Genomic DNA, 144179 nt, shown 5'->3' with positions numbered 1-144179 from the left:
TGGAAGGTCATATCCAACCTCATCTTTTTATTCATAGATGATGCCAGGAAATGTTTTGAGCAGCAGAATCTGCAGATTCCCAGATCTGGGCCTTTGGGGATAAGAAGTGGTTCATTGGGAGATGGCAATGGATTCAGTAGAAATGGAACAAATAGATAACTTTGTAAGTAAATAACAACTGACAGGACCTTTTGTTTCCAGACTGGTTTTAAAAGAATATGGGTAAATTATAAGCATGGCTCTGCATGAGTATGCATGAAGCAATGTCCTTTCCAGCTGAAGAATAGGCTGGCCAGGCTTTTTGAGTAATTTAAGTTCTCATTAAAACCAAAACCAACTCCTCACATCACCTTTCCAGATGTCTTTAAATCAAGACTTAGGGTTATTACGGTGGTGGTGGGGAGTATTTTCAATCAATTATTTTCAGAAAAAAAGGAAGAATTTTCCTTGAGAAAGTTTTAAAGGAAACACTTTTCTATGAGAAAAAGAGAGAAAACTAGTTAAGCAGGCTCAGACCGGGTTCTCAGATCAGGATAAGATGGATAACCTATGATCTCACACAAGTGTCTAGAGGGAGGCTCGCCTGCCTAGGCTGAGACACAGGAGCAGGGTGCAACACAACAGCTCAGGACAACAGGATGCCAACTGTACCTATTCTACAAGTAAATAGAAGATGCTATGCTCTTGCACTGTTGATCTGGCAATTTCCCTTAGCACAAAGCTCCTGGTGGGAAAAAGAGGGAGCAGGAGTAAAAGCATTTATTTGTTGAAACGGAAGCATGTTTTTGTTGACTCAACCTTCATTAAATGGCTCTCATTATTGCCGCAGTGTGAGCTGCTGGCACAAACTTCTGCTCTGTCACTAAACCCTAATGCCATCTGGAAAAGGAAGGGGAGGGAAGCAGGGCTGAAAGGCTCGAGAGTCAGCCCCCTTCCAACACCCCATCCCAGAGCTTACCCAGCTCTGAAAGGGAGACGCTGTGTTGGGAGGTGCCAGGAGCCCCATGGCTAAGCTATAAATCTCACTCAGTCAGAAGGAAGATTTATACTCACAGCTTGGAAATGATGCCTGTAGCATACACACACACACACACATTCCCACTCCGCAAAAAAAACCAGAAGCTTTGCCAGACCTGAGACTCAAGAAAGGTGCAGTCCCAGGAAGAGCTAAATTACTTTCATGACTTCAGTAGTGTTTGGAAGACAAATTTGGGGCTTGTGTTTTAAATGTATCCCCAATTTTCATTTTGATTGGCTAACAGGCCATGCAAATACCATAGTAAAGCACTGATCTGTCAAAAGCATCTGACAGTTTCCAACAATTGCTGAAATGGCTTTAAAACAGACCTGGGAGAGCTGAGGAGAAAAAAAAAATCAAAAAAACTCTGCCTGATGAGTGAGTTCTTTCATCTGCTAAAAGCTCTCCAAGCCCACAAGCCCGAGGCTGACTTTAAATAGAGTCAATGGAGAAATATCTTCTAGACAGGGGAATGATGAAACCCTCCAATAGTCTCTCTGTTTCTTTCATTTTCACACCGTCTCTCTCACATATATTCACCTTTTCTCTCTCCCTCCATCCTGCAGAAGGCCTATCCAGGTTGGTGCTGGGTAACCTCACTTCTCATGAAAGTCAAAGAAGTGTCCACCAGGCAGCATTTCATAGGGCTGAGCTTCAAAATGGTCTTATAGCCATGGAGACATGGTGTCTTCTCCAGCTGTGGATGATGTTAAGGTTTTGTGGTATTTTTTTTTACCATGAGGTAAAAGGATTCTTCAATTAACAGGATTCTTCAATTAGTCAGAAGGGATTTTACTATTGGGCTGCCAATCAGAGACAACCTGTTCTGGATTAAACCAGAAGACAAAATATTTCCTAAGCACATGTCATACAGTCACATTAAACTGCTCTGAAATACTACTTGGAATTGTGAAATGAGGCTGGTTGCATGTTCCCACAGCAGTCCATGCATACGCACCTTAGCTAGAGCAAAACAGGCTTTGAGAGGCAGAGGCAAAGAGCCCATAGGCACCTTTCTACAGTTTCTTATATTTTAGGGAGAAATAAGACAACAGAAACTCTAACATTTTCTAGGCTAGAACAGCTGTGCTGAGTTATCTGTCTGCAAACATTTTTCTCAGTTTGAAAAATGTTCATATCCTGAAGCAAGTTGCAAAGCTAACACTTTGAGTTCTTTGCAAAGTCAAAATGAGTAAAATAAATATATAAATCCAATCACTTTGGGTCAAATGAAACTTTGTTTCATTTAGGTATAAACCTTTCTCTTTTATTTTCTCATCTATTGACAAAACAAAATAAAAAGAGCCCTTCAATCCCATAATTTGCTATGCTATGCTATAAAATAAAATAAAATAAAATATAATAAAATAAAATATTGCAAACTAGGAAATTGTCATTTTGCATCTTGCACAAGAGGTAATGTTTGCAGAGTTTCTAAACTTCTTCCTACACAACCCTCAAATTTTTGAGCAGAAAAGTTATTGAAACTGGTCATATGTCCATTTAAAAGACATTTTCAATTAATTTTCAGTTTTGGTTGAGAAATTCCCAAGAGAATTCTATCAAATGGACCCTGAGAAGCATTTAGAAAAACAATGGATACTGAAAACCATAGTTTCAAGCTGCCAAGACTCCCAACTGATTCAGACTCCAGTGATTTCAAGATCTCATCAATTCCTTTTCTGTGCAAAAGTCAGCTGATCCTCAGATGTCTTTTTATGGATCAGCTCTCTGACCTCTGCAGAACCCTCAGGCCATCTCCATGCACAGTGACATAATAATGATGGATGAGAATCATTTACCATTTTAGGGGAGAGGCAGAGCAGGAAAAAAAAAAAAAAAAAAAAAAAAAAAAAAAAAAACTTTCCCAGGCTTGCCCCACATTATGGAGACCAGTTCTGCACCAACCTGCCCTCTTTCCCAGAGCAGCGTGCAACTTCTCAACCCAACAGCACATTCCTCTCCCTGCCCTACAGCTTAGCTCTAGTGCCCCAGCCCCTCGTATACTTTTGACCTCATGAGCTTTGCACAATCCGCCCATGAGCCTGATTCTTCCTGTGCTACAACCCACTGAAGCAGCATTGGCCTAATGGAGCTCAACTGTGCAGAAATGACCATGCCCTGAAGCCACAAACCTTTTGACATATACTTGCAAACTGTGCCAGCTCCAACAGGCACTTGCTCAACTTGTCCTGCGCTTCCTGTTCTTGGTTGTGATATATTCCTTCTACCTGGTTCCTTGCACATATCCTGGTTTGCTGCAATGTATCAAAAAGTAATATGTAAATTCATCATAATACAATGGAATGAAAAAAGAAGATTGGCACAGGACTAATACAGGCTAGGAGAGACTGGAGTACCTTTGGATTAGCCTATTTCAGAAAAAAATCACACCTGGGTGTGAATGACAAGTCTGTGAGGCCAACACATTGTTTGTAACATGGTGCGATTCTCATGTGCTCAGGACTTGGGACCTAGGTCACCCATGGGGACAATGAAAGTCTCCTCCGTGCTAGTTCTGGTTGAGCTGATTCCACCAGGATGAGGAGACACATGAGCAGTGTTAGGGTGGAAGTGCAAACGAGGAGCAGCTGTAGCCATTGGCTCTAGCCCTGAGCTAATATCCCTAAGTGGTCAACTTTGACCTGGCTCTGCACAATGATGTATTGCCTTCCCAGCTTGCATTTGTAGAGACATGAATCTCTGCACTTCTTGTCTTCACATGCTCTAGATAAGGGCTCAGCAAATTACCTCAACCACTGGCTTCTCCTACACACAGCTCTAGCCTCACTGCATCTCTCTAGTCACCTCTAGTTTCCATTTTCTGTTCAACATATAATCCTCAGTCTTACTCATTGGCTTCCTCCTCTTGTACCCTCTGCCTATTTAAACCAAACACATTATTTGCCTGGTCACCTGCTCATTCAACCTTTAACAGCAAGTATTTAGTTATTCATTTCCCACCTCCACCAAGTGGATGGTGCATGTGGGAAGCTGGTCTTGGGGGCTTGCAAAAGTTTTCCATTTGGATACAATTTCTTTTTAATGTGTTGCATCTAGCTGGTGCAAACTGGACATCTTAGTGTGTCAAACACAAAGATGATGAGAAGGCTGGAAGGAAAGGACAATGTCATTCCCATGCACAAGTCAGCAATTTGAACTGGATTGCGCTTTTCTTGTCCTTCCCCATTCTCCACTCCTACTTGTTAATGGTCATTGCTAGCAATTTGTATCCTGCCATCCTAGGCTGTGAGAGTCTGCAAATCCATTCATTATGGCCCCCAGGAACAAATCCCATCAAATCACCAGTTTATAAACTGCATTTCAGATACGTTACATGAGCACTGATTGCAAATCTGAAGACATTTCCATTTAGCCTGAGGCCAAGATTTTTAATTTTTTTTAATCCCTGACAGAGTCTGTGCAAAGGCTTTTTAGATATTCCAACCAGCAGAGTTTATTTAAAAATTCAATAAGGCAATTTTCATGGCAGCAGGGAAAAAGGAGCAGTGCTAGAGTCTGCACACTCAATAAGGAGGAAGAAGCAACCAAGATCACAAGTTCCAGCTCCACAGCCAGCCAGACAATGCTGCTTCCTCATTCATCTCCTCCAAGCTCCTGACCCCAAAACTGAGGTACGCTTTCTGCTTGACAGTTTAAGCTTCTCCAGCAGTGGAAAGAGGATTTGGGAACAGGGAGTGGAAAGGGCCTTCTCAGAATTATCTGCTGTCCGTGGAGAAACAATAGCTAACCCAGAGCAAGTTTAAATGGTCAAATCCACTTCTGGACCTCGCTAGAGAGACAGTATCTGGAGGGAGACAGTAATTAGCTTTGCATCAGGGTGGTCATGGAAAATGGACAAAAGGTAAGTGAGATCTGTACTCAGAGTGGTTATCCTCTGCTTTTTATGAACCATAAGGGGCTCCTTAAGAAACAGAAAGTTAATTTGCTTTAATTTAGACCAGCAATCAAAAATTATCCCTGGCTGCTCCAGATCATGAAGCAAAGGTATTTTCTGCTACAATATGGCCACTGCTGTCTTGCTATCCGTTCCTCAGCTAGTTATAGAGAAGGAACAGTTGAGAGCCAAAGCCTTTCACTAGTGGTTCTCACCAAGTTGATTATTCAGGAATACAGCATAACTGCCAAGACATCTCCTACTCCTTGCATAGCTTTAGGATATACCAAGCCCAGCCTTTAGAGATTTGGGAGATTCTTGCTCCAGGGAGGCAGAGAGTACACAGAAATCAGTGAGCTTTACAGAGAAGAGAACAGGAGAAGAAAGAAATCTGTCATCCATGCCTTCCCTCAAGACCTTAACCAGATTCCTGCCCAGGCTGATGGATAAGGAGCAGAGGTACACAAATGACTTTACCCACGATAATACTCAAGTCTCAGCCTATCAGCAGAAGGGTTGAAAAACTTTCCAATCCTACTAACAAGACTGTTAAGACAAACACAGTGGTTACGTGAACCTTTCTAGTCAGAAGGATGGGGTGGAGTTTTAATTAATGTAATTATACCCAGCTGGAAAGGCTATTTGCAAAGGCATTTAAAGTCTGTAGGAAGGTGTTGTGCTGACAAGCTGGGTTTAGAGATAGTACTGTTGATAGAGCCTGGAGCAAGTGAAGCCTGCTGTCCATGCAGTTCACTAGACTTGAGCTTCCATTGCTGTCCTTTCTTTTTCCCGGGGAGATATCTGCAGCTTTCTCCTCATCTTTAGGCAAAGAACCAGTATCTTTGCATTTAGATACCCATGACAGCTATGGATATTGACTGCTGTGAAGTAAGGCTGGTACAGAAAGCTGGTGGTCAAGGTATTTTGAACTGTCTATGAGAAGCAGTGGCTCCCGCTTCCTGGTACTGCACACTGAACAACTGCTGCCTTCAGCAGAACTCTAGTGCCTAAGGTTTGCATGAAGTGTCTCCCACCAAATCTTACCAGCATCATTAGCACCTTATTTGAGAAACCTGATGCTACCCAAGAGTTATAAATGATGCTTTGCAGGTAGAGGTGCCCAGGCTGGGCATACATTGAAGTATGTCTTGTACCAGAGAGAATGCTGTTCTCCCAGCTTGGGGGAGTTTTTGGAGTGTCAGCACTCTTTCTGAAAGAGGACAAGGACTTTTAACTTCAGAAATGTTTCCAGGTCAGTAATTTGTGGGGAGTGGCCAGTATCTGTGTCAGGTCAGCTGACATTTTGAGTTGTAATTGAGTTTTTTTCTTCAATTCTTTTCCTTTTAGTGCAATGATCTACAATTTCTATATGAAAAGCCATTCTAGCTTGAAATTGGGAACTTAGCACTATGATAGTGTCATATTTCTGATAATTCAGACCTCTTTCTAAGATCTCTCCACTTTTTTCTGCTTCTTTCTGACTAAAAGCTATTTATAACCTCTTCACCCTTTGTTAGAGTCCTGTCCCTTACTTTCTTTGAAACAAAACTCAGCAGAGTTGGGGTTGCACAGTAAGGACAGTTCACTGTTTCCTTGTTCTCTGCAAGAAAAACAGAGCAGACTGATGTGTCTTACACTTCACCCTTTCCTATTTGACACTTCCTCTCATTTTGTTCTGCTTTTAATATAATCTTTATTGCAAGCCTGTTCTAATGATGCCTGTTTATTTATGGCTATTATTGAGATGATGCTTTAATTGTCAGATCAGTGCCTCTAGTCCATCAGCAAAGGAGCAGGCAGCTCTTCGTAAATACCGTTTTTACTTAGCTATGCCACGTGCACTCACAGCACACACTCAATTAGGAACAACAATGGTGTTATTCCCAAATAACTCTTTTGAGGTTCTTTGCGATTTTACTCCCTCTTGAAAAGGACAACTTTGAGCCTGTTTACTTTTCTTTCTGCACTAAGCATTTTGCCTTGCATATCTGGAAAAGGAATTTTAATTAAAGTAATATTCAGGAGAGGTTTTATATATATATATATATATATATATGTTTTCTACCAATTAGTATTTCATTAAGGCAGTTAAATTGCATTTGCCAAAGACAGACACAACCCTTCACAGAGTATTACTTTAAGATTTTGTTTCTTTTTCTCATCTTGCAAGCTGAAAATGAAAACAGGCAGTGATTGATTAATTATTAATTCATTACTGGTGACTAGGTCCAGTAGGAGCTGGGCAGGAGTGTCAGAAGGGGAAAGTCCTAAGACACAAACTTGTTTTATTCCTTTGCACAACTTTATAGGAGCCACCTTATGCAGGCAGACTCAGCCTGAAGCTAAGTATAGTCCCTGGACTGCTTAGCCACCTGACACTGCTTGCTTCAGAGTATTTCCTCACCTGGACTTCCCTGCAGGATAGCAATCGTAGGTGGGAAGCAGTATTATTTCCTCAGTGTTGTTCCTGAAGTGTTCTGGGCAAGAAGCATCCTACCACTTGGTAGAGCCCACTTTCTTCTTGATGCAGGCCATTAGTAGAACTATTACACTGCTGCTCTTCCTAGAGAGCTGATGAAATGGGATGTGTGCCTGTGTATGGCACAGTCCCACAGGCGGACAACAGCCATCCAAAGTGCACCTCTGCCCTTTTCTAGTGGGCAGTTAGCCTGCTAACACTTCCATTTCTGCTAGCTCCCAAAGCTCCTTTCCATCCCCTCGTGTGTTTGTGGAGTGGCTTTGTCTCTCTCTTCATTGCTTTCAAGGTCACCATTGATCAGATTGCAAGTGCTTTACAGCTGCAGCATTGGACGAGCAGAAAGAGAAATTGATTGCAGTCAATTCAGCAGCAGATTGAACTGTATTGACTTGTCCCTTATTCATGCAGGTGAGGAGCTTTGCTACCTTTTAATTACCATGGCTATCCTTTCTCTGCATCAATGGGACACTTGGGTCCATACAAAGAAGTGTGCGTGTGTTAGGACTATATGGCCTTGCCACAAAGGCTTTGGGGTATGTAGGATTTTTTTTTTTTTTTCTGAATTAGGGCCACATGAGATAGAGTACAGGTCCTGGCTTGCTGGCAAAGGAATCCCAGTAATATAACATCTGTTCCTGAATATGTGCAGTGACTGAGCTTCCTCCTAGAGCAGTCCTTGTAAAGTGTGATTGATTATTATTTTTTCATAGTGGAAGCCATTTGCAAGAAAGTGGTACTCTGCTGAAGAAATGGCAGCTGCAGGTGATATAAGGATGCTATTCTTTTGAACTGGGTGTATTTGGCAGGAAAGGCAGAGAGGATCATCTGGCAAAAGTCACACTGAGAAACTTTGTTCCCTCTCTCCCTGTCTTTAAGCACGCCAAAGAAGGACATGCTGCTGCAAGCTTTCTCAAAAAGCTCAATGAACCAGTCTCCTATTTAGCAAAGTCTTTGGGCCAAATCCTCAACTCTCCTCTTAGAGAGGGGTGACTGTTTCTGTGATTTGTGCTTGCATCCAGGGATCAGGAGAGACTGCCCACGTTCCTCTGACTTCTATGGAAAACAAGATGCATATGATTGATTTCCATAGAGCCAATCAGGCCACCCTGGATTCTGCTTCTGTCTCTGTCCACAGACTTGCAGGCTTTGCCGGCATGAGCACAGTAATTCATCGCTATCATAGAAAGTGCAGTTGGCATTTTTGAAAGGTGCAGGATTGGCGGCTTTAGAGGACTGAAATCCTCTGTTCATCTGCTGAATTGATGCCAGTGGTACCAGCACCAGGAGTGAGAGAAAAGCAATGATTCCAGCAGGGTTGGAGAATAACAGCATTTTTAGCAAATTGAAAAGTAAAAAACCAAACCAGAACAACAAAATGACTTTCCTTTAAGGCCAGAAAAAGTGTTGCATTTTGAGTTTGACCATTAAGACTATTCTGAGTAAGACAACATTGAAGAGAATTTCAAAAAAAAAAAAAAAATGATTTCAAACCAGAGCTACAATCAACATTTCAAAGACAAGTGAGAAAACATTTAGCTTTTCCCCCTGCCTGTTAGCCATTCCTTCTCCTTGCTTTCCCATTTGCTCCTCCTGCAACAGAACATCAACAGTTCTGCAAAGTGTTTTGATGTGACCAAATACACTGCTTTTGCTTACCCCTCCTCCCCCAAAAAAACTTATATCCAAAGTATCTCACTTCTCTAGTTTGTAAGCCTGCTTAAACCTTGATCTGATGCTTTCTGTAAGGACACTAACCCCAGGCTGGGTTTGTACATTGTACGTCCAGTAACTGGCAAGTGGACCAGGGCAAACAATTTATCTTACACAAGCTATTAAAATGCCATCAGCTGCTAACAAATGCAAGCCACAGCTTCCCCTCGAATCCTGACTGAAGATCTGCAAAACTTTCCTAGGCCCCGATATTTAAAATGGAATATTTTTTCCGATTGACTAGACACAGTGGCGTAGAGACTCTATGATAATAGCTCCCATATGAAATATGCAATGGGGATGCATCTTTTCAATTTCTGTCAAGGTTAACAATCTTCTTTTAATTTTGCATCAGGTAAAGGTACTGAAACTGAATGTTTCATACATACATTCTTAGGCTCTGCTTTACCAGATGTTTCATATAGAAGTTTATCCTTTGTCTTAAAATATCAAAACCCACTTGACTAAGTAAAATAGCCCTGTTACTCCAGCTTCCATGGTAGAGAGGTAGAATTGTTATCCTTAGCAGACTAGGGGTATCTATCAACTACTGCAGTCTCTATTCAAAGTGAATGCAGACCACAAGTTTACAGCATAAAGCCCTTCTTTTTGCCCTTGTAGAGAGACTTTTTTTTTTTTTTTTTTTTTTTTTTTCCTGCAGCATCCCAAAGGGGAGAAGTGAATTCCAGCAGTTTACAACTCCCAGGGAGAGAATGTACTGTGATAATCTCCCTGAGTTTCTAGCTGTTAAAATAAATTCTTCCCATGTTAGTAAGGCTCCCTGAGGCCTCAGGAGAACAGGTGCTCACTTGACCCAAGTGTCACCTCCTCCTAATATATCACATCAGCCTTGGGGGGAAAAATGCAGCCAAAGCTTCCTTCCCCACACCCACCCAGAGGAGGCCTGGCTCAGCACAACCACAGATGGAGACCTGCATGCTCAATGGAAACTGTGCACAACACACCTCTCTAGAGAGAGGCAGGATTTGCTTATCGTGACACCTAACCAGCCTGTCTGCTGTCTTGCCTTCCATGATAAATGATTCGTGGGAAGGCTAGAAAGAATCATGCAATATAGAGAGTTATCTTGTTATTCTGGAGACGAAGAATATATACAAATGTGTCCTTCTACCAGGTGGCCATCTATTGATGTCTTGAAAAAAGTCTTTGGGTTCTTCTGGTTTTACTCTGCATTGCTACGTAGTAAGTGCTGCTGGTCTTGGTACTAGGTATGAAAAATTTCCTCTGATTTGGAGAATGAACATTTTCTCTAGGTAGTTCTGTGAGAAGTAGAGGCAAACAAGTTCAAGAAAATTTTTCTTCAAAAAGTACTCTCTTTCCTGCTGTGGAAAGTCTTGGGTCATCCAGTATCAACAACTCTTTTCCTCTGTTTTCTACTAGGACAACATTAAGGTGAAAAGTACTGTCTGAGATGGTTTGAATGATGGTGCATCCAGAAAAGGACAGCTCATCTAGGGGATTCCTGGCCTGCACACTGCAATATTTCCCTCCCTAGAATGAAAATGAAAGCCCTTTGGTTTTGACTTTGTGTGGAATACCATGAATTCTTTATAAAATTATGTGCAATAAGGCTTTAAATACTATGTGCCTTATACCTACATGCAGAAAAAGGATGAGGGTGTATTTCCCATTTCTTAGCATGTCTTGGGTTATTTCCTGGAAGGAGTAAGGAGTACCCATTATCCAGCATACTCTCACTATAGAGATCAGAGCAAGAGCTAACAGCCTAAGCCCTTGTGACACTTCCAACAACCTTGCCGCTCCCAATAGTAACAGTAGGAGTTCCACAGCTATGTTGGTGCTACGGTATTATTGAAAGGAGGCCAGAGGTCCATGTTTGTCCTGATGAGGCATGTCCTCTCTATAGACGGTCTTTGTCACCCACCACTGATTCTGGAAGTGGAGTCAAATGATGGTAAATCCTACTTCCTGTGAAGAAGCTCTTGGGGACAGAGGTGGTATAAAAGAAAGTTAGAGGAGATACTCCTGTCATTAATCAATAGGAGGTGGTAGCAGTGATGGATGTTATTCTCTCTGAATAATGTCAAGATTATTGTTACATCATTACAACAGCTACCCCAACACCTCAGCAGCCAGATTGTGCACTGATGGGGCCTAAAACAGTCTAGTGTTCGATCTTATTCAGAAAAACCCAAACTCAGGGGGCACACATACTTAGCCTCTCATTCTAATTATGTGTGCTAATTATTTAGCAGGTTATTAATTATTTAGCTAATTATTTAACTCAAATTGGAATCTAAACATAACTGGTCCTTCTTCGTGATATACAAATGAGTTAATTTCACACTTCATGTTTATAGGAAAGTCAAAAAGGTTTGTATGATCTGATGATTAGAGAGCACTGTAGAGAGGTGATTGTGAAAGAGTTGTGTAACACCATGTTCTTGGGAACCTCAGCTGGAATTTCTGAGGCAATTAGCTCTTCTTGTATTCACTTCTAAGTTGCATGAAGCTGAACAGTCATAGTGCCCTGGCCGGGATGTTGTGTGAGAACTTGCAGAAACTGTGTATGCCTTTAGCTGCATGTGTTTGAGAGCCATCATTAATAGGGAGATAGGATCAATAGGACCCTGTGATTTAATTGACCAATCACTGCCTAGTAACAATCAGCTTTTGAACATTTCTGAGCATCTGTTCAAAGGGAAGGAGGAGTCTGGGTTGTGAATACTAATGGTTTTGCATAGCAGAGATGCTTCAGAAAGTTAAAACTTGTTCATAGAATATTCTGCCAGCAGAAAAAAAGTTCATATCGCTTGTAAATTCTTCACCAGGCTCTAAGCATAACAAACTGCTTGCATGAAAAAATGAGGATGCACACATGGAGACATGAGTAAATAGGAGTCCCTGCATTTACTTGGGGGAAAATAGTGAGTAAATGGAAACAGATTGGAAATACACTGATGCTCTCAAAAGACTTCAAGTCAATTTTTCTGGGTGGTTGTTAGTAATTTGTTCTCTGCCTCATTTCCCATGTCTCTAAATCTTAGCTAATGTTGATACTCATTCAAGGATGGATGTAGACCCATGGTGATGGGATGGGCAGAAAGGAAGAACAGAGCAGCAAAATAGCACACTGGGGAACAGGGGAGAAGAGAGGACACCCAGCTCCACAGAGAAGTTATACAGAGATTTTTTTTTCTTATGATTCTCATTTTTCTCCCTTTACCGAGGGACCAGAATACAGTCCTCTGTGATGGAACTATAAGTATTTTCTCTTGTAGTGGACTCACAAACCTTTCTTGGGACCTGCTTATAAAGAAAAGCCTCTTTACTGTGGCAAGCTGGGTGATGCTAAAGATAGGCTGAGTATCAGTGTTATTTATTTCCCTGACTGCTGTAACCAATTAAACAAAAGCTCATTCCACCCGTAAGCAGGCTGTGGAGTGTGGGAGGGAGAGACCCTGAGAAGAAGCATTTTATCTTTGACGCATGCTCCTGGGCGGAGGTTTGAAGGTCAATACATACACATCATAATTGGCTCATTACAATGTTGACAACCATTCACTAAGTTTTACAAAATTATCAATTGATCTGTGATTGCAGAATCTAATCAATGCTTAAAAAATACAGAAGGTTGAAAAGCCAGTAGGGCTAGATTACTCTTTTGCATCTAGTTCTATGGGAGAGATCTTTCTGGGAAGAGATTAACGCTGCTTTTCCCCTTATAGCTTGGTGGGAGGACAACCTTTACAATCAGCCTTCCTGCTTCTTATCTGTTAGGTCATCCTGTCTTTTTGTGATGTTTTAATTCTAAGGCAAGAACCACAACTCTGCTCACTGTTAAAATGACATACAATTGCGAGAATGTTAATGTGAAGATATTCGCTTGGATTTGGCACCAGCTGAAAGGCTTGCACATCAAAAAAAAAGGAGTCTTTGACAATATTTTGAAGATATCTAAGGTCTCTTGATGCTGGCAAATCGATGTCCCCAAGAACACAATGTGATGTGTGTTTATCTCATGACATTAATTCCTAAAGGAACTTCAACAAACTTTGCAAAAAAAAAAAAAAAAAAAAAAAAAAAAAGTCACTACTTCTGAAATGAAACAACCTCAGGAACAGATATTTGCCCTAGGATGGTGTTGAAAAGGATGAAAGAACTTCCCCAAGGGAAAGTCTGAGAATTTTTATTACTAGCAAAATGTTGCAAAGTGCAGTTTTATCAAGCATCCTGACAAAATATGGAAAAGACCAGGAATTTGTAAGGTGCCTAGCGAAGTTAGATACCTTACGGGGTGGGGGTGGGGGGAGAAGGCTTCCTCATCTGTACAGTATTTCATGTGGAATGTGCAATGGTATCATTTTAATTGGCTTACTACAAACCTCATAATACCAATTACTCTCTGAAAGTCTGAGATCCAGGAATCATGTTGTTATTTGGATAGCTCATATGTTAATTACTTTGTTTAATATCAAGCTTACAGCTTTCATTCTAGAAAAAAAGCAAGAAAATATCTTTTGGGACAACCCTGAAGGATCAGAAAATAGAAATCAAACCAAATGCCCTCTTTCATTTCTGTTACTTTTGTATTTTACAGAAAGTACTTTACATATTTTAGTGTGTTTTGTTTGTTTGTTTTTATGCTTGGACTCATTTGTATTGAGCAATATGGAACTGGTATCAATCTATGGATTTTTTTTTCCCCCAGAGTTCTCCCACCCAAGGGGCTGAATAGCCACGATATATAACCATTCTGTTTCTAGCAGGAGATCATATCGATACTATTTTTCTATAATATTTTCTATTATAAGTGCACAGGATTACTCTTTCAACTTGCTATTTCATTGGAAGCCCTGTGGTCAGAGAAATTATGAAGGAGTTGGGATCCAGCATTAACCAACCATTAGTTACAACAGTAACAGCAAAAATTTTCTACTACCCTTCTGCAAATATTCCTGCATACCTCAGCCTTCCAATGCTGGCAGGACTTGATAAATATCAGTACCCCAGGTGGAGCGATACTGATGCTTTTGCCTGCTCTGACTAACCTCCAGAAGGCAGGAGGGAAAGTCATTAAGAAGCCTTAGCAACATTTTCCTTGTTTCAGACCATGTTGTGCACCTCTCACATCCCAATGCCTCTTAGAGAAGGCTCTTAAATAGTGATGAAATAGTGATGAAATTACTCTATTGAGAAACCAAGATAAATTACTATGAATTGCAATAAGAGAATGATTCAGAGCTCCTGTGAAGATCAGGGCTCTGTTGTACTAAGGGATGCTCAAACACAGTAGAGACATCCTGGTCTGAAGAGCTTTATGTCTGAATAGACAAAAGAATTCTTGTAATCCAGAATTTTCTAAAATGGAGTCTGTTGCCCAAGATAACAATGTTGACTTAAGGATACAAGGTTTTTAAAGTCAACAATAACAAAAGATTTTGGAAAAGAATGTGCCTTCTCTTTGCTGATTAAGATCAATATTTTATTTTTTTTTCTGCGTGTGTAAGGAGGAATGAATGGACTACTTACTTGCCAAATGAAAAACGAGTTCTTCATGTTATCAAAACAAAGCAAATAGACAAAATGCTGATGTTCTGGAGCGGAGCTTCAGAAAAAACACCAACTATAATGACAACCCACAGTGAAATGAAAGCAGATGATAATATCCTTCTTTGAAATAGAGGGGAGGAGATGGGAGAAAGGAGGATTTTTTTTTTTTAGCACCTTGCTTTACAAATGGGAGTGTAACTGTAGGAGTTGTGCTGGGCACAGCTCTAGGAGCAGAACTGCGAAAACAGAAATTGCCACCACTCTTCAAATGTTTGCCAGGATTATTCTCTACCTTCACAGCCTGGTTTCTAGGCCTCTCTAAGCTTTCATGTCCTACAATCAGTTGGCAGAAAGTAATTGTATCTATTGAGTCCCACTGCTTTATTTCCAAGACTACGGCTGAAGGCAGCAGAGAAATTGGACAGGTTATCGCATGCCCTCTTCTGATCTGATGAGGTGGCTCTAGCAAGCAAATGTCTTTTCACTCTCATTTTAGTCTTTTACAGTTTAATAAAATGGCAAATCAAATTGCAAGGGAACAAAATTATTTTCATAAACATTGTTGTGGGCAAAGGGGTCCTTGGGATAATAACACTTTTATCTCTGTTTTTGAATCTTCAGGCTGTCCTAAATGCATGTAATAACAGTAAGTCATTCACAACATGTGCATTCTCACAGAATTACTGTATTAAACAACTGTGTTAAAATGCTGGGGAGCCAAAGTATATCTTCTTTTATTATCTCTGCAGACAGAACAGGCCTGATCTGTAGTTCATAGAAGATAGACTTCCTGCTGTGGATAGAGACGATCTAAGCCTCTGGAGGTCAGCTTGGACAGTCAACATTTACAAATCAGAGACGACGTTCTGTGATCATGCAGAACTTCGTGTAGAAGGATAGGAATGAGCGGGAATTTGGGGAGCCACAGTGCAGGAGGGGGCTTTCTTTTATGGCAGAGACTTGTACTCACAAGACTGCAAGTCAAACAGGTAAAGCCACAGAGATGAAGTTTCTCTCTTACTCAATGCGAGATGTTAAAAAACTTCAATCAACAGTCTTTCAGTGTGTTATGAAATAAATTCAGATGACTGAGGTTTTCTGTCTCCCTCTATGCGCACAAACATAACTATACCTCCCTTCTCCCTTCCCACAGAGATGTTCCTTCATTTTTTCAGCAGTTACACAACCTCTAAGAGGCAAAAGTGTGGGCTTGTCCCTGAACCTTCTTTTATCTTTGCTGTATAAAATAATATTCTAAAGATGACACACAACTTTGCCACCCAATATCAATTTCATGGTTCTCTCTGTGGCTGAGGAGACAGGTCTTGGTTGGAGGTTACTGTGAATACACTGATCAAAAGATGAAATTGGCTGTCCAGTAAGAGCTGAGTCAAGTAGTACCTAGTATATCAGTGTAGGTCAAAACCCCTTAACCATATTTCCTAGTTATAGTAATGTATAATATATAAATATTTTAAGCAAATGATGTATTATTGATTATCATTTCTATTATTAGAGTCTGAAGAACAATAGCCTATACATAGCTTTTTTTTTTTTTTTTTTTCTCCTTTGAGTTTACTACAAGCTGATGTTCCTTTCTGTGTGGAGAACACAAAGTCTAGAGATTATAGAACCAAGCTGTGAGATCTAAAAATCTATTCCACTGATCTATAGGGCAGTTCTGACTAATGCTTTGACGTGTCTTGCTCGAGTTTCCCTACCTGCAGAAAGAAGGTAGAAAGTATCTCATTAGCATGGAGTGAAGCTAAGTTCATGTTTGTGAAGTATCTCCAGAAAGAAGGCATTTCAGGCTGTACAAAGTAGTTAAGTCTGCGTGCATGCGCATTCTGACATATGTTACTCTATCTCAGGAAAGGAGACTGTAATACAATATTTTACCCTGTCAGAGGAATTGAATCTATCTCACCTTCACCTTCAGGGTCAAACAACTCTGTGCCTTAGCAAGCATCTCCCTCTCTTATCCAAGGGAACCTCAGGGTACTGGAGGTATGTGTGTGTATGTACACACACACACACAGAGGATTTTACTGTGCTTGGGATTATCCTGTTCATGTTATTCTCCCCCTACCTCTTGCCATTTCATTGGGGAGTGCACCACTTGGGAGTTTTGCCTGTGGGTTTGTATTGCAAACCCCCTTGAAATCGACAGGAGTTTTTCTTTTTAGCAAGCAGGATTTCAATGTGATAGTTTATAAGACTGCTTAGGCCTCATTGAGATGAAAGGTACTGTACTGAAATGTAATACAAAAAGGTTCCTTTTTCCACACATTGCTATTCACATGAATATAGGTACATCCACCTACTTCAGTACACTGAAACGAGTATCCACTATAAGAATAAAGCTTATCGAAGCCTAAACACACTACAGCCAGCCTTTTATATAGATGCAAAACCTTACTGAGCAGCAGCAAGAAAGAATTAAACCCAATAGAGGAAGACAGAGACTCATTAAAAAGAGTTATAACAAATCAGTTATCAGACGTTTAAAGAATAAATTTGTTAGAATAAACCTGTTAAATAAATCCTCAGCAAAGCTAATTAGGTCAGTGTTATACTGGCACAATGGCTCTCTTCTTCCTTAGAAGACTTAATGATAGCATAAGCCTGTTAAAGGAATACACCACGTATACAATAAGCCAGCTATTTAAAGGATACCTCAGTCTGTTCATCCTCTTAATCTGACCTACCTACAGATTGTCACTGGTGAGAAATATCTTCTAGACTCTAAATGCCTGTTGAAAAAACAGGCTTGTGTGTCATGTCATTTGTGAAAGAGGCATCCATGGATGCACCTCTTTTCCCAAATAAAGGGACTGGTGATGGCTATAAGGAACTACATGATTGAAGGATTTTTGTTTTCTTTTCTTTCTACATTGTAGTCAAGGTGAAGATTAAGCAGCTGAACCTATTCTCAGAGCTTTAATGGCAATATTGATCAACTATTGGTGAAGCAGCAAGGAAAGAAAGAAAATAAAAATAATTACTTTGCCCTTATATAGTGGCTTTTGTCAGCACATATGTAAGGATGGATGATTTGGTGATTAAAGACATTTAACTGAGAGTATGCAGGTTTGCCCTCCGTTTTGCCTCTGTTTTTGTGTAAAACACGTATTCCCTGTACTTCCCTGTCATCAACAACAGGATGACTAGAACCTCCTTTGGTTTTGCTTGTTGCAATTGTGAGCTCTTTGAAGCAAGTACTATATCTCTCCTCAGGAAGTTCTAAAAAGCCAAATAACGATATGAGAGTATGAGTTAGCATTCCTGTGACAGTTTAGTCTTGCTAGCATGGGTAACAGCAGCAGTAGAGATACAACTGCAGGCCAGGATGCTCTCAGCACTACCATTCTCAACGCTAGATAGGTAAAGATAGTGTAAATAGATTAATACGTACTACCAACATGCCTTTGTTCTGTTACATAGACAAAAAGCATTGTGGATACCTGTAATTAGCTCTAGTCTAGCTTCTAGGTGACAATGGTAACCCTGACAAGAAAAGAGTATTAGACTGATGTGTCGTTACTTGTATTGCATAGATGGAAGCAGAAGCAACACAAAGTGAAGTGATCCTCCTGAGGTTATGTGGCCATGCAGATGCAGAGCCAAAAATAGAACCCAGGTATCAAGTCCAGCCAGCACTTTTTATGCAATAGAACACTCCCTCCACAGGTGAACTGGGCAATTTTCCTCAAGAAATGTGGTAAAAGTTAAATGCTGAGTATCTGAGGGGAAGTGATCTAAAATTATCAGAGAAAGAAATGTTTATTTCTGGAGAAGGTGACACGAGGAAAAGAAAAGCTTGAAAACAAGAATTGAACACTACATAAAGAAACACTTGACAGCCACAACTCTTTAAGTTGCCTTGAATGTCTATGTGCAGAATTCATTGCTGGCAACTGAAAAGCAGTGTCATTTCTAAAGATTGAACCCAAAATGTGAATCTACTATAATAGCATGTGGATATTGGGGATGACGGTGCTTTAGCAGAGAGATCTGGGCTAGCTCAGAAGCTTACCTTGGACGAATGGATTCTAAGAGGGGAGAAGATAGGAAACAAGGACATGCAAAATCTTCTAGACAGAATTTCTGCCTAATGTGGCCGCCATTACTAAAGAAACACAGTGAATGAAGTGTTTGCTATGGAAGGTGGTACCATACTGGTACCTACGCATGTTTGGGTAGCAGGACGGGAAGAAGTATGTAGGCAAAGTTCATTCTTAGTAATACTATCATTACCACAGAGAGGTAGCAGTGGAGTAAGGGATTGCTCGGGGAAAGGTACGTACACAGATAAGTAATGATCTTTGCTTTAGGAAGCTTCCAAATAAAATAAACAAGGTAGAGTTTTTTTACATGCTTTTAAGCATGCTGACTAGGAAACCCTGACATAAGACCCATGTCTTAACTGTCTGGCAGCTGTGCTTCACCCTACCCACCAAGGTCTCGGTCCTAGGCACCCAGACAGAGTACATCAGTGCTCATTCCTGGCTTACTTGACTGTGTTTCCTTTTCTTGGAAATTGAGCATGTGAGAACAAGAGTATGTACTCTTCTTGATTCAGGTAGGGCTGAGAAACTTATCCTGAGCTGTGGACTAGGAAGAGTTTCTGTTTCTTTCAGCCTAGAGAGAGATTCACACACAGCTTGGTACAAGATCCCCAAGGTCAGTAGAGCCTGAAGCCAACAACTGGTGCAGGTTCAGTATGAATGAAAAGAGTGAAGACATTCATATGACTTCTCAGGCTGCTTGACCTATCTCTTCTCCTTATTCTCTAAAAATTGCTTTGGGGATTCAGGGAACACTTACTTCCAGTTCTGGAGCAAGCATGAGGAAAAATCCTAATGAATTCACATGTTCAGATGATGTGCAGGTTGGAGGACAGAGAGGTTTTTGAACTTCACTATGGTCTTTATGTGGACTGATGGGAGGCAGGAAGCCATTCCAACGTTGAGATGGTACTCGAGGACTTAATGGCAGAAGTTTCGCGATGTGATTACATACAACAGTAATGATCTAAAATGACCCTGTGGAGGTCATACAGTAAGTCAGTATCAAAACCTGAAACAGTGTCTTAAATAATTTGGTTCATCCTCTCTTGCTCTGACCATTAATTAGAATAACCCAGGAGATTGTGTTTATGCAGAGGTTTTTGTAAAGCACTTTGGCATATACCTTTCAATACAGTTCCTGAAAATCAGTCGTGTCATTTTTTTTCTTAACAACATGGAAAGTCCCTACTGTATGTGAGGAATAGCACTGCCCAGGTCATGTAGTTATGATATGGTAAGAATAACCCCACTTCTCACGGTACTGGTATGCACCAGCTATCAACCTCATGACTCACTGCATACCTGAGGCAAAGTGCAGTTATCTCAGAGTGGCAATGTGCTCTGAAACATGTCACTCCTTAGTGATTCAAATTCAAATTTTCTCCTAAATAAATAATAAATGACACCTGGGGTAGGGGGTAGAAAAAGAGATTTTCCATTCCTCTTCCTATATTCAATACTTGCCAGGTACATTGGTTTGTCAGAACATAATGATGATAGCTCATTCGGACGCAGATTGCTGCCTATGAAAAAGTACAACTTGGTTGCATGAATCTGTTGGGAGGTGCTGGACTACGAGCCCAGGTGATTTAGATCTTGAGGCTCTGGAAAACGCAATTTACCCCTTTTGTTGCGTGGGAGACAGGCAGGAGGCTTGATTGTTGTTTATAAACGAGAGGTGAGAAAACAAAGATGAAACAGTTTTGTGCTACTCATTCCAAAATCAGAAAAGAAAAAATCTCCCTATAGAAACAGCGTACCAACATCAGTGTAACAATCATGCAATCAGATGTGGGTGTGAGTTATAGCTGATCTTATGTTGTGGATGGTACCACCTATACTACAATGGAATTTGCTTGCCTATCATCTGACTGTACACTAGCTTGCTAGACATGCAACAGCTTCTCTTGGGCAAATCAGAAAAGAACACTGATCCTCTAATTCTAACTGATCTGGTACAGAACCAGCTTAGAAAGGCTTGTCCACTTGCTCCAGCAACCCCTGCTAATTAAGCTAAGAGAACTCTTTCTCAGGCCTGTTTCATAAATACCAGGAGATATCAGTGCCTCTTGCTTTGCCATGTCCTTTGTGATGGACATTTTTGGGCTCTGGGAGATATGAAACAGATGCAAGAATATAGATATGTTAGAGTGAAGAATAAGGGAAAAGCTTAATTGAACATTCTAGTCCCTACATTTGACTGCACACAGGTTTCATCTACCAATACTTTTTTGAGTGGTCTGAAGTGCTGAGTGGTTGCAGATAGAGGCAGTGAGGCTTGAAGCCTTCTGCACAATGCACACTTTATGATGGGTTGGGAGTTACAAGTAGTTCCCTTTTAACTTAGTCCGAGTTCAGAAAGAAACTAAGATGTAGGTGATGAATACTGATGACTTGTACTTGATATCAAACAATAGTAACAACAGTGAATATGAAAGACTAATAAAGAGGATGGATTTGTGACTAAGATGGGAAAATCAGCAGCTATGGGTTCATTTACTTGCTCTTCTGTATACCTCAGCAAGCTCTAGAGGATAGAATTAATCTCTGCTAGCTTCATCCCTCTAAAATTTGGGAGTTCAGCCTAAACTGCTCATCCAGGTTCCATTTGGAGTCAATGGAAAGAGAAACCCTTCCTATCCTTCGGTAAATGTCTAAAACAATGAGACAATTCAGTCTCTAGGGTTGCCATTGTCTTTGTCCAGTGGATCAAACCATTATTTTTACATTGGTGAACCTTCCTATCAGTGTGGATTTTGAGCTGGAAAACCATCAGTTCTCGCTGTTCTTTCTGTCCACCACACTTTCCTAGATCTGACCTTGTAGTAGTCTGTGACTTTTTTTAAACTTCAATGACAGATAAACCACTGCTATTTCTTTTTCACACACTTCCTACACTCTAGCCAAGACCAGTAGCAAAAATACTAAAAAGCTCATCAGAAAGCTGGATCTCAGGAGATTTAAAACCTCATTCCGCAAACCCCAGAGACTCACAGTGCTCAGAACAAGGTGAATTCAGAACAAGAATTCTGAAAGGTGAATGCCTAGGACAGCTGAAGTTTGATTTTGAAGTCGTGGCATTTCTTTTGTTGCTAGTTTGATGCTGGAAAGGAATCCATCCCAAAAAGCGGATGTGTTAATGTAGGAACAGTGCAAAGATAGGACGGTATCTATTTGGATAGTTCAGTGAGTTCAGAGTCTTTCAGGCTTTGAGGGCTGCACTGAGGATGAATTCAGTCTAATGCAGAAGAATCAACTATTAGAAACTCCTACCAGAAAACCCAGTAGTATCTTCCCAGTCTCCTGGGAATTATCAACATTTCTGCTTATCTTGGTAGGGGATTCCAACCTTCCCCTCCTGCTCACACCTTGACTGGAACCTCTAATTCTTTGTTGAGGATGTTGGGAACAGTCTCTACCAGCTCCTTGCCTCTTAACTCATTCTCATGTGAGCCCATTCTCAGACTTCTTCCTACCACCCATCAAAAATACCTTGTACTTATTTGGCTACACAGCCATCTTGCATATCACCCATCCTGCTTTGTAAACAATGAGACTCCTACCCACATTTTAAGGTATACCAACAACAAATTAATATGACTGGCCTTTAGGAGGTAGCTATCTATGCCACCAGCACAAAACATGGTCTAAACAAGATCATTACTTATTGTGGTATCGTTTGCAGAGGAGAAAGAGGAAATACATTTCATAAGAGACTGGGACAGCACCAGAATATCAATACAATGCTCACAAATCAAGTTTAATCCATTTTTAGCCTATAATAGACAATGAAGTCTGTAAAACCTTGACAAGAATACATTCTGCATCCTCAAGAAGGGCAACAGAAGAGGATATGTGGAAAGGAAAGGTTTCATGATACCAGAAGAAGAACTCAGAGTAGTGTCTGATTATATTCAAGAGCCCATGGGACTCTAAAGTGAGTTTTTGCTGCAGAATCACAAATAGAAATGGAGTATTCATAAAGTCTTGTGGGCACAGACAGCTCTTTTGGCACTGTGAAATGGCACTTGGAGAATACGCTGGAAACCCATCTGATCATTTTTTGTGGCAGCTTGTTCAGTGAACAACATGGGTTCTTTTCCCTGCTTTCTGGATCTCTCAACAGAGAGAAAGACACTCTAGTATCTCCATAAGATTATAACAGGGAGTCCAGATTATTATTTTTACATCCTTCCTGTGATGACCACTGCTGCTTTTTTCTGTCCTCTCCTCCCCCCTCCCCCCAGTGCTTGGAAGTGAGACAGTCTTTATATGTCATGTGTATAGTGAATTCTAATCCTCCTTCCCATCTTCCCTTGACTGACTACTTTCTATTTTCTTCATGAAAAGAATACTATAGTTAAAAAATAAAACAGCTAGGCATTGTTCTTAAGACAACTGATGGAAAAGAAAAAAAGAGAGGATTGGAAATGTTAGCAACTTGGGGGCCTGACTGGAAGAAGAAATAAAAAAATTCTTGTTCAATGGAGCTTTGCTGATTTGAGGTGAGGATTCAGACCTTGTTCACTGCAGAGAGAAGGTAAGTTGAAATATCCAAGACTAAAAAGAAGAGACCACTGAAAAGAGAAAGCTATTGGAGTGAAATAATTTTGTTTTCAAAAATGGCATCCAGAAACCTTATCTTTGACACATAAGAACAGACACATAGCTAAATATGCTGTAACCTGCTTAGGTTTCCAAAGCAGCAAATTAAACCAGTGGACTATGCAGTGAGTGTCCATTCAGATGAGCAAAGCTCATTGAACACAACAATGCTGTAAGAGAACATGTTGAATACTCAATGCACCAAATAATCCCCTTTTGATATAGACACAGTAAAAGCTTTTCAGAAAAAGGTAGCAGTAGTGTGTGTATGAGCTGGAGGTGGAAGAGGCAATATTTTGGGACAGGAAAAATGATGGGAAAAACTTCTCTCTTCACTTTGTTCTACATTTGCCTCTAATAATCTTTATAGTATTGAGAGCGATTCTCATTCCAGACAGGATATTGGTGCCAAGAGTTTGTTGACTCTGACTTTCTGGAAGAAGGTGGTATTTTGTAAAGAATAATTGAATTGTTCTCTAGGCCCTGTGAGACTTCTGGGTGCCTGAAAAGTGTCTGCTCACCTAAGTTTTCTTCTACTCTTCCTTCACAGGAATATGAAATATCAGGTTGGCTTGTCCTAGATCCTGATAGACCAATCACCTGGTAGCTTTTCCAGATGCAGAGCAGAAAGACATTTAGTATTATTGCATTAGTTGAATCAATAAATCCCAAATGACTACAGCTGAAGTCTGTGGGACCTTTGCTTTGATTTAAAACAACTTCATGTAAGACAGAAGGATTCCCCCCTCCATTTCTGTAAATGCCAAGAGCAACAATGAAAGAACACTATAGTGATAACTGTAGATACGCTTTATTTGTTTAAACAAGTGCTTTGCATATATACAGTCAATGTAAGACCTGATCCCAGAGGCTTTTTTTGCCCTGGAGTAAGTCATTCTGCTGTGGCCTTGTAGCAGGGAGATCTGTGAAAATCATTTCAGCCTTTTATATGAGCCAACATGACAGAATCAGGGATGTTTTACCAGCAAATGTGTTTTGCAGCTGAATAGTCACTTGGAAAAAAAGCAAAACTTGGGATCTTTTAGGTATTCTGTAACTGAGATAAGCTAAGCTTCAGCCCTATCAGAACAGCCTGGAGTTTAACCAAACATTTTCTAATTCTGCTTAGGAAAGATTTGCTGAAGATTTAGCTTAAGACAATATTCTGTAGCCACAGGGAGTGGAGTGAAAGAAGGAGAGAACAGATTGTCCTTGTAGGCCAGAGGAGGTGGTTAAAAGGAGGGCCTCCATCCTTGCCCTTCTTGCCCCATATACTTTGTGTAAGGTGGTTGTTTATTTTGCTTTTTGGCAACAGAGAACAGCTAGTGACCTTTCTAAGGGGCCACTGGCTAGAGAATTCATACAAAGGTCAGAATTTTTAAATGTTTTTCCTGCTCTGGTTTGTCTTTGCTGAGGTACTAAAATTTGTCTGGATGGGCAATGTCCTTGAGAAACCCCTATCTCTAACTTGTTCCTCTGTGATCTTCCTTACATTTTCTGAAGCACTTAGGCAATTGCAAGGCCGCATTCTGCTACTCTGAGCCAGAGACAAGCTGGGGAGGAGGAGGCCCCCTTCCTCCACACCACTTCTTCCCCTACTCTGGCATCCTGGAAGCAGATGAGCCAGCAGGCCCCAGGACCGCAGCTCACGCCTCCAAACGCTGCTCGGCTCTCTCGCTTTCCGTGCTTATTTCAAGCACGACCCAGCTCCCTTCCCAACAGGCTGCTGTTGCCAAACGCTGCCCAAAGAGGCAGGGCTGAGCTGGCGGAGAGAGCAGCAGCCGGGGGAGGAGGCAGCTCCGAGGAAAGCGGCAGCCTCGGGGCGGCCGGCGGAGCTGGGCGCGGCGAGGCCGCCCCGGCGCGGCGGCCCCGGCGCTGTCCGCGGTGCTGAACCGCGCCCGCGCGGCGGGACGGGGCGGGGGTCCCGGCCCCTTCCCCCTCACCCCCAGGGGGTCGGAGGGGTGGGCAGCCCCCCCCACCAGTGCCGAGTCAGGCTGACAGAGAGCTGCCTGGATTCGCAACCAGTCTCGCTGCCGCCTCCTCCCCAAATTTGAGGGGCAGATAAGTTTAATTCCCCCCCCTTCCCTCCCCACCCCGTCTAGGTAGACCTTCCCTTTCTCATCTTCTTTCCCACGACCAAAGCGCCGTCTGGCCAGAGCTTAAGTTCCTTCTTTTTTCTCCCTTCCCGCCCCTCCCCCTTTCCTAATTATGTACAAAACACTTCTTAGAATAAAATGGCCAAGATTGGTCTCCTCCCTGCTTTCCTCTTCCCCATTCATCCTCTCCAGACCACTCCAAGCCCCTCCTCCTGTGGCAAGCCCAGCCTCTCTCTTCCCTCCTGGAGCCCTTTTCATTTTTATTTCTAACCCCCTCTCCATTCTCCCTGCTGCCTCTGCTCCTTCCCCCGATGGCTATGAACTGAGCAGCAGAGGAGAGGGGGGGCACAGGAGTAAGGGAAGGGGGGAGATAATTAAAAAAGAAAAAGCAAAAGAAAGCAAGAGGGAAAAAGAAAAGGATTTTTTTTTTTTTTTTGCCTCTGCCCTTAATGCCCGCTATCTGGATCAAGGAGGGGGATTTTCTGTCTGAGCATGAAAAGGACTGCTAGAGCCCCAGGATTTTCACGCCTGCATTATCAGCCCAGCACCCAGTATGCAAGCTGGACAGAGAAGCTCTCCCACAAGTTCCTACCGAGCCGAATAAAACCCACGGGCGAGCAGATCTCCGCCAGAGAGGGACATTAGCAGCAGGTAAGGCGAGCTCTGCGCTGCGGCTGCAGCACTGCCCCTGCCCCAGCACTGCGGGGGGCTGCGGGCTCAGCCCGGGTACATTGGCCCCCAGCCCTGCCTCGGCCACCCCCGCCACACACACCATCGCCTTCGCCTCACTCCCTGGCACCCCTGTTCTGAGCAGCGCAGAGTTACAGGGGAAGGGGGGGGCTGTGTGGCAGAAGTCCTGTAACCCAGTTAGTGTCTCTGTGTGTGTTTGTGCTGAGCTCGGGTCCGAGGCTCGCCGGCACTGGGAGGCCTGGGGGGACTGATTCCCCAGGGGGAAGCACGCATCCCTCAGAGGCTGCCCAGCAGTAGGGTTTCAGCACCCCGGCTCCGCTGGGCTGGCAACGAGACAGGAGTGGAGATGGTGATGAGAGATAGCCAGGCTCCATCTGTATTCCAGAGTATTGATACATCCCATGGAGGGGGGGGGAAGGGGGAGACAACCATCCCCAAGGAGATGGTGTCATCTCTGCTTAATCCACCGCTCTGTTTTTGCAAGTGACAAGAAAATCACAGAGGAAAAGGAAAGTCTGTCGCCTTAAATCCCACACTAGGTTGATTGCCTCTACTTCTAAAGGGGGGTGGGAGACCCTGGCACAGAGCCATGGGAGGGCTGCAATGAGGGGCCTGGATCCTACAGCTGAGCAGATTCATTCCCCCAGCTCAGCCCACAATGCTGCTTGCAAGGCTGAGTGCTGAGCATAACTTTACCTTTCCCAGCCCATGGGGATTAGGGGGACAGAGGGGAGAGGGCATTTCCACACCATTACATCATTCCTGAGGTCCAGCACTGCCTGGGTCTAAAGACCCATGGATGATCCAAGGAGAGGAAATCCATAGGTGTGAGCAAGTGTTTTGGCTTTGGAGGGTCCCCCTGTGCATTTACTTGGGAGTAGGTAAGGGGAGGAGGTGTCAATTCTTAGATGCAGTCTCCTTTGAGGGAAGGAAGCAAGCTGCAGACAAATTGTTGGCAGTATTAATGTAAGGACTGAGCCTTGTGATTGACATCTGCACTAGGTAGGACAGAAGGATCCTTCCTGCTTTACTCTGGCTGCTCATCTGGGTGCATAATAATAATTTGTTAATGGCAGTTAAGCTGCTTCCCTGAGAGTTGTAGAGAAGTATTTTGGGGTTAGTGAAAGGAGGAGATAGTAAGAGGAGATCAGGCTTGAGTGCAAGAAATGTGACAGGACTTCTATTTTTATTCCTTAATAAGGAAAAAGATTGATCAGATCTACTAGTGAGTGATAGACAGACAAACCCAGGCACTCTCCCTCCCACTCAGCACACAGACAAGCAGTCCCGGTCTCCTTCACACGCATGTACATGCCAAGCACACAAAACACATACGTTGTCGAACTTGTACAGTCCTGCCTATGCTTAAACACATCGTGTTCCAGTTCTCTCACATGGATGTGAGCTCCTTTTCAACCTATACAAACCCACTGTTCCCCGCACACACACAGACACTGTCCAGGTCTACACACTAACGCACACTGTAAGTGCAGGACCGCATTGGTATTCTCATTACGTGAATCAAACATCCAGACGTTCACATGAATATAAACACACTGTGTTCTTCACAGATCTCTTGATAGGGAGTTGTTCTTTCAGCACAGTCTTCTCCGTTGTATTTAGTTCCAAGCATTGATCTGGGGTTTGTCTGACTCCAAAACCCTTTGCCACTCAGTAGAAAATGTTCCACTTTGATAGTAGAAGATTTTGCATATCTACATTTGTTTTACTGCTCTTTGCATGTTCCCAGGACTCAGTAATGACTTCACTACTGAAAAGGCAGACAAATAGCAGCCAGGAGGACGGGGCCATTGCTGTTAGAGAGAGGTAACAGTCCCGCGCCCACCATTCCATCTCTGATCAAGAGCTGGAGACTGTGAGAATGAGAGGTGCTCTGCTAGAGTTATGTTGTTTTTCCTGTGTATGAATATATGTGGGTGTGTATGCGCGTGCATGTGTAAAAATATGTATGCAGCTATGGATAAAACGTACACGTTGCAAGGCTGCACTTCAGTCTTACCCAGGTTCAGAGCAAAACTCTCCCATCCCTAGAGCATGGATTCTCCTGTGCCTTTGCAAGCCCCTCCGATCAGAAATGGACTCCCTGGCATAGTATGTATTGGGAAGATGATGTCACTGGTGTAAGATGCATTTAATCAACATCCTCCTCTGACCTTCCTTCCCTTCCCTCTTTCCATAGGCCTAGTGAAGAGCTTGTGTAGTCCCCCAAGAGCAGGAACACAACGAGGCCGACCAAGGTCCCTGTTAAAACTTTGGAGTTGAAGAACATACAGCAAATTGTCTTGCTATATGTAAAAAGGCATCCCCAATGAAATACTGGAGGGTATAATCATGTTCCCTCCTCACCCTGCTGATTACCACCCTGGAAGTATGTGTGAGGCCAGTGCTAAACACTGTATGGAGAGTAGGTTTGCCAGCAAATGGTAATCACTGTTATCTCCGTAACATAAATATTTCAAAGCCAAATCCTTCTGTCTTTGCTCAGGCAAAGATCTCATTGCCTTCTCTGCGTATGTCGCTTGAGAAAGCGCTGCAGAAACTGACTCCAGTTGAGGGCCAGCGCATTGGCACTGGTCTCCCTGCCCACCTCTGGAAATTGATGTGAATTTCTCAAGTCTGTCCAGGGGTCTGTGTGGCTGCGGTATGTTTACAGCCAATGCAGAGAGGTCAAGAAGGCAGGAAAAAAAAACCCAAATCACAAAAGATCGGGAAGGATGGTAAAGAGCCTGGAAAGCCCCCCGAGGTATCCAACTCCGGGGCGGAAAAGCAGGGAGGCCGAGCCCCGCCGGGGGGTGGTGGGCGCGCTCCGCATGTGCCCGGGGTGGAGGGTGGGGGGGAAGAGCCCCCCGCCGCCGCGCAGGTCGGCGCCGCGCTGCGCGCGTGCGGAGCCGCTCCGCGGCCGCGGGGCCGGCGCCGCCGCCGTCGCCCAGGAGGGGGCGCTGTGGCTCCACGCAGCGCCGCGCCGCGCTGCGCCGCGCTGCGCGGGCGGGGGGCGCCGGGCGGAGCGGCGCGCGGAGCGGCGCGCATCGCCCTCCTCTCCCCGGCCTGGTGGAGCTGGAGCCAAGCGCTAATAATAATATGTTGGGGTGGGGGGAGGAGGGGAAACGATAAATAACAACAGGGCTCTCTTCTCCAAGGAGCCCAGGTGCAGTTGAATGGGTTTGGGCCAGATCCTTTCCCGGTGCAAGTCAGCAGAGCCCCGCTGGTGGGTACGGGAGTTACGGCGAGGATCTGGCCCAATACATGCAGGAATCTTTTACTCGGTGATGAAATGTAGCTACTTCTGGGACAGAGCCCAGCAGCTTTTCCGTGCCAGAAAATACTACAGGGGAAGTGAAAAATCACTTCATGCATTGAAAGTGCAGAGATGAACTTAGTGAGGCAGAATATAAATTACCCAGAGTTAGGTAGCTTGTGCCTTGTGGTTTGATTTACACCATTCCTCTTGCAAAAGTATCACGAGATTTTAACAACTGTAAAGATCTTGGCCCATTTCCTTCCAGACCGTGCAGAAAGGCTTCCCAGAAAGGGACAACATCCATGCATGGAAAGATCAGGCAGGCTTCTAAACAGACCCACGGATCACGATCTGATCCTCTTGCCTGGAAGATGGCTGCTGCCTGGAGCAGAATACTGAATTACTGAATGTGTATGAGCTGAGTCTGGAGCAGAGCAGCTCCTCTTGGCTCTGTTAGACTCCCCAGAGTGTTCCTGGGTGCCAGGGAGGTCTTCTTCATGCTCCCAGTGCAGACTGTACCCTGCCACATCCCATTGACCTGGTGCAACCTGAGCTTAGTCGCACAGGGCTGCAGCCTGTCATTGGTGTAGGCAGGGAAAAATCTATCAGCACAGAGGCCTGGGGAAGAATATTGGGTGTATCTACTGGGTTCATCTATCAAGAGAGAGAGAAAAACATGGGCAGAACTGGACAGACGAATCTGATGGCATTCACCAGGGTTTGGAGAGCAGACATAAGACAGTGGGCTAAGCAAAGAGGAGGCAGGACTAGTGGGAAGGAGAGAGGGAGAGGAGAAAGAAAAAAATTCAGAGGAGCAGCTGATTTAATGATAAGTGAAGACAATTGAAATATCCAAGTTTACTCCAGGGATGCTGGATCAAATCCTAAATGAAGGTGGCATAAACTGGGCATAAACATGTTGTTTTGAAAAGTAGCTAGCAGTCAGACTCAGGATTCCCTTGATACTTGGGTTGGGGTTGGGTTTAATACAATATGCCTACACCTTTGCACCCCTCCCTGCTCAGTGAGCTGTTTGCATGCAGCCTTAAGGCAGGATGGCTTGAAAGCAGTATCACAGGAGAGGAAAAAAAAAAAGCTTATTTATTTTTGCTATTTGTTCTCCTGAAGTCATGTGCTCTACATCCATTTTATTGTTGCCTACAAGGCACAGCTGACAGAGCTAAGCTACGCACAATGCTATCACTGTGTCTGCTGACAGGCCTGCTCTGAGAGCAGCACTGGGTAAGAGTGGCACCGCTGGTGGCACCAAGGCATTCGTGGTTCTGGTGACGGTGCATCCCTATATGTTGACACAGAGGGACCCAAAGCTTGGACTTTCATACTTGTGATTCTCCCCTCCCAGTTCAGAGAAACAACTATTTGCGCTGCGGATGAATTGCCCCTTCCCCACAAATGAGAACAGTAAGTTGGAGCAGCAGCAGCTGATCAGAACAAACCATCTAACCCAGCTTTGAACAGTGGCCTTCAAAGTGAATAGCCTTTGCCAGATACGTACCATTGGTGTGCACTGCTTATACTGAGGTAGAAACTCAGACACCATGAGCACCAGCACAGCTCCGGACATATCTAGTGGTTCTCCTGATAGAAAGTGAGTTCTTTCACGTGATACTTATAGGAGATATAGCCTGGAGGCTTACGACAAGTCTTATTATAGTTTGGGCTTTTAGATTGGTGCATATTATAGCCAAAATGGGTCATAAAGAGAGTACATGTGAAGAGCCTAGAACCACTAGCTGTAAATCATCACAGCCTGTTGAAGACAGGGAGTTAACTGGCTTCATGGTGAGTGAGGATCTCTTTCTTAGGGTTTGATTTAGAGTGTGATTTAGAATCTGGCCTGCACTCTGGATTCTGCTGCGTCTGTTATGATTTTGGACGCAATTTTGGCCAGAAGTCCTGAGTCGGCACAACTCATCTCATTTAGCTATCTCTTTACCCTGCTGGAGCTGTGTATGAGATTGTCAGAGACATTGCAAACATTGGGGACCTTTGTGATAATTTATCCTTGCAATCATGGACGCTACCTTGCTATACTGGCTGAAAGATGAGGAGCATGAGTTTTAAGCCATTGACTTGTGCAGGCAGTACATTCTAGGTGTGATTGCCAGGACCAGAAGAATAAATAAAGGAAGTTTGTTTAGCAGTTCAGAGCTATAGTCAGGAAGGTACAAGGAAACTGAAAATAACTAAGAAAGGATGGAAGGAATTGAACTAAATTGTGATGTGAAGGAGGATGCTGACATTTCAAGACAGGTAGGAGAAATGGGAAAAGAAGGTGTAAACTCTAGCTGGACTTCTGGCATCAGTGGAATTAACAACAGAGAGGCAAACTACGAGTACTGGAGCAGCCCGGCTGCTTTTGGCATATGACTGCTCTTCAGGCAGGTACAGATGGTGAGCGGGTAAGTGAAGCCCTCGGACCTATGCTGGGGTATATATGTGGTTATGGGTCCCTCCTGGCTCAGACCACCTCCTTGCTTACAATATAAGGATGCTAGAGTTATTCCAGACGTTCCTGGTTTAGCTCTGTGCTGGGAGAGATTTGCAGACTAAATCAAGGGTGTGATTTGAGGGAGCAAGGAGAGTTTAGGTGATATAAGGTGAGGCCTAAGAATGCTTGAGAAATACTGAGGAAATCTAAGGAGATAAGTAACAAAGATAGCATAATGTTTGTGCTAAAATTGAGAAGGGAGATAGAATAGCAGCAATGAGGACACATATAAAATAGCCTTAAGACCAGCAGCTATCGCTAGAATTGCTTATGTCATGTCGTCCAAATTCTGAGTTGCTTCTGCAAAGCAACTCTGGGCTTCACTGTTTTATGCATGAGAGTGCTGATAATGTGTTTATCTGTCATTCTCATTCTCCCAAAAGAGAACTGGAAATATTAGAAAATGAGAGGAGTTGTATGCATATTGTAGGCCAACTAATAGTTAAGTCTAACCAGCATCTTTCACTAAAAGGAAAAACTTACAGTTAGAATTCTCCCACAATATTTATAAGGTGCTGGCTTAAAGGGACTTAAGAGCTGTAATTTGAGTTCTTGTAAGTATTTTGGTAAAATCTTTTTTGTGCATTTGGAGATGCACATATATCAATCATCTTACACAGCTACTTCTCAAGAGAGAAGAGTTAATGGTGGAGAAAGCCAGTGATCGGGAGTAGATCAGTGTTTCTCAAAGTATTTGCTAGTGAAATGGAGGAAGGAGTAATACATGATGGTGACGGAGCTGGCCCTTGTTAAGACTGGGAACAACTGAAAAATGGTCTAATCAAAACAGTAGGAACAAGAACAGGCGGTTGAAATTGGAGGAATATTCTTGGAACCTGCCAAGAACAAAACAAGCATCCCAGTCCAATGGAAGTCCCTTGAATCAAGACACTGAGACAGGGTGAGGGGATAAGTGTTACATACCTCATCACTGGATGAAGTAAAAGGTCCATTTAGCACTGACTCCATGTCCCACCATGGTCAGTAATGGACACTTAAGGAACCAGAAAGGCATGTATGAGTAATATCACTCCTGGGATAATCTTGCAGCTGGTTAGGGACATCTAAAGTCAGTAGTTGTCTCAGAACCGTCATATGCTGTGTCAGTGGGAGCCCTAGATCTTGTGAGTGTGACTAATTCCTTCTTGAATCCCTTTATGCTTTCGGTTTTCACAATATCCTGTAGTAATGAAATTAGTTATGGGCTGTGTGCAGAACTATTTTGGGTTCTTTTTTTCAGATTGCTACCACCTGATTTCCTCGAGTCCCTCCAGATTTTATAGGACAAGAAAGAGTGAATAATCGTTCCTTGTTCTCCATGTCTGCTCTGTTTGTGACTGGGCAGACATCAAATTATATGCCTTGTCTCCACAGCATGCAGGTCCCACTTTTACAGAGTACTTAATCTAAATATTGCTCAAGGAATATCAAGTATAAGTTTGTTTTTAAACATATGCTCAGGTGTTGCTGACACAGTGAAATAATTTTCAGGACTGCAAAGGGCCTGATCCTGAAGTCTGAGTCATGTAGACAGACCCCTAAGCACTGTCCCATGGACATAATGATACCTATTTCCAGGATCAAAGCCGAAGCAATTTCAAATCCATATACATGCTGAGTGCAGAGTGAATCATGTTTATGATCTGCTGGAGTTCAGTTTCTTTGTTCCAAAATGCTGGTCAGGAAGGTGGAAGAAATATTGCCCACGATATTGTAAAGACTAACATATCATCAGAGGGAGAATCAATGGAGATTGATAGCAAATTAGATGGATATTAGATACATTAAAAGGAATGATAGAAAATAGAAGAGAGATTATAATTGCAGTATATTAATATATTTTAAACTGCTTTACAAATATTAACAAATTAAATAAGGAAAGACTGGAAAGAATGGTTTATTTAATCTGGGAAAGTTAGGAGTAAGAGGGACATTTGGGTCCCAGTGTGAAAGTATATGAAGGTTAGAATGAAAAGTGATCAGAAACATTTTAACACTTTGATGATACAAGAACAAGAGGACACATTAAAATTAAAGCGCACAACTTTTAAAACAAATTAAAATGAAACAGTCCCTTTTTCAGCATAGAGCGAAGCTAAACAATTCCCTGCTGCTGGATGTCATTGAGATGAAAGTCTGGATGGATTTGAACTGTAAAGGGCCACATAACTTTGTAGCAATTAATAGCATTTGCAGCTATGCAATCTAGGACAATGGTAGTCAGAGCTCACGCTTCAAAGCAAAAGTTGACCATCTCCTGGGGTCAGGAAGGACATTATCTCTCTGCATAAAAAGAACATAATATGATTGGCCAAGAAATATGACTGTATATGGTTGATCCTGCAATAAGCAAAGTCAGCAAGAGATTAGCAAATTGCTTCTGAGGGTGCTGGATTAAGGTATTATAAAAAGGTTTTCATCAATGCCAGACAGAATATCAATCCAACAATCTGTTCTTACATGTCAACTCCCACAAAAGTGATTTCACTGATTTCAAGAGATACTGAAGCAGGACATAAAATGGGCAGTTTGCAAGCAGCTGCAATGACCGTGAGCTGCACATTTCAGTTTCCTTTGTCACCACTTTCATCTGCAGAGTGATGCAGAGCTCAGATGAGACTGGAGCCTCACGGTGCTAGGTGCTGTACAAAGGCATGCTCTACTCCCTGCCCTGCCGGGCCTGCGGTCTAGACGGATGAGGAGATGAGAAAGGCAGTGCCATCCCTTCTGCTCCACACAAAGGGAAGTGCAGCAGAAGGCTAGGGGATCAATTTAAATCCTATTAGAGTCAGTGGAAGCATTTCAGTTGGCATGAATAGGAGCTTGGGCTTGGCCTTGACAGATTTTGCAAGTAGTCAGTGGGAAGGTAACATTTTTAAGAACGCAAGGCCTTAAGTATCACAGTGGGACATGCTGGACATTTGAAAATCAGCCTCCAAGGTATTTATAAAATGTTACCTTAAAGAATTTGCCCAAGGTTACACAGAAAGTCTATGACAAAAAAGAAATGACTTAGTACATCCTGAGATTTAATCAAATTATTTTGGCTGGAGTGACAGAGTGGAGAGAGGAGATCAGTTAAGGAACTCATTTGCATCTTATTGCATCTCCCTCCATCTCAGAGCTGGCTCTGCATTTTCTCTCCACTGCCACAGCCCCATGCGCTGAATGGTCCTGAGATATCGCTCCTTAGGTGAAGGACCATGTTGTCTGTCTTGTGCCCAGCACAATCTTGCATCCTGCTGAGGATGCCTCACATCGCCTGCGTCGTGTTGGTGGGAGAAAGAAGGATCCTACCTTTCTCCAAGCTCTTCCTCTCAAATCAGCCTTTTTTTTCCCCACAATTGCCCAAGATATGTTTGGGCAAAGGAATATAGAGGCTGTCGTGTTGATCTGCCTTGCCTCTGGTAACAAATAGATACACTCAGAGATGTTTGGCTTTGACAGGTGAAACTTTTGGAAGGCCGCATGTCCAATGACCGTATACACCACCGTGCACATGAAAGAGACCACCCTTCTGTAGTCAGCTGAGACAAGTAACAAAACTGAGTTTCCTTCAGCCGGGGGTGGGGGGGGTTGAAAAGCTGCTGGCTATGAAGACAGCATGTGCTCTAGATAGAATAAATGTCTAGGAGAGATGTGTGACTGGGGTCTTGGAGGGAGGAAAGAACTGGCAGGTAGGAACATGAAGTTCAGTGGCAATGCAAGTGTGAATGCTGAGACAAGTTGTCACATCAGAACAAATGATTCCTTTGCTTTCTGGATAGCAAACAAGAGAGAGAGATTTGATGAGCAGATGCAGATTTCTTGATGAGGTATTGTGTAGGTGTGATGGCTGCCGTGCTTATAGGCTTGGCTGGAAAGGGGAAGGGTGGACAAGGGAGCTTTTGTCCTGCAAGAGGCATGAGAAAGATGCTTGCAAAAAAGTAGCTATTCAGTAGGATTGGAGTTTACCTGTATTATTGAAAGATTGATTTCTGATGAAGGGAGCAGAGAAAGGAGGGGAATAAAAATTTATAGACAGCAAGAATGGAGATCAGAGCTTTAAAATGGCAGTTGTGAGTTAGTATTCTTGAAGGATTGGTTCAAATGTGACTGCAGATACCATGACCAGCATCTGATTTCGAACTATCTGCATTAAAAAAAGAGGGGGGGGGGAGAGAGAGAGGGAGGAAGAATGAGAGGAACCAGTAGACTGGCCTCAGTGAAGTTCTACAGGATTTACCCCAGGGAATCACAACTGTCCCTGCATTACAAGTACTTGGAAGACTTAAAACACTGACAAGACTGCAAGATGAGAGGAGGGTCAAAATGCAGAATGGCTGGCAGGAATAAGCAGATTGTAGACTGGGCTGGGTAATTCAGGGATCTGTAATAAAACTGCATGGTGATGGATAGTGAATAAAAGACTATAGGTATATTATGGTTTACGGAGCACAGGACAGGTCTCTAAGGAAGCTGCGATAATAAGAGGAAGGTTGCAGAAGACCAGGAGCAGCGGCTGTTTTGGAATGCAACAGCACTTTGTGAATAAAGCAGCACCGTAGCAAGATAGTCCCATCTCGACTCTGTCACCAACATGTTATATGTAACCTTGGGCAGGTCACTCAGGCTGATATCTTTCAAAGAGCTTTCTAAATGTATGCATTTCCATGCATAGCAGCCAAATTTCTCACAGTCAAAGCTGTGGTTCTGAGCCATGCAGCTCACACAGTGGATGCAAACCACCCAGGGAACTTGGCTCCAAGTTTAGTATGAAGGAAAAATGGATTTTTTGAAAAATTCATCAACCAGCAAAGAAATGTACAAGCATGCATGTGCACACACACACACACATACACACCTATGCACATAAACAAAGTGCTTTATGAAGCCTGAGTGCTGTTTAAGTGCAGCATGTTAGTCTTGTCACCAAGTTCAAAAATGGCAGTAAATAGTAATTAGTAATAAAGCTGCTTACATTAAAAAGAAGAGCAAAATAGGCTAAGTCCTTCCATGCTTTCTCTTGCAGTTCTTCTCATTACTTTGTTTAAGTTTCAAAGATAGTCATTATGTTTTTCCATAGTATTTTGTTTTCTCACTGTTATTCCGTCAGGAACATGGGGGACTGCCACATTAGGAAGGACACAGATCTAGATTTATCTCTCTCCCACAATGGCTTGTGTCAGGGTAACGCACAGAAACATTTTCTCCTCTGTTAATGCAATAAGCCCAGAAAGAAGGGAGGGAGCTCTTCCATAGAGCCCAAGACCAGTGAAAAGCAGTCCCCAAGCCCAAATACCAAATACCAACGTCCTTCTTTTGATGCTGGGGACATAACCCTACCTGAAGTCAGAAAATGGAGGTGAATGGATGAGCCAGAGACAAATACACCCTATGCACCCTGTTGTGCTTGCCTGGAGATCCTGAAAAGAAGCAGAGAAATACTCTGGATTTTATTTTTGTATGTTATTTTAAAATTCTTGAAATGATGCAAGGCTGATTTCCTGCTCAATAGTGCAGTTTTTTTGTAGTATGGTATTGAGGATACATACTACATGTCCCCCGTATGCACACATGGTGTGTTTGGGAGTAGAGTGTCTGCTGGAACAGCACTGGAAGACTCTGGAAGGTTGGCTCGTATTGCCCACAATTGCTGTTATTGGAGCAAATTTTACCCAGAACTGGGTTTCATTTTAGTGGATGCTTGTTTGCTCCTGAAAAGATCCCCAAAGCAATCTAATACAAATGTAGCGTGCAAACTTAGGAAATACAGGAACAAACTTAGGAGCCAAGTTCTGGAAACACCCCAAAATATTGAGATGCCTAGCTCCTGTTTAAGTGCCTAATTTTCTACCAGTTCAGGAGATGCAGGAAGATAAGTGGGTGATATTTCTCTAGATACCTCTGGGACTGAGATTTCCAGCAGAGGCTGTGAGCAAGGTCCCATGCTTGATAGATCATAGAAAAGGATGCCAGATTATGCCAGAAAAGCAGGATCCCTGGTACATGCTGTTCCCGTCCCTGCGTGTCTGTGTCTCATTCAGAACGCTCTTTGGTGGTTTGAATAAGCCAGGGCTGATTGCAGGCAGCTATGCTTTTTTGCTTAATGTCAGACGCACTTGGACATCACACGTTCCAATTCTATATACGAACTTCATGCCTATTGGTTATGTGTTAGAGGGAGCCGTGGTTAAAAAAAAAGAGGAGAGCGAAGAGAAGAGAAAAGAAAAAAATCAGAGAAAATAGAGGGTAAAAGGAGATGCTGTGACTGTCTTAAAATAAAACAGTAGTAGATGGAAATTTCTAATAGAAAAAGTAAATTCAGCCTCTCTGAGATTATTTCTCAGGAACTTTTCTCTCATTTTTGATACAAGGATTAGCCCACATAATTTTCTGTAAGTCTAATTATTTTACCTTAAGTTTGCCTTTGAGTACGGGTTTAGACTGGAAGAGGGCAAAGGCTATGAAAGTCAATAGCGCAAGAAACTCACAGAAACTCAGCCTTACTGACATTCCTCATGCTGTTATGAAGACCTGAAAGACAGCTATTTTAATTCCTAGTAGAAATGGATGAATAATGAATTTTCTTCAGTTTTGTTCTGAACCAAAAAATGGAAGGAAAAATATTGATCACAGCTATGTCAACACAATGAGGGTGGGGGAAAACAGAAATACTTCCTTTTAAGAGGGGGGATGTGAGGAAAGGAGAATGGAATGTCACTTCCAAACTTCAATTCTGCAGAAATAAAATGCTTTGTTTCATAATTGCATTATTTTGATTTTTTTAATATTTGCATTTAGATCCATTTTGTAAATATTTCAGTATAAAGCATGTGATTTAGGATAAGATGTGGTCATGTACTTTGGCTCTTTTAAATTTTTCCAATTCCATTTTTTGACATTAGCTATTTAATGGATTCAACCTGAATTAATGAACATTTTCAGTTGATCCTCAAACACTTTTTGTGTGGCTAATTTTAGAACGTGTTAAAAATAATGTCACACAACCTCAGTGCTATGATTGCAGGGTTTTTTATATTACACACAGTCAAAAACAATTCATACCCCACATAACTCACACAAAGAGGGCAGAGCAGCAGGAGATAAAAACAGAAAACAAAGAGATTTGGCTGAAGTCACAGAGTAAATCAGTAATAGAAATATCTATAGAAGCCTACACTCTTGATTTCCATTCTCCTGCTCCTTCCCGAGACTTCGGGTGAGTTATAAATCCCTTTCTCACCCATTAGATTTTTCTCATATTTTTCCTCCTCTGCACCTTCTCATTCTCACCTTCAATTCTTTATTTCTCTTCCTTTACTTATTCTCCATTTTGCATGCTCTCCTCTTCTCTCCTCATCTGCTCCTCCTGTAGAAGATTACTAATGAAGTGACAAATGTTAATAGTGTGTCTTGGCTGTGCCTGCTGTGATGGATAAGGAAGGAGCAAGGTGGGTGAAGCAGAAGAGTAGCAAAGACGGAAAGAATGGGATGATCTGAGCTGATTTCTGACTCCAGCTGTAGGAAGGTGGAAGACCCAGCTGCATGCTTTGAAGCTCTTACTGCTATGGGAGCACAGAGCCAAACCAAATGTCTAAGGAGGGAAGTGTAAGCATGGCCTGAAATCCGGGAACTTGTATCCCTGGTTCAGTGGCCAAAAGGAGAGGAAAGACTTACAGGACTGGGAGATGCATAGGCAGAAAAGAACCGGTAGATTTATCCTCTTTGTTGTGACAGGACCTCAAATCTAGGTATCTCATACTTGATTCATCTGGATGAGTTTGTGCATGGAGACTTCTTCCAGTGTTCGAGTAATATCAGATGCAAATAGGCATATTCAATCAGACAGGGGTTACGGGTGCTCTGCACACTGGGCACTGCGTGCTGGCAGGGATTAGACTGCCATCTGCTTGGTACAACACACATCAGAGGATTGATACCTGCATCCAAGATGCTGCTGGAACTCCTGCCGACTTACTGAAGTTCTTCAGAATAACATTTTTGTCTTTGAAGCCTCTCTTGTGTGGTTAATGGACAGATCTGGAAAGAGTGCATGAATTTAGAGAGGAGAATCATTTAAGGGCCAGATAGAAGAGACTGAAGAATCCATACTCTGGGATTCCTGTATCTCCCTGGAAGAATACATATGATGGCAGAGCAAACACATGTCAGATGGTGGGGGGGAAATTGTGTTCATGCAGTGGGAACAAAGACATAACCTCGCCAGGAATCCAGGCAGGAGGAGGGAGAAAAATGGGATGTAAATCAGGAGCATGCCTTCTTGAGCTACTTTGGTCCAAGAATATTATACTAAGAATAATATGAGCAAGACTAGTTGGATCTCTTTGTAAAAAATCATGTTAGACATGCTAGATAACTTCAGGCTATCTTCATCAGCATAATAGACTCTAAATATCCATCTTCCTTTAGAAAGTCCTTCCAAACACATTTGATTTCAAAGGGATAATCCAGGTAGCCATATTCCTGTTCTGCATTCAATTCCTCACTCACAGAAAATTATTTTCATCTAATTCCACGGCTGCAGTTGAGGGAAGTCTGTTCATTCCTTTTCCACAGCAATGTCTCTTTCTCCAGCAGCTCTGACTAGCTGATATATACCCTGGGGAAGGTTGAAGCAGAATTAATTAATCATGACCACTGATGCAGGTGTTTTTCAGATTTGGATTTGGTCAGTTGATTGCACAGGGACTTTCTAAGAGTCAGGCAACTGAAGAAACAATGTGATGTCTACTCTGGATTACTTTTAGACATGGTCACTTCAGGAGGATATGGAGGCATGTGGGACCTGACAAGCAGTGGGCAAAATGTAGCAGAAGGCTGCTGTGTGAATCCTAGTGGAGGAGATCACTCTCCCCCTTTGGCAGGGCACTGTACTAATGAAACTTTAGACTGAAGTTTAACATATACCCTCTTATTCCCAGCCCGTGAAAGTGTGAATATTTCTGCATCTACAATAGAGCCTTCCGGAGGGCCATCATTTTGCATGCCCCCTGCAGTGCAGGAGGAGTTGTGATGGCACCTGGCGTGTGCCATACTAGAAGTCACTCCTTCAGCATGCCCACGAGTGATGGCAGCTCTGGCCAACTGCACAGGTTTTGCTGAAGCAGTAACATTTGTGTTACAAATAGCTCTTAAGTCTTCCAGACCCTCTCCCCTCCCCTTGTAGAGCTGTGCAGAGCATGTGCTATTCTTCCTGGTCAATGATTTCCTCCTGGCAGTAGAGAAAGGTCAAGTGTCCATGCCAATTCTTTTCGATCTGTCAGCAGTCTTCAAATCCTCTGGCAATGAAAGGCCAGTGATTTGCAGTATCTGGCATGGATGGGCAATCACTCCCTGCAGGAGCAGTCTTCTTTTCCAAGGAGAGTCCACAGTGTGGCTTGAGGTAAGGAAGCATTTCCCTCAAGGACTTTTGCAGGGGGTATGTCAGTGATCAGTTCTGCTGTTGCTGTCAGAGGGACACGGGCTGCAATATTATCAACATGTTGATGATGGGCAATAAGGCCAACCTTCAAGTAAATAATACCCAACTTTCAAACTTTATCATCCTTAGGCATCATTTTCTCCCTCCAACTTATTTCATTGTTGTCTAACTCAGAAATAAAAATTGAAGGACTTTGTTCCTTTCCTGCCCCAGAGATGAGGCCAAGCATACAGAAATGTTATCGAGACATTAGGATAGATTTATACAGAGGGTGGGGAGATAGAAACATCAGCTTTAATGGAAGCCTCAGACTACAGCAGCGCTCACTATTAGCAAAAAGTTGTAATTAGTAGTGACAGACTAGCTGGAGCAACAGTAGATCAACCAGGCAGATCTGCATGCAAAGGTGCACTTTGAGCAGCTGTGCAGGGGGAATATAGATTCCAGGTTGCGGTTACTGGCTGTAGAGTTGGGTCCCTTTAAGAGGATAATCAGTGAGGAAAGTCCCTGCTCTTTTAAATACATTTCAAAACATTGGGATGTTTCCCCTTTTTCCCCACTTTGCACTAAACACTAGCTACTGTGTCCCCCCCCTGCAAAGCCCACCTGGTCAGGGAGGGAGTAACCCCTTTTGCCAAGGGATGATGGCAGCCTTGTGATGGGGGGAAGCAGACCTCACTACCTCTTTAAACTTTCTCCTATTTGGGGGAAAAGGAAGAGAATAGAGATGAGGGTGGCCATAGCAACCACCTCTGCTCTGCACAGCTGTGGCCCTCCATCCTTCGCCTTTTCCACCCCAGAGGTTTCCAAGCCTGAGCTGGCCTAGCTTTGGCTGGCCCTGGCAGGGAGGATGCATCTTTGCCTCCTACTCCATCCTCACCGCCAGGCACAACCCAGCCCTCGCCTCATATTACCGCTCTGCCTTTGTATATATTGTGCTCCGTGCCTACGTTTCAAATGGACTCCCTGTCCCCTCGCCATTCAGTACTGCAAGCGGGTGCTGGCAGCACTACAGAGCACAGATCTCGGTACTGAGACCCGGTGCCCTCAATCTCTGATCGAACTGCAGTGACTGCGCAGGAGCCATTGGGGACATTTTCATCCATGAAATGAAGAATCAATAGAGTTGCCTCATTACAGGCTCTGCTCTGAGCTGCAGTTCTCTCCTTCCCCTTTGCTGCTCAGCTTGCCCTTTTTTTCAACCCACTTTCACCACCACCTACGCAAACTTGATGGTGCAAATTCACTGGTAGCAATTCTGCTTGGCTACGCACAGAGAAACAAAAATGTGTGTTAAAAAAAAAAAGAAGAAGAAGAAGAAGAAGAAAGAGACCAGGTAGATTTCCAAGGAAGAGGTTGAATGTGTTTTTCAAAAGTGCATTAAGTGGCTTAGAAAGCAAAGGCCCCATGAGGTCAATGGTGTTCAGAATTTTAGATCTCTAATGCTCATGAAAATGTTACACATAAATTCCACCCTGCAAAAATCTGCATTTTTCCTCTTTTTCTTTCTTTCTTTCTTTCTTTTTCTTTTTTTTCTTTTTTTTTTTTTTTTTTTTTTTTTTAAGAAGCATAGAACTTGCTTTTCTGATGTGCAGAGGGGACTGAAGCTGTACCATGCAGTCATCGAGCTGACAGTCAGAATTGCTTGGAAAATGGACTTGCTATTTCCTCAGGAAATTCTCACTGTTTGATTTGCTCTATTTGTGTGATCTTTTTAGCTCTATTCTGAATCAGAATCCTGCTTCTACAAAGCTCTTACAGCCTAAAAATTCAAAATTAGTAATAATCCGGGACCAGCAATGTCTTCTGTTTCTGTGGTGCTAAAACACAAAAATGCTATTGAAAATATTTAACATAATACACAACAAATAAAACACTGTGAAATATTATTATATGCAAAATGTACTTTAAAAATATTAAACATATATCAGTACAATACAGAATATGTAAAAATGTCAAAACAAATTAATTGAAACAATATAAAAATAATGTGTTTATCTCCTTAAAATGAAACATTTCAGTATAACTGAAACGAAGAAAGAATATCAAAATGATTTGTTTTGACACTTTAAACATAAAAAAGTTTGTCAAAATTGACATGTTCCCATGCAACGTTTCGATTCAAGAGAACTGCGTTTTCCTGTGAAAAACTGTTCTGTCAAGATTTTTGACCAGCTCTGCTTACAGTCTATCTAAACAGACAAGTATCACAGCCAAGACTCTCAAACACTCCAGGTGGTCAGAAGATGGATTTAGTGCAGAGCAGAACAGTCTCAAAAAAGGAAATAAATAAAACTCACAGCTAGAGGTGGCCTTAAACTTGGGTATCAAACTGCCTTAATGTCTGAGATGTTCAGAGCTGAGTGGGTTTGGCCTCTAATGCTGGTGAGGACTGAGTTCCTTCCATTTCTACTGAGTCTGTATTGTGAGATCGGTTCACTGATGAAAGAGAGACTATTTGTGATGGTCAGATGCCAGTGCAGATTCTCAATATCCTCTAGGATTTTTCAGTTCTTGGCATTTGTTGGGGCCTAGCTAGTAACAGCCCTTCTGTGTTTGACAGATTAATGCTGGTAAGTATAAGATGGCTTTATTCACCACACATCCTTCCTTCTCAGTGGAAATCCCAGAGTTAGGGCTTAGCGCATAGGCTGAAATGCAGCACTGCAGATGGATTGGCTCTAGGATTCAAAGCTGATGAAAACAGAAATTCTCCTACCTTCATGATACACAGATTTTAAATCTACTCATTATATAAATGCAGTTTCAGGTTAATTTGAGCTTCTAATTTAATATACTGTTCTGAATTAAGAGTTAATATGATATTTCATTATCCTTTTGCAATGAGATCCAATCCAAGCCTCATTGCCTTCAATAGACCTTCCAGCAGAACCTGTGGCTGCTGAGAGATGTGTAGATGTGCAGCCAGAGCAGGAGACCTACAATCAAGAGGTCTGGCTTCTATTCCAGAAGCTGCCACTAAAGTGGTGTTATCTGGGGCTATTACACATTTTTAGCTCGCCTTTCTAACCTGAATTTAAGTTCCTATGCATGAAGGTGCATATAAATTACAGGGAGGCAGGGCAGTACATGGAGTCTTTTCAGCCTCAGATCAGTGACCTATGTACTACGGAGTCCTTCCTGAATACTTAAATCAGTGTCTCTGTCTCTGCAGGTGACTCATATAACATCTCTAAGTCGCCAGGCAGTATCCCTCCGTCAGGACCAGGCATTCCAAGCCCACATCAGCAGCGTGTTTACCCAGCCCCAGTTCCAGTTACAGCTCTGCTCCTCTGTGAAAGGCTGAGCCACGCAGTCCTTACCAAGTCTGAGCTTGCCCATGGCACAGTCTGGCAGGACTTCCACCCAGGCGGTCTAAGATAGCGGCTGCAGGAGCCTGTGAGTCTAGATTCATGAGATTTTTATGGCCGCAGCATGGTGTGACAGGAGAGGTGGATCTGCCTTGGGTGAGAATTTGCAGCCATCAGCAACCTTGAGTCTCTTTTCCTTCCCCTCTTCAGCTGCCCCTGGTTGCTTTGGCTTCATCCAGTGTGAATGGTGGCAGAATCTGGATAGGAAGTGCTGAGTTAAATGGTGCTTTGCATCCCAGCAGGCAGGGCTGTCATTACCCGAACAGCAGGAGCTGTACCAGGAGAAGCAATGGCCTGTGGATTTTAATCCCTTGTGCACTTTCAGCCAGAGATGCAAAACAGAAAAGACCCAGGTCACAAACTAAGTTCCTTTCTGAGGGGCAAAAAAAAGAGGAAGATACATAATTTGCAAGGACCATTAGGTAAGTGTAGCTTCTTAGCATACCAAAGGAAGCACTGTTAGCTTGCCTTGCCTACATCCCATCAGGCAGGGCCCACTCCATGTGTTCATGGTGTAGAGTGCCCTGCCTAGGAATGGACTTCAGAACAAAAATAACACTGCACAGAATGTCTGGTTTGGGATAACAGTTGACTTTTTGGATTGAACACCACATTATTGCTCTTCAGGGCAGTTTTGGCATTGATTTTTTTCCTTCTAGCCCTCTGCTTACAGGTCCAAAAATTGTTGCAATGGAATATGTTAGAAAGGCAAGACTGGTACAAAAAATGGAGTAGGCATGAAAACAAGAACCATGGCTTCTAGATTCTGACCCAGACCTGCTCTTTAAACTCAGATATCAGATTACTTTCTTTTGGAATTTTCCCATAACAGTGCTAGAGAATAGTTAAGTTTTTTTATTCACATGTATTGTGTAGAGGAGGTGTTTCTGTAAATTCTTATTCCAAAATGCAAAAGCATTAAATTAATTTGGACATTTCCTTTTATGCATAAATTACAACATGTATTTTGGTTTAATCGAAACACACTGTTTAAGAAAACACTTCATTTGGGATTTTAATATATATTACTCAACAAGCAATGAAAAATAAAACAAAATCCTGAACCAATTCTTTCCAAACAGAAAACTCAATACATCCTGTTCCAAAGAAAAGCTGACTTTATCAAAATGTTCTTTTTTTTTCGCAAAAAATCACAAATTTCTCCAAAGTGTTTTGCCTGATGAATTGGCATTTTTCTGACATAAAAATGAGCAATCCAAAAAAATTCTAAGCAGTTCTGTGGCAAGTCTTAGCTAATTCTGGAATGGTAGCATGAAGGTGCGTAGGAAGGATATTGCAAGATGTAGCACTATACTGCGTCTTAAGAGATTTGAGTTGAATTCCTGGAGCAGTTATAAAATGATCTGGGACAAGCAATTAATATACCCTGACTCTCAATTTCCATTCTGCAAAAAGGGAAAAATAGCATTTCCCATTCTCCTAGAGCTACTGCAAGGATAAAAACCTATTAGCACTTATGAGATTACTGGACTTTGATATGAGATGTATGAATACTGATACATCTCAGTATCAGTGTCTTCAGCTGCATATTGGTGTAACTTAGAATGAAATTATGGGCAAGTGGTCTAGTTTGGAAAATAATTTAATAAGAGTAGGAATAATTTCAAGTTCAGGGCAGTGTTTAATAGAAATCAGTGCTCACCACCCACCATATTTTTTTTCACAAGCAGCTCAGAAAAGTGCAATTTATCATTATTATTATCATCTATATTCATTCTATCTCTGCCACTTCACAAATGAGAGGAGTTCCTCACAAACATCTACAAAGCTAGCTCATTATCCAGCCTCCCTATTTATAACTCTCATTTATGACAATAGCTATGAAAATCTTGCCAAAGTAGGGCTGCTGGTGTGCTGACACCACTGCTTAGCCTGCTGAGCAGTATTATCTCACTGTTCCTTTGCATTCCCCCATCTGTCCCTGGCCATCTGGTGTCCTTGGTCTTCTAATTAGATTGTAAGCTTTTAGGGGCATGGACTGCCTTTTTGGTTTCTTTTTGTACAGCACCTAGCACAATACTGTTCAGTCCTAGATTTAGCAGGACTGTACTCAGAATGTGGTTCTTCATCACACATCTGGATGTACATAGAGTAGATCCTATTTGTTTGGTTTCAAATCTACCGATCATTGACAGATGGATCTCCTTTCTAAGCAGAGACCTGAACCTGGATTTCTGACCAATGGCTTTGGCACCTTGGCCAGTAAAGATCAGGGACAAATTTATGACAAGGGCTAATAGTGTTCATTTCCCTCTGCTAACACAGTCCAGCAGCACCTGGTGATGGGACTTGTTTGAAGTTGCTTGCCTGCCACAGCTCTTTGCTTTTGAGCTACCTCTGCCTCTCATCCTCACTGTAATAACTCTGGTGATTGATAATTCACTGGAGTGCATGGACAAATGATCTGAAATCAGGTACCTAGTTGTTACCAATGTGATTTTTGCCTTGCTATAGGCAGAGAGTAATTAGAATTCTTGCACAAAACCTGCTCCCTTTAGGCTGCCAGTTGAACTGCATTAATAACGAAGGATTCGTAGGGCGTTTTTGGTTCACTGAATATTCTGACAAGTTGTAAGCAAAGTGTTGACTAGCTGAAAAGAAAAATCTTTTTTTCCTCAAAGTCATTTGGGGTCAAAAGAAATATTTTTATCACTGTTCTCTTTTAAGAGACTGGAAGGGCCATTCAAAAAATTAATTAGTAATTTCAAACGGAAATTTGGACATCTTTCCCCTTAGAGCTCTTAAAACAAAAAACATTGACTTCTTCCAATTATTACTTCTCTCAGCATGAACAGTTTGGCAAAATTGATGTGAATGCATGGACTGTGTTGATATATATGGAGAGGCATTTCTCATCTCCCCTCCTCACCTTTCCTCCCCCAAAATGTTTCAGCTGATGAATGTCCCTCAGGTTTAACTCATGCATATTTCAAATTAAAATAGATAAGAAAAAGCAGAAATTTAGACATTGGTCAGAGTAGAACTGTTGTGGTTTGGAGAGGGATTCACCCACTGCTGCCTGAAATGAAGTCTCACTTCCATAGAGAAAGAGGCCTGCAATCATTTGGGATTTTATTATGTTGCATGCCAAAGTCATCCAGAAAGTCAGGGCAACTGGTGGATTGTTGTTCCATCTCTCACTCCAATCAGACATGAGCCTCTGTAGTTTGATCTAAGGCAGAAATGGCCAAATTCTGCATTTCTAGGGGCCAAGTTAACCCCCCAGAACTTCACATGACTCAGTGAATCCTGACAGACTCAGCTGGGCTTATCTTCTCCATCCCTTTCCATCCATTCTCCTTGTTCTCCTCTGGCTCCAGTATGCATACATAGATGTCTCCAGTTTGGCGGGCTCACTGGCTAGCATTTCCAAAGGACATCCAAAACTGCTTCACAGGCAGTATCTGTCTCCCAGCACTTTCATGAGCCATCCCTGAATTAAATGCAGAGCATAAATGATGCTGTTCCTGTTGCACACAGCAACTTACACAGAGTTAAATCCTAAAAGTGTAGGACAGTAATTATCTGTCTGGTGGGAATGTAAGTGTACAGTTAGCTTAAAGTAGAAGTAGTTGAACAAAATCTGAGAGAATATCTCCCATTCTTAAAATTAAGCATACGCTTAAGCTGTTTCCTGAAATGAGGTCAGACGTTTGTCACTTTGCAGGGTCGAGCTCTAAACTAACATAAGCTGTTTCATCTCTCCCTTGACACTTCAGGCTTTTACTAATTTATCAGCATCCTAAAGCAGTGTGTGAAGTTGCTGCAGAACAGAAGTATTTCAGATACAAATAGCAATTGTTAGCCTCTTCCCTCTGGTAAATGGCAGCAGGCAGAAACCTTTCTCAACCTGCCAAGAACCAAATGTGGGACACAAGAAAGAATTATTGGTGCATGAAGCTTAAAGAGATAGGGGACTTATTTCTTTACTGCAAATAATGCGTTCAATAATTTCTTTTTCCTGAGTCTGCATTTCTGATGGAAATAGTTTACAACAGCAAGCATGAGAAAACAGAAGGGAAGTGTGCAAGATCAATCTGAATCTAACAGAAGGGATAAATGAAAGGTACAGAGGTTAGAAGAAAGGTTTAAAATCCCTGGAGGCAGAGGAAAAGTATAGTGTTTAGAGCAAGCAATGGAGAGTTGGTGCTCTTGTGTCCTGTCTTCCCATTTATAGCAGGGAGGGAGAACTATATAGCTTCCCCAATATGAAACAGACCTGGCAGCATCATTTTGTGCAAAATCTATCATTCCTAGCTATCCCACTGTATAAAAATTATCATTTAAGTGGCTAAGTAGAGACCCAATTTTATTCCATTCTTCTTATTTCAAGAAACAACAGGAATAACAGCACTTGCCTGCCTTACTAGAATGCTGCGAGCTTTAATTAATGTCTCTAATTCAATTTGAACTCCTTGGATAAAAGGTGCTGCCTTGTGACAGCAAAAGTATTGCCTAAAATAGAATATAATTAACACACAGATATCAATCACAATGAAATTAAGTGTACATTCAAATACAACTTGCACTTTACAGAAAGTACCTGCCTATTTTTCCTCCAAGAATCCTGAAGAAAGACTCATAAGACAAAGAATATTAAATGTTCCAGGCTGAATTCAGATCAGAATAAGGCCATATTAAATCATCTAACAAACTAAGAGGGACTGTAAAAGAAATCTACATTTGCACTGATGGATGTACCTTCAAGATAGGCAATACTGGAAAGTGGCTATAACATGACGAATAACCAGCACTTCTAACATTTTCTTTTTGCAGTACATATTTACCCTTAACTCTAGCCCATGTCCTGCTTCACTTACCAATCATATTTATTAACAGAGGTGACACCTGCACGATCATGTTTATTGACATGAACCAGAAGGACTCAGATCACTGCATAACTGTGTAATGTTTCTGAGTGGAAGTGGGCTATGGAGCTTGGATTCTTTCTAACTGTTGCATTACAAAGTTTACTGACTCCTTGAGAGGTTGTTGTTCATTGCTATTAGGACAGGAATGCCTAGTAAGACAAAAGTGCAGCAGCACTACATTTTGCTAAGAGGTATACACAAAAAAATGTCATCTTCAACAAGTTCACAGTCCAGATTGGTCACATATAAATACTATTATATCTCCAAGCTGACAATTACAAAGTAAGGCAAAAAAAGCAAGTAAAGGCGTAGCCCAAAATTGCGGAGGGTATGTGGGTCAGAAATAAACAGAATTTTTAGGTTCATGAATCAAAACCCAGTGTATGCGCCACCCTCATCTCGAATTGTCCTTTACTGTAGAGATTGCTTTTGTACTGAATGTATCTTACAGTTAAGCTATAGATCTCCCACTGAAGGGCTGTATACATGGAGAAATCCCCTGCTCTGTCCCCTTTGCAAAACCCTCAGGATGTGTCTTACATCAGTGGAACTCCATAATGCCAAGCAACAAATTATTTTAAGACTCAGACTTGTTAGTAGTTAGATTGAATAGACCTCACACACAAAATGATCCCATAAGCTTTACGGCTTCCATGGGACCAGCCCTGTGGTATGTATTAATATTTAATGTGAAACAACATCTCTGCAGCAGAGACTGGGGGGAAGGGAAGAAGATACTGCTAAAAAATTAAACTTGGTTGTGTGATAGTTGTTTGGACCAAGTTGTGTTCTACCATCCTCCATTGCCTCAGGCACCATTCCCTGTTCTCAGCGCTGATACTTCCAGCCAGTTTCCAGACTGGAGATGTGTCTGCTTCTCCTAGTTATCGTAAGAAATGCTCTGCCCATGTCTTAACCCCTAATTAAGAGCTATCACAACTCTAATCATCCTAACTCTAACCTTGACTTAAAAAGAAAGGGAGGGAGGGTAAAGAGGAGGGGAGGTGATATTAGTGAATATCCCCTCTCTTTTGTAAGCTGAAGTTTTCTCAATGTATGATGCTCACATGTGAGATGACAGAGCAGGGATTTCTCTGAAATCCACTTCATTTGGTTCTTCTAGTGTTTCAGTTCACACTTCCACTGTACTGGCAACTGGAGATGGGCTATCAATGCAGTTTGGAATGTAAAATCTCCCTTTCTCTCTTTGCAATAGAAATTCAATAGAAAGTGAAATGTTTAAAGTAAAACTGATCCAGGCTGGCTGATGAAGGAAGCAGTTATGGAAGGGTTTAATGAACAGACAGCTAAGTGAGTTTGGACAACGTTTACAGAACAACTGATCGTTATCAGCAGCAAATCTGCACACCCATCTGATGGCAAATGTCCTGAATCTGCAGCTGTTTACAGTGGAGGGAGCACACTGGAGACATGCTAGCAGCAGCAGGACAGAGAAGTAGCCCAAACAGAGGACCAGGAGGAATGAATTTCTGAACTGGAATCTGGAAATGCCAAGAGTGGGATGAAGCTGAGAAAATTTCTCAGGAATCACCTCAGATTCATGATTGTTATGAGTGGAAGCAGACCTGTATTGTCGCCCAGTGGGAATACACTGTATTCCCTTCACTGTGGAGCTGGAAACTCCTCAAGCTCCATTTTGGTAAGGTAGAGTAGAATCATTTTTTTCTGACAGGAGAAAGACTGAAGCACAGAAAACTGTGCCATGCATGGTTGAAGTAGGAGTCAGTGGTAAGGGCTAATATTAAATACATCTCCAAAACAGTAACAACTTCCTCAGTCAAGATCGACAGGTACTATTAGGTTTAATAGCAATAATATTCTATCCGTAATTAGAAAGGAGCTTTTATGTGCCCAATAGAAACATTTATTGCTTTTCCCGTACTTAACTTTTTTTTCCATTTTTCATGTAATGCAACAGCTGACAATCATTTTTAACAAGACTTAGACAACTCCGTTTTGTCAAGTGCTGCTGAGCTCAGTGCAGCTCCACAAACACATGCTGTGCACACGTGCAGACTCCCACACACTCCGGCGCAGCCACACACACACACACACACACACACACTCGGCACTCATGCTCCCTGTCACACTCCCAGGTTTGATACACCCGCACAGAAGACATGCACATTCATTGTCATGGGCTGCACCTTTGCCATGCTCCCAGAGGAACTTTCTGCAGCCAAAGAGCCGGCCGTGATGGCCACAGATGCTGATGATCTCTGGTCCATACCATACCCCTTGCACCAGCCAAGTGCTCACATTAGCAGTTAGTGCTGCAGATGTGCATGGCACCTCCAGCACTCCTCCGCATGGCCTCTCCTACACTCCTAGTGAGACCCTTTTGCCCCTGGAAATTACAGACTTTCAGAATGCCTATGGTAGAGTCAGATCCATGAGCAGAAGGGTTGTTTGGAGATGTACAAATGAGCCTGAAATCAGATCTCTCTGTAGCAGTTCTGTGTAGTCCAATTTCTCCTGCTTTAAAGAGTAGCTCCAGTCTCTCTATGCTATATTCTCCAGAAGTAGGTGGGGTTTGGCTGCCCTGAGGACAGATTTTGGCTGGATTTGTGCACCCACAGTGAGAAACACAGCCTCAAGATGACTCTGCATGCCTGGGCACATCCCCCTGAAACTCAGCAAGGCAGCCAGATGGACAGGAGGTGGGCAGGAGGAGGAACACATCTTGCTTATGGAGATGGCTTTTTCAGAGTAGCATCAACAGCTCCCAGCAACTGCAATGTAGATGTTTAGCTCTGATTAATAAGGAATGCAAGCTGGGTTGCTGCTATAGTCTCTTTGCTGCTATGAAGCAGAAGGGGAAGAGCACTGCGCCAGGCGCAGGGTACCTGCTAATCAAGCCACTCACCTTCCACCAACAGAGCACAAGACTTCATTTGGTGAGGGGGCATCACGCCAACAGCGTGACTGTGGAGGTGGATGATCTAATGGCTGAAACACTGGAAATGGAAGTCAGGAGATGAGGGCTCTCTTCCAGCTGTATCGATAGCTTGTTGTGTAACCTTTGGTAAGGCATTTCACCCCTCTGTTTCCCTTCCCACTCATCATATGTCTTGTCTATTTAGACATTAAACACACTGGGGAGAGAAACTAGCTCATGCTGGGGCTGCCTGCAGCCATGATTTGAAAAGGGACTGTGCAGTGGGCAGCCGTTCTCCTGTCATGTGAGTGGGACTGTACTCTGCACCAGGTAGTGTGAAGCATCTCCTTAAGCTCTCTAGTAAATCTGCCACCCCTGGATGTGCATGTTCAGTGTGTCACCCTGTGGAGCCTTGATCTTGAAAAGAGCCTTGAGGTCTTGCCATAATCCAAGTAGCAGCGTATAGTGCCCTTCCACTAAACACATACATCCCAAACATTTAGGCAGGAAAGTGGGTTTGGATGATCTTTAACTTTCGAAGTTTAGCAGGATTTCATAGTGGGGTGTGTGTGTGTCCATGTGTCCTCATGTGCTCATCTCTGAAACCTGGATAATTATTTTGTTTTATTTCCTTTTTGGCAACACTTTAAAGTAAAAGCTAGGTCTTTACAGATTGCTCAGGTTGCATGGAGTATGGATTATAGATCATCAGAGAGACAAGAAAGTAGAAGACACATTTCTCTAGCCCAACATTAAAGGGACAATAAATGGGTAATTGTAGCCTAGGGTGCGGCCACCTTCTGCGCTCAGCCTTCACTCATCTTTCAGAGAGTTTCAGAGAACTTCATGAGGGAAATGATGGACAAGCTGGGCTGAGGATATCTCATGCCAGGACTTGGTTATTTCAAAGGTGATACATACTTAGAAGGTTAAAGACATCACTTAGGTGCATGAATAAAACACTTCCAAATACTCTGAGCTGTTAACAGAGAGGGACTGAAGGCTTCTAAAACTTGTTTTTTCATGTCTATTTTCACCCAGAGGGAAGATTGTCAAAGGATCAAAGCAATTCCAATTTTTAAACTCTCTCTTTTTCTCCCTCTTCTCTTCTCCTTCTGCCCATTCATCTCTCTCTCTTTCTTTCCTTCTTCTTACCCCTCCATCTCTCTCCTTCCTCCTCTTCCCTCTCTGTTTCAACAGGACTCCACAGAATGGAGCAAGAATGAGAGGAAAAAGGCAGACAGAAAAGCATGAACTGGAGGCTTGTTGAGTTCCTCTACCTCCTGTTTATATGGGACCATATACTAGTACAGCCCTCCCACCAGGACCCAGCTGCTACCAATCAACATGTCTCCAAGGAATTTGATTGGCTTATTTCAGACAGGGGGCCTTTCCACCACTCACGGAGCTACTTATCCTTTGTGGAAAGACATCGTCAAGGATTTACAACCAGATATAAAATATACAGGTATGTTGGTTTTCTACAGCACTCATAGCTTGCATAGGTTGTTAGATGGTGGGAATGCAGCTAGTTCCCATAGAGTCATAGTTGGCTGTCAATAGTGAGGTATGTCATTGTCTCTGTTCCACCTGGAAATGCTTCTTTGGTTCTTTACCACTCTCATCTGGTAGTGCAAGTTGCTTCAAAGACTCAGATGTAATGCTCTGATAGTGAGATGAAGACCCTGTGGGACCATGGCAATGAGCACAGTGGAGATCAAGGCAGACAGGGGCTAAAGGTGTGGGTGTACTTCTCCTATGGGGACAGATTAAAGACAGGTGCACTGACATGTTTGTCAATATGAGTGTACCTATGGGCAGATCAATTATCCATATCAGACACATGCATGTGTACTTCCAGTAGCTTAAGGTTTGTGCAGGCAGGAACAGACATAAAGATGCAGAGACACACTGCAGTACATTAGTTCTGACCCTGCTATGCTTGCACCACCACTGTAAACTGCCTACCACAGGTCTTTGCAGTTTATCTGTTTGTATGAGCCAGACTTGCTTTCAGAACTATGAGCTTGATTTAAAAATCATTCAATTAAAAAACTAAAGAGAATAGGCAGGATTGGGATATTTATTTGCCTTTTAGGTTTTGAAGCCTTTGCTGTTGCCTGCTTCAAGCTCTTCTTGGCAGCTGTGATACCTAGAAACATACTTTTTTATTTTAATATGAAAAACTGAGATGTTTATATGAACCTGTTACAGCAACGGGTGTTTTGGAGGGAAGGGGAATAAGTCAGCAAGTGTCATGAGATTTAGTCTAAAACCATAAGAAACTGCAAAAGTCTCACAGACATACACATTTATGTAATTATATAGTCCCTGTTGTGTTTCTGAAAGACACTTGCAAATACAACTGCACAAACCAGTAGGTTGGAAAGTAGTAGCCTGCTGTAAACACACATGCAGATACACGCACAGTACTCTTGCAGGGTAACAGAAAAATCATATGTGTGCAGGCAGTATTTTCCCATGGGCAGAAAGCCAAAAGCACTTGCAGCGCAGCAGCAGCGTGCTAGGTATTATCTATGTGTGGGGAAGAAAAATGAGTTGAGCACATCCCTTGGCCTCCAGGGAGTGCAGCATCCCCTCCCCTTGCATGAGACCGTGGAATGAGAGAAGATTAGAAAGGGTTGGAGACGCTGTCCTGTCTTGTCCCCTTCATTCAAAACTGCCCAGAGGGGAAGAAACAGCCCCCAAAACTAGAAATCATGCTGCCACATTTCCTTGAACGATATCTTGCTGACTTTGCTGCACACAGGAGCAGAGAAAACATGCTTTTCTTAATAGACTTTTTTCCTCATATACCCCCAGCTTTCCCAGCTGTGCTACCTGAAAGCATACACTCCGGCCGAGAGTGCAAATCTCTGTCCCACATAGTGTCCCTAGCAGCAGCCCTGCCCTTTGCTAAAGAGCTGCTCAGCCCTGAATGCCACCCCAGCAGTCTACAGGGGCTGCAGTGGGAGGGAAATGTATGCAATGTATGTGTTTAGACACATCTAAGAACTGTCACTGCAGGTCAGGCCAAAGATCCATCAAGCCCAGGATCCTGTCACTGAGAATCATGGAGAAACAGGGCTGGAAGGACCTTGAGAGGTTATTTAATCCCTGTTTCTTCCCCAAGGCAAGATCAGCCATACCTGTGTCACATTTGACAGCGGTCTGTGGGTAACCTCTTCTGAAAGGCTTTCCTTGACAGAGATTTCACACCCACTGCAGGCAACTCATTCCACAGCTTTGCTGTCCCCATCTTCATAAAGGAGCTAAAATCTCTTCTGTTGCACATTAAGCCTGTGATCTCTACTTTCATCTACTATGGGTTGAGGAAGAAATTCCCCATGCTAAGAATTTGAAGGCTTATTTCAGGGTTCTCCTTTTGGAATAAACACTGTGGATGCTCATGGATGCCTTCCAACTTCAAAAGATAAGGAGTTCAGGCACTCCCAGCTTAGGGGAGCTACTTCTGACTTTGTTTTTATAGTTATTAACAGATAATTCTGAATTTTTCTAATTCTCTTTTGATTCAGTTTAGAAACAGTGTCTCCATACTCTCCTGTGCCAATGAGTTACGTAGTATAATTGCATTGTGCAAAAAATACCCTTTCCTTTTGTTTGTTGGAAAACTGACCTGTTTGTTTTATTGGACACTCTTTCTGCTACTAAAAACAAAGAAAACATATTGTCTCATTCCCTTCTGCACACCTCAGTTAAAGCTTGCTTGCAGGGACCCTCCCAGTCAGAAACATTGATCTGCAGAGGAGATATAGCTTGCAATGACATCCAACCTTATTGTATGTTATGTCTTTTCACACACATGCTCTCCTCAAAAAGATGACTTTTGTAGTTTTAAATATCTAATGAAATATTCCAGGATGAAATATATAAGTAAGGTCCCCAGTGTCTCTCCTATCACATAAGGAAGGAAGGGATACAAGTTATCTGTTCAGATGTGGTGTGAATGACAGCAGGAATACTGGGAGGGACAGAGCTCTCTGAAGCTGATGAGGAAGGTGTTGCACGTGGCAGGGCTGCACAGGAGAAGGCTCTTATCTCAAGCATAGCGGATCATGTGATGGCTGGATAACAAACTACAAGGAGGAGGATAGCAGGACACATAATACTTATGTGAAACATCACTAGCAGCACACAACTGGTTAAAAAAATGAGAAAAGAGTTTCAGACTAAAGCTTTATACATAGGAAGAGTAAAAGGATCTGCTTTACTACATTTCTACTAGATATTGCCAAGGCACTTATCAAAGGACTTCTAGCAGAGGGAGGACATGATGTCCTACTTCTTCTGACATGCGAGAAAATGAGTTGCAGTGTTCCGCGTGCCTTGTAGTCTTGTGAGTGTGGGGAGTTCTCAGACAAGAGGCTTGCAGATAGTCATATTTTGAAGGGAGCATCACAGGGAAGGACCCTCTGAGGCAAGCAGAGGAAGTACTAAAGAGGTCACTATTCACAGAGGAACCTGGAGGTGAGAGAGAGACTAGCAGAAGAAGGGAGACAGAGAATCCACAGAGGTGTGGAAAACTGAAAAGAGCATCTAGGGTAGTATTTCTTGGCCAAATATCATGCTTTGGTTTGAGGGGGAGAGCAGAGAGCTTTGGAAAAATCCAGCTGTAGGGAGTTGAGTGCTTTGGAAACACACTCTGGGACTGACTTCTGCTCCCACTGTGGTTAGCTGAGGAGGAGGAAGCTCTACTGGCTTTAGTGGAGAAAGATGGAGCTACTATGTAGAAGTTGAAGGGGTATTTGTTTTTAATATCTGGCCTCATTTGCAAGACCAGTCACTTTAAAACTGGGCCTATGCATTTTTTAAGCAGTGTCAATGTCAGTCTAGCTGTGGTGAGTTAGTGGAGCCATAGCTCAATAGCTATATTGAGTTCAAGAATCTGTAAAGCTGTTGGGATTTTGTCAGCTCTTTAATTCCAATGTAGAAGTCTCTTTCCTCCCAAGTGATGTCTCTCAGTTGCTTTTTGCACTAGGCTAGGAGATGCACATATTCTGCATTAAGGCATCACTCCTTTCCTTAGGAACGCAGCTGCCTTAGAGCATGGGAATTTCCTTTACAGTCTTCTCTTTCTTTATTTCTCAGGGCTTTTTTTGGTTGGTTGGTTTGTCCCTCAGTCAGGCTGTTGCTTTGGGGACTTAGGGTTTTGGTGCAGTTGGCTTGCCCCAACTACATCTCTTCTCCAACAGCAGCACAACTCCAATCAGTCACGGTGACCAAGGATTTGGAGTGGATGTGAAATCAGGGAGAGGACCTCACCCGTCTCTAATTGGAACACTGTCACTTGTTTAGTGGTGATTTCCCTGGTGTCTTGCCGTGTGGGAACACGGACACAGTGCATTAGAACCGTGTCATTTATACTGAAAACCCACAGAGATAAAGCCACTGTTGATGTTACACAGCAGCATAAGGCAAAATGAACGATTTTTCTCTTTTTTTTTCAGGTGACTTTAAAAAGGAAACAACACTAGACTAAAACAACTCAAAGTCCAGATATTTATCAGCAGCAGGGCAAGAGCATGTTTTGATTAACAAGGCTATTTTATATACTGCAACAGTGCAATTCCTGTCAATACTTTTCCATAGCATACCTAAATTCAGATCTACCATCCTAGCATAGACAGGCAGTTCTCTGTTACAGTTTCCAAGGACTAAATGGATCACATTTGCTCCTTCTGTATATTGTATTTTAGCAGGTACTAGGTCTTTTTTTCCCCAGATCTTGAACCACTGTTTTTCCTAGTGTCTTTAGTCAAAGTTTGCACATTGCATGCAATATTTGGAGAAAGGCAAGTGAAGGAGAGGAATTTTGTATTGAATCATAGACAGTAGGGCTAGATACAATTGCATTAAGATGGCACATTAATCAGCATCGATTCACACAAGTAAGACTGGTTTAGGGGGGCCTCTGGCAGGAAAATACTGCTTTGAGCATTATCTGTGCACTCTGATGCTAATGCAGATATGATGGCAGATGCTGAGAGTGGTTTGTGGGATGTCTGAATATTCATTATGACTATCCCTGTTGTTCTTAATCATGAGAGCCTTAGGTATGAGGTATGGCACAAAGACAGGAAAACAGATGAAGCTCAGCTTGGCTTGATGTTGGGACTAGGGCAGTGTTGTTTAGACTAGAAAACGCTCCTGTTACCACAACACAGCAGGTAACAGCTTCAGTCCACTTTTCTGAAGTGCAATGTTGTGTTGGCCTTCTTTTCTCCTCCTAGAAACTGATTATTCACATAAAAAGCAAAGCGAAAGAAACAGTAGACTTAACACTTGAATACACTGTGTAACTATTCCAGTAAAAGCGTTGACACAAGTGAATTTAGTTAATGACATTGTTCAGTTTTGCAAGTTCCAAAAAAATGAGATTTGGTTGTTTGGTGACAGAGGTGAGACAGGAGGCAAAGAGGGAAGCGGTAAGATGGTCTTGGCCAGCGGGGCGGACAGGCTGGCCCCCACTCAGCTGATGCACTGTCAGGTTTCCTACAGCACAGCAGGACAGGACACGTCTGTCCCAACAGGACTCACATGCAGACTGGCAGAGAAACAACATAGGTGTTATCTGTATGCTTGCCCCAAGTTCATGATGTGGCCTTGGGAGGGTGAGCTCACATCTCCGTGCCTTGGTTTCCCTGCCTGTGCAAGGGAGATGACAGCATTTGTTTGCTCTGGATCACTGCAGAGTTAATTAAATGCTGTGAGACATCTGAACATAACAGACGACAGCAGTATGCAGTGGATGACCACAAGAGGCTGGAAGGGGACTGGGAATGTGCAAGGAGAGATACAGATTTTCTGTCCATGGGAGTTTCTTCCAGTTCCCAAACTGGCAGTAGAACCAGGGAAATCCGACTGTCTGGAACAGAGCAGGAGGACGAGCTCCCACGCGGAGCTCTAGAGGTGCGAAAGGGAGGTCCCTTTGCCCTGTGGCTTCTCCCGCAGCGGGATCATTTATAGGCTGCCTCACTTCATGCAGCAGGTAAAAACAAAATACTGCCGAGACCTCTACCAAGCCTGGTTGAAATATACCACCGGATTAAAAAGTTAGTGGGGGATGTGACAACAAACCAGTCAGTCTTGTCCCATCCCCCTGCCCTTAGAGTAACAGAACAAACTGACCTCTTACACATGCTCTTTAAAGTAAGGTCCCTTGATATATAAAAAGGAACTACAGTTCCTGAGACAGGAAAGACCAAGTAACTGGCTGGGAAAGCTAGCCATAAATTGGGTGGGATAGTGCCTGGGGGAAGAAAGTTAACTTCCCCCCCCCCCCAAAATTACTTCCTAAGGAGGGTGGTGCAGCTCTGAAACAGGTCACCAGAGAGGGGAGGCGGATCTTCAGCCTGGGTGGTTCTCAGGGCTTGGCTGATCGGAGGCCTGGGTGGTGTGCTTGAGAGCTGTCGATGGTCCTGCTTCTAGTGAGAGGCTGGATTAGGGACCCCCATGGGCCCTTCTGGCCAACATTTCTGTATTTTCTGATTCAGAGTGGACACTAAACTGCATGCTCATAACGGGATTCACACTACTAAATGAAACTCTGGCCTCACTGGAGATTTTTATTTAGTTGTAACAAACCCACAGATCTGAGCAGCTACGTGCTCTCTAAATGTGTCATTCCCTCTGGAAGGTGGAAGAGAATTATCATGAAGCAAGGATCTTTACTGTGCACATAGCATGGGCTACAGTTGACTTAGAAATGCATATGCTTTGCTGCTGCTTAAATTTCCCCTTGGAGGAAAAAAAATAAAAAAAGAAAAAAATATATATTGTCTCACAAAACTGTCTCACAAAACTTTCAAAGTTTTATAGCACCACAAATTAAAAACAATGAGCCAGATTCTCCGTGACATAAATATGTGAAGCTGTTAACTTCAATGAAAATTCACCAATTTATTTGCTTGAGAATCTGTCCAGCTGTTCTAACATATCCAGCAATACTCAGCTCCCCCAGGCCCTACACAGACAGAACCAGTGCTCATAGGGCTGCTTGCCCATGTCATCTGGTTGGGAGCATTATAAGCTTTTACTATTTCTAAAAGGAAGCAGAATGTGTATCCTAAATGCAGGCACTGGACTTGGTCAGTCTGGCTAGTGAACTTAAGCTTTGTGACTGTTTTTAGGTGCTTCCACTAAAAAAAGATTTGCCTTCCCTGACCAGACCTTCCAGGTGTGTTCCATGTAACCCTGTGATTAATACTACTGGGGAAATGATCTGGCTAAAAAACTAAGCTGGTCAGAAAGAAATAAAAAGAAAAAAAAAAGTTAATTTTCAGCCAGATAATTTCTCCAATCTTGTTCATTGTGTGATGAGATACTAGTAAAGCATTGGGAATAGGGAGGTGGAGGCAGGAAAGGGACTGGTGAGAATATTGTTTCCAACAGCAATGTGGACTGAAGTCGCATTAAAGAGATAGTGAAATTACGTGCTAAGTTTTGGCAGAGACACAATCTATTAAGGTTGCGCTCACCATTTTTTCATCTCATTCTTTTTCTTCTCTCTCTCTCTCTCTCTCTCTCTACTCTTCATTGACTCCTTTTGGTGTCTCTCTACTGCAGTGAATTTAATCTACTGGTCACTAAAGCTGTACAAATAATTGATTTTGTGGTTCGCTGGCTGTACTGAACGAAAATAACATTAAAAGAGGTTGATCTTAAATGGATTTTTGTTCAACTTTTCAGTAAAACGAAAAAAAAACAAAACATTTCATTTTAGATTCAGTCAAATGTGTAAGCTTTGTTGTTTGGTTAAGGTTTTTTTTTATCCAGTGAAAACAATAATTTCCCCAATTTTCAAAGTATAAAAAAATCACCTCAAAACACAAATCAACTAACATCATTTAAAAAATGTCAAAAATGAAACACTTTGATTTTGAGCATATTTTATTTGGCTGTTTGCTTTTGAACTTACTCATTCAGTTTATCTTGAATTTGAAAATAGTTCTGATGTCCTTGAAACAGTCAGGGAAGGAAAAAAAAAGAGAGAGAGAGAGAGAGATTGGCTGGCCATACTGCTCACTCTGAGACTTTGAAATCTTAATATTCCCTAGTGTTCAGGTTTGATTTCCCTTGGGTTCGGCTTTGAGAACCTTAAGATAAAGAAAAAAGAGCTTATTTTTTTCCTCAGTGTCAGTGGGCAAGGGAGGTGCCACCAGGATGAAGCGATGTGATTACAGCTGTGCTATGGGAATGCTCACGCTTGCTCTGAACTCAGTCAGGTGCTGAGACCCGACTGCTAACGACCGAGACAAACCGTACAACATGGGCACCATCCCTGTGCATCTCTCACACACACATCCTAGCAAGGTTTCAGTACTACTCCAACTGTTTGGATGCCTGAAGCATCCAAAAAAGCACCATGAAGGTTCTTCTCAAACGGTATCAAGGTGATGCTTTGTGCTGGTACAAATTGATAGGCACTGTTAGGCTTTTTAGTCTTTGTTTTGGCTTTTTTAGTCATGTTGAAGTTTTGCTGACAAGGTTTTCCTATTAGGTTTTTACGCTATCAGTTTAAAGGGGACATCAACTTTTATGTTTTCTAGTCAGAGGCAAGGTTTTTTAGGAGAGGCAAGGTTTTTTAGGAGAGGCAAGGTAGCAGTTGAAGGACAGGGGAGCTGAGATGAAAGGAGGTTCTTGCCTCAGTGTGGAATGAGCAATGGTAGTCTGCACAGCATTGCATGGCAAAAAAAAAAAAAAAAAAAAAAAAAAAAAAAGAGAGAGAGAGAGAGAGAAATCTCCATAGTTTACATTATGCATGTAAACGAGTGATATACATTGGTTCATAATCAGTAAATGCCTTGTAAATAACTGTGTGTAAACCAAAAATTTAAATCAATTTCCATAGTGCATGTAAACAACGAAGCCTTCCAGTGTTCCCTTCAATGTAAATGTTAATCTAAAAATGACATTAATATAAGTTTATGCAATTTTACAAGAGAGCCACAATTTACATTCCTGTCTCACCAGCTCTAACACTGCAGACGGGCAAACACAAGCCATTCAGGAGATGGGCGTAAACCAGCCAATTCCACTACATAGCCTTTCGTTTACCCACAGCCTTCATTCTTTATGCAGTTCAGGGACTGGTGTTGCTACATCCCCTGCATAATTCTTCTCCCTGCGTATGAGCACTTTTAATATATTTGCATAAGCAGAATAAAGGCAGGCATGAGGGATGGCAGGGAATGGCTTGGCCAGAGATGAACAGCATTAGGCCTGTGAGCCACAGGGCTGAACATACAAGGAGCTTGGCCTCTGCCTAGACCAGAGGAGCATCTGCTGTGGCTGTGTTTGGATTCAGATGGTGACAGCTTCAGTACATCGCGGGCAGCTGCAGGACTTGACAGAAGGACGTATCTCTCCTTCTCTTTGATATTCTTGAGAATAGAGGGCAAATGATGCTGGCCTTTGATAGACTTCAAATGGCTGTGGTCTTGGAATGCAACATCTGGCTGCGCTTTGGGGAAGGTCAAACCCTCTTTTGACTTGGCAGCTCACTCCCTCAGGGAGTGTTGCAGATGCAATGTTAGCTGTTAAGTTCACATCCTGATAGGGCACTCACTGTTAGGATGCACCAAGAAGAGCTTGTGCATGAGCTAGATGACTAGCAAGGAATATTAGTAGCTGGTGGCCCTGCCTGCTGACCCAGGTAAGCTCTTCACCAACAGAGCTTTAGCATAGTTTTGCATAGTACAAGCCAAAGCGCAAAAATTCTAGAGTGAAATATCTTAACTATGCATAGACAAGAAGCAGCATAGACAAATATTTTTAGTCACTGAACCCTTCCAAAGGAGATCCTCATTTTCTTAGGCTAAGAGGGAGCTTTCTGCACAGCCCTTTCTGAGATCTTGTCTAGTGAGGAGTCTTTTCACCTCTGTGTGAAAAGTGTAGGGCTTTTTCCAGCAGGTCTCCCAAGGCTGCACCCTAGCAAGCTGTGACTGCAGTGACTCTGCACGTTCATCTCTGCATTCTTCAGACTAGCAGACTATAGTCCAGTGGCCTGGGAGCGTATTTTAAAGGCTAACAAGCCAAGGAGAAGCCTTTACTCTTTTTTTGTGATCAGATTATTAATTCTGCTTTTAAATCAGCAGAGAAGCTGTTACATTAAGAAAAAAAAAACTCATCCTGTTAGATGCATGAAATAATTTTGTTCTGGCACCAGTAGCACTGGGAGATGGCATGACTGTACCTATTATAGGGGGGAGTTCTATTTCTGGATCCCTCTAATGTTTCCCCTGGGTTCCAAAAGTATGCTCCCCCCCCCCTTTTCTTTTTTTGCTGATTGCCACCCACCAGGCTCTGTAGATGGAACAAGATGTGTCTTACTGGGGCAGTCAGAGCCATGCAGGCTGTTTTGCCATGTTACCCTTCTACATGCAGGTACAGAACCCAAAGACATATCTCCTGAAAAGAAATCTAGGAATCAGCCTTGTCTGGAGCAGGGAGCGAAAAGGCTTTAGGCCAGACCTTTGCACAAGAATCTTCTCTCCAGGCACTGTAAGATCCAATGTGCCCGTGCAGAGCCAGCAGTTCTTCTATATGCTGCAGCACACCAGCAGGAGCTGACACAGCTCGCAAGCAGCTCAGTGCAGCCATACCTTCCTTAGAGAAGTAACTGGGCATGTGGTACTAGTACTTCTCCTTGGGGATGGGGTAGAGGCACTACTAGGCAATGTCCAACTGCCTTCTGCTGGGTCTGTGCATATGGACACTCTTAGCTGAGGGTGAGGCATGGAACATGCCCCGACACTGTGTCTCAGACAGCCAGACCCAATCTCTCACACATCCTGCTTCACCCTGACGCAGCCATTGACAGTGAAGCATTTACCAGAAGCTGCAGCAAGGTTCCCTTCACCAAGGAGCAAACTTTTCTGGTTAAATACATCCTATCAGGTGAAAAATGCCAACGGGGAGGGGGAAGAGAGAGTGAGGAGAGAAGGGCAGGCAGAACTGGAGCTGGCAGATCTCAGCAGTATTTGCATTCACTGAGCCTGCCTGGTGTGGAAGCAAACTGCAGTGCAGGCTGCAGGAGGATGCTGGCTTCTCCTCCCTCCCTGCCAGACTCCTCACAGCTGCTTGACTTTCTAAACACTCTGTTTCAACAGAATTGAGAGCCTCCCCATCCTGATTTTTCTGCAGCGTGGGAAAGCCTCCAACCTGCTCCAGAGCTGGTCCTGAAAGGCAAGCCTTGAGGTCTGACACAAGCAGCTGCGAGCAAGGCCAGGCTGGGGCGTAGCAGAGGGATGGGATTCTCTAAAGTACTTACTAAGCTTCTAAATCAAAGTCCCCCTGACAACCAGAGCAATAAATGCTTGCCTGGGGGCCCTGCTCCTCCACTCATGTGGTGACATCAGAATCTGAGCTTTAATTAAGAAAGGAGAGAGGGGAGGGAGGGAAGAGTCTCTAGCTCTTATGGCTGCAAAGGAAAGCTTGGAAACATGACCTGTGTGCAACCAAGAACTGCTTTAATGTGCAGACAGCTCCCAGTAGAGGGATAAGCAGTTGGGAGAAGGAGCCATGAAAACAAATTCTCAACCAGATCAGGCCTTCTTGTGCTTCTGTTTGCAATGGGAATTTGCCTTTATATCTGAGGAAGGGAGAGTCTCCCAAAAAACTTCGCTGCGGTAAAATTATACCAGAATGCCCTCCCTTGCTGTGCATAGCTCATACAGAGTCTTACTGGACCAAATGCTAACACAGCTTCTGCTCGTGCACAGAAATCACCTAGAGATGGTGAGAGCTAGTTGACTGCCACTATGTTCCCACAGGCAAAACTTTGCCTATGCGGCATAGCAAGCGGCAGTGTGGAAATCCTCTGCTCCAGGCTTACTACAGGAGGGTTTTTTTTATTTCTTTTTCTTTTTTTTCTTTTTTGCTTTTTTGCTTTTTTTTTTTTTTTTTTTTTTTTTTCCTCTTAGAGTTCCTCACCCACAGATTTAAGGGACTTCTTTATTATGCCTGTATAACAATGTAAATAATAATATAAAATGTTCCAATGTTCCACACTTTCTGGTCAGAAAGTCCATGGTGCCGTAGGTGTGCTTTCTGTCAGCCAACAATTTCAGCAAAGGCAGGGAGCAATTAGACATCTCAGAGGAGGCCACTTAAAGAGAAACCTCTGGATGCTCTCCAGCTCATAGGAATATGCCTTTGGCAAGGTTCATGGAAGAAGAACTTTATTTGATGGCTACACTCTCAGCCAACACATCAGAGACTGAACTGGAGACTCAGATATACCTGATATTGCAATAACTGCTCGTTCCCATGAATGAGTATCAAGAAGAATCAATGGAATAGCTGTTCCATTGTAATTCATAGCTGGCACCTCTCTTTTGGCTCTGACTGGCTTAACGATAGCTCTTACAAGCCTCCAGACACTGAGACTTGTGCTGACATGGCTAGAGATCTTCTAGTTTCCAAAATAAAAGTGCCCCTTGCAAGCTGCAAGCAATGGTTTCATGGACTGTTAGTCACTGGCTGGTCTCATCTTGAGAGTTCCTGGAGCACAGATTGAGTTTAAGCACTGATTTCAGTAGCTGACAGTGGCAATCTACTCAGGGGATTCAATCCAGACAAGAACACAAACACTCCGACCAATGAACAATATTACCTCCCGACAGCTACTTGGGGGTGGAAGAAAGGACTAGATGAAAATGAGCATTATCAGGAGAGCAAAATTGTTTTCGTTGTCCATATAACCCAGCCCAGCTTTGTTTTTCTCCCCTTTCCTTCATATTCTTTCTTTCCTTTTCGGCAAATGAAAACCTGCCTATTGAGCATTGAGCATTAAATATTTCAGTGTTAGCTTCCAGTTCTTGAGAAAAAAAAAAAAAGTAGAAAGAAGGTTACTTTTTACTGCCCTCCAAATGTCTGGGGTTCTCCGTGGGGAGTCCAGCCACACAGCCTGGATAAGAGAGCTTGGTTAAGAGCAAGTGGGAGAGACAAGAAGAAAGAAAATAAGGTTGCTTCATCCCTAGTTAAAGCTAAATGAAGAGTCTCTATCAGACGAAAATATTCTCCTTGCTTTCTGTCTCCCTTCCCCCCTTTCCCTCCCCCTCATCATGAGCAGACTGCAAAAGTCTCAGATTTCTCCCCCACCTGCCAAAGGACTCCCGACTGTTTCTTGGGAGTATTTGATATTTGAAATCTGTGCCATACCAATTCCGTAGTTGAGTGTTGCCAAGTCACATGATTAACTGTATCTCAAGACTATTTAGTGTGTCTTCAAAGCCCCCACTTTTAGTGTCCTATGATTATGTAAGAGTCTCAACTCAATTTTTAAAGTAAGTTTATGGCACTCATAATTCCAGAGGAAAACTTCATAATATGACTCCTACATAGTCAAAAAGCAGAAGGCAAAAAAAGGAAAAAAAAATCTTAAAGTTTATCAGATTTTAAAAGTCTCATGAATTTTAAAACCAATCTCTTAATTCTTTTTTGGAGCCTGACTCATGATTTTCAAATAGTTAGCAATATGGCTGTAGGGATTGTAAGGCTAGTTTGTTATCTTATTAGATAACTTACATAAACTATCCAAACCCATAGAGACTCGGAGATTGAATATTGCACTTCAGTACACAGCTGGAAAGAACAGTGTCTTGTCTTCTGTATAGATCATGCAGATCTCCTCCTAATCCAGGTCTCTAGTCACTACTGCAGCACAAATATTTCCCCAAATGATATTAGTGCTAATCGTATGAATAAGAATAGCCATAATATTGATCTTCATAAAGCTTAGGTTATTAAATTTGAGTTTGAAGGTAGTTTTGTGGGGTGATTCATAGTAGTAAACCTTGTCAGCATGCATAAGCAGGGAAAGCAAGTCACAGAGCAATAGCACTGCAAACCCGAAGAGAAATACATTCTAGAGTCTTCCATTTTGCTGTGAGATTGCACACTGAACAAACACATATAACTATGTTAGTAACATCAGAGCTGACGTTTTGCTAATTATTTGATAATCTCAGATGATCTTAATTGATCTGAAGGGGGAGAAAACCATTTGGATAATGCAACGACCTGTTCTAATGATTCTAGAAAGCATAAGCACCAGCTATGGGCACTTTATTCCTGGAGCATTTGCACAGACCCTACAAAGACAGGAACATTCCCATGATAAGATGAAAGGGAGTAGTCACCACCACTATATATGATGGAGTTGCCTTCCACAGATGTATTATTTACTCAGGCTGTCCATATTGAGTTTATAGGTTATTCATGCTGAAAAGGTAGGAAGGTAGCAGAGCACACCATGCTCATGGCTGTTCACAAATCTCATACATGCCTCTGTGTATACTATATGCATGATCATTATTTGAGAGGCACTCAGAAATTGAGAGCTTTTGGTGAACTTAGACCATCTTTTCTGCTGCATATAGCTTCAGCATAGGCTAGCTGGAGTATCCCGCACAGCCCTTGGTGGATAAAAGATCTGAAAATACTTTCTTATGAAATAGCTCTATAGCAGGGACAGGAAAGACTCCAACCAGCTATTCTAGTACATGACAAAGGAGGAATCAAGAATGAGGAAGAAGTTAAATTCATAAAACTTTACAGAACTGCCACTGGCCGCCTGTATTTGGACTCCATTTTCTTTTGCAGGAGAGTCATAAAAACAGGCTTAATGTTTTCACTCCTGGAGAGTTAAAAAAAAAAAAAAACGCAATACTTTTATCTCTCCACTTGAACAAACCAGCTCCATCAGTGATTGTCTCCTATACAACTGTGGATCAACCTTGGAAAGCTTGGAAGCACAGCCGCTGTCCGCTAGCTGGAAAACAAGTTGCTCAGCCCCCTGTCAGGGTCTTTTAAGTGTTTGTACCACTGGGGTGGGACATGCTCTCATACAGATGAGGATCATATATTGAAAGAGGAGGAGACCTGGGGTAGCTCTAGAAGGGAATGGGGAGACAAATGACAAAGTTGTAAGAATATCATCTCAGTAAGATAGAGAGTATTTTCCTCAAAATGTTTTATTTTGTTATCACTCGTGTTTCAAGCTGATGAATTGGTTTCAACATATTTTTGAAGTCCTGGGCTCTCTGGCCAGTAGTGACCACAGTGAAAGACAGAGATCTAAGGAATGAGCCATTTTGACAAAGTTTTGCCTAGTGGAAAAAAAAATACAAGCTGTTCCAGATTCTTCCAGCATGGAACAAAGTCAGATTCTGGAGCCCTGAAACTAACTACAAAAAAGGAATAATCTCCTGGACAGTTCTAGCGAGAACTGAAGTCAGCTCACCTGAACGTGAGCAATTTAAGCTTTGTCTGGAGACACACAGTTAAAGTCCTTACCAATTACAGATGAGTTACCATGAGGTGCCACAGGGACAGTGCAAAGGGACTGAATAGTAAAGGATTAGCCTGTGCACACAGAAATTTTGAACAACTTACCACTGCCTCCTATTGTGCTTGAGCCAGTGGAAATCCTTCTTAGAATGGCATATTTTATTCAGTTTTTAAGAGGTCTCAATTTTTCATTTAGGAAGGGAAGTTGGAGCAGCTTCCAGTCTGTAATCAATCAGCCTGCTTTTGCAGGAAAGCTCTGAGGAAACGCTCTTGCTCTGTAGGTCCTTTATCTTCTCCGTGAACTCACAGAAATTATATTTCTGAATAGAATTAAGAGAAAGGGAGAGGGAGAACTACAGCCAGTGCAATGCTCAACTAAGCCTTACAGGTTACCTGCTTCTAGTAACTAGCCCTACCAAAATTATTCCCAACCACAACACTCCTATCTCTAGATTGAAGAAGCAGATGATGATTTAAAGAAGCTTGGCCCAAGCTTTAAAAAGATATTTAAATACTTTGTAGGGTTTTCAACTGCCCAACTGCCAAATTCCTGTAGATTTTAGTGGGCATTAAAACATCTGGGGCTTTTGGACAGCAACTATCACAATCTTAAATGAGGCTGGCTATAACATAAGTCATAGATTTATTATCTGTGTTAATAAATCACTTGAAATACACAATGATAAAGAGAGTAATAATAGGCACAGATCATCCAGGGATCCCAAAGCTCTTCACAGCCATTACTTATGGTTCCTTATGATAGCAGGAAAGGGCTGGTTTTTGTTTGTTTGTATCAAATGAATAAATTTATCATTAGTAAAATATTATGCACTTCATCAAATATATTTTTCACTAGCATATTTGTCAAAATAATAGCTCAGTCATATATTATCAGAGCTAAACATTTATAATGTGTGTATATCCAGTCATGATATGATTTATGCAGGCTTTTGTGGAATGAGTTAGTTATTGACCAGTTTAAATCACAGCTCCCTTGTGAGGCAGAAGTATTAGACGGTGAGCTTTTGGCGAACTTGGACCATCTTTTCTGCTGCATAGTGCTTCAGCATCTGCTGCCACAAGCACAGCTCTGTGGCTGGGTTTCCTTTTGTGACTATATTGATACAAATAGTTTTAATTTTGATTATCTACTGCCTACATCAGGTCAATCTCAGGTAGGGAAAGTCAATCACTGACTCAAGACCAAAGCATGTCTTGAGTGCTCAGCATTCTTGTAGAACCAGTACCTGAACCCAACACCAAGGTCCTCATCCCTTCTTAGGTATTTCAGCTATTCAGTATCTCTTCATCTCCCAGTTCCAGGAAAAGATGGTTTAGGAATCCCAGTTCCCTGCTCTCCTTAACAGGTCCCACATTCTTGGTAACACTGGTAACAGAGGAGCCCTTTACCACATCCTTCCCACCTCCCTTTCCAGTACGAGATAGCTGGCCTCCTTCCAAAAGTGCCTCAGCAGAGGGAAACTACGTGATCGACACTCTCACTGAGTCCCATTGTCATTCGTGACCAGCATCTCAGAACACTGCCGCTTCTTCCATGCCTTTATTGGTGTCAAACATCACAGCTTCTCCCTTGGGTTTTATTAGGGAAACTGATGCCAAATCACCCAGCTTCCTCCTACTCGATAAAAAATGTTTATAACCCAGTAAATTCTAACATATCAGCAGCTTGTTATGGAGGGAAAAGGTCACTGGGATAGAAAGAAAAAAAAAAGGATGCCCTTCCATCGGAAATTCTGACTGTGTATATACGAACAAGTCAGCACCAGAAAAATATCTTTTGATACGATAAAGTCTCATAATAGAAAATGTTGCTGCAATACAGGCCTCGTTTCTTCAGATAAATATTTAATATAGATCACTAAAGATTAATCGAGTACAGAAAAGTGTCTCTCCTATGGTTGGCGTAAAGAAAACATCTTCTCGTTAATTTATTATGGAGCCTGAAATGAGAAAAATCCTATAGAGAGAAATGTAGGGTACGGTTTCCATAGAGAAGCAGTGCACCACACCAGAATTTATTTAGTGTGTGGGCAGAGGCCTTCCCAGAACCAGCTGCAGCATGGCGTTCATGTGATAAAAAATCCCAGTGTAGGAAGCTGCCTCACAGGCTCATCTTGTTTTGCTGGGAGTAGTCTGGCTCCTGAAGATCTCAGAATTTCCAGAAATGGTGAGATTGTAGAGTCCATGGACTGCAGAAAGCACATTCCACCTTGGATGGAGTCTGTCTCACTAGACTATATCATAGCACATGTAATATCTCAGCCTGCTCCTCCAGGAGAGGGCACCTAGCCTTTTTGGAGTAAGTAATACTCAAAGGTCAGTGCTAGGACTGGAGCTCCCCGTTTGATCCTAAAAGTTGCTTGTTTTAGTCAGAAATTTCCATAAGCATTTCCCTGACATTTCTCAAAGGAATTCATTCATTCATAACTGTGATCCTGACTTTACTGGGCAGCAAAAGGATATCGAGGGCTCTTGGGTGAAATTTCCATCTCCTATTATGCTGGGATGTGGTTAGTCAGCTCTACTGTGATCGGTAGATGACAGTACCCCTTCACTTTCTACGACATCTTTCACAAAACCCACCACCTCAACCATTTTTCAACATTAAATAGGACAGTTACAGATAAAAAAAAATCATAAATAGCAGCAGAGATAGCATGAGGGAGAAAATAAGAGAGTCATAGGCAAGGAAGGAGAGAGAAAAAGATATATTTTAGCTGAGATTGAAATGGAACAAAGAGTCAATGAGATGGAGAGACACATGAAGGTTGTTCCAGATGGCCAGCCCCACCAAAGTGAAGACTCCTGCACCACCAGCACCCACAATGTGTGAACAGGGTGGGGATATCGCTAGCGCTTGCATGAGCATTGGAAGTGGGTGGAAGGAGTTAGCAGATCTGTCTGTACTCACGGATGGGGGAAATAGAGGAGCGTTATACAGGAGCCCCCTGTACAAGCGCACACTCTCTGGAGAGCTGAAGCAACTTTGGAGAGGAGAAGGCTGTAATCTTTCCACCTCTCCAACAGGCCTAGTTGTTTCTCCAGAGGTGATACTTTCTCTTTACTCCTTCCTCACTTTTTCCTGCGGACACCTTGCTGTTTTGGGAATGTTTGTGTTGAGCAGTTGACAAAATACTCGTCTACATGTTTAGCTCTCCCCAGGAAAGAAGCCAAGGGAAGGAAGGTTGAATGCCGCATCTCAGATCCTAGTCATATTGTTGTGTGCATTTCTAGGAGGCATTCAGAAAAGGCAACCATGAGGAAGATAAATAAAGCACTGCTAGAAAAGGTTTGTCTACTTTTGCACCCCATGCAACACAATATCTTCTCTTCTGCCACACCCAGCCGATCTCACAGGACACTATTTTTTTGGCTCAGTCTTTACACACTCAGCAGTGTTTCAGGAGAAATAGATTGGGGCAGGGTAGACATTAAAGATGGTGGAAGGGCAGAGCATCCTAGTACCACAATTGGAGGAACACAGCACAAGGTTGTGGCATCCCATCTTCTGGGATGTCACATTCTGGGATGTTGTGGGCTCAACATCACAGAATCATATATCATGCTGCCATTTGAAGGATTACAGCTCTAAACCATTGGTACAGCTCTCTTCTTTACAGACAGCATCTCCCAGACCTTGTGTACTCCCAGAACCTGAATAATGAGCAAAAACCTGATAGTAATTCTCTCTAGTTCTACCACAGGTTGTTGGACTTGCTACAAATATGGCCGGATGGCAGGCTTTATCTAGCCTAGGGCTATGCAGAGGAAAGACTAACAGGTTTTTAATAGCAGCAGGGACTGTTGCAATCATCTAATATAAAGCTAATCTGTGTTTAGAGCATTTCTTTGCTGCATGTGGCTCAGATCTAGTCAGGAGAAGTGGAACAGCTAAACTACCCCCAAGATAACCTGGGGCTCTTATATTAATCTCTGCAAACACTGTCACTGTCACTGTCCTGCAGCTTGGCCCCTGTCACTGGCCATGCCCCTCTGAGTTTCTTTCTCATGCTTCGTACTCCTGCTGGAGTGAGTCACAGATATAATCTATGGAATATAAACATGATTTTATAATAAGTTTTCTATGCAGCCAGGATAAAATGCCAAACAGAATCAGAAAACAATCAGTCAGAGAAAATCAGCACTGCTGATGAGTGCGCTGCTTGTAATGGTTCACTGCCCAGGAAGATTGAGGCTTTAAATACAACCACCAGCTGCCCGTTTAAACACGGGGATAAGCGGAGCAAGGAGAGACCTGCAGACAGGGGGATGTGGCTCAGGGAGATGCGAATAGCCAGTATTTCTCCTATTGAGAGTCAATGGATGCTGTGGCTTTAAGTTAAAATAGAAGCAGCATCAGAGCTGAAAAAGGCCCCTTAGTATGGATCTCTGCTTCTTGTATCTAGAGATCAGCAAATATGCTGAGAGCTGGACTTGGTAAGTAACAGTGCAAAGAATAGGGACAAATAAGGCTACTACAGGGCTGACATTTGAGTGGGAGAAACATGCACTTATTGTGGAGGCCTCTGGGTGATGCTCTTGCACAGGGCCATATAATTGATTCTTCCTGCTATATGCAGTTTTAGGGTGACTCTCTTCCCCCATATGGCTTGGGACAGCCTCTGCCCTGAATAAGCTGAAGTTTACATCACAATCTGCATCTTGCAGTAATAAGGAGACTTGAAGGACTCTAAATCTGTAAGATTTAGCAAGATGTAACAGTTGGGGGGGAAGGAAAGGAGTGGAAACTGGAAAACATGAAGAGGGGAAGCAACTTTGTCAAAGAGCAGGAAGAAGAAGAGAATGGAGGGCTTCACTAGGGATGGGGGTGTTAGAAAGCATCCTAGTGTGCCAGTTGGCATCTTGGTTCCACCAGCTTCTTGTCCTGGTTCTGGTCAGCGGCAGGAGGTTCAGGAGAGTGAGCAAATGGCAGGACTGTACCCCAGCACACCAACAGCTAGCCCATTGCAAGGAAACAGTCTTTGTCCTATCCCCCTTCTTCCTGACACTTGCACAGATGCTAGGAGTTTTGTGGTTTCCAGCTCGTGTCACAAAACACTGGAACCAGTTCCCTACCAGAACTCATGGATGGTTTTGCAAATTTGTAAGACATGGGGTACATCTCCTTTTTCCTAGGTGCACCAGATTTGAGTCGTGCAATTGTATAGCTTTCAACTGCATTTAAAAAAATAATAAGAATAGTCTGTCTTTTAAGCTTGCAAAGAAAAGCCTGAAAATATGAGCCTTAAAGCCTCAAAACCCAAAAGGCAAATAAAAATCATTTCAGATACTGTTGTTTTGTTCAGTAGATAAATATGTATTTACATGCATGTGTTTCAGTATTCTGGGATCCAGTTCGTTATTTCCGAGCACAGGCTCAGAGGCGCAATAGCACACAATCCCTTATTCAGCCATACGGCTCTAGCTGACACATAGGCTTTTGTATTGCTCAGGCCTTACCCACTGAAATATCCATGCAGGGTGGTCTCCTCCTTAGCCTTTCTGCAGCATCTGATCCCCTAGATGAGGCTTTCAATACCTTAGAGAGATTTTGAGTCTGACTTGAACAAAAAATATCTATCATGAAAGAAAGTAGTGCAAGAAAGATGGGAAGAACTAACCCTTTAGAAGCTCCCACCTGAACTCTGTAGAGGATTTCTGAGCTGCAGAAAAGGTACAGTGCAAGTATCTGCCAAGCCAAAATGAAAACCCAACAGGTAAGAGACCTTGCTGAAGAACACTTCTCCTTCACCCTCTAGTTCTCTCCCTCAAGCAGCTCCCTACTAAACTCAAAAAAAAAAAAAAAAAAAAAGCAAATAAACAAACAAAAAAGCATCCCACATAGCTAACATCTCTTGCCTCCTTATATAATTTGAAAGGTGGGGCTGTAATTCTTCACATCTGGCCTTACTGCATCTCCCTGCATGCAGGGAAGAGCCCTGCATGCAGGGAAGATAATTGTGCCCTCTCCTCAACAGAGAGGATCAGCTCCAGCCCTCTTCCCAAAGCCCCCTACTTGCTGCAGGAGTCCAGCTGCCTTTTGAGACTGTCTTTGTATGCCGAGCTGGATCCTGCCTGTGCTGACATCAAGGGGATTTTGCTCTTAACTTCCCTAGGACCTGAATTTTACATCTAGACCTTAGCATGTATGCGGATTTTTCTTTGTAGATAAATTAAGTGATTCATGTAGATAGGTGCTTATGTGGTTCTGCATGCATCGCAGAGCAATTAGTGTTTTGCATGTACTGGCCTTCCATTGAGCGCTCTTCATCATGCTACAGTTTTTGGTGTAACAACCCTTATTGGCTATTCTAGGTGTGCTTGAGGCTCAGTCAGCTATGGAAGCACTTTGGTGCGGTCCTTTTTACAAAAGGTACCAAAATAGCTCACCTATATCATCTGACCATATTATATTCATAAAAACATAGGAATTCAGACAGACCCAACTAGAGGTGGTACACATCAGTGTAGCTGGAGGCCTCAGTGTTCTACAACCTTCTCTCCTAGAACATCTGGCACCTTCTTGTTTGCTAATTTGAACACAACTGAGTTGACAATCAACATAACCTTCCCAAAGGAAGTGGTTTGCATTTCATTAGATTGATTTCCCAGCCTTCAGAGTCTTATTACCTTGTAGAAGATAAATGTCATGTGTGTGCATTTGATCTCTCTCTCTCTCTCTCTCTCTCTTTCTCTCTCTCTCTCATATTTGCTAGAGAACAAGTCCAACACCCTTCTTTTGGCAGGACTCCAACTCAGGTTCATGATTTTCAACCACTTGCTCTTGTGTCCCCCCACTGGGACTGGGATTTGGCAATCTACATAGAGTGGTATTTTTTAAGAAAGACCTTCACTTCCTGCCTCTCCTATTCTCCATAGCTCTTGTGGGGCTATGTTTGCATGTTGCCACTGCTACGAGGTCCAAGCTGTATTCCTCTTTCCTAAGGCACTATAATTTTGTCATTGCTGATGAGATGCCTTAGTCTGGGTTAATTCTGTTCATACCTCTGCTATATACTGGATCACTCATTTGGATAAGTTGTTCATCTCTCGTTCCCTTAGTTTCTCCATCCATGATGACTCACTTGTTTAAAATGTACTTTGAGATTCATATATCAAAGTCACAGAGTAACAGTTAAAGGGAGAAGGACTTGTGATTGGGAAATTGCTAAACACATGCCTGAATAACCAACTTCTCCAAAGCATCATAAACAGATGCTAGAAAACAAAGCAACTACGTTCACAAGTCCCTGTTCTGTGGATGAGACAGGACAAAAATAAAGCTTTTCATTTATGAAATGTTACACAGAAAGCATAGTTGTATTTTTTATTGCGGGCCACTTTGCAGCATGCAAAAAGATTGCTTTTCTTGAAGAGTTTGTGAATTTTTATTTTATTGTAGTCTTTTTATTTCTTCCATCAAAACATGTCTGAGTTTGAAATAGCATGACTAGGAATGAAAATTAAATACATCAAAACTGATTTTTGTTGAAATGAGATTTTGGAGCAACAGGGGAACATTCAAGGCTTTCTCACTGCTTGTGTTCATTTTTTTGCTTAAGAAGGATGTAGTCTGAGGAAATGGGTCACCTTTTTCCTAGAGAAATTTTCTTCAATTTTACTATAATTCTGAAATGTCACAGGCTTTTTGGGACAGTTTTTTGATCTTGAACTAAACACAAATCTCTCACTATGGATGTCTTGAATTTTCCTGCACCTATTCTCTGCAGCCCAATTTTTTAGACCTTCACATATCATTTTATACCCTTTAATAGCAGTTTCGGGTCCAGTTACTATCTAAATGCTATGCTGGGAGGTGACAGTCTCTGTATATAGCCACTGTATATATCATGGCTTGCTGGATGTTACTGTTGACATAGGAATACCTAATGAGTTGGCCCGATTGGAACAGCACAGCTTGGAAACTAAAGTCATACAGAGCCACAGAGCTCAGAATCAAAGCACAGAAATAGATGTCCTGAGGAGCCATGACAAGGAACCACCATTTTCTCCTAAACAAACTAGTTAGAAATAATGTTGAAATATTACATGAATAATGTAGCAAAGATCAATGTGAGGCTTTGTGGGAAGGAAGGTAGTTTTATTTTATGACAAAACCCGTTTCACTCACTCCTTTACATATATAGGCACAAGTGTTTTGTTCAAGTTTACTTGTGATGGCAAAGGCAATGAAGGAGGTTTAGCTCAGCTGGTTAGCGCGTGACACTGCTAATGCCAAAGTTGCGGGTTCAATCCCCATATGGGCTATGCTGAGGGTTGGACTAGATGATCTCAAGAGGTCCCTCCCAACCTTACCTTTCTATGATTATCTATGCCAGCTATTGAGTCCCTCTCACACCTCATGGGTTATCCTGATGCTGGTGACCATGTGTTGGATGACCATGCATCCTTAGGAGCAGACAGCAATCAGTCCCTCCAGCCTGTTGCATCTCTGCAAGTCATTATTTCCCTAAGTACTCTCTACCACAGCCTAGAAAATCCCCCTCTGTGGGGACCCCCCAGGTCATTTCCTTCCATCTGAAGGATATTCCCAAGCAGGGGAGGCAACACACCCCCTTCACTTCACTTAACCTGGGCAAGAGCCCCTCAGCCGGCCCATAGCCCAGCTTTCTTCACGTAAACAAGTAGCTTTGCCTACTGGCTGTCCAAGTCACCCACTACTGCCTGCCTCACAAGGCTGCTAGTCTCTCCATCAGCTGAGGATGACTCAGGGGAAGAGGGGGTGGCAGAGGAGACAGTACTGCCACCACTGCCAGTCTGTGCATTTCTCTTGCTGAGCCATGCCCAGGCAGTTCTGCCATGGCTGCCTTGGGAGGCACAGTTGGATGTAGAAAACTGACAGGATGTGAGCTGTAAAGACAGGATGAGCTTTGTATTTAAAAATGCTCTTTTTCCCTCCTGATACAGTGAATCTGAACCTTTGCCAAGTGAGTAGCACAACTGACCTGAGGGTGATGATGGCTCTGTTTTTCTAACAACAATTCAAGTTTTGAAACACAGTTGCATGCTGCGTTGGAGACAATTCTGTGCTTTTTGAGCAGAAAGGCAGAAAATTCTGTGCTTTTTGAGCAAAAAGGCAATCAAGGGTAAATTTCTGATACTTACTCTCTCAGTATTGTCAAGTGCTGTGCTTAAGTTACCAGCAGTGCATTAGTCAGATACCCTAGCTTGTAACATGAGAAATTAAGGTTCAGTTCCACTTTCTCGCAGTTTTTTCATTTGAGTCTACTGCAATTCATAATAAGTAAAGAGCAAACCTTGGGGCTGTCGTGTCACAGGCTGAGGTTATCAGCCTGAGATAACTAAAATTAGGGGAAAAAGACCACAGTCCAAGCACCTGTATCTCCAGAAATGAAGCAAGTGTAATTTAATGCAACGTAATTTAAAGAAGCTGTTCTTGTTATAGCATTTGATTCATGTTGTTGTGCTCACAAGAACGCTAGTAGGCAATGGTGACCTAGTTTAGATGGTGAATTTTGGGGCAGGGCAGGCCTGGCTTGTTGAGAGGCTACATGGGGTAGAGTGTGCTCACCACAATTGAGGGTGAACATATGCTCCCCTGGATGGTCTGTTCTGTGCTCTATAAATTAAAATCTGTCTCTCTGTCTTCCACTGCACATTTGCTTTCCAAAATAATAGACTTCTATATTTTCAAGTTCTATTAAACCATATGAGAGGGGACTTCATGCAGACTTATCTCAAGGGACTTCATGAGTTTAATCCTCTGATCTATTAGAGTCCAAACACTTCATCATGGTAAGGTCCCCTTTTTCTTCTTACAAGTGGTTACAGTATACAACTGACAATTTAGGGCCTATTCCCGTCTATATGTCCCATGCTCCTACACAATATTAGTCAAGTCTCTCACCATCCCCTGTGTCTTCCTTTCCAACTTGTCATATCTGACTGGCTGTTTTATACTACGAGCTGTCTGGACAGGATCTTATGTTTGTGTAGGAGTGTACACGAAGAAGGGAATTAGAAGAAGCGTGGAGAAGACAAACAAAAATAGTACTGATTGTCCCAGGTTCCCTCAAGACTGTCTAAAACTCCATCAATGACTCAGATGTTTCCCTCACCATCTGTTGCCTCAAAAATTAAAACAAGTTTGTGACAGCTCGTTGACTTCCCAGGATCTACTTGATCCTGTGTTCTGATCAAGGCCAAAGCAACACAGATCCAAGACATCATGCTGCGAAAAGAAGTATCAATGCCCTTGTAGTCATAGACCTACAAATGCCTGGTCATAGATGAGTTCCTCTAGGCTAGCTCAGATATTTTAGTGAAGAATTGTTCTGGCTACATCTGTTGTGATTTTTATCATAATCTCCAGTGAAGGAATAGGTATCTCTATAGCATCCATTTCAGAGCTTAGAGTATTGGACCTGGCAGCCAAATAACAACCTCAGTAGCTTAATAAATCATGTCTAGGTTAGGCAAGTTTTTAGGAAGAAAACAACAGAACACTTACTACTGTTGCTAATGTTTGTTAAGCTGCAGTGGTGCTAACAACGCTGGGAGCCCTTGTAGAGATGTCACTCTGGCTTCTAGCGGCCAGCATCAACCGCTATGTAAATTGCAGTGGCTCAGAAGAAACGCCGTCAGCCCAGAACAGTTGAAATGGTGTTAACAGTAATGGGAACTAGTTAAATACAAGTCTCCAGGGTAAATGAGGCTTAAGTAGAGTGGTGTTGGAAAGGACATGTCTAGTGCCCGAAGTATTTGCTCTTTGCAATGAAACCTGCACAAAGAGCATTATGGGGAAGCTGAGTGGAAAAAATGTCCCACAAGCAGTTTGTACTATTAAATGATGTGTGTGATGAAAGGTAACTGTACCAGCTGACTCTCATGAAATAAGGGAACAGATCAATAGATGACCTGTGAAGGTAGCTGGTGAGTTTCTCTGTGCTGGAGAAGATGAGAAGTTACCATATTCTAGCAGAAAGAGCAGAAACATCTAACTAGGAGGTCACACAATTCAGTTGAGGAGGTAGTAACTTAGTCCAATGTGTTTGCTTGTGATTGTCTGACCAAAATGGTAGCTATGATTAGATGGGAAGTCTAGCAATGACCAAATCTAATGACTTGTCTTTTAATTTGTGTTTACCTATCCTGAAATCCTCTGCTTTGATCATATAGTAATAAATTCATTCTAGATTCATCTTTTTTTAAAACAAATCAGTCTTCCTAGCACCCAACAGTTACATGTCCCCTTCTAAGAGACCCAGGCATAATCACATCCTAACAGAGAATACAAGACTCAGAATCATGTTCATCTGACTAGTTTTTAATTCAGTCCTAGAACAATCTGTTTACAAAGATACTTTCAAGGTCACATGAAATCCACCTAACTTTGAAATCATTTTCTTTCTTATTGCTTCTTGCAAACTTTGGGTTTTTTTTTTAAGAATATTTAACGGGCTAAAGTGATTGCCTGGAGAAGAGGGAGTTCTTGAGGCTTCAGAGAGCAAAACCAAGGCTAAACACACTTTTTTTCTTCCCTGAGGAAAAGTATTCAGTAGTCAAATAGCATTGTTTTATTTTTGCCATATGATTCTACTGAGTGGCCTTTCCTTTGGATTCAGTCGTATCCCACATAAATGCTTCTATAAAAATAAGACTACTGTGGACAGCACAGACTTTATCAATATATCAAAGGTCAATCTATCTTATTCACCTGCCAGCTGTTATATATCAGCCTGCCTGGTTGTTACGTAAAATGCTGTCAGACTTTCAGCTTAAGTGATTTCTTTTCATACTTCTGTGGAATTAGATTTTGGATTTTTTTTCTCTCTATTTCTTATGGCAGAGATTCATCCTCTGTCTAATTTGGGACTCATTTAAATCTATGAACTGGAGTTTTCTTAAAGAGATTAGGGGGATGAGTGCCAAACCCTCACAGGAACCAAATTCCTACAGGCCTTTTTAAGAACTCAGCTTTAAAGGCTGACTTATTCATGCTGGCCTAGACAGAGAACAAGCCAGGTTGCAGAAAAAAATCCTAAAGGAATATTGTACTGCTCAGCCTGGACCTGTTTGGGATTTTGAGGACACAGACTAGAAATAAAAAAATCATCAATCCCATCATGACCATAGATACCATAGTACATAGGTATCATAGTACAGATTCACGATAAACCAGATTTGGCAGCAAATAACACGGATTATAGTGCTGTTTTCCTGCTGGTATCCTGCCCCCATGGCATTGTTTGCAGAGTTAAGGGCTCACGGTATCTGTAGCACATACAATCATAGAATCAGTAAGGGTAGAAGGGACCTCCGGAGATCATCCAGTCCAACCCTCAAGCGAGTGGCCCATATAGGGATCGAACCCGTGACCTTGGCATTACTAGCACCACACTCTAACCAATTGAGCTAAACCTAACCCCCAGCAATGTGGAAGCTTCCAGTAACCTGGAAGCTCTATCATCCTGGGGACCAAAGGCAACTACTTCTTTGTGCAACCCCTGACTGGGACAATTAGACTGAGAAAAACACATCTGTTGTAGGGGCATCAGGGAGGATTCTAGAGAACTTTGGGCTCAGTTCCTGATGCCAACACAATACTTGTGTGCTACCCTAGGCAAGGTCTAAAATCCCTCTATGGTTTAGTTCACACTAATGCTAACAGCTAGTAATACTTTTCTGCAACATAGCGATGACCAAAAATGTCTTTTATAAATGGTTGTGAGGTTCTTGGATGAAAACAAGGGACAGAGACATATCTAGGTAGTTGTCTCTTACATATATATCCAAAACCCAGGAGAACACGAAGGCTCTGGAAATGAGTTCTCTCTCTGACCTGGGATCTCGCTGACACCAAATCAATAATGTACGCAATATGCCAGGTAGTGGACAATAAGCAGCGATTATACCTTGCTGTTACTGAAGAGCGTGTTGCTGTGTTTGTAAAGGCTCTGTCTGCACATCACCTATGGGAGCAGTTGATGGCTTTTGAGTTATGATCTGTAAAAAATATAAGGAACTGCTGAGCAGAAAAAAGGTGGTGACTTTACCCTTCCCAGTTCCTAGGGAGTTGGTTTTAGTCCATGGAGCTGGGTCTGTTTACTGAATGTGCACTGTACGTGGGATATACTAACTGCCCTGCAGGCCCTGAAGGCGACATATGCAGCAGCCAAGGAGCAGGAGGTGCTGGGATGTACTAGTTAGCATGACAGTTCTGGGCTTTGCTCAGTGTCTTCCTGCTCTGTTTTTGTTTTGTTTTGTTTTTTGTTTTTCTTTTTTTTTCAAACAGACTCTGTCTCGCTCATTGTTTAATGCATTTAATCTCTCTTTGGTTTCAAGCGACGGCCCCTGAGGTCTCTATTGAACTTGTTTCTTCACTTACATCCTTTGGTTGTCTTGGCTGTTTGAAAATGGGGAACTTAATTTGCTCCGACGGCCTCTCTGTTTCAGGCTTCTCTCCCTGGATAGAGATATTCATGCCCTTGGACTCTCCTAGCCTCTCTGCTGGTACAGTGAGGGGTCTGGGTAATGTGCCCATCTCAGGCTTTTGACATTTCCTCCCTCCTCAGCACCTTCCCCCCCCCCTTTTTTGTGGTTCCCTGGAGGTGTCATAGTGCTAACGAGTGCTGAGACATCCCTAGTGACTCCCTCTGTCTCAGACATGCATGGCCTTGATGGCTAGTTCATTAACGCGAACTCTGGAGGGGCAAGTATTTTCACAGATACAGCCATATATAAATAAAATATATCCCCTTACTGTGACAGAGAGGAAGGCCTGAAACAGGCCTATTTGCCTCCCTGATTCTACTGTACATAGATCATCTCTTCCTCTTGCTCCCTTCCCCCATTAGGCATTAGCAGCTAGACACTTCCAACCCCTTCTGGCCATTAGGAGGGTAGACTCTTCAGTGCTTCCATCAGGCATTAGATAGCAGACTCCCCTCCACTGACCTGGCAGGCATTTTCCTGTGTACACTCTACATTAGCATGGGCTGTCTACCCTGGCGAGACATTAGAGCATAAACAAGTGCCCCTCCCCTCCTACTCAGACGTTAGGTCATAGTTTCTCCTTATCCCGTCTCTGCATCAGGGATACAGAGTCTTCCTTCTCCTTGTTAAAAGGTTTATCTCTTTCCTCCTGAAGCCCTTAAAAGCTTACCCACTGGCAGATATTCAAGTCCTTGCTAGAGATTTCCCTTAAGGGCCAGAAGACTGTACTAATCCCAGCTGTCTCATGGAATACCATCATAATCATGGTCAACTCTTTGCAATTTCTTCACCTGGAAAACTAGCAAACAACAGTGCATTTTTTCTCTTTTATAGAGTGCCTGGAGCCTGGTGGAGTCCTTACCTGTGCTTTCCAGCCAGTGGCATTAAGACTATGGTGACACTGATGCTTCTGAGAAACAATGATCACTGAAATGGCTTCTGAGAACATTTGCTGCAAATTAAAAATTCAGTGCTGCTTTGTACGTGTCATCCATGAATCCAAGGTCTTGATGGATCCTCCAGTGATTCATGGATACACGAATTCTATGTTGCCAAATAGATGGGAGTATGTTTATCTAGTCCTGTGCCCTGGCTTCAGTTTTGGCCAATAGTAGCTGCTTCTGCAGAAAATGCAATTAAGTCTGGCATTGAAAGTTAATAGAAAACCTGCTGTTGGAAATGTTTCTTCACAGACTTCAAGCGTTACAGGTTGGATCATCCCCTAAGGCAGAGGGTATACTATTCCTTGCAAATCTCTTATTTTTGTTTTATCACCTCAATAATTGTAGGTGATTTCATTAGCCATATTCTTTAATGTCAAGTCCATTTTTCAAAATTGTACCATGATCTTGGCCTCAGGTGCATCCTACAGCATGGAGTTCTATGAGTTGCATGAAAGATTGCTAGTATTCATACAATTGCTTTCAATGTGCAATATTCTGAGATATGGTAAGCCAAGTTTTAAATGTGGACATCTATTTTTGCTCATTAATCAACAAGCTAAACAATATCACCTCATTTGCTTGACCAGTCCCAACCAAGCAACAAACACAGAGTCCTGCCAAATACTACACCAAAACATAAAAAACAGCTTGAAAAATGTCACTAAGTAAATTCAAATAATGCATAAATTAGAGGGAATTGTAACTCGCTCATGGATATTCTATGAGCAGAAGATAAACATCTAAGTAAGTTGTATAAATTATTCATCATAAAGTATTTGCTCAGCTTTTCTCATCAGCTATGAAAGCCACACATCCAGGCATTTGGAGAGGATAATAGAACTGTGGCTTTTACCTCAGTGATATGCCTTAGGATCAGAAAACTCTAGGGATGGACTGTGTGCAGAAAGACCAAGTGGAAAAACTCTCCTGCACTATGATGTTTTTGATGTGAATGTGGATTCTGCTAAGGGCTTGTCTGCCATATGAATGGGAACTGCAATTTTCCCTTGATAGCAGGCAAGATTGGAGATAGAGCAATAATTTCTTTTAAACTCCTCCTTTTGCCTCCTGCTGGTGGTGTCATAACGTTGGACCTGATGTATAAAATGAACCCAGGCTCCCCTTGAACAAATTATTTACCAAATTGTCATTTTTACGTTCCTATCTTCTCTCATCTTTATAGCCCACTACTTTGCAGTCTTTGATCCCATCTGTATTGGGGTTAGGTTTAGCTCAGTTGGTTAGAGCTTGGTGCTAATAATGCCAAGGTTGTGGTTCAATCCCTGTACGGGCCACTCGTTTGAGTGTTGGACTAGATGATCTCCAGAGGTCCCTTCCATCCTTACCAATTCTATGATCACTAGTTACTGTGCCCCTCTCCATCCATCCTTCAGTAGGGATTCTGATCTATCAATAGGGCATCACTTAGTTGCATGTTTCAGCTCCATTGTCTTTTCTTTGGAATAGATATCTTGACAGCAACAAAAGCAAATCCTCTCTACCTTGTCTAGGAATATGAAGTATTTCCACACTCCTTTCTGTGGAATGTGCTGGCTCAGAAGGACTGAAGCCCCTCCTGACTTTACTAATAATGCTTACAGGAAGCAGCAATCTGGGAGCAGAAGTGTGCTTGTGTTTCACAGGAGCCAACAATTGTTTCTTTGGAGAGGAAGCACAGATGGCATTTTTCCCACTTTGATCCTCATGACAGGGACAAGGGTATCTCTATTTATTATAAAACCTTCATCACAATAGTAACATTGGCTGTCCTTTAGTATCCAGATCTGCATCTTTACATGTAGTGTAACTGCTCTAACCTGAAGGAATCATTCATGCAAAGGTACCACCTTCATATAAAGGTGATTTCATTCTCCAGCCAGGTTTTAGATTACTGCTTTAACCATGAATGAGCTGCAGCAACCTCTCTCTGTCATGTCAGAAATAGGCTTTACTCTTAGGGCTCTAACTCTTCTCCAAAGCAACCATAAGAATCCCAAATGTATATCTTCCACAGATACTAAGTATTGGACTTTTACACAACTCTGGGAGAGTAGAGCTATATTCTAACTGTAATATGCTCATACAGTAAATATAAGGACCTTCCTAATGTACTTGTCATCTACGGAGAGCTTGGAAGTCAATGATCCGTCTCTTCTTCCTTCCTAGTACTAAAGTCCTGGTGTGTTTTTTGGGAGGGGGGAGGAGGGGCTCTTTCGCAGAGATTTTTCTGGAGAAGACCAATGTTTCTGCAGTTTTCAAGGTCTAACACTAATGACTCTTAGGATATAGTAAGAAGAGGTGTTCTGTTTTGGGATTTTTATTTGGCTTGTGAAAGCCTAGGGGTTGCAGAGAGGGGATAGCTCTGGGGTAAGGAGACATTTTGAAAAAGAAGGCTGGTATTTTGTTATTTTAATGAAAGCTACTGCTGTTAGACAGCCTGGGGAGTTGTGATGGGATGCAATCAAGATAAATATATGCATAATTGCATTAAGTAAAATAACCTAACAGGCATAAAATAGAGTGGGTGTAGAACCAACCTGAGAACAAAGAGATTTGGCTTGTGATCCTGGCTTTGCAACAGACTTACTGGCATCTCCTAAATCTGCATCCATGTCAGGTTCTTTACCAGCAAAGTGGGACTGCTAGTTCTGCTTGACACACATTGATAGAAAATGCCATGTCACTGCCAGATATTGTCATTCCTATTATTTAAGTGATTTTTTTTTTCTTAAATCTGATTTACAGGAATAAGTAAATGAAAAGGGACAGAGAAGCCTGTGACTCAATTATCTGGAAGACGGTTTAAGACAGTGCATGTGCATCACAGGAGAGTGGTTATAAATAATACCTTTTCCTTTTAAGAAGGCTCTTCTTGATATTTTTCAAAGGACATTAATAGTTTTCTCATTCTTTAGGTGCTCAGCTGGTGATATATTTTAGAGGCCCAATTTTTAGATCACATGTGTGCAAGGTTTCTCCATATCTTTCCTTTTTGTTGTTTCAAAATGGATACCTACAATAAGGATTTGCTTTTGCAAATTAGCAATAATTTTGCAATTAGATTTATTTTTTCCAGTTGCTATCAGTTTAAAAGAGAGGATTTTAAAATGACTTTATGGGTTTTCAATAAAATAAAATAAAATAAAGAAAGTAAAACAAACACAACCTCCATTTTCATCCTGGCCTCTGCTCATATCTGAATTGATCCTTTTAGAAGGGTTATCAAGAGTTGTTCTTTTTCTTTTCTTTTCTTTTTTTTTTTTTTTCCAAAATTATCTTTTCTGTACAACCTAGTGCTGAAAGATAAAGATGTTCTGAGTTTTGCAAAAGCAGGAGCTTTGACTAGCAGGAAGACTTGGGGACACAGAGACATAAGGACATAGCAGCAATCACACTGGACTGGACATAAAGTCTATCTAGTCAAATAGCTTTTTTTCTAACAGGAACCAGAATTTGCTGCTTTAAGGAATGAAATAAGACTCCAATGTGTGTGAGGGTGAAAGGAATAGCCTGCTCCCTTCATAGAGGTGTGCAGCACTTTACAAGGCATCTCTGGAGACCCTGAAGCTACCTCCTCATTAGCCCAGACCCTCCTCCTCAAGATGTGTTGTTATTGTGCAGTAATGTCTCGCTTTTCCTCTTTTCCTTCCTCTCCCCCTTCTGTCTAGCCTCGTGGCCTCACGTGTGTATCCATGCAGGGCTGTCCAGCAGGATTGTCCCCTTCACCACCCTTGTTCCCTTCCCCTGATGGTTATCCCTGCCCACCTAGACTCGCAGCCTCACCCCTGTTGTGTTCCTGTGTTGTCGTGTAGGGAGTTTGCCCGTTGGAAGGTGAGGAACACAGCCATCGAGCGGAGGGACCTGCTCCACAACCCACTGCCCCTGATGCCTGAGTTTCAGAGGAGCATCCGCCTGCTGGGCAGGAGACCCACCACACAGCAGTTCATTGATACCATCATCAAAAAGTACGGCACCCACATCCTCATCTCTGCCACCCTAGGAGGTAAGTTGCAGGTTGGCCTATTTTCTTTCATAGGTGTCAGTGGTGAGGTGGCAAGAGCACAGGACAGCATCTGCAAACCTTCCAGATGGAGGCTGGCTAGCAGCATAGAGCCGGGCCACAGCTTCCCCTGCCACAGCTCCTCTCCTCTGCAGGCAGTATGAAAATCCCAAGAGTATGAATAGCCTTTGCAAATGAATTCAGAGTGCCATACGTGGAAGTGCTGCCTCTGTGATACGTGTGCTCCTGTGCTCCTTTGACAACAGTACGAGTATCAGTGTGCGTCAAGATAAACATGCTTCATTTACCAGTGGAGTCTCTCTATGAATTCAGTGCCCCCATCCTTAATTTGACAATGGAGCGTGTCGATCCCTCTTTTTCAGAACACAACAAAATGCAGGGAGAGAAGCATCCTTTCTCACTGGATTTGGAAGAGCTCCAGGAAAAGGGAATTCAAGGAGTTGGACAGGGAGGCAACGCAGCAGGGCAAAAGATAGCCAGAAAAGCCTGTGCTGAATGCAGAAGTGAAAGCAGTAACATGGACTAGGCTTCTGGAAAAAAAATGTTAAGTTAAATGTAAAATATATACACAAGGACTGCAGAGGTTTTCATGTGTGAGTGGATTATGTCAGTGGTGGAACAAGATAGAGAACTGCAGGGCCGTTAACTCATACGTATGCACTGCTACTGTTGCTGCATAAACCTTTCAAGTTCTAAATACTGAAAATAGGAGGGGTGAAAATCAGCAGCTCTTCCTGAAATTTCCTGTTGATTTGCTTTCTCTTGCAGTTTTTATTGCCCCTTTGGAGTGTGCATTTAAATAGATTTCTGTTAAAAACTAGTATCCTTACAGAAAATGTTGCAATGATGAAGGGTCTAACTTTTTAGTACAAGGTTGGTTGCTATTGCCTCTCATAATGTACATGGCTTCCAGCCTTGCCACATGGAGCAGTGATTGCGAAGTCTGTAGTGAACTTTGAGGAATTTTTGGCCATCCGTCTGTTCCCTAAACATTCTGCAGACAATCGGATGAGACATGGATGAGATTAGATGTGTGCATGTGATTCATGCACAAATTAGGTGATAGGTAAATTGGCATGGTTCCACTGATGTCAAATGGCCTTTCTTGCTGCAAGCGTCCTTCAAAGAACCTCAAGCTGCAGTTTCAGTCCATCCGCTCAAATCTGGCCACTCCATCAGCAAGAAGTGTAAGAGAGCACAGGTTTCCATGAATGGAAGAGCATGAGTGAGTGCATGGATCAGTCCTTTAAGAAATCCATGTAGAGATAAACTCCTGTCTGTTGAGGAAATAGCTCCTCAGGGCGATATTTTACACAGCCAAAACCAGTCAAGTAAGAAACCAGAGAGATTGTGAGAGTTTTGTTTGTGGGTTTATTTTTTTTTCTATTGAGATGCTTTCTTTTTTTCCTTTCCTTTTCTTTTCTTTTTTCTTTTTTCTTTTTCTTTTTCTTTTTTTTTCTTTTGCCTTTCACATCTCTAGAAATTCCAAATAAGAGAGACCTTCAATGGTGAAATATATTTTTAATTTTGCCTGGGTGAGGTTGTGAATTATTCACAGTGGCTTGTTTCTTCTCTTGACTTTACAACACAACAATTTTAAATATGCAGAGGCTTGTAATGGGAGCCGGTGTTGGAGGGGAGTGCTGAATGCTCTTATCAGTCCAGAGCATAGTGAACGATGGTGGGGGGAGAGAGGAAGGATTTATCTCAGCAATGGCAATCCTAAAGAAGATGCAGATGAATCTGAACATGCATTATGCAAGGAGGACACTCAGTAATCAGAGTTTGTGTGCTAAACAAGACCACTGTGATATCAAACCAGACATCTCCTGGGAGATGCTGTCACCCTTGCTCTCTCAAGACCTCAATTCTCTCAGAAAAGTTACAAAAATTCTGCTTTGGATTACAGTGATTTGTCGTTTAGCCGAATGTCTTTTTAGGTTGTAAGTGAGAGGCAAATGTGTAAGAAACATTTTTGCTTTTAATTGCCAGCTATTGCATGGGCTCCAGGAGCCTCAGTGGTGGCTCAGATCAGCCCAAGCTGAATACAACAGCTATTTTCACACCTAGCCACATGAGGAACAATTCTGGTGCTTTTCAGCTGCAGAGAAGGCAGGTTCCTCCCCCTCCCCCCTTTCCCCTGCTCTCCCCCTACCCTCCAGGCCTAATAGTCAGATCTGCTCCAGTTTAGTTCTGACAAAGAGATTGGTGAAGGGTCATTTTGAGGGCATCCATGCTCTAGGATGGAGCACACAGAGCTGAGAGCCAATTTGCAGTGAAAGCCCTGAAGGAAAGGCAACTTTGAACATAGTATCAGCTTAATAAACGAGAAATTAAGACTTAATAATGCAGCAAAAGTCTATTAACCTCTCTTGAGCTAAGGGTTGCTTTCTCACATACACTCTCCATGGGGATGCTGTACTTTTCCTAGTCTGTGCTCGTGTACACAGAATAGATTTCCAGCAAATAGCATTTCTGCTCAGCCCCCTTTCAGTCCTAGGGACAATACTTGTCCCTCAAGGGAAGTATCAAGCCTCACAGGCTTTTCTTTCCTCTTCTTTTTTCTTCCTCTTCCTCCCAGTGGAGGGGTCCAAACACCTCACGGAAGAAAAATGGCAGCTTCTGCTGGGAGAACGTACTGCTCGCCACTTCCCTAAAGCAAAGGCTGCTCCTGTCAAATGCCTAGGAGCTGTCTCAGTGACTCCTTGCCTGCTTCCTGTCCAGTCACCCAAGGCTAACAGTGCATCTCCTGGTGATTTGTAACCTTCATTACCATCTGAGGACTTTACTTGCTGGAGATTCAAGCCAGGCTTCTTGTTTTTTTCCTGTCCAGGGGATCTCTAGTCTCAGCATTCCACCAGCTGCCAATGAACTAGAATCTGGACTAAAGAGGTCTTGATTTTTGTGCCTAGGCTACTAAAAGGAAGGTAGTATTTTTCCAGGGGAGGGGAGGTAGAAGCAAGCTGTTTTTAAGATTCAAATACTGGTGGAATTGAAAAAGAATTGACGCCTGTATCCCATGGATTCCTTGGGAATTGCAGCTAGGGTCACTTATTCCAGGTCTTCCCTTTCCTTTCCCAGCCTTATGAAATGGAGGCAAAGCACCACTTACATCTGCTGCATCTCCATGCAGGTGGATGCTTTTACTACGTGCTAGCTCCAAGTACAATACGTCCACACCCATTCACCCCATCTGCCCCAGGCCCCTCGGCTAATTCTCCCATGCAGCTATCTTTTCACTGGCAAATAAGTTGTCTCATGAAAATTCAGTCTGACCTTCCTTCAAGTTCCTCTGCAAAACTCGCCTCAGTGATGAAACCTGAAAAAACATTGACAGCAGCCAGGCATCTGGTGTGCTGCAATCGCTGTTTCTCACACTAATCACAGTCATCTTATTACTTTGTGCTTCCCCGTCCGTTTGTTGTACACACCTGTTGTGTCTCATCAGATACTTGGATTTTAAATCTTTGGGGACAAGAACCATCTTTCTGCTATTTGTGTGGATAAAGCCTGAAATGACAGAGCCACGATCCCTCTACATACTGCTCAACGAATAATTATAACAATGATAAAGAAAATAAAAACCGGTAATTTTTCAAGGGAAAATGTTCTTATGAATAGTAATAATGATGATACCGTAACTAATATGACTTTGATCATGGTCAGAAAATAATACGTTGTTTTTAACAAATTATTAAAGAGAGAAAGTTTTACATGCCAAACTTTTCCACTTAGCTTCCTTGAAGCCAGTTAAAAGATTTCAGCTGATCATTTCTTTTCATAAAAGGTATCTTCTTTCCACCAAAAAATCTGCATTTTTCATGTCAAAGCCAAAGGCTCAATCCTAAATATATTAATTGCTTGAAAAACTAAAATCCAATAAAAATATTTTGATTTTCATCCAGAGTATTTTAGGGTTTTTTTCAGGCATTTGGCTTCCAGATAAGAGCTGGAAATTTTCCAGGGAAAAAGGGAGGGGTTACTCTCTCTCTTTTTTTTTTTTTTTTTTTTTTCATGTATGCAATAAAAGAAATGATTTGGACAAAACAAATTATTTCAGCTAATAAGAATTTTTAAGGAAAGTAAGTGCTTGCTCTCCAAAAAAAAAAAAAAAAAAAAAAAAAAAAAATAGCTGAAGAGCAAAATATTTCTTGGCCTAAAAAGTGGTGATGCATTTTTGACCATCCTAGTACCGCCAGTGGCAATGTATTCATCAGTGGTTCATCTATCAAATCAGAACAAGCACCATTATTCTCATTAAGAGAGCTATGTAGAAATGGCACATTCCTACCCTAAGTGTCTATTCTGTTCATTTATTAAAATCAGAGCTTCACATGTTAGAGAAGCAGGATGGTATTCTACCTTTTACTCCTTCTAGCTCTATAAAACTAGCCTTCTGTTAAGAATGAACTGGATTTTAATGTGGCTTACACAGCACAAATTGAATTTTTAAGTAAATATATACTTTGTGTCCTTTTCACATGTTTCCTTTGGTCCAGGCTTCTGCTAATGTTCAGGATGTCTGGTTCTGTCGGGATCCTAACTTCCCTCCTTGATTCTCTGTGGTTACCTGCTCAGGTTCACCCACTTCTTGTTCCTAATCTTTCACTTTCCACTTAAATTCACTAAATGAGACTCTAGGAGAGAAAACAAAGCTCAGCTTTCTCATTTACTCTTTGATCTGTTTGCTCCCCCTCACTCATCCCCACTTACTCTTTTGCATGGCCAGTGGAAGCCGAAGAGGTGCTATTAGCATTTGTTTGTCCTCTGTACCCTCCTACATACTTATGTCCTATCTGCAACTTAAATCACCATTTATTCTTTCTGTAAATCAGATCAGAGACTTGCATAAGAGTGGCATCCACTCCAGTCAGGTGTGCATCATTCTAGATGTACTGCCCACGGAGAAAAGCATTTTTCAAGTGGGCCAAATGGCCTGAAACCATTCCAGCAGTTATGAGGCAGCTACGTTGATTAACAACCAGATTAAAATGTTATTTACTGAATTCAGTGGAGGTGATCTACAGCTATAGTGGATCTAGCCTTTTTCAGCTGAATAGAGGAGGCTCATTTATACTGCACTGAGGTTCTGGCCCTATGGTACTAGTGAGGAAGCCTAGATTCATTTAAGAAAGCTTTAGATTTAGGACTTTGCCTTCTATAAGTACAGCATGTGATACTACGCAATTCTGTTGAGGTCACCCTAAATGGCAGCCTCTGGGCACCACTGACAGCTCCTTTTCTTTCCGCTGCAGGAGAGGAAGCCTTGACCATGTATATGGACAAAAGCCGACTTGACAGAAAGTCAGGAAACGCTACCCAGAGTGTCGAAGCATTGCACCAGCTTGCCTCCTCCTACTTCGTAGATCGTGATGGCACCATGAGGAGACTCCATGAGATCCAGATCTCTACCGGAGCAATCAAGGTACTGAATCTTGCCACAGGAAGAGAAAGGGGATAGTGTTTCTATATCAGTACTATAGGGATATGGGGCAGGGCTTCACCATTCCAGTGTAATGTCTTTCCTGACCACAATAAGTTGCTTTGCACTGATTTCCTTTGTATGAGTTGTTCTGTTACAGTCCTTACCAAACTGATCTCTCCCTGGCCAGTAATGTTTGGGAAGAAGGTGAGCTTTCATAGTGATGGTTATGTAAGAGACTACGAGAGGAGGTTTCTGCTGATGTGTGGCAGTGACCTCTGAAAAGCCATATGCCCATTGTAGGAAGGAGGAGAGGGAACAGATATTCCAGATTGGCAGAGCAGCTTGGAAAGGACAGGCAGCTCTGTGAACTGGCCAAACCCATGCGGCCTGGAAGTATTTTCCTCTTGCAGTATATCAACTTCTGTTAAGTATCTCTCAGCTGAATTAACTACAAGAAAAGGTGAAAAACTCAGTGTGGCATTACCAAGGCATATGGAATGAAACGGGGAGCAGGAAGGAAGGGAAGCTACTCAGAGCATACAAAATAAGGAAAATGGCTCTGCAGACAAAGGCTGCCTTTCCTGAAAGCAATCATCCTATACTAGGGAAGGATTAAATTGTTGCAGAGCTCACTCCAGGAAAATGATGTGGATGGAGTCATCACTGTTAGCCATTTCTGAAAGGTTTCAGCTTCTGTTATTGTACTATGGTGTCTCATGGCTGAGTCTGTTTCCTCCTGGATGGGAAATTGGATTGAAATATTGAAAGAGTGACAGTAGATAATCGCCCTTTGTGAATTCAGGAAGGGCAGCTCTCCTCCAAGGCTGGAAACAGCTACAACCACAGTAGCAATATTGCAGGTCATCTGCATCTCAATCTATCCTCAGTGTGATGGTGTGCACATATGTTGTGGGAGCACTAGGCATCATTGCTGGTTGGCAAACTATCTTTTCATCTTGTTTTCAAATAAGATAAGCTAGCAAATAACTCCTCTACTGGCTGCTGCTGTTCTCCAGTAGAGATCCTCTATGAGAAACATCAATATGCAGGACACTTTTGCCAATCCCAGAATAATATATATTGCCAATCCCAGAATAACATATAGTACTATACAGAAAGTAGGCACAATTCTCTCTTTTTCTCCAGCTTGTGTGTGCATTAAGCATTAGCAATATCTGTCCAGTGAGAGACATTTTTCTCAGCTATGTAAGATGTATTTTGGATTGCGTTAGCTGGTGATGGTAGGTCATGATATCACAAGGTCTGAAGCTACCTGGGGAAGATGCAATGCTGCAGACAAAGGGAACAATCCTTTCTCTCTTTTTCTATGTTGTGCTTTAGGTAACAGAAACACGGACTGGCCCTCTGGGCTGTAACAGCTATGACAATCTGGACTCTGTGAGTTCTGTCCTTCTGCAAAGCACTGAGAGCAAACTCCATCTGCAAGGTAGGGAAGAAGAGAGAGGGGCAGGCAATAAAGGGAATTGGGGAGGGAATGAAAAGAAAGAGGGATGGCTTTGTTTCTAGTCTTCTTTTCTCCTGTTTGCTATGATCACTTTATGTGTTGTAAGTTCCTTGATGCAGGACTAGTGGCATCCTGTGGCTTCATATGATGGCTGGCACAACGTATTCATGCTTGTGACAGGGGCTGAGCTAAAGGCACATGAAGCCGGAGACTGGAGCCTAACAAAGTGCCTAGATACTTCAGGTGCCCAGTTACCTTCAAATTTTGATGGACTTCTGACTTCTGTATACATACACTGATATAAACAAATATGACCTTTTCCATTAATATTGAAGGGACATACTGTCCATGTCTCTCTTTGTTCCTCTCAAATTGCTGATCTGCGTAAGAGGTTTGCAGATTAGCTTTTGGGACTCTCTAATGAACATAATCTTTGAGAAGAGTCGCAAAGGTTTTATTTGGAGGCTGGAAGCCATGGCTTCAGTCCCAGTTGGGGAGCTAGTCCAGAAGTCAACAGATAGAGGTCATGACCGAACTGATAAATAAATACATGCTGGTTAGCAAGAAGTCAAATTCAGTAGGAGAAAATTCACTGGGTATGTAATTTACTAAGGTTATCCTCAAGTTTTTTGATGAAATAAAGAAATACGGGATTTAATTGCTCATTTGCCCAGATGGTTTTATTTCTGGAATCCTCATACTTGCACAAATTTTAATTTTTCAGATGAATGGGCTACATTACATCTTCCGCTTTGAATATAATTTGGCAAGTACTGTTTTAATCTTGGTTTCACAGAAACTGAGTTTCATTTACTGAGTCATGTTGCGGGGATATTATTATTATTGTTATCATTTGCCTTTAAAAATAATAGGTAGGTTGCTTTCACTGTTCTAGTGGTTATCTAAATCACTGAACTCTGGTGCTTACCTAATTAACAATAAACAAATTGAGGCTTTTTTATATACTGTGGTGGTGGCTAGTGGCAATCAAAACCTGAGGATGATACATCAGGTGCCTAGGTACCCAGACAAACAGACAGACAGCTTGATCTATAGGTAGACAAACTGGGAAGTAAGTAAATCAATAGATCTCTACTGGGTATATGATGCTAAACAGAAGAAGCAAAAAAGCAAGGTGGCTGGGAGAGGGCAGGAGCTAGAGGAAGATTTAAGGGGGAAGTGAGATGCATGAGGCTGTACTTCTGATGGGAGGAGACAAAGATGTCATCTGTGGGTCCTCATGGATCAACCACATGTGGATTTCATGGCATGACATGGGGCAGACGCAGACCATACCTGAGTGAAGGGAGACAGCAAAGGAGGGGGGAACGTGAGAGCTCTTCCTACTAGAACAAAGTGACCTTTCAAGCTACCCCTGAGTCTTTTCCAGCTAATCTGAAGTGTGGTTCTTGGGATAATTACCCAGGATCCTTCCGCTGCTCTGAGAGACCTCATTAGGAATTAGTCACAGGGCTGTAGGTAATGGATCGTGACCGAGTGTCCTCTGATCTGATTAGCAGCCGACCATGAGCTGCTGACAGAAATCCACGTTACTACCTTTGTGTCACTCTGGCTAGGAGGCCAGCTCAATAAAAGAGCAGCATGTTCATGACAGGGAGAATTTCTGCTTCCGAACTAGCTTGCTGCAGCCCAGCTCTGAATTTTCAGAGTCATATCCTATTGGAGCTGTGATGGTCAGACCCAGAGCCAAACTATCTTCACGCTTGTGTGCAGAGCTTGGGCAGCTCAGTCAGTTCTGAAATTTAGAGGTGGAACTGAATTTATGCAAAGTGCAGGGTGTGTAGTGGGGGCCCAGACTGGCCAGAATCACTAATTCATAAAGGAGTATCTGCGTGGGCCTGACATACATGTACGTCCAGACTGGGTGCCTGCACTAGGGTATACGTAGAGGTGTATTTATCACAGTAGCACAGGAGGTTTTACCCTTTCCCTAGCGCTAGTGGGGGCAGATTCCCCAGTCCTATGCATAGGACATTGCATGCTCATGCTACTCTCCTAAGAAGTGGGGGGGGGGGGGGGGGGGATCCTCCTGGGTGCTGGGATCTTGTGGGCATCTGTGCTCACTCGCACTCCATTTACTCTTATCCCTGCAGCTGGCACAACACCGTTCCTTCCACCTGCCTCGCTGTCCACTATGGCTGATGCACAAGCTGCCTGTGCTGCCTAAGAGAAAAATAAGCCAGGGGTGGGAAGGGGAAAATATGAACAACTCTATGGCAAACTGTTGAGAAACAGGAATTCCTTTTTCCTGGAAAAGACTTCTGGACTGAAATTTTAAAATTTGGCTGAAAAAATCAACATTTTTAAATGTTCTTGGAAATTAAAATTCCAGAGATAAATTCTTTTGAGAAGTCAGACATTTTATGTTAATATTGTAGCATGGCACTATTTCAATAAGGTAAAATCCTTCTGTGCTATTATAAACATTGCAACATTAAACAGGACATATTGTGTATTGGGTAGCTTGTTACATCAAAATTGGTAATAGAATATTAAAATTCACATCACAATTAATATTAAAGTCTTCACAGAACCAGGCAGAATGACAAAGCAAAACATTTTAGTGAAATAAAGTGAGGAAATATGAAAAATGCATTTAGACCTTTCCCTGTCAAAAGCGCTTTTGGAGTCAACATGTTCTCACAGAATGCTTCAATGAAACTGCATTTTCAACAGAGAACTCTTCTATGGAAAAATGTTTCAAATAGCTCTAATTTAGAGCTGGGGAAATTTACCTCTTTTAATGTAGGAAGCCTTTTATATACAATCTAAAGCCAAACATTTCTCTCTAATAGTTTTTCTAGGTGAATTAAGGACATGTTCGCTTGTCAAACCCTTCGTATTTTCTCTGTAGTTATCTAAACCAAACCTACACTGAATCTGTTCTCTTCTTAATTTTTAAAGAGGAACTTTACACTTCAGAGTAGCAGAACTCCTCCTTCTGATCAGCCAGATACCTTCAAAAATAATATATTCTGCCTAATGCTAGTTACCAGAAAACATGCTTTCCACACGTTAGCAGCTCCTGAGCCAGCCAGTGGAGGAGGAACGGCTACCTTGTGTACCCTGGGTTGGACTGAGGTGTTCCCCCTTACAAAAATGGTCCAGTAAGACCAATTAAAGACCTAATTTTTTAGGCCGGGTTGCCTCCTTGCTTGACTGCTCAGACGAGGTTGCTTTATCAGTAGATGACACTGAAGGACTGAAAAGAAACATTTATGTTCACAATAATTGAAGAAAATTCGTAGAAAATGAAACCGTACCATGAGGTCTGAGGATGAGGCGGGCAGCAGGACTTCTCTGGTTTGCTTGTGAGGATGGCCAGCCACAAGGTGCTCCATGGGGCTGAAAATCTGTGACTATTCTTGAGACTATGGCTTTTCTGCTTCAAAAATGGCAACTGAGGCACTCAGAGCAGTGATTGCCACAAGTATGGCTTTCCTACATCCTCATGTTTATAAAACTTATCTTGAAAATGGTTATTCACACATATTTTTACCAATAGCTGAAATCAACTCATTTTCAGCAATATTTAGTCATTGAGCATGCTACAGAAATACATATGAATGATGGAAGAGGGTGTCTGGGCTGGGTGTGATGCTACTGTCCTGACAGATTTAATACCATGCTAGGATCTGATCACAAGGATATTTGATATAAAAACATTGATCTGAGTACGCCTATGTCTGGGTATTTATGTGTATGTCAAAGTACGAATGTGAAAGTAAGCACAGCTGTATTTCAGCAACCCTAACACTGATTTCTTCTGTAAGCTGGAAGGTCTCTGAATAACACTCAATTCCTGCAGTACATTTACAGTTTGGAAGTCATAGTTCTGTGTTTGCTGTATATACACTTGTGTTCTGATGAGCAGCTCAATTTGTGTGTATCACTTGTGTTCCTGGCCTAAGCCGTATTTGAGTAAGTGCTTCTTGTTAAATGCTCCAATTAGCTGCATGGATTTCAGTAGAACTGCTTATCTGTTTAAAGTTAAGTATTTATATAAGTGTTTTGCTGAATTGGGGCTAAATATATAGCAGGCCTGATTAACACTTAAACAAAGAGTCTTTTATGCTGCCATGTGAACATGAAATGATTTCTACAGAGATAGTTTTCTTGGAAAGACTTTTTAGAAACCGTGAGCTTTACAGAGAAAAAGCAATCTGCATGAGACACCCCTGCAGTGTCACGTGGGGCCAGGTTTTATTTTGGAGATTACAGGATATTTAGGTTTCTGTATGAACTGGGACACACAGTGTACGTCTCTGTGAACATCATCGAGTGCACAGTTGTCCTATATGAATGAGAATAAAGCTAGACACCCCAAGCGAGAGTGTGCAGGCAAGTAGAAGCCTAGGTGTGACCAGGGCATCAGAGTATTCAGCTTTCAACAGCAAGTGCATTTCCTACAAGTTTGTTTCTTTTAACCCTCTCCCCTCTAAGGAGGTGGGAGGAAGCTGAGACCAGACAGCATGTTGGTGCTGTTATCCAAGTTAAAAATCAAAGAGAAATTATGGTGAACTAAGAGCTTGCGAGCATTTGGGCTTAACTTTCAAGGGCGGGGCCAGGGCAAGCTGCTCCTCCAGGAAGCAAACAGTAGAAAGATTTATTCATGGAGCCTGGACCATGAATAAATAGAGTCAATGCACATCAAGGAGTTCAGGCGCCACTCCTGTGAGCTTGAAATTTCCACGAGTACACCAGCCTTCAGGCTCTCCAGGCTTCTTCTGTTATTCACCATTCTCCAACAGCGCGGCATTTTCTTTCCATACTGAAGAAAAGCGAAGAAAAGTTTTGGAGCCTGGCAGGTGGGGACCATCCCTAATGTCAGTGTGAAAGTTTGAAAAAGGAACATCCCTCTCTGATGCTAGCTTCAGAAAAATGCTTACCAGAGACCTCTGCTCTCTTCAAGAGGTCCTTCCTGAAGTCAAAAGTGGGAATGGTGGAAATGGTTCTTATTGAGAATTTCTTATTGAGATTTTCTAAACTGTGATTGGCTCCTTGCGTGTTTCCTCTCATCCCCCCAAACCGTCACAGAAAAGGCAGTAGGAGCTCTACACCTCCTCCAAATACCAGGCCTGCAATCCTGCCTTGTGTATATGTCACAAACATCTTCTCCAGTTGAACATTGCACTGTGTTTATTCTGTCTGGCAGCTGCCATTGCTCTGCACTTGACTGAGAATTAGGTCAGACAACAGAGCAGCTCACTGCCACTGGGCATGGTGTTTACATAAACCATGCCCTGTGCACCAGCAGGAGGGGAGAAGAAGCGAAAGCCTCCTGTGCCTTCGCCACATTGATGATCCCCCCGTACTTGATCTCCCAAGGACCTTGGCAAGGTAGAATTGTCTCTGTGGAACCAAAAGCAAAAGGGTAATAGGGGTCCCTGGGGCATTGCCCACAGCTTTTCTCTTGCCCGAGGTGAACATGACCCACAACAGACATGGGCCTGAACTCCTGAATGGAATCACAGCCCTTCTTGCTCTTTCTGCACAGGCTCATCCTCTGAATTATTGTCTTATTTTCATTCCACTCCAATGAGCTGTCAGCAACGGATACAGTAATTCAGTGCAAGAGCAACACAAACAGATGGGTAATTGACCCGCATACCTTCATTACACTGGAGTTCAGCACTGCTGTTCAAGCCATAAACTCCTCTATCTGCCACTCTGAAATGCCTGGGCCTTTTACGAGGAAGGTGAATGGGCCAGGCTTGTTGTGAAAGGTTCACTCATAGTTTTTCTTCTCTCTGCCTTGTGCATTTCAGACACTGACGGAGTCTGACAAGCAGAACTTATCAGGTGCAAGGAAACAGCTGCGGATCCTAAAGGGCCTTAGGCTGCCTGTAGAGCGCCTAGAGATGGGGGCAAGAGGAGGACAGTACTGCAAAATGTGTGCGCTATATATAGGGCAAACACTTACACTGTTATTATATTCTCTGGTACCTGAGCACGAATACACCTACACTAATGCCTATACAGACAGATGGATACACAAACACTCATGATGGAGGGGGAGAGAGAGAGAGAGAAAGAGAGAGATCAGGATAGACCTCTTAGCTAATGTAAATCTTTACAATACCACTAAAATCATTGGCACTAAATCCATTTGCACTTTTATAGGCAAGTAGCCTTCCTAGCAGGGAGTGAGCTGAAAAGACTCAGGTACCCAACTCCTCTGTTTATTCTGTGGGAACTGGGCACTTAACTCTGCAAGACACTTTTATAAATACCTCCCGTATTATTTCTCTTTCTTCTGTTTTTCTTTCTTTCTTTCTTTCTTTCTTTCTTTCATCTTGTTTTCTCTTTCAGGGCATAGTTTCTTTGTTTCTGTAGTACCAAAACTGTTTAGTCTCTCTAAAAACAGGTCAGAACAGCATAATTCTTAGCACTGATCTAGCACTTGCTTGCAAGGTATTTAAAAAAAAAAAAAACCACTTGTCAATAAAGGGGGAGCACCCGTATGCTTTACACTGCAGTGGGATCCAGGACTGGGATCCTTACTCATGACCATTGGATCCTTACCCATGAGTGCTCCAGGAGAAATTCCCTAGTAGCTTCAATTCCCATCACTTTCCCAAGCTCTTAATGAAACAGGCTCTAAAAAAAGAAAAAGTCACTGGAAATGTGCTTTTTTTTTTTTTTTTTTTTTTTTTTTTTTTTTACATCCCTGCTTCTTGTTTCTATGCCAGGTCTCCAGCTCATCTTTCCTCAGTATTTACAGGAGAAGTTTGTCCAATCTGCCTTGAGTTACATCATGTGCAATGGGGAGGGGGAATACATCTGTCGGAACAGCCAGTGCGGCTGCCAGTGTGCTGAGGAATTTCCGCAGTGCAACTGTCCCATCACCGACATCCAGATCATGGAGTACACGCTAGCAAACATGGCCAAGTCCTGGACAGAAGCCTATAAAGATCTGGAGAATTCAGGTAACAAAGCAAAACAAATTTCTCTACTGATTTCTTTCAAACAAAACATGACTGTTTATATCCATTAAGAATGCCTTTTTTTTTTTTTTTATCTCTCATATAATGTTCTAGTATTCACAGAAATTAGAGTATATTGAGCCAAAAATAAGATCCAGGATGACTGTTTTTTTCTGTATACATGTACATACATACAAACACATACACACGCATGCACACACACACATAATTCTATGTGTAAGGAGATATTTTACATGGAAAATTTTGTTTGATTAAAAATCTGATTTCTCATACCATATCAGCTCAGAATGTCTCTTTAATAGTCCTACAGGGAAACTTCCACAATATGAATGATGCAGAAATTGCTTTTCAGATTTGCATGAATGATTTATTCTGCTTTGGTGAAAGGCAATTCACAGAGAGAGCGCACAGGCCAGATGACACCTCATTTGAGACAGAGATGAGAAGTGACTTATCTCAGAAGGCTGGAGCATCTGCCCTATGAGGAACGGCTGAGAGAGCTGGGCCTGTTCAGCATGGGGAAGAGAAGACTGAGGGGGGATCTGATCAATGTGTATACGGACCTGAAGGGAGGGTGTCAAGCGGATGGGGACAAACTCTTTTCAGTTGTCCCGTGTGACAGGACAAGAGGCAATGGGCAGAAATTGAAGCACAGGAAGTTCCACCTGACCATGAGGGGGAATTTCTTCCCTGTGAGAGTGACAGAGCACTAGCACAGGTTGCCTAGAGAGGTTGTGGAGTCTCCTCTGGAGATCTTCAAGGCCTGCCTGGATGCAACCCTGTCTAACATGCTCTAGGTGACCCTACTGAGCGGGGAGGTTGGACTAGATGATCTCCAGAGGTCCCTCCCAACCTTACTGATTCTATGATCTCTCCTGTTGGTGTGAACATTTCTCTTCTGCCAGTGTAACACTGGGTGTTTCAGTGACATTTGTTCCACTTTGATGCTGGTATTGCCCATAGTAGGTGCATTGTAATGTTTATGCAATGCACTTTCAAGGGTTTGAGGTACAACAGTATCAGTACAATTGCATCTTTTCTTTTAGCAGCTGGTCTATAGTGGTCTATGAAGAAGCCACAGTGGTACTGAACAGAACTTAATAAAAAACTTTTCCTTGCTCTGGCTCTGACCTCTTAGTGTTAGCCAGTTCCTTTCCAACATGTTTTCTTTAATTATTGTTGTCAGAATTGTCCAGGTTTCCATGTTAGGAAAGAAGACTGTGAGGATGGGAACAGTTAGCTCTATTCCAGGCCTTGAAGAAATTGTTTCTTTTGAAGTCTTCCCAGCAGAATTTTCTTTATGTTGAAGATCACCTTAAGTTCTTTAATGGTTGAAATGAGGTGGCTTGTGATGTTCCCTCAAAGGGCTGTTGAGGGCTGCTCCATACTTCAATACTTCCTGCTGGTGTTTTTGCTCCCGTACAGATTTTTATGTCTGGATAACACTGTTAGCCTAGTGCTTGGTGAGCCACATCAGAGTACTAGCTAATGGCACAAGGTAGGTGGCAATCTTGACAAGAGCTACAAGACACATACTATGGAGAGTCATGGGCCCTGGGGACTTCAAGCAGTAGCTCACTAGCTGAAGAGATCAATGGACCACATAGTCAGGGAGGTCTGGGATGGGTACACCAGTGCAAATGAGAAATATGAATTTTGGAAGCCTCTGTTAGCTCAATACTGCACAGATTAGGATTCCTGGCAGTGCCTGTCAGCACAGCTCTGACACTAGTTATGCATTACTGGTAACTAACTTTGGCAGGGTAACATCACACAAGCTGCTCAAGAGCCACATGTTGGCTGTCACTCACCAAACCCCTTTACGTTTCCAGGAGATCTAAGCCAGACACTTGGAAGGTGAGAACCCTCTGGTCGAAGAAGAATTCCAGTCCCACAGTGATTATTTTACTGTTACACTAGGCACTTGTTGCATTTGACCTATGCAAAGACAATAGATAATTATATCCAGTATCTCTTCCCTTGAGATTTCAACAGTGGAAGGTGTTTTTCGTTTTCCATTTTAAAATGACACATTACAGTGCTATTCTCTGCTGCGCTGTGGCCATATTCCACCCAGGGCTGGAGGCTTTTCAGGAATAGATGGAGTTATTATCTTTATGTTAAAAGCTGTTGCATCTCATTCATCACTTTGTTACATGATGCATGAACCTATCCTTTGAGATGAAAGATGCTAGCAAAGATTATTATCATAGTATTACTATTTTGCTTCTTTGTTTTAATAAATATTCAAGATGACTGGAGGATTTTCTTCCAAATGAGAAACAAAAAATAAACCTCTAATGACATCTGAAAGCCTTTCCAATAAAATGGGGTGAAAGGCACGACTGCTGTGAAATACCATTTGTGCAGGAATTTGCTAATAGCCTGAAAGATCTATATTCTGTTTCTGATCTGTGTTGAATTCTCATGTTAATTTGAGAAAAACATGCAGGAGCAAATCAAAAGTTGGTGTGACTTGGGATAGCATCTTCCAAGTCAGAAAGGCTGCAGTGAACTGGTATTGTTTTAGATGAGTTCAGGATCAGTTCTTAGTCCTTCTGTGCTTCATTGCTTCTGTGTAAATTGAGAACTATAACACTGCCCTATTCTGTCTTGGCATTTTAGTACGGCTGGCCAAAAAAATCTGTATTAGAAATGTGACTCTGGATTTTAAAATAACCTTTTGATTAAAAGTCATGTGGGTTTTTTTTTCAATACTAATGTTTTCTGATTTTTTTTTAACTGAAGACAAGCACCAGAAAAATTAAAGTTTCATCTCCAAAACAGGGATGTTTGACTTGGCCATTTCACCATTGTGCCACCACTCTTCTCCAGGGGCTGGGTGCCTCACCCCAGCATCACCCACCATGCCGAGTCACCGCAATGGGACCCCTTCCCATCAGGGACCTAGTGAGTCAGCAAAAAGAGGCATCATGGTGCATCCTGGGAGATGCAGTCCTAGCCATCATCAACATTTGCAGTGCAGATAGATAAAATAACAACAAATGCAAAGAGCCCTATTAGTTAACAGGAAACAGTCTGGGTCAAGGATGAGCTGTTCCCAGAAAGGTACAAGGCTTAGCACAGTGCAACAGCAGTCTCAGTTGAGGCCTTCAGGGATTGTTAAAACATAAATAAATAATGAAGAAACTGCTCTTTGGGGGAATTCTTTTTTCTTATGTTTTGCCCTTTTTTAAAACAACCCCATTCAGCTGTTATTTTGCCAGATTTCTTTGCTCATTTGTTTTCCCCCCAACGTTGCACTGCAGTATCAAAATGTGCACACTGCACTGAAATTTCTCCCTTAGCCGTCTCTATGAAAAATGTAGCACATTCATCATCAGAGGGAAAAGAGCTTGGTCTTTTGCACAAACAGGCTTTTGAGGAAATTGATTTATAAGGGGCGGGAAGCAAATGCAAGGCTTTTACTGCTGAAAGGTACCAGAAGTAATCAGCATGGTCAACAGAAGCAATTATACATGATGATAGTTTCAGAGGACCGCTGAACGGGAGAGAATCATTTTTGGGAAGGAGAAGGGCACTGAAAGCAGCATTATAAATAGAGTGAAAACCTGAGAGATGACTGAAAAAAAAAGTCTCTGTTATCTTTGGGAAAGAAAGGAGACAAGCAGATGTCCTACGGATCTTGATAGTGCAATAATGATAATTATTTTTATTAGATGTTCAGTTTCACTGTGGTTACAAGTAGGACACAAACCTCCGTTTACCCATGCATATAATGATCTTACTGACTATTGCATACATAAGTATGAATTGCAGATCATTGAACAATAGGAAATATTTCATGCAAATATATATAATTATATGAATTCAAGTATATGAACTTTGTACCATAGGTTCCAAATCATCTCTTTTAGTTTCCTCCAACTCTTCTATATTATAGCTCTCCTTTTTTTTTTTTTTTTTTTTTAGAAGATATCCACCTTTTAAAGTTCCCTTTTGCTTCTAAAATAGGATGCAGAAAATATAAAAAGAAAATGAGAGAGGGAAGAAAAAGAACACGGATAAAGGAAACGAATGGCTGCATCTCTCCTTGGGTAGTTTGTGGTTTTTATGGGGGGCACTCAAGTCCAAGTGTTAGACGATCACCAACACTAGATCGGGTCAGCCCTCATTTCGTCCAGTGGAGTCTAAAATAAGAAATTCCTCAGCCTCTCTGCAGCTCTCTGTTCCAATGCCACATTACCCCTAAGTAAAGCAGATTTTCAGTATAGAACTTCCACTTCTCAAGCTGCAGTTTGTGTGTTTCCCCTTGTTGTATCACCTGTCTTGAATAAGAAGAGCTTCTCTCCTTCGTACTTGTAACTACCTTTCTGGCAATTGTGGGCTCTAATTAGATTACCCCTTGGCCTCCCCTTCACCAGATTAAGGACACTTGCCCTTATAGGACATGTGCTCTGGGCCAGTGACCAGCCTGGTGGTCCCCTCAGCTGTGTCTTCCCCAGGTTCTCAACACGCACATTATATTTGGTGGGAGCTTAAAACTGAACGGAGCCATCCAGATGCAGCCTCCATAGTGGCAAGAAAACGGGGATACTAACTTCCCTCAAACTGCTGGAATAACTCTTCCTAATTTAGCCCAGTATGCAATTTGGCTTGTTTGAAATGAGAATGCAGTGCTGTCCACAGTAACCTCCAGGGACCTCTTCAGCAGCGCTGCTCTTCAGCCAGTTGTTTCCAGATGTGTATTCATGAGTGAGGTTGTTCTGCTCTAGTGTAAACTTTAACGTTCTCCTTTTTGCACTTCATGAGATTTCCACTGGCCCACTCCTTGAATTTCTCAAGATCTCAGTGTGTCAAATATAGTTTTCTGGTATCAAAAACTGAGTTATTTTCTACTGAGAAAGGTGGAACCATCTGCCTTTTCCTTATGAAGATGTCCCAGTCTGGTAATCAGAGTCTAAGCAAACTAATCTTGATTAGGATAAAAGGGATGGTTGTAAACAGAAGTGGTACCAGAATTTCTGTTCTGTCAGACACACACAAACCCTACATAATGCTTTTTCATTCACAAACAAAATCAAACAGAAATAAAGTGATCACAAAACAACATTTAACACCACATTTATGCATCAATTAGATTTTTCCTATTGCTAAAATTGACACATTTTATTCTGATTTTAGACCTGAAAGCAATTTTATTTTATTTTCATTGTTACATAAACCAACTCATTTAACTTCAAATGAAGAATCAGAGTGCTCTTTTTTAAAAAAAAAAAGAGAAAGCAGGACATTTTAATACAATCCAAACCCTTCCTTTGGGGATTTTTGTAAGCTTTTTTGCTTTTTTTTTCTTTTAATGACATAGCCACAATCATTTGACTTCAACAACAAATGGTATTTTAGTAGCAGCTGAAAAACAATTTAAATAAGAACTCTTTAACTGACAATAATTACAATTCTCTGTTTCTATATTCATAACCCCTAGACTATAATCCCAAGCTCGAGGGAATTTGTTCTGTTTTCGTCTCCACCCTATACACATTAACCATATTGTTTCACCCTAATATTCTTCGGGTTTCATTTCCCATATGGGAGCATTAACAGACATGGAATTAGGGGGCTTCCTGGGGGAGAATAACAGACCAGTAAATTAATGGACATCAGCTTCCTTTAACAGAGCACTGATGGCCTTGTACATCATTACTATTCTTCCATTCTGCTAATTAAAAGCTCCGTAATTTCATTATAGTTCCGATCACTCTTTTCCTCCACATGCTTGTGTGTTCCAGATGAGTTTAAATCCTTCATGAAAAGGCTACCTAGCAACCACTTCCTGACCATTGGGAGCATCCACCAGCACTGGGGGAATGACTGGGATCTTCAGAACCGGTACAAGCTCCTGCAGAGCTCCCTGGAAGCCCAGCGTCAGAAGATCCAGCGCACTGCCCGCAAACTCTTTGGCCTCAGTGTCCGGTGTCGGCACAACCCTAACCACCAGCTGCCTAGAGAAAGGTACTATCATTTGTCATTGGAGATAGTGTGGTGCAATGGGTGACCGAGGGCACAGCCTGGGCTTAAATGTAAACCTTCCTCCCAGCCACAGGTTTTGGCTTTAGGATGTGCTAACATGGAGTTTTGGGGACAAATGGTAAAGTCTGGGAGAGGGTTGAGAATATTGGATATTTAAGTAGCCTTTATCATGGACTCAAGCACAGCCACATCTCCCCTGCTTGGTCATACCTACCCAGGTGGCACACACATATCCCATAGCATCCTGCAAAGATATTACAAGGCTGATGTCAGACAGCCAAGCTGACCAAGCTCCTTTTTAGGTCTTGCATCACATACCACAGCCAAGCTTTAAGCATCTATTTGCTGTTAAAGTGTAAATACAAAGCACAGGATACTTCAACTTGTTCTTGGGTTGTGCTTCAAGGAGAAGCTTTAGATTCACTTGGAGTAGACCATCTCTTTTCTACAAAATGCAGCATGAACCTGCAAACCTGCACAGATGAATCCCAGCAATGTTATTATGTATGGAGAGAGTAGGTTTTCTATTACAGCTAAAGTAAATATCGATATCCAATAGTCACCTCCTGATGACTCCTTACAGCCCTGTCCTGCAGCTGGTTTTGAGTCTGCTTCCAATCATTTTTGGAGACCAATATCTGTGGATTTTAAATAACATTTTTTGATATTTCTTTCTATGTTGTCTGGAACCAAGTGACACTCAAAATCTTGGAAAAAAAATGAGTCCAAGTACCTGTTCTTCCATGCTTCTCTGGGAAAAATCTGGCCAGGTTAAAATTTGTAGAGGAATCGCTTTTTCACTCCCTTTATTAGCCAATATTCAGGCTTAAGAGAGAATTAACTGACTGACTGGTGTCTCCTGTTATCATCCTGCCCACTGGACACTAAATAGGTTGAGTTTCCATTTGCCACTGTGCAGCTCAGGAAACTCTTCCAGGGCTTAAAATCTCTTTAATTACCAAGCATTTTCATGTTGTTGGACAAAGATTTGGTGGAGTTACTAGGGATGAGGAGAAATAGATATTAAGTTTAAGAGATTATGAAAGAAAGTCTTTGGAGAACTTCCTAAAATTGGGCCATTCCTGCCAACTGGCTGAGCTGCTAAAAACAAGTCAACTGGTAGAGGAGCCACAAGCATGTCCAGACATTATTTTGAGTTGTGCCACAACCACAACAACAAAGTGAAGCAGCAGCTAGCAGATATCCAGCCAACCATGTTGCTGCAAAGCTTTCACATAAATATGTCTTAGGCATTTCTCTTCTATTTTAAAAAGCCAGCCAGGCAGAAAAGGAGCCTCCAACTAATACTATCAAATCTGGGGGAAGGAGGATGAAATGGATGATGGCAGCTTTTTTCTTTTTTCTTTTCTTTTCTTTTTTTTCTTTTTTTTTTTTTTTGTGTGTGAAAAAATGACTGATGTTCTTGATTTGTTTAAGCCAACACCACCAGGCATATCATCATTTCTTCCCTTATTTGTCATTCTGCATTTGTAGCTGGTCAGGGGAGGGGCACAGTAGACAGATAGGTAGCAGAAAAGGTATGCATTTCATCATTCTTTTCATGGGGCTCGGAAATACTCTAATTTTCTAATTGTTACTGTATAGAATGACAGAGGCTTATCAAGCACGCCAGTGGCTTTGAAAGGATGGAAAGGTTCTATTAAGAGCAAGCTTCTCTCTCTGTAATACAGATAATAGTAAGCCTATATTGTATATTCAGAAGTAATGTAAAAAAAGAGAAAAAGGACTGCTGTTGTTGCCCTCAGGGAAAGAGGTGGTGTTTCTAAAGAAAAAAAAAATAAGGATTGTGGTAATTAGGATGATTCTCCATGACCTTTTGTAAGAGTGTGTCTGTCTGTCTCTCTATATATATACACACACACTCTATATGTATATACACACACACATTTTTTTAAATAAATTTGCTCTGCACTGCTTTTGCTTAAAAGCACCTCTTTGCAGGTAAGTCTGTTGGTTTAAAAAAGAAACCACTCCTTAGTTGTTAAAGTTTTGCTGTTGAATGAGCACCTACAGTATATTTTAAAACACTGAATATAAAATATAAATAACATTCAAATGAGGGGAGGGGAAGAGGAATCTGTTCTGGGCTCCAGCCTTATTGTCAGTAGTTGAGAATATACCTCACAGCTGTTGAGAATGAAAACTGCAGCGCGTACTTCACTGCCCAAAACAGAAAGCGCAAAGGTATCTCCACAGCAGTTAGAGTTGGTTAAAAAGTAAGAGGTGAGATTGCAAAGGAAAAGTTGTGAAATCCCTACCTCTTTTTTTTTGAGCTTTTTTTTTTTATTTTTTTTTTTTAAGCATCTGTTCTGCTGGTTGGCTTTGCTTATTTATTTATTTTTCTTTTTAATCAGCTCAGGTACAATCTATAGCAAAAATATATCTTTGTTTTGGGGGACACCATCAACTTCTTCCTCTCCCCGGATCTGATTAACCTTGAGGGATAATAATTCAGAAGAAAGGAAAATTATTCATAAATACAAATCACCCTTTTGTATGGCTTAACCTCCTCTTCTGGTCTGGAATCCCAGCACTGCGCTACATTTTTGTCACAGCAGATGCCTTTTAAATGGGGAAACAGCTCTGCATTAATACGAAGCTCCCGGTTCCTAGCATTGCCAAGGGATCATGTGTCTTCTGTGAGCAATGAGAAAGTAATGTAACCTAAGTCTCACGCATAGCCCTGACTGAACGTCATTTTTTTTTCACTGTAGTTTGGATTATCAGATTTTAAAGTTGAATGCAAAACTGCTTGACTGTGACCTTTGAAGACTTTTTTTTTTTGTTTTTTTTTTCCCCCACCTGCTCTACTACCTTATACTTTGAACTAGCAGGGGTAGCAAACATTAGGGAAAATAACCTCTGCAATGATATTTGTCTTTTAAGAATCATACTGGAAGTTCTGGAAGAGGGTTGACGTCCATGGGAAGTTGGGAAGGGGAAAGAAGAGAAATCAGTATCTCCTTAATGAAAGGGAAAGTAATGGAAATTCAAACCAATGACCTTGCTACTAACTTTCAGCTTTTAAATAGTGGCTCATTCTAGCTTCCTTCTGCCCTGACTTCTCTTGGTAATATTCACAAAAACTCAGAGCCATCAAAGGTGTGTGTTTTAAGAAGTTACCTCCTGTCAGCTGAAGCAGAGTAACTGGTCCTGCATATATTCTTATCCTGTCCCAGCTGCAAGATAAAATGGGTAGTTTATACTACTCTTCCTCTAACTTAATCACACTTCCCACTGTCACGTTTGTAGCCAATACCCAGCTCTGCCCTGGATTCTGCATTTTCGTTTAATTATGTCCTTTACTGCTGCCATCAGCAGATGGTAGGTAGCCTTCATTCTTTCATTTTTGTCCTTTGTTGAATACCACCACACACACACAAAAAACCCTTCTTTATCTTGATCTCCTCCCATCCTTCCTGAACAAAGTTGATCTGGGGAACAGGAAAATTATTAATTTCAATTGCAAGATCTTAGCTGAGACTCCTTTCTTGTTTTGCTCTGCCAACTGTTAGAGTAAGACAAGGAGGGAAGGATAGCAAGATTTTTTTTTCTAAGACAGGGCACACCAGCCGGACTAGGATATCATGATCTGACTTCAATTTTGGGGGGAGGTCTCCTGCCATACTGCCTAGCCTATCCAAGTAACTTTCTGTGTTGATTTATTTCTGCTTGTCTTCTTTTCATGGCGGTCCTTAATACTTCTGCATTGTAATGATTTATTAGAATCATATATTGCAGGGCCAGATACAGCTGCAGTGTGGACAGATGAAAAATCGGTTCTGCACAACCACTACTGAATCCAGAGCCCATACAGGGCAGGGACTGCAGTTGCAGCTGCCCTTCTGGGATAGCTGCACCTATACAAATAAATATTCATGTAGATCAAATTTTGCCACGTGTAGCAAGGATCCGGACTCTGGCAATCCTTGTCTCATGAACTCAGCAGCACTACCAACATGTAAAACTTGTTTCAGAGAGCACAACATCAAGCCAGCACTGCACAATATATTGGGAATCTTTCTGTGCATCAGTGAGTGCATATGGAAATGGAGAGTCACATTCACTTGCACACAGCTGGAATTGAGATCTGTGAATGGCAGTTTTTTCAGTGTGTGTTTCACTGTCATTTGTATATGCAGGTGTACATGGCTATTTACAGCCACAGTAAAGTGGTGGCAGTATGTGCACACAGGCATATCGCTGACATGGCTGAATACCTTATCAAACCTGTCTCAGAAACCATCTTAAGGCCTAATACAAACATGCCCACCTCACCCAGAAGCCCAGTCCCACAAAGGGCAACAAAGGTAACCTTGGAAAAAACTGTGAGAATTGGGGAAATATCATTCTTACCACATGGAGAGGAGTTGTGATGCAGATAGGGCACCTCACTGAGCTGGACCTTTATCTTCTGTCTTCAGCACCAGCCCACTGCCTCAGCCCTTCCTTTTCTTGGTGTCAGTGAGTTTTCCCCCTGCCGTTGTCATGGTAGAAATGGGAGCTAGGAACACAGCTTGGAGCTGCAGTGGTTGTTCCCTTCAAGGCAACCACTGATTTTGCACTATTGTCATCAATCCACATCATGCAAAGGGGCAGCATGCAGGAACCCTGTGCTTCACTTAAGCATCCCCTGCCTCCTACTAAACCTGTGCAGTCAGTATATGTATGATCAGGAGCTTGCTTTGGTTTTACTGCACTCTTCATCTGCTTGTCATCCCTCAGCTTTGTGCTTAGATTAGTAGCAGAGAGTCTAGCCTCTTTTAAAGAGGTCCTCAGGGGAATCAAACTGGGCTCCCAGCACTCTTTGGAGAGTCAAAACCAGGATCTGGGTACCTTGCTAAATTCAGGCCCACCTGGCTGGCTTTCCAAACAGGAGTTGCAAGGCTTCACATGGGGGAAAAAAATATATTGCAGAAGTAGCATGCAGAAATTCACCTGCAAGCAAAAGGCAAACTCAGGCTGGTTTCGAAAGTGCTCATTGCTGTCAGTGACCTGTTTTGCAGTCGCACAGAGCTATCCCCTTCTCTCTGAAGCAGGCCTGTCTTAGAAACCAGGAGGTGTCCTATGCACGCTTCTAAGAGCCAGGCTTGGTGGCACCATCACTCACTACAATAGGTATTTATAGAGGCCAGTGCCTTGCTCCCAAACCTCCTGGCTTCCCTCTGTCTTTTCCAGGACAGGTGCTTGCAGGAGAGCACCTATTAGCTGCAGATAGGAGACAGAGACCTTGGAAGCTCTGTACTACAGGAGGAACAGCAAACTATCCTTTCACTAGTCTAAGGCTTCATAGTTTTCCTACTGAAACTTCATATGCTTCATAGTTTTCCTTCTTTTTTTTTTCCTCACTCTGTCCTTCTCAGTTTTTTCTTTCAATTTCTTTCTCTTCCTTCCTCTGTGTTTTCTCTTTTCTTTCTTGCCAGTGCTCTGTATGCTGCTCATTGCTGTTGTTTTATTTTTTCCCTCTTTCTCCATCCCTGTTCCTCCAGTCCACTATATTTCTCACTTTTCCTTTTTACCTGCATATTCTCCTTCTTTCTGCTTCTGCTCCTTGATTATTTCTTTGCTTCCAGCTCTTTCCTCTGTTTTATACTCTCATCCCTCCACTCCCTCCCCCTAATCATCTTGCTTTTCTTTGCTGCTGTATCATTTAATGCCTTCTTTGATACAGCCTACAGCTTAATGATTATTCGGAGGTCAGGCTATGCAGGTGCCATGAATTTCACTAATCCAGCTCTGAGAGCCTCTGTCCATAATCACTCCTCCCGTTCTACAGGGACTGAATCCTAATTTGTCATTAGCCAGTCCTCTCACTGCAGTGCTACCAAGAACTTTTTGCCCAGAGGAGACAATGAAGTATTCATTAGCTGGGGGGGGAAAGACGGAGGGGAGGGAGTGAGGCGGCTGAACGCAGCGTTCTGGTGAAGACTGCTGAGAAAGGAATCGCTGTGCTGAGATTTCCCAGAGGTAGAGAAAGGGGGGGAGGGGGCAGAAATGCAGTGTGGCAAGGGGGTTATACAAAACCCGAACATGGGTTACGGTGTCATTCATTAGGGGTTGTTTCAGGGCTGCAGAATGTGGAGGTGACAGCACTGAAATAGCAATTATGAGAGTGGTGGGGCCTGGGAATGGGCAAGTGTGGCTGCTTGTTAAGGGGAGAGGCTGTAAGAGGAGGTTAATTAACAGCAGGTTTTTAAAAGAAGCCATTTGAGTAGCTTCATCTCTGGACTTTTCTGTTTTTATTGCTCTCTGCATCACAAGCAGAGGTTACTACTGGTTTAGCCCCAATCCCTTTCAAAGTCTGTTTTTGGTAAGTGGGGGGATTGTCAGTGATATGGAAAGGAGCTGCTGGAGCCTAGGAGTTGTGCTGACTTTTAATATCTGATGGCACTTCAGCCTCTGGCATGGCTTTGTCAGCTCCATTCCCTACTCTGTTACCAGGTCTGAACTTTCTCCTTGCCACACTGATGGGAACCTTGGCAGAAGGATGGGCCAGTCTCAACTCTTAGACCAGTGTGAAGAGAGAGGATTGAGATGATCAATCCCCACCTCAGAGCTATTTCTTAGATGGTTTTATTCTCCACTGAAGAAGTAAACAGCAGATGTAGAATAAACTCTAGCAGCAGACTGGAACAGCTCACAGATGCTAGAAGCAGAGCATGAATATTTTGAGATCTCTGCCTCAGATATATCCATGAAAGCACTGTGGCCCCAATATGCCAACACTGAAGAATCTGTGAGGCTATGTGATGCTAATACTTTCCTCTTTCCACTTGTAGGACAATACAGGAATGGCTTACCCGGGTCCAGTCCCTGCTCTACTGCAATGAGAATGGGTTCTGGGGGACCTTTCTGGAAAGCCAACGGAGCTGCGTATGCCATGGTGGCACCAGCCTGTGCCAGCGTCCCATCCCCTGCATCATTGGGGGCAACAACAGCTGTGCCATGTGCAGCCTTGCCAACATTTCTCTCTGCGGCTCATGCAACAAGGGCTATAAGCTTTACCGGGGTCGTTGCGAGCCTCAAAACGTAGACTCGGAGCGCAGTGAGCAGTTCATCAGCTTTGAAACGGACTTGGACTTCCAGGACCTAGAGCTGAAGTACCTGCTGCAGAAAATGGACTCTCGCCTGTATGTGCATACTACCTTCATCAGCAATGAGATCCGCTTAGACACCTTCTTCGACCCCAGGTGGCGCAAACGTATGTCCCTCACTTTGAAGAGCAACAAGAACCGGATGGACTTCATCCATATGGTGATCGGGATCTCCATGCGAATCTGCCAGATGCGCAACAGCAGCCTGGACCCTATGTTCTTTGTCTATGTCAACCCATTCAGTGGGAGTCACTCTGAGGGCTGGAATATGCCCTTTGGGGAGTATGGCTACCCACGCTGGGAGAAAATCCGCCTCCAAAATAGCCAGTGCTACAACTGGACCCTGCTATTGGGCAACCGGTGGAAAACCTTTTTCGAGACCGTCCACATCTACCTACGGAGCCGGACTCGGCTGCCTTCCCTGCTGCGTAATGAGACTGGCCAAGGGCCCGTGGACCTTTCTGATCCCACCAAGCGTCAGTTCTACATCAAGATCTCAGATGTGCAGGTGTATGGCTACAGCCTGCGTTTTAATGCTGACCTACTGCGCAGTGCTGTGCAGCAGGTCAACCAATCGTACACGCAAGGTGGGCAGTTCTATTCTTCCTCCTCCGTCATGCTCTTGCTGCTGGATATTCGGGACCGAATCAATAGACTGGCGCCTCCCGTAGCCCCGGGGAAGCCCCAGCTGGATCTGTTCTCTTGTATGCTCAAGCACCGCCTGAAACTCACCAACAGCGAGATCATCCGTGTGAACCACGCTCTAGACCTGTACAACACTGAGATCCTCAAACAGTCGGACCAGATGACAGCCAAACTCTGCTAACCCGGACTTTTCAGTGGACACATTGGTGACTGATCCTTTTGCTGTAAAAAAATAAAAGAGAAAAAAAAGAGAAAAAATTGAAAGAAAGAAAGAAGAGGGGGAAAAAAGAAAAGAAAGGGGAAAACAAAATTTGTAAAATGTAATTAATATACAAAAGAGAAAAAAAGAGGAAATTCTTCATTTGTTGAAAACTAAACCCGTTCTAGCAGCTGTATAAAACTGTCAGGCATGTTTGTTATTTCTATAATCCATCATAAAAGGGTAACACACCTTACTCTCTCTTGACCTTGAGGGTGTTGCTTGCTAGGCCTCAGGGGCAGCAGAAGTAAATAAAGGGAGGAGCAGAGAGAGGGGCAAATTTCTGTACTGAACTGTAAAGATTTCTGCTATGCAGGTGCCAAGACAAAGAAACAAACAAAAAAAATCAAAGCAAACAAAAAAGTTATATGTAAATGTAAAAGAACTGCCATTACTCCTAGTGGGAGTAAATGGTCAAAGATAAAAGATATTTCTTCTGTTCAGATTTATGCCAGCTTTATGTTAAGTTATTCACCCAACGTGTGCTGAGCTTTGCTGGAGAACAGAAGGCGATGGCAGTCTTTTGAGAGTAAAATGTACACCTTATCTGTGGGAAAATACATAAGGGGTAGAGGGAGGGTGCAGATGGGAGATTTCTCCATCCATCTCAGAAGGTTTTTTACCAGAGGCAGAACCTCAGCTCTTACTAAAGAGTGGGACACATCTGGCAGGGATGCAGCCCCGGGGCAAGCTCTCTCGGCAATTTTGGCTCTATTTTATGCCTGGCACCAGACTGCCACTGCCTTCAGCGATGCAATTTAACTCCTTAAGGATCAGTGCCTGTAAATCCCACTGAGTCACTTCTCTTCAAGCTGTCTCAAGTGGAGTCCCCGAAATGAGACAACCAAAATCATCTGCCACTTTGGAAAATCTAGACTTAAAAGTAAACCTTTGCTTCCAGTTCAGGGGTCTCCAATAACACTACAAAACTCTCATCGCCACAAAAACCAAAGCACAATGCAAGAAAACACATGCCCAAGGAAAGGTGGAGAGTTGAGGGGTACACATGTCATTTTAGCTCTTTAAGGAAGGAAAAATCATTGTTACTACTTTGTTTCCTTGGCTGTGAATAATATCCCTGTTTCACTTGCAAGTTCTTTGTCCACAAAGAAAATATAGATAACAGATGAGTAAATTTTATCAAATTAACTGCAATATTAGTAAAAGGGGAAAAAAGGCAAAATAACCAAATCTACCCTGAATTTAGAAGCCAAATTAAAATGGTTTATCAAAAAAATCAAACATTTTGAAGTGTGTGTGCATGTGTATGTGTGTGTGACTTTAAAAAGTATATATGTATGATGGAGTGTATAAATGTAGGATCACCTGAACTGGATGATAAACCTGAACAGCGGGAGGAGAGGAGTGGGGTGTTTCTCTTCATTTCACTTTGTTTTAGTTAAGGTCCTTTGTGAAAATTGCTAGTGCTACCAGAATTTCTCCCCTCCAAAAAGGGAAAAATAAGTATTTCATCCTACCCACTTCCAGAGCTGGAAAAATATCCTAGTAAAAGTCAGGTCTGAGCAGGCTGGATGGCCCTGACTCAAAGCCCAAGGTCCAGATCTGGCTTGAGATTTAACATGTTGGCTTGATAGTCTCATACAAATTTTGATGTCTCTTGTTTAGAGACTTTGGCTCAGATTCCGAGAATAACATCAGTTCTTTTGGAAAGAGATACATGTATTGTGGTATTATTCATGTGACACCAGGGACAAGGGCAATTAAGTTTGGTTCAGGTTTAATTTAATTCCTGGCGTTTTGCTTGATGGTCATCACAGCCAGGAAGAAATTAGATACTATAAGAAAAATGTACCTTTATTGAATTCTCTTGCTAAACCAGCAACGGAAGCTGTAAGAGAAATTATCTGGATAGTTACTAAGAAAACCAAAAGGAACCATAGTCCAGAAACACACCTGAGTCTGTCCATCAAAATGAGGGGAAGCAACGTCTGAAGAAGTGGGTGAATTCAACAACGAAGTTGCTTCTATGGACATCCATCCACAACAGTTTGTAGTCACTTTTACTTTTGGTTTTCTCTAACTCACACTGAGATCTCTTTCTATCTCTACTGACAGTTCATGTAAGAGGTTGCAAAGGTGACTAATTTTTCTAGTTTGTTTATTTGTTTGTTTTTTGTTTGATTAGGTCTTTCCCTGTGTAGTAGAGGTTCATGTTCATAGACCCATCATCCATACAGGTTGCTTTACAGTTGTCACCTTTCCATGTCAGCTTTCTGATAAGTGAAAATTCCCTAGCAATAGTATGCATGGCAGTTAGTTTTAAGCAAATAGTAGACAGTGTTCATGGGGAATGAATGTCAAATTTATAATTATGAGTGGAAATGATGTTCCTGACAGTTACACCCATCCAAGCAGGGAACAGAAATATACTGTTTAATTTACATGTATGACCCAAAGAGCTGACATTGAAAAGAAATATAACTATTGCACTAAAAATTCTGCACATTACTTTTGAACAACCTATAGCCCGAGATGCTTTCTGCTTGCAATGATGTGATCTGCTCATTACTGAGAAAGTGAATGTGCTAACACAAAATGAAATTTATTTCATGAATTGCTTTCCTAGGAGGTAAGTAACCATCTCCAGTCACTAGCACCACTGAAGTTGCAATTAAATCTCACATCTCCTGGGTCACGAATAACACATCCGCTAAGTCTTTCCCTGTATATGTGGGATTGTTAGGGATCACATTCGTTGCTCTCATGTACCCTTGGCAATGTCTTAGGATGATCAGCCTTTGTGGCTTTAGTTATACTGGGCTTCAGCAGCAAGGGGGCAATACTGGGAACTTTAACAAGACTTTTGGTGACCCTAGGACTTCAAATCACTGTTGTCCAGTCAAGATCCAAGTAATGGTAGACAGCAATGTAGTTAAAGTGGCAACAGCTGACCTGAGCTAGTATTTCAACTATGGTTTGGAGAGGTGAAGCTAGAGCGCAGAAAATTCACACAGATCATTCTGGGGAGACAGAAAGCAGTTTGATATAGATACACTGTCAGCATATAAAACTTAATTGGGAGCTCGTGATGTTGCAACAGAGTGATGTGGAGTCTTTGTGCAGTATACTTGTGTGGTGATGCTGCAGCATGGCTGGATGACACTGTGTGCTGGAATGAAGACAAAACGTCATAGATCAATTCTCTTGTCCTTTGGTGTAGGGGAAAATGAAGCTATCTGAAAGCTCAGCCAGCATTTTGGGCTCAGAGAGGAAAAGGAAAAACAAAACCAAACAACCAATTCAAATGTGGCCTGGACCATGTTGCTCTCTGCTTGTGATGCTACAAAAGAAAGGGGTAGAACAAGCTTACACAGTGAGGAAAATTTCATATCTTGCCTTTCCAATATGAAATGTTCTCGATACTGCACACAGGCCACATGCTCTGCTTCCACTGCTCAGTCTTGTAAGCCTTCCTTCTGCATGTAAGAGGTACCTATGACAGTCAGGTCCAGAAGCAGAGATCACACAAATTTGTTTTAGAGTATTTGCTCTGAAGGCAACAGAATATGTGAAGGCATATTGTATATTTTTGGCTGTGATAAGAGAAAGTAGCTTGAATCCCCTGAAAGAGTTCACATCAATGCTGCAGGAATGCTAATCAGCTTCTGGGGGAATTATGTCCAAGCTCTCCACTTGGTTGAAAAAAAGGTTTTACAAGCCAGTGATTAGAATGGAGGGTAATTAAGAGAGGAGAATTTTGGGAGCCCCAGAGAGATCTTTCACCAATAAAACTAGAAGCACTAAATTGCATAATGGGTATTGTTATACAGTTTAATGTTAAAAGGGACCTTTGTACTTGTCATGAACTTTGAGATATGAGGAACCATTATCTAACTGTAGAAGAATGAATCTCAACTCCTTTCCCCTGTGTAAGAGGGAGTTAGGGAGAGATCCATAAGATTGTCCAGCCCAGTTAATGCAGAGATGATCCTACCAAATCATGGCAGATACTTGGCTCTTGCGGCAATTAAAGTGGGAACTGTAGTAAAGCTGGACTCATCAAATAACCCAGAGGAACCACAAAAGCCAAATATAAGCTTTGCCAGAGCAGCTGGTAGAGCAGGACCTTTTTCTGCTTCTTCTCTTCAAATGTAGGAAAAGGCTTCTGGGACCAGTTGCTTCAATCATATGAGAGAATGTGCTGAGAGCTTACTAAGAAATGTGTTTTTTTTTTAACTATTCAAATTTAGACTTACTAGCCAATGTGGCAGAAAGCAAAGGACGTCAGCAAGTCTTATTAATATGCTGATGCTAAGGCTTCAGAAGTGTACAGAATGCCCACTTGGATCAGGGCTAAGAGTACAGCATGCAGTTGCCATGGAAACGTGGGAAGGCCATTAATTAGCTATCATATGAAATCATCAGGAAGAACCTGGACCTCATCAGCTTTGCCCGCCTCAGAGGCAAGGGGCATAGCATCAGTGACCCCACAGTCAGCCTCCCCTCCACAGCTGCAATAGCAACCAAATCCTAGAGCAGAAATCTTGCAGGTATGAGAGGTAAGTGAGTAAGGATGTGTAAGGGCAGGATGGTGACAGGACAGAAGGACAGGAGTAAATAAAGGATAGATAAGATTTCCTCTCTTTTTCCCCACTCCCAGGAAGCCTGTTTGCTGTTGTAAAAGGAGCACAAGAGAGATGCTGCTTTTAAGCCAACAGGACATTCGCCAGGGACCTCAAAAGACTCGAGTGACCACAAGGCCCTAACTCAATTAGTGGTGTTAACACTTGTGTGGGTGAGCTAGACCCGAGATGAATGAATGCCAATGCTTCCTAGTGCTGTCCTGCTCCCCAAAGCCATCTCCAGCCTTGCTAAGCCAGGACTTCCTTTCTCCAAAGGAAAACATGGGCAAATAAGAAAGGCTTATTGGCCTCTTGCCCAGCCTGGTTCCAGAGCCAGAATCCACCTCCAGCCCAGGCTGCATGCGTGTGTTCTTGTGATAGCCGTGATGGACTTTGACTCCATGTACCGAATGTTCTTTTTAGCCCACTTTGTGAAATGCCACTTAGGAGAGCATTTGGCAGATGGCATCTCCTGCACCAGGGTCTATCAGGATCCCCAGTCCTGCTGCTCAGCTGCCTGTGCTGGGGGAGAAATGCTGAGTGGCAATCCAAGCAATGTGGTCCTATCTCCAGCTAAAGCATTTTTAAAATGAATCAATGAATCAAAAAACAAAACAAAACAAAACAAAAATAAATTACACAAGCATTAGATGTTGCAGACTGTAGTTAGAAAGCAGAAATGGAGGAGGGTGGAGGTCTCACTGCTAAGTGTTAGGGAACAGACAAAACAGGGGACAGATGAGACAGCGCATAAGGAAGTCAGCAGGGACACATTTCCATGTTGTTTTTACCTCGGAGAGTTTGAAATGGTACATGATACCCGCCAGACTCAGTCAGATTACAGTCTGTCTTATCCAAGATCCCTTCTCTAATCCACATATCAGCTTCCACCCCCTCACAGGTTCTTTGCAATTTCTTTTTCCAGTAATCTTTTTTTCCCCATAATCTAAAATTACCTTCTGTTAATACCAACATTATTTTTTTTTCTACAAATGAAATAAACATGGAAACCAATGAAGATAAAAAGGTCTATAAAAAAACTTGTTGGAAATTTCAGCCTCTCCTCCTGAATTGTCAAATTCTGACTCTTCCTGATCAAAGATGAATATTTGGTACAAATAGATTGTTTGACCAAAGATGATCTTCCTTTTGTGTAACAATAATTAAAAAAAAAATCCAGCCAATTCCACTGGGAACCCAATCTGACCAAACTGTGTTGTATTAAAACTTAGCAGGTCACAGGAGATGGGATTAAAATCTTAGTACCATTTGATAAATCCAGATGAGGCTGGCAGACATAATACAGGACCTATAGTAGAGCTATACCTTTCTGATGCATCAAGTGTAGCACAGATGGAACATACTAGGGCATCTAACATGGCATGAGATGCCCTCTTTCAGGCAACCAAATCCTGTCTATCAGATGGGAAACGGAAAGGGACAAATAACTGGCCTCTTATCCTTAACATTTTTAGCAATTCACTTCAGCATCTCAGCCTCCTTCACCCTATACCTCTTAACTCACATAAGCAGGAGATTCCTGGGAATGTGTGATGCTATGCTGACTGGCAGGAGGGGGGGGGTCTTAGTGACACCACTGTAGCAGAGCTGTGATTCTTGTGTTGCGGCACAGAAGTAATCCCAGCTGTAACACGTTGTGTCCTCATCATTACTGTTTATCTCCAGTCCAGTGCAACCATTGAGTGCTCCCTACTGGCTTCCAGTGCTTGCTTTTCTCAGAGTGGAAAGTTGACCCATGAGAAAGACCTCAAATTAGCCTACCATTAGCCCCTCCTCAAGAGAACCAAAAAGATACTGTTATAAAAAATGATTATTGCAATAGAACCTGTGGAGAAGCAAGAAGAGCTGACTAGGTGATCCTGACTAGTTGCAGACAGTCGCAAAAGAAATTGGAGTACTGATATCACAGCTTAGAGAGGCTTCCTTTCCCTCCCTATATCCATCCTGCCTCTCATCCTCTCCTCTTATCAATTTTGCCTCAGTAATGGAAAAAAATAGGCTATTTTATATTATATATAGCACATAACATACAAATACAGCTTAAAATAATATTTCAGTTCCATGGAGAAGTTCAATCTGATTGAACTGAACAAAGAAGTAAAACAAAATGGGAAAATCACAGTAACTCATTCTAGTGTCCACTAAGAATGTTTTTGTCAGTGATACATAGCTGTGAGATTTTTAACACAAGCACAACAGCTTCCAGTAGAAAATGGACAATTGAATTATTTTATCTTAAAATATAAAGAAGATCTCAAAGAGAGAAAATTAAGATCAAGGATTTCTGATTGAAACAGGTGGAGTGCATACTACTTTTTCAATACCTGAAATGACTCTGCTTTGAATATAACCATCTGCCATTCAAATTGTCCAGAATATAGATTCATCAAAACAGGAAAAAGAGTTCATCTGAGATGATTTTCCAAAGTGCTCACAGATCTCCTTGAATAAGGTGCGCCAAGGAGTGAATGCGTAGTTCCAAGAGGAGCTGAAGGTCAAGGCTTCTCAGAGGTGCTGGCAGGAACAGAGGAAATAAAACCTGGATTATAGTGCTGCTAAATTTAAGAGAGCAAACAGACTTAATGTGACATCATGAAGACAGAAACACAACATATATATTTCTGTTATACAGACCTATATATATGTATGTTATTTATCTATTAACCTATATCTATTATAATGGCAACCTTGAGATCTTGAGGGCTCTATTAAAATTCAGGTCTCACTGTGTTTGATGCTGGGCACAAACATAATTAATACAAGCTTGTCACTTATATAGCTATGACACATAGAGTTTAGAGCTACTCTCATTTTACAAGTCAGAAATCAAAGTCCAAGATGGACTGAGAGATCAGCCTGATATTGCAAAACCCGCACAGAACAGGGAGCAGAGTCTGTCTTGACTCTCAGTCATATGACTGACCATTGTAAAGAAGAGGAGAAGGATCAGATGGGAATTGTTATCCTAGGAATGCTTCTAGCTCCATTAACACTTCCCAGGGTCTGGGTGTTCCACTCTCACATGTCGTGATAGTGATCTTGAGAAAGATGTACAAATGTAAAGTTCTGCCATGAAGTAGATTTTGTTACAGTCTCATGACATCCCAAAAGCTCAGGTCAAGTCTGAAAGAATTGTCTTTGCCTGATTTTGATGCAAATAGAAACCACTAACAGAAATTTTCTAGTGATGAAACAATCCTTATTTCAGTTCGTTTTCTAGGGCAGGCTTTTTGACAGAGTACAGCATCTCTCTGAGATTCCTCAGGTTGCGTAGTGGTGTAATTTAGGACTGAATCTTGTTCTGCAATGAGATGACAGGTTCATATTATTCAAATATCATGCATCTAATTACTGAGATCTAGATTTCAAACTTCTCTACATCATTTAGACTCAGGGTTCTGTAAAGATTCATTCCAGGATAAGAAGGCAAAATTGGATATTGCCTCGTTTGGAATTAGACTCTAATTTTGATCTTTCTGTGGTTTTACAAGCTACTCAGCCAAGGAAGCTCACTCCTGACTTACTTCTGGATACTTGAAAACTATCTCCACATTTCAGTCTCTCTTGATAAAAAAATCTAATGTTCATTGCTTAACACCAGCTCTGGTGAAGACTGATGCAAAGGGCTCAGCCGAAGCAAGTAGCCTGTTCAGAAAAAGCTTATGCAGATAAGAAACCTATATGATTTGCTTTGAAAGTCAGTAGACTTTGGTTTAGAAGGATTAGTGAAAGGCTCAGTTCTGCAAGGTGCTGAGCACTATAGATTGCAATACTAAGTGTGTGCTTGTGTGTGGGCAGATGCATGAAAACCAAAAGGACAGTTCATGCCCATGTGTTTTTCTGGCTCACATTCAGAGTTCTCAATAACTACTCAGTGTGTTGAACTCACAGGGAATCCCAGATCTCAGGAATGTAGAGGCCCAGGAGCCCAGAGATCAAAAAACAGACTGCTGCCCTGACTTACTTTTTAAATCTCACTGGCTGGTTGGGTTTAGTAAACATATGCAGTTGCAATGGAGCACACACAGAGCCATTTTGCCCGAGATGAACACTTGCACTGCACTTTGAGGCAGCCAGTAAAGTGCACAGAGATGTCCAAATGAACACAGATTACATCACTTCGTAATGAAAATTAACATCTCTGATGTGGTGCCAGGGGACCTCAGTCATGCACTGGGACCCCAGAGTGGTGAGCATTTTACTGAGACGTAACAAAAAGAGGCTTGGTTTCGAGGAGCTCCTCAGAACAGCACTAATTAAGAGGAAGGTACATGTGGCACCAGCTGAAGTTCCCAGCAGGCTTTCAAGGGTCAATCCTATAAATGGGGGTGGATGCAACCTTCATGCACTCTTTAAGGTATTTTTTTACTGCTCTCCCTTTCCTGGCAATATTGAACAGAAGCCATCACTTTTGCCACTCTGCATGTTTTCCCATTCGCAAAGTGTTTTTTTTATCTCTCTAGTACTCTTCATAGGGTGAGCAACCATCAGCTCTGTCTGTTGTTAAGACCAGTATTACTTGAGTATTTGTTGTAGGAACCTGCTCATGAAAAAACACCCCACCAAGTTTAGGAAAAAAAAAACAATAAAAGTCAACTACAGGACAAAGAAATTAGGAAAGTATTTGTAAGAAACAAGAAAGAGGGGAAGAAGCAGACATTAAAATGCCCCAGTCATACTTACTCCATGCTAGTGCCTGTACCTAGAGAACCAAAAGTCACTAAGGGAATTTAGGGTTTGTTGCGAGGGTGAAGGCAGCTAAGGAGCCAAAAACATGCATCTACTGTGCTGCTACATGAGTCTGTTGTGTGGTTCCTTTAGTTACCAGTTGTAGAATAGCTCAAATTTCCCTGAAATACTAGATATTGGGAAGATTTTAAACTCCTGGGTATCAAGTTGTTCTGCTGGCATATCCTACCTTCCTGTGCTCTGCTTAAAACAATAATGCCATTTTCCCCATCATTATGCATCACACATCAATCTGACTGTTCATTAACAGCTCTGACCTGAATCTGTCACTTTACAACAAACTCCTTTAGGATTCCAGGTTTACTGCCATATAACTGCTTTATTATACATGGAAGGCTGTAATAAGCTGATTAAAAAACCTTCCTCTTTTTTTTTATTTTTGAAGACTTAATATGTACTCTTCTGACATCAGATAAGTAAAAAATAAACCTGAAACATCACCCAAAGTGCATTATGCAAAGAAATCTGTCACTATAAAAAGCATCAACCACACAGGGGCTCCTGCACCGACTCCTCTCTGCACCGCCTTGGCTGCATAAGAGGGAGTCCTGCTGCAGCAACTGCTAATTCTTTAAAAGCTTTGAGTCAAATCTTCCTTTCTATGATTCAGCTGGTAAAAGACACCTTTCCTCTTTAGAAATGAAGCTTTCTGGAACAATAGTTTTATTGTGAGGAGAAAAGTTCTCCAATTAATTGAAAAGTGTCATTCTCAGTATTTAGGGTGAAAGGCAACATCCCAGCATATTTCAGCTCAGGAATTTCAGGACAGCCCTCTTGAAAGGAAACTCTCTGGTAAATGATGGCTATTCCAGTGAGGGCTTCTCTGCTGGATTTTGATTATTTTGTACCAGGTAGGACAGAATAGGCCAAATGCTAAAATGGAAGTGAAGTGTTTCAATAATTTCCCATTAAAAATGTCAACAAAAAATGTATTTTGCTGAATTTGCATATCTCTAAGAGAAAACCGTTCAGCTGGGGAAGAAAAATTGGTCAGCTCTATTGGCAGAGCTGGCTTTGGGTTGTGAAGTTCTTCACATCTGGGCTAATGGTGTGTGAAAAGCTGGCCTTGTTGAGTATATGTAGCCCTTTCTTACTGCTCCTGAGAGGCCTCAGGAGCTGCCAAGAGGAAGGAGTAATCTCCAATTACTCTGTCTCCTGTCTACCCAGCTATAATGTGCTGAACCAGGCATGGCTAAGGATACATCAAGCCAGTGGGTTTGCTCACATGCTTACACTGGCTTAAATCTCCCCACCCAGATCTTCAGGCCAGTTTGTGAATGCTGATGTTGATCACACTTTCCATAGCTAAAACTCTGTGGAGTGAAGGAGCTGTGTCTGCAATACACACCACAGCACCCAGGTTTGCTCTTCCCCTTATGTGGCTCCCCAGTGGCCCAGGAGATTATTTTGTATGCATGCTTTTTGAGTGCAAAGTGCCTGAGATAGCAAGAGAGCTGTGTGGCAGCCCACAGGAGTGGTGTGCTGATAATGTGGCACAGAGGATGTGTGTTGCTTATTGCAGGACATGTAGCGAGAAAATGTGGTGGCCCTGCACTGGAGTAAGGTCTACTCTGACAGTCATGAAGAACTGTTGTTAATGGGGAGAACCAAACTTGCTAGAGATATGGATATCTACAATAGGTCCTGGAGCAAAATATTCTGTAAACTATGCATGGTGCAAGACCTGCAGGGAACAAAGCAACTTGCTCCAAAAAGACTAAGCTATCATGTGGGATGTCATTGCCCAGGGTCCAGGACATCAGAGCAAAACAGTGGCACATGTGGCCAAGTCAAACAATGTTACTGAGAAATAGGAGGCAGAATTATGATGATCAGCTGGAATATTATAAAGTAGGACATTAAAAGTTAGAGCCCAACTTCAAAGAAAGGGATGGCACTTTGAGTATTACATCTAATCCATTGATAGTGGCAGGGTTTTACAGTGTGTGTTATACAATCAGTGAACAAAAGCCTCGGATATTTTTATTAATCAGAGATCATCTTTTAAATCAGTTATTGGGTTTTTCCTCTTGTTGCAATCACTGGCCATCACAAACTGAATTATAGTGTTCTTTCTTAAGCTGCACGGCTTGCTCCACCTTAATTAGTGCAGACCAGTAGAGATAAGGTGAATGAGGTGAACATTAGATGCAATTTTATCATTGATGTTGAAAAGGCAACCAGACCGCAACTTTTTCTTTCTGTAAGTACATACTTTCCTTTTGTGAGATGATCAAGAGCACTTCCACTGGAGGAGGTGGGCAAAGCACCTTTCAGAACTGATAATTGTGCAGGATCCAAATCTTTTCTAATAAAATCTTCTAAAACCTTTACAAAAATTCTACTGAAGGCCAGCTTGCCTAAGAGACCTATAATTATAGAGAGCAAAAGAGAGATGAGATGAAGGTTATCAACCTGTTTCACATAAATAGGATCAATTCAAACAAGAGACCCGAAAGACATGGATATGGAAAATGAATACGAGCAAAAAAAAACATGCTAATAATAATAAAAAAGAACAAGGATCAATTTTTTCAAGAAAGAAAAGAAAAAAACATTTAATTTTATACTAACCATAAAGTGTACACACATCCTGTGATTTCCCAGAGGTCTCCTGGCTGACTCTATTTTCTTGCAAAACCTACGTCTTTACACACTGCATCCACAACTCCTATCTTAGCAATACAAACTGTACATTCAGACTGCAGGACATCCCAAGAGATTTATTCCCTTGATGTTGCTCTTCCTCTTCTTTCTCACGTTTGAAAGCCAAATATTTATCTTTTGGCATCTTCTGTATTTTGCTCTCTGATTCTTGAAAGAAAGAAAAATCCCTTCTCATTGCCCTCACTTTGGAAAACCACCGAGAGAGAGGTACCATGGTCTTCAATGAAGTATTCAGGGAAGAGGTAGCAACATAGTCAGCTGGAGACAGCAGACTAATGTAGGATGAGAAAATGGTTCCAAAACAGGTATTTTCCTGAAAATGTGGCAACGTGTCAATGTACTGAAATGTTCAAATGTCTAGTATCAGGGGAAGTGGGAGGCAGAATATTAATTCAAGTTGAGGAAGATACTAGTTCCCAGAACTTTTCCATTGCCTTTAGGAAATGTCTGTACTAAATTCACAGCTGATACAGTATGGCATAACCTAATTTATGTCTAATCACTTTGAGGAATTGGCCCTGTCTAAGAAGAGAAAGATGAGAAAAAAGTGTCTCTACATAGTACCATTTACAGTACATTCCAAGCATTTGTCATTATTGATGGGGAATGTCTATGGGAAGCATGTTCTAAGTTCATCCTTGTCTAAAGGTGTCTTCCTTCACCTGAATTTGCCAAGACCAGTGTCTAGACATGAAAAATGAAGGTTTTGATTCAACTTTGTTGTTGACAAAGTGTGATATAGATAATTAGTAAAAGTGCATGGGATAGTGTGCAGAAAGGACCAAAAGTGAGGATAAAAGTCCAGTGATGTTCATTCCTCCCATTACAAACATACACACACTTCTCAGGCAGCTCTACTTGCATCTGCTGCTTCCAGCTTGGAGATTTGTTGCATATTACTCTGGTGAATGTAAACAAATTGTGAATCAGCTTTTATATCCCAGTTTGGGAAATAGGATGTGAGACAGAGGATCTGTGTGAGCTACCTGGCCTGTGTAAGTTTCCAAAAGGTACAAAGTGCCTCTTGAAAGGATACAGGAGACCCTCAACTCCTGCATTTATTCCTGATGCATCACAGGCTCTGGTCTGCAGTGGATAAAACCCATGGGAATCATCTGGCTGGTGATGATAGTGAAGTAAGTGGAGTATGAGCACCAAACATTAAGGTGGAGAGTCAGCCACAACCAGTAAGGGTTATGTTCCTCCTGCAGCACTCTGCTCAGTGCCCTGCATCCCTGCTCATGGATATTTCAGCCAGAATGATACCCACCAGGCAAAGAAGTGCATATCAGCCTGCAGGTCCCCTGGCCCTTTGAAAGTTAACCTCTGGCTTCTTTTCACATGTGCCTGCCCATGGAGGTTCAGATCTTCATCTCTCCCACTTAGCACAGAGGTGAGAGGAAGAAAGAAAAGGTAGAGAAACAAATAAAAGTGTGTGTGTGTGTCTATTTTTGTGCAGGGGTTGGGTTGAAGGAAGAAATACTCACTTGGTAACAACTGAAAACCTCCTCAAATGTCCGTATGAGAGCCAGACTCTCTGAGGCACCCTCAGTGACAGCTGTAAAGACAGGAGGTGGGAGAAAAGGGGAAAAATCATTATACTGAAAACTCACTCAAAAGAAGTAACGGAATATGGGTCTGAGCGAGGCTGCAGCTCCCATTACTGCTGCTGTGTTGAGCAGTGTTTATCATACTCTGTAGTTCAGGGAGCTTTCAGGTGATTGCTCTAAAAATACCTTATCTGCAATGGTTAAAAATAATCTCCTTCTTTCTATTTATTGACCTCTCTCTTTACCTGTATGACCTCCCATTCTTAAACATCTCTCAAGTATTTAAAAATAACAATCTCTCTTCCTTCTTCCCAGACTAATTTGATTAGGTTATACAGCTTTATTTAATTGTGTGCATGTGGAAAATGAAGAGCTAAAAGAGGAGCTCTGCATTTGCTTCTTAGCATGAGACTCAAATCTGATCTCACAGGAGTACAAAACACTACTTGCACATTGTCCCTGAAAAAGTTTTGAGTGATAGGGACATGAACTGCTCTCTGTTGAGCTACTGTTTTGGTGCACTAGTGGTCAACTGTCTTATGAGGAAATGTGCTTAGAGAGAGAGATATACTTCAAGTCAAGGGGAATATTAGACCGAGTAGCAAATTGCAATGACTCGGATAGTACATGGATTCATGGCTGCATCTTATTCCAGCTGCAGCTTTTCCTTGGTGTGGCTTCTCTTCTATAGCTGTAGGCAAAAACCAGCCCTCAAGGTGCGCGGGCAGTGTAACAGGGCCAGAGTCTTCTTGGATACTGTTTAATTTTTGCCTGTCATGGATTGAAGTGGGCATTTATTTATTCATTTTTGGTCTTCTAACTGTGATAGGAAGCGGTCTTGTACTCAGCAAAGAGGATGAAAGCCGTAATATTGTCACTTAAGACTGGTTTGTCTCTTTGAGCTGTCAGAAGTTTTCTCCCAACATTAACTTATGTAAGGAAGAAGACTGTGCTTGTGGAACTCTGCAGTAGTAGGTATGAAAGGAAGGGCTGCCCAGGATGCTTGTCCTGGTTTGATTTGGAAGGAACATCCTCATGCATTTAGAAATACATTGTTCAGCTTTTCATAGAATCATAGAATTGGTAAGGTTGGAAGGGACCTCTGGAGATCATCTAGTCCAACCCTCAAGCAAGTGGCCCATACAGGGATCAAACCCACAATCTTGGCATTACCACACTCTAACCAACTGAGCTAAATCTAACCCCCTTTTGCTGAAGAGAGGTTATTATTTCACAAGAAACAGCATTAAATACAGGGAAAAAAAGTCCAGTGGAATGGATACAGATGCACTTCATTTAATTTAGTACTTTCATGATTCTCACTTCATGACTGAGGACACAGAGAACTGCAGCTACTTTGTGCTGCAAGCACAGCTTTTTATAAGGACTTTGCAGTACCTTCTGCCCTATTAACCCTTACTGTATTATACTCCCAAGCTTAATTATTCATCTTATACCCAAAAGTGCAGCTATGATTGAAATGAAGAACAGTTAGGCATTCTCAAATGAAGGTGATGCCGTAGCATTGGAGAGGCATGTTTCAAGGGTACGAGTTTGTCCCTCTCCCCTGCCTAGATCTTTCCTCCACTGAGCATGGCCTCTGTGTTCCTCCACTGATCATTCTTTAAAGCACCTCTCTTCATTTGTCCTTCTTTCTCTCCTCACCATGAAAATCACGTCTTTACAGCTTTCTTGTGTCATTACCTTTCCCCTCTGTTGATTTCCCTCTGCAACTGATTTTTTTCTATTGCTATCTGCAGACTTGGATGAAAGCCCATTGAAGACAACTAGAAGCTTCTCAGTGATTGTTGGAGGATATTGCTAAAAATAGGAAACATTAAAGATTAATGAAGAAAAAAAGTTAGCTATGGCTTTCTGCCTGGGTCTTAGGATTAAGTTAACAGGCTTTTGTTTCTCTGACCCCATGTAACTTGAGCAAACCATGTCAGCACCCTCTTGAGGGACAAAGATGTGCAAATCCCAGGAGGAAGCAGGAAATGGTCCTTCAAAGGAATCATCTACTGAGATGCCTTCCCACTTTGCTCTGAATTTTGGAAGCAACTTGAGACAAATATGGGTAACAGTGAAGGTGGCTGATTTCAGCCACAGAAAAGTTAGGCTTTTAGTTGAAACTAGTCATTTAAGCCATAGTGAGACTGTTACCTTCAGAGGATGAGTCATCCCACCCACTTTAGACACTGTACATAGGAATAGATGACTCATTCTCTGGAGATGCTTCCCTTTCCCTTTAATATCTGTAGAGAAAAGCTAAATCACTGACTTAGACACCTAAACTTTTACATGCCTAAAACTTAGTAAATTAATCCTCTTTCTGCTGCAGAAGGCACAAACATTATGCTGCACAATACTGCACTGAGATGGACACCAAACCACTGCTGCTGTATGATCCTGTGAGTGGATCTGTGGGATCCATCCTGTCCTAACCAGGTCTGAATACCTACCCAACATGAGTGAGTCACCCCAGGTACAAGCTGTGGTTTCAGCTGAACTTTCCTGGGAGACAGTAGAAATTATTACTGTATTTCCTGACCATTAGATAATCAGTCAGAGTCCAGACTGTCTTCAGAAAGCCCTTCCCTCCCCTTTGCCACTCCATTTGGATGTTGCACACCATGCTCTGTGATGTCTTCTTTCCACTGAGCTTCTTATCCTTAGCCCCTGATTCTATTACGGTATCTCCAACGGGTCTGACTTACTGTCGCTGACACTACCAGGACATCCCCAGATTCTGTGGGCAAATGGGAGCTGAGTATAAGAGCCAGTTTCATTTTCTGAACATGCTAGGCTAGTTGTGGCCAGATTCATTGTGTCAGGGTGGAAGTACCCAATCCAACATTTAACAGGACTTTTGGAGTATGACCAATTTTCTGGAAAGTGAGCATGACAGCAGTGTTCAAACTTTCCACTCCTATAAAGCCACATGACCAGAAGGAATTTAGGACTTGTTCTCGCTCATAGCTTCTCCCTTACATTTTGCTGAGGGCTGCATCAGTACATTCATTTATAAAACTGAACTGAAGACAAATGCACACAAGGTTTTCTTGCCTTTCCACTGCTATCTTGGAGGCAGGGCTCCAGCTTTTAACCATATGACACAGCGAGATAAGCCTTACAATAAAAAGCAAACAATGCAAGGCCAGCCTCAGGCCTCCAAGCCACGATCTCCGTTTGTTCAGCATTTTCCCAGGAGGTCGCTGGAGATACCTGTGAGTAAGGCTGAATACAGAGAGTCAACTTTACTGAAGCAAAGAGCACAGCATTCTGGGTTATTAAGCCATTTGTCTTCCAGCCTGGGGAAAAGCAGGTTGCTACAGGAAGTCACAAATGGACTGAGTTGCCTTGTCTCAAGCTTATTTCTCTCCGTTTCACAGAACTACCAGCTTGGCATCATTGTAGCATGAGCACCAATTTCTGGTGAGAACAGAGAAAAGAAAGAAAAAAAAAAAAAAAGATGTGTTAATGAAGCAGTCTCCAGCTCTTTATTGCATTGCCTCCAGATCTCCCCTCTTGCCTCCAGATCTCCCCTCGACACTATTTTCGTCACTGTTCGTGGTAGGTTGAGGGGTTCTCTTCAGCACAATGTTGTAAAAACACTGAAAATTCATCAAGAATATCCTCCAAAATTAACAAAACAAAAACAAAAACACAGTTGAAACTGTCAGAAAATTCACTCTTAGGGTAAACTATATTCTCTATGGCATGGTAATACAATATGCTGTTAAAGTCTTTCACTCAGGAGGGAATAAAGGATATTTGAGCATAAATGCATTATCCACAATCCACAGTAGCACAGCCTATCCCCCTGTGGATAATGCTATTAGTGCTACATTTCAAATTAAAAAGCATATGCTCTTCTTCTTTCAAAAACAAGGGAGTGCTGCCCAGTTCCTTCACTTGACTAAAAACAAAAGCTTTTAAAGTGATAAAACAGCATTCATTTGATAAAAACAACCATCTGCACCTGATTTAGCTAAGTGTTCACATTTAAACACAAATCACTGGATGGGGAAAAATCAAATAAAAGCAAAAAGTTTATTTGGTTTGACCACAAATTGATATCCACCATCCCCACCAATACTAGTCTCAATTCTAACACCAAATCATGACCCTAAATAGCAAGTCTCAATGAAGGACTCTGTAAATCATTTTACTTACAACTCCTCAAGCAAACAACTCCCCAAGCTAACTCCCTTCTCAACCTATTACTCTGTATTAGTTAAAGTGGGTTGCTTATTAAGTTTTTTATATCTTCAGAATAATTTGGAAAGACACCAAAGTCTTAATGTACCACATTTCCATAACACAATGTGATATTAACAAACATCAAACTCCATCAATGATCTGTGCAGCAGGCATCCTTTAAGCGTGTAATTAAGATAACACAAGATAACATCAGTTGCAAAAAAAAAAAAAAAAAAAAAAAAAAGTAAGTGGGGGAGGGAATGCAACTGCAACTTTCTAAAGAGACTGCATTGAGATTGTCCCTCTGAGGTCAGGACATAGCAGCAACATGGGAAGAGTGAAAATGCTATTCTGATCGTGCTTTAAACCAAGATGAACAAAACATTGCACTGATCACCATCAGAACAACAGCAGCTAGCACAGCCAGAATGGAAGATGGATAGCCAGGTACAGAAGTGTCCCTCTAGAAATGGTCACGCAGATCCTTATGGAAAAGTCCTCAAGTATTGTAACCTTTCTTTAGAATTTTTAAACCAATGAGGCATATAATCATACTAACAATACCTAGACGTTGGGGATGCTTCTCTTCAGTAGATCTCAAAGGCTTTGCAAAAGAGGTCAGTATTTCGAATTCTACCCTAGTTAACTCTATTGGGCTGATCCCTATGCCATTCTGCCAGGCACTTCGGCGAAGGCTGGATGTGCCTGTGGGAGATGTGTGTCCTGGTGGGGACTATCAAAACATGCAATAGTGAAACCTAAATCATCACTATCGTCCTCACACACTTTCAAGAATCACCCAGAGTCCCATCTACTGGCTATTCCCACTGGGTGTAGGAGAAGCAAAGGAAAGAAAAAAAACTTCCTTTCCAAAATGTTCCCATAGGTTCAGAAAGTATTTGTGGCTGTGCACAACTCCTAATCTCTTTTCAATGGTAAACAGCTTAGTATGTTCATATCAGAAAGAGCGATCGTGATTGCGTCTCCTGTTCTTGTTCTAGCATAGCTGAAAACATCCATACATGACTGAACATGTATATTTAGCTGTTTAAAATAAATAATAAAAGGCACATCCTGATAGCACGTTTATTTCCCACCAGAAGGTTCTATCCATTTGGGCAAAACTTTCTGTATTCCCAGACCGTAATAGGCAAACCCCAATATATAGTCTAAATAACATCAGAGAGGGGAGATCGCAGAACCCATTCTAGATGCATAAGTGACTCCGAGCTAATAAACCCCCCTCTCCTGACTCACAGCCCCCAGTGTCAGGCAGAAAAGTAAACCAATTTGTCACTGCTGCTGCCTAGTGCCAGGATAAAAGCGTGTGTTGTTCCCATTCCTTTGCCAGAGGTCACAGGATACAATGTTTCAAAGACTGTCTGAAGGAAAACAAATGAGTGCAAACATAATAAATTGCAAGGAAGATGCTCTGTCGTGACTAGTATGAATGCGGGAGGGGTGATATCTTTTAGGGGGAGCAGGGGAAAAAAAAGATGCACATGATTCATCTGGCAGAAAACTACTTTAATCATTTCACAAGGGGATGGCTGATTTCAAGGACAAATGGATAATACATGTTTCGCTAGGGCCGATAGCGAGATAGTGAGTATCTTTGAACGTCCTGATACAGCAATTAAGTGAACTAGTGTCCTTGGGCAGCTGCTGAGGTTTAGGAAAAGCAAAATTTTAGACAGCACTTCAAGTCTTTCCTCACCAGCAGTGGGGATGCACCGAAAACATGCTAGTGTGAGTGCTGGAAAGAGCAGGGTGCCTCACTGGGGATCACTGCTCCTCCGTAGCTGCAATATGGGGTTGCAGAATCCTGCTGCTGTCGCTGATGCATTCCTCTTCCTGACCTCTCCCTTCAGCGAGGTGGATGAACGGACACCTTGGTGGTCTTCTCACAGTAAACATAGAGTTGCTCCCTGGTACAGCAGGATGGTAAGAGGCACTACAACCCTTTTTTACCCTTGAGTTGCTGCGTTTAGTGACACTTCAGTTAAAAAATGTGGGATTGGGCTTGCTTTCCCGTGCGGCTTGGACAAGTTTATTTTATGGGGTGACAAAATGAGGTCCTTCTTTTGCTATCCTCAAGTACATAGGAACGGGTCCATCACTGCCAATGTACATCAGCAGTGTATGCACAGCAGATCTCTAAAGATGTCTAGAGAAACAACAGCATGACAAACATCATTTTGGCTGACCACCAAAACCGGGAAAAAAGCCCTACAAAGCTGGAAGTCTTACAAAGCTTAACAGCTAGATCTACAAAGCGAGTGTCTGTCTTCTACCAGGAATGGACTGGGCACAGGCTGGGACAGCCATTACATGACAAGCAACAGACTGCAAGAGTTTTCTAAAGGACTGGAAAAAAACCCTCAGTTCCCACTTTCCTCCCGAAGTCTGGTATGTCCAGCCTGGTGCACCACACTGAGTGACTTTCCATGCTTGGGGTCATGCACATTGTACCTGTGCACTGGAATGATTAACATCTAGCAAATGGTTTATTAGGTTAATTTTGCTTCTTTCTAGTTTATTAGACTCATTTCGCATTTCTGTGAGTTATCCACCTACAACTGAGATCATTAATTGTGTAGATTTATTTGCCAAATATTTTTTCCTGGAATTATTTTTCTTTGTCATAACAAATTCTAAGCTGCTGCAGGTTGCCTTTTCTGCTCTGTTTGCAGTCCATCTAGCACTTTGATTGGGGGCACACTGTAACTCTGAAATGTATATATATATACATATACGTATATATATATATAAAATAGGCAGCACATTGTTAGTACTCTGTATTGCACATTCACGTTGTGCTGATTCTTTCTGACACAACTGAGAGGTCACATGCTGTGTATTTGTCCCCCCGATTTCATCTACATTTTTCTGTCAAAGCAGGTTGCTAGGGCTAAAGCTTGAAGACAAAAGAGAGTTCCTGCTAATATTCCCAAGGAGTGATTTCCAAGCACAGGAAAAGGAGGTTCAGCCACTGAGCAAGCAAAAGATGTATTAATTACACTGTTATTTCTGGAAAATGTTTTGAGGTATTTTCTCATTATTATTTTGTTCCCTTTTGTGGAACGCTCTGCCTTGTGACCCTACCTGACATTCTCCCCACCATCCTTGCTCTTTCAAGATATCTTTTACTGCCTGGACAAAGGGAAAAATATATATTTGAATGTGGCCATGAGATAGGCCATTGCTAACATATCTACAATAGAAAGATATTGCAGAATAAAGACATCATTGGTATTATCAGGGATCCAGGTGTGGGCAGTGAGGACTGAACTGCTATCAAAAAAAAAAAAAAAAAAAAAAAAAAGAACCAGGTCTATTATATCCTGCAACTTCATTGCAGTTAAAGAACACGATGGCAAGAGATCTCGAAGGTCATTAAGTCCCATACTCTGCTATCTCAGGCAACTGCGCCACACAATTGCACCTGTAAACTGATCATAAAACTAGTTAGACTGTTTGCCACCCACTCCTCCTGCTGGAAGGCTGTTCCAGAACTTCACTCCTCTGCTGGCTACAAACCTCCTTCTAGTTTTCAAACAGAATTTATTAAACAGAATCCATTTCGATTTGCTTTCTGAACGCCCAATTTAATCCATCTGGGGGAGGAAAGAGAGGAGGGAGGGATTTCTTTGCATTTCTTTTATTTCACAAGTCTGGGAAGCCTTTCCCAGATGTAGGAAGCCAACTGCATGGATGAAAGCTAGGGATCAGCTTTCAATTCATACCTTTTCTTCTCTTTATGTGTGGCATGCAGGTAACCTCACTGCAGCTGCTCAGCTTTCTATCCTTTCATTTCAGTCTGTTCTTCAAAGATCACCTTCTCTCAAGCACAGCTATTTCCTCAGGCGTAGACTTATTCCAGGACAATTACTTACAAGGAGAAAACATCTATATTAATTGTGTGTCCAAAATCTCAAACGAATCACAGGAAATCTATAGGACATTCTCTCAGAAGTGGTGTACAGGACCACTGGGCCAGATTTGAGCATAGTAATTCCTCTCAACTGCACAGTGAGCAGTGAGACGGTTTACCAAAGCCTGATGCATGCAAAATCTTCCTCTCTCTGCACAAAAATAAAATATCTCTGGGTAAGATTTTCACCTTGCTGAATCTGAAAATATCAAAGGAAAAATGTTTTCTCAAAGAAAAATTGTAATTAGTCTAAGAAGGAAGATTTCCCAAGAGGGATGTGATGAAATGAAGGGAGAGTTCAGTTCTAGATGTCCACTTGTCTGCAGAAACATGCCATTGTTTTGGCTAGGGGTTTTAGAACTAAAATGATAGGGAGATTCATTTAGTTAGCTTATGTTCCTTCCTTCCAGACATACTCTCCCCAGAGGAGTTGAACTGGGAATCCAAAGAGGCTTCTGACAGTGGGGAACTCAGTGAAGGTGGGGAGAGCATACTTCAGGAGCTGCAGAGGCTAGGAGAGAGTGGGTTAAAGTGAGGGAGCAGGGGATGAGTGTAGTCTCTAATCAGCCAGAGTTGGCTTAGTGCTCTCAAAGCCCAGTAAAGGATGTATTCATAGACACAAGTCTGTTAAATGATAGTTAAAATAAGCTGACGTACTTTCCTCAGAAGCCTCCCAAGAGAGTTTTGTCTCAGCAATAGAGTAATAAAGGTAGAATTTAGCTGATATTTGTCAAGATTGTCCCTCCATCCTTGCCACCTCATAAACTACATTTTTTGTTTTATTTGTGGTATCTATAGTGTCTATAACCCAACGGTAGCTACAGCATGTTAAGCCATTACTTTGTTGGGGGTTGATTCTGTAAGGTACTGGGCACTGGCCCCCAGTTCAGTATAGTACTAAAGTATGTGTTTAGCTCTGAATTCACTGTGAAGTGTTTTGCCTGAAGCAAGGCGAAGTGGATGGGTATTTTGCAGGACTGAGACTTAAGATGATGATTCACATGGCTGTTGCTGGTAAGATCCAAAGCTGGAAGCAGGGCATTTGCCCTGAGGCAGGAGTGTTACAGACAGTGCAGAAAAGCCCAAGATGATTCTCATATACATAGGTTGCAATCTTGTGGGTTCCTCCAGAAAAGAGGATTGCACCCTTGGGAGAAATGCACCTTGTCAGTGAGGACCACGCTTGCTCTCACTGCAAGAACAAGCTTCTAACAAGACGGACTGCCTAAAAGGCAGATGATCAAGTATGAGGAGGGAAAAGCTTCTAAAACATTTTCCTAGCAGGAATTCTTATCTGCAAACTGGGCCCAGCAGCTCCGGGAGATGTAAGTACAAACTCTTTGCTATACTTTTCCTTCTTCCTGAATCTTTCTCAGACTCATTTTTCAATTATTTTTCTTTCTTTTTGAATCTTTCTCTTTTTTTCCTCTCTTTCCCCTAACATTTGCTCTTCCATCTTCACCTTCTCCCTGTTTTTCATGTTAACACTATCATACCTCCTGTTCTTCCATCTCAATTTTTTTATAACAATCTATCGCAACAAATTACATTTTCTTGCTACTATTATTTTCATTCCTCCTTCTTGAGTCTGTCTCTGTGCCTCCTCACTGCCACTCATGGTTTTTCTCTGTCCCAGTCCAAGGCTCATTGATGCCTGCTGTATGGCTCTGGTGGTGCAGCACAGTGCCACCAACGTGGGGCATTTGAGCACTGAACATTAGGCGATGCCACTCAGCTGTGCTCAGTGGAGCATGACCATTACCAAAGGACAAGGGAACTCACCTGACCCTGAAGACCTTTGAAAATTGACTTCAGAAGCGCGAAATGGGTCAATAAAAACAAGAAATTGAATTGATGTCAGAGACTCTATATAGATGACAATAAACAGCTGCAAAGGCTTGAATTCCTCCCGCAGCTGCCAAAGGAGACTTTGGGATCTCCTATTCTTGGCCATATTATAGTAAATAGATGCTGCTGCATATAGAAATGAGGGGACAGAATCAGAGTGTGTGACAAGTGGGAGCAGTTCTGTTGAAGACAACAGAGACATCAGCTGCTCACACCTTATCAAGAATCCTTCTCAATGTGTCTATCATTAAGCCAGGCAAAGAGGTAATAATGTATTTAATTTTTTACTGAGTGGCAGTATTTTGGATTATAAAATAATGCCTGAGCAGGGGGTGGACATAATAACTTGCAATAAAAATTGCTGGAGGATTTTCCCTTTTAAGCTTATTTTGTCAACTCTTGTTTCACATTTACTTTTTTCCCCCCATTAAACTATGAAATAGATCCTCCCTCTACATTGTGAGAAGTGCTTTTGATGACAAGAAAAAAAAAGCAGAAGAATAAAATAGTAAAATGCAAAATGAAATCCTAGAGCCCATGGTCCTACTCCCAGGTGAAAGCAGATTTCAGAGAGAAACATTCGTAATTCATATTTCTGAGCAGTAGGAAACAGAAACCCCACTGCTGGCTCTTTCCCATTGAAGAAACTGAGGCCATGTGTCTCTGCCACGATGGCACTTGGCTGACCTTGGAATAGGCCGTACTGTTTGCTTCTCACTCCTCCTGCGTGGGCACAGATACGGGTAAACTCAATTCACTCAGTACATACAGTGCTGAGGGATCCTCACGGGGAAAGCGGTGAAGATGTGGAAAATGTCAGTGTATGTATGAGCGTGCGCACGTGTGTATGCAATTTGAAAGGCCGACAAAATAGAACATCGCAAATCTTTGTTACAGGCAGTGGAGTTGGGAGGAAAAAACAGAAAACAACTACCCAAGCCCCTTCAGCTATTTAGTCAAATGAATTCTGCAAGTCTCTCAAATGACTCAGATCAGGGTTATACCGGCTTGACTCCCTCCTGCTATCTCCTAGCATTGCTTGGAGAGGCTAGGTCCTGCCAGAGTGAGGAAACTGCCTTTAGCTGCCTCCGACATACGCTGAAGGAGGCCTGCAGCTGAGGCAGACGAGCGGATATTGTTACTTCTCATGCAGCTTGCTAGAATGGGAGACAGCAGAGCCTGAAGGGAGACCTGGAGCAGATCCATGGATCAGCGGAGGGTTTCTGCCAGGGAGAAATGTGGTATGAACAGCATCTCAGGTGCCAAGATGACTTATGGGGCTAACTGGCAGCACTAGTACTTCCTTCTGCTCCAGCCTTCTCCAGACATGGGTGACACTCCCTGCTTATGATAGTAGGTCATGTCCTCACAAGCCTGCCATATCTGGGCAATCCTGCTACTTTCCAAGTTTGACTGTTGACTTCAGTGGGAACTGAAGGGGGCTAATCTGTGTCAGTTTTAATCTTGGGAAAGCTCAGTGATTCCTTATATGCTCAGCTAGTGAACCTCAAGGGTCCATCTCCCATCTTTGCTGCTGCCTTGCTCTGCTCCAGCAAAAGCACACAGTCAGCACAGCAAGGTGAACCAAATGCACTGATTTTCATTTGATGAGAAATGAATTGTAATAAGATCCCCACCACCACTAGCAGCCCCCTGTGGCTCAGAGATATTTGAGTGAGAGTTGCACTGAAGAAGGGGAAAATATAATAATAAGGGCCTAGCTGGATGCTCTCTACCTCCTCACCCCGTGACTGTTATTAAAGGTGAATTCCTGAGGGTATTCAGAATCTGACTCCGACTAGCTGAGATAATAACATTGAAAGCTTTGATGAGATCAGCTTGAGTTTCCTACTTTCTGAATCTCTATGAGTTTTTAAATTCCTGAGGGATTAATATATCCAGATGAGAAAGTGGACAACTAACTTTTATCTATCAATCAATCAGACCACTTAGTCAAAGCTACAAGAGATGTTGTGGATCTCAGGACACTCCGCTCACACTTCTCAGGCTCCTTTCAACAACCTCTGTGGACCTGCAGCCCCAGTTCCCAGGTAGAAATAAGAGCACCAGAAGTTGACTGTGCGTTGGTACATCTGCCCTCCTCTAGCCCCAGTCTTCAGGATACCAGGACTGATGCTTCTCTCACCCTGCCCTTGCTACAGCACAGTGTCCACCACTCATCATTTTGGTAACCAGGTGCTTTCTGCAATATCAGAAGAGAGGTTTGATGTAGACTATCAGTGGCATGTTTAAAGTCACATCAGTTAACACTGTGAACCACTGACCTTGGCTTTTTCTGACTAAAGGACTTTTTCTATGGATATTGTCTTCTAAACCAGTGGCTATTCTTAACCAAGACTCCCCTTAATGCAAGATATTACCAGAGTCGTTGTGCCTACATTTCTGCAGACAGATACCTGTTCACACTGGTTTAACGCCATGCTGACATGATCTCTACTAACCTCTCGTGTGAAGCCAGTGTGCTGTCACGAGGCTTGTCATTTTTGCAAAAGCACAGCATGTCCAGAGTAAATTTTGTTTACAGGTGGATGAATGCAAGCTTTTGCTCTTACACAATAAAATGCAGTCTTTATTAAAAGTCTTTCACACACTTTCTTCAATATGTTTTAAATTCACAGGAGTTATGAAATCAGCAGTAGACATTTTTTGAGAGTGAGCCCTCCTGTCACAAATATACCACTGCCTAATAAATATAACATTTCCTGAATTTGGGGGAGGACGTCATTGCCGCAAAAAGGCTTAAATAAAAAGATATTCCTTATCTGAGACTTTAGAAACTTTTTTCCTCCAGCTTTAGAAATTCCCAGCCTTCAAAAGTAAAAATCCAAAGCTATGCACAATATGAAAGATCTTGGCTTGGAGCAGTTAGATCTGAAACAATCTTTCTGTAGGAATGCCCATAATCGGAAACATTAGGAAGTCCTGAAAATGTCCAAATGAGATGGTCTTTTTTTGTTTTATTTTGTGAGCCCTCCTGGTTTTCAGTGAGAAGAAATCATTTCACAGCTCAGTTTAAAATTGGGGAATTACACAACTAGAACCAGAATGAGAACTAGTGCCTGGATACACAAAGGCAAGTAAGGTGAAAATAGAAAGAGAAGGAAAGGACCAGATTATAAGCATCCAGCTCCTTGGAACCCCCTGGATCTGACCTGAGTCACCTTTCAGGCAAAGGGTCAGTTAATAAATTTCTCCAGACCTTGGGACTAAAATCTTGAGAAGAATGCAACCAAAGAAATGGATGAAGAAACAGGAGAGAGAGTGGGGGGGATCTTGCCTGCTGTACCCAAAATGAACCTTGAGTAATTAATAGGAGCTGTAAATGAAGCAAAGCCAACATTACAGTCACAGCTAGACTGTCTTCTCTGCTGAGTTTGTCTCCTTCTCATCGAGTGCAGACATCAGCATCCTTTGCCTCTCTGGGTGCCACATGCATGCCCAAATCTCCCTCCCAACCACCATTGACCCAGTTTAGGTCTGGCCCATTTTGTTTGCTAACCAGCCTTTTGCAAAACAGACCATTCTGCCCATTTCTGACCTTTACTGAGCCACCCTGGCACTAGCAGCCAAAGGCTTCTGCTGACCTTGGGTGACTGCTTCTCCTTTCGAATCCTGTTATCGCTCCCTGTTGGATTGCCTGCTGCAGCAGAACTCCCTTAATGTCAAGCAGAAAAAATGGATCACGTTTAAATACAGGGAAATGAACTCACAGGCTCTTGTAATGGAAATAGTTTAGCTTAAGTCAACTTTAGTGTTCAGCCCGTAACAGAAGGTTGTGGTGAATACAGGGCCTCCTCACTGCTCCTCCTCACACAAAGCTGAGAACTAGTAACAATTTGCACAGCCTCTATTCACAACACCAGCTTCTTAGCTCATCTAGCAAGAAGCAGTATGGGCGAAAAAATCAAATTTTGAGCTCTCCTTTCTGGATGTATGCAGAGCATTAACAGCCCTTCTCCCTTCCTCTGCATGGACCCAGATGGTATTGCAGCAGATCCTGCTGCATTCAGTGTCATGTTACAGCTTTCTCCTCTTGCTGTGACATTTGGCCTTCACTTTATCTACCTGAAAGTCATTGCCCTTTTCTCTTAGTACATGTCTTGCCTTCTCCTCAGAGAAACAGTTCTTCAGGTATATGCATTTATATAAAACAAACAGCATATCTAGTCCAGCCCTATCCTCTGTCCTTATTGCTTATTCCAGTGCTTCACATTTTCCAGTGTAGCCTTGCCTTAGCTCTGGAAATGCTCAATGCTTTGGATCCATACTCTAGTTCACTGTTCAAGTGAGGCTGAATATGCTTCAGCTCATTCCACCAGGATAGCCTGAGCATGACTTTCTGAGCACATAGTGAGTAATTTAAGTCCATGCTACATCTGGGCTAACAGTTAGTAATATGGATGGAAGACCAACAGGCTGCAGAGATTGTTGTGCTTAAATCTATTCTTAAAAATGCTCTTCAACCTGTCATGTAGACCCAGACAGAGAAAATGAATGTTAGAGAAAAGAGGCAAGAACAAAATGACCTGAGAAAAATCTTGACGGGATATTAGAACTGTCATAGAAACATTGTGTTTCGAAGTCTCCTGGGTTTCACCAAAACCCAGGAATTAGACACTAAGAAAGAGTTCAGCCTTTTTTCATGCCAACTCCCTCCCCTGTCCCATAACCCTTCTGCAACTCTCCATGTGCCAAGCATGCCTAATTTCTCCTCTCCTCTGCTACAGCTTTCTGCTCTATTCCAAACTCCTCCCTTCTTGTACAGGACCTACAAACCATTCCCTGTATGAAAACACTCCACCTGGGAGGTAGCAAGTCAGACTGAATCCAGAGGGTCTCCCTTCCTTTTGTTCAAGCTGATGGTACCTGATACTATCTCTGGGCAGTGGAGGGATGATACCTGTGCCTGAATATGGCTTGTAGCTGAGAATGAAGCTTCACAGAGACACACAGGATGCTCAGTCTCAGAGAGGGAGAGGGAAAGCATTAAACCAAAGTGAAATACTGCTTTTGGGACAACTCTTGGAATAGCTCAGAGATACCTATTGAGGGGAATAACTGAAGCTTAGGATCCTTGGTACAGATCCCATCTGTGCTGATTTCTCCCTTCATTTCTGTGCTTTCCTACTTCACCCTTGATCTATTCAAACAAGTGCGCATGTGTGTGTGGGGTGTGTGTGTGTGTGTGTGTCTGTGTGTGTGTGTGTGTGTTGTGCGTATACGTGTGTGTGTGTCCCCTGAGCAGCCAACTTGACAGCCCCTCATGACAGATCGCTGATCCCATGAATCACAGAGCTCTTAAGCCCATTCTCATCCCTTCCAAACACATCCCTTCACTCTGGATGATGCAGTGAGCTCCTTACATATCTTTCAGTTGCCTGGTTACCAGGTTAATATTGATGACAAATGCTGGATGACAGTTTGTTTAACACTGCTTCCTCCAAGATCTGGGTTCCAGCCTTCTCTATTTCTAACATCCTGCACTATCAAGTCTTAAG

At 42.3% G+C, this 144179-nt stretch overlaps 1 protein-coding gene across 1 annotated transcript; it reads left to right on the top strand.

The window, feature by feature from the left end:
• Window positions 1-26011: 26011 nt before the first annotated feature.
• On the top strand, window positions 26012-115027 carry BRINP1 (BMP/retinoic acid inducible neural specific 1). Its single transcript, XM_062590977.1, has 8 exons — window positions 26012-26062; window positions 53659-53926; window positions 87026-87216; window positions 92490-92659; window positions 94001-94106; window positions 100838-101074; window positions 106846-107068; window positions 113887-115027. Exons 2-8 carry the CDS (start codon window positions 53709-53711, stop codon window positions 115025-115027), a joined length of 2286 nt encoding a protein of 761 aa, XP_062446961.1. The 5' UTR covers window positions 26012-26062; window positions 53659-53708.
• Window positions 115028-144179: the final 29152 nt, after the last annotated feature.

This window comes from Rhea pennata, chromosome 18 (genome assembly GCF_028389875.1).
Source record: "Rhea pennata isolate bPtePen1 chromosome 18, bPtePen1.pri, whole genome shotgun sequence".
NCBI classification, from domain to species: Eukaryota; Metazoa; Chordata; class Aves; order Rheiformes; family Rheidae; genus Rhea; species Rhea pennata.
Note: the sequence above shows the minus strand (reverse complement) of the source record. Positions and strands in the feature narration are given on the sequence as shown.

What these genes read in the sequence shown, in the direction of transcription:
- BRINP1 (XM_062590977.1), top strand. Translation starts at nt 53,709, where the DNA reads ATGAACTGGAGGCTTGTTGAGTTCCTCTACCTCCTGTTTATATGGGAC. An exon ending in ACCAGATATAAAATATACAG is followed by an intron (nt 53,927 to 87,025) that starts GTATGTTGGTTT and finishes GTTGTCGTGTAG; the next exon opens with GGAGTTTGCCCGTTGGAAGG. An exon ending in TAAAGATCTGGAGAATTCAG is followed by an intron (nt 101,075 to 106,845) that starts GTAACAAAGCAA and finishes TGTGTGTTCCAG; the next exon opens with ATGAGTTTAAATCCTTCATG.